General features: G+C 34.3%; 9 protein-coding genes, 1 long non-coding RNA gene and 1 other non-coding gene across 13 annotated transcripts; 8 read left to right on the forward strand and 3 right to left on the reverse strand.

Annotated features, from left to right (window-relative positions):
• Window positions 1-4,358: 4,358 nt before the first annotated feature.
• Trnaf-gaa (transfer RNA phenylalanine (anticodon GAA)) lies at window positions 4,359-4,431 on the reverse strand. Its single transcript has one exon. It is a non-coding gene; the product is annotated as a tRNA-Phe (tRNA).
• Window positions 4,432-22,454: 18,023 nt separating this feature from the next.
• Window positions 22,455-35,212, forward strand: LOC128206589 (uncharacterized). Its single transcript, XM_052909166.1, has 8 exons — window positions 22,455-22,659; window positions 23,475-23,606; window positions 25,667-25,789; window positions 26,327-26,466; window positions 26,700-26,837; window positions 27,851-27,936; window positions 33,588-33,686; window positions 34,068-35,212. The coding sequence occupies exons 1-8, from the start codon at window positions 22,602-22,604 to the stop codon at window positions 34,204-34,206; spliced, it is 915 nt and encodes a 304-aa protein (XP_052765126.1). The 5' UTR covers window positions 22,455-22,601; the 3' UTR covers window positions 34,207-35,212.
• On the forward strand, window positions 28,501-31,994 carry LOC128206590 (short-chain collagen C4-like). Its single transcript, XM_052909167.1, has 4 exons — window positions 28,501-28,719; window positions 29,418-29,489; window positions 30,978-31,460; window positions 31,811-31,994. Exons 1-3 carry the CDS (start codon window positions 28,551-28,553, stop codon window positions 31,457-31,459), a joined length of 723 nt encoding a protein of 240 aa, XP_052765127.1. The 5' UTR covers window positions 28,501-28,550; the 3' UTR covers window position 31,460; window positions 31,811-31,994.
• Window positions 35,213-36,981: 1,769 nt separating the features above from the next.
• Window positions 36,982-43,576, forward strand: LOC128206246 (uncharacterized). Its single transcript, XM_052908591.1, has 8 exons — window positions 36,982-37,489; window positions 38,230-38,398; window positions 39,969-40,134; window positions 40,373-40,564; window positions 41,409-41,541; window positions 41,851-42,080; window positions 42,371-42,493; window positions 43,071-43,576. Exons 1-8 carry the CDS (start codon window positions 37,321-37,323, stop codon window positions 43,236-43,238), a joined length of 1,350 nt encoding a protein of 449 aa, XP_052764551.1. The 5' UTR covers window positions 36,982-37,320; the 3' UTR covers window positions 43,239-43,576.
• Window positions 43,577-47,231: 3,655 nt separating this feature from the next.
• Window positions 47,232-54,465, forward strand: LOC128206920 (uncharacterized protein DDB_G0290301-like). 2 transcript variants are annotated; one of them, XM_052909661.1, is made up of 8 exons: window positions 47,232-47,495; window positions 48,809-48,966; window positions 49,239-49,391; window positions 49,539-49,705; window positions 50,042-50,272; window positions 50,774-51,004; window positions 51,462-51,575; window positions 53,966-54,465. In XM_052909661.1, the coding sequence occupies exons 1-7, from the start codon at window positions 47,401-47,403 to the stop codon at window positions 51,540-51,542; spliced, it is 1,116 nt and encodes a 371-aa protein (XP_052765621.1). In that variant the 5' UTR covers window positions 47,232-47,400; the 3' UTR covers window positions 51,543-51,575; window positions 53,966-54,465. The 2 variants fall into 2 exon arrangements, with proteins under 2 accessions (XP_052765621.1, XP_052765622.1); XM_052909662.1 differs by lacking the exon at window positions 53,966-54,465 and having other exon boundaries at window positions 51,462-51,627.
• Window positions 54,466-56,314: 1,849 nt separating this feature from the next.
• Window positions 56,315-77,873, forward strand: LOC128205915 (schlafen-like protein 1). 2 transcript variants are annotated; one of them, XM_052907974.1, is made up of 7 exons: window positions 56,315-56,768; window positions 67,047-67,236; window positions 72,647-72,804; window positions 73,077-73,229; window positions 76,070-76,236; window positions 77,264-77,395; window positions 77,683-77,873. In XM_052907974.1, the coding sequence occupies exons 2-7, from the start codon at window positions 67,112-67,114 to the stop codon at window positions 77,770-77,772; spliced, it is 825 nt and encodes a 274-aa protein (XP_052763934.1). In that variant the 5' UTR covers window positions 56,315-56,768; window positions 67,047-67,111; the 3' UTR covers window positions 77,773-77,873. The 2 variants fall into 2 exon arrangements, with proteins under 2 accessions (XP_052763934.1, XP_052763933.1); XM_052907973.1 differs by lacking the exon at window positions 56,315-56,768 and adding an exon at window positions 66,557-66,814.
• Window positions 77,874-85,978: 8,105 nt separating this feature from the next.
• Window positions 85,979-115,963, forward strand: LOC128205914 (uncharacterized). Its single transcript, XM_052907972.1, has 6 exons — window positions 85,979-86,400; window positions 112,899-113,056; window positions 113,335-113,487; window positions 113,729-113,895; window positions 114,182-114,421; window positions 115,191-115,963. The coding sequence occupies exons 1-6, from the start codon at window positions 86,291-86,293 to the stop codon at window positions 115,278-115,280; spliced, it is 918 nt and encodes a 305-aa protein (XP_052763932.1). The 5' UTR covers window positions 85,979-86,290; the 3' UTR covers window positions 115,281-115,963.
• Window positions 92,012-102,593, forward strand: LOC128205918 (uncharacterized). The gene is made up of 3 exons (XR_008256348.1): window positions 92,012-92,211; window positions 99,013-99,411; window positions 102,364-102,593. It is a non-coding gene; the product is annotated as an uncharacterized LOC128205918 (long non-coding RNA).
• Window positions 115,964-118,308: 2,345 nt separating the features above from the next.
• On the reverse strand, window positions 118,309-128,510 carry LOC128205912 (uncharacterized). The gene is made up of 9 exons (XM_052907970.1): window positions 127,805-128,510; window positions 126,977-127,184; window positions 126,608-126,667; window positions 126,164-126,243; window positions 125,405-125,567; window positions 125,029-125,181; window positions 121,067-121,212; window positions 119,631-119,768; window positions 118,309-118,731 (listed from the first exon to the last, which is right to left on the reverse strand). The coding sequence occupies exons 1-9, from the start codon at window positions 128,438-128,440 to the stop codon at window positions 118,696-118,698; spliced, it is 1,620 nt and encodes a 539-aa protein (XP_052763930.1). The 5' UTR covers window positions 128,441-128,510; the 3' UTR covers window positions 118,309-118,695.
• A 3,885-nt stretch (window positions 128,511-132,395) lies between these two features.
• LOC128204437 (histidine-rich glycoprotein-like) lies at window positions 132,396-134,086 on the reverse strand. Its single transcript, XM_052905853.1, has 3 exons — window positions 134,044-134,086; window positions 133,162-133,442; window positions 132,396-132,944 (listed from the first exon to the last, which is right to left on the reverse strand). Exons 1-3 carry the CDS (start codon window positions 134,084-134,086, stop codon window positions 132,396-132,398), a joined length of 873 nt encoding a protein of 290 aa, XP_052761813.1.
• A 1,808-nt stretch (window positions 134,087-135,894) lies between these two features.
• LOC128205913 (uncharacterized protein DDB_G0290301-like) lies at window positions 135,895-140,246 on the forward strand. The gene is made up of 7 exons (XM_052907971.1): window positions 135,895-136,169; window positions 137,509-137,666; window positions 137,942-138,094; window positions 138,242-138,408; window positions 138,670-138,900; window positions 139,410-139,640; window positions 140,081-140,246. Exons 1-7 carry the CDS (start codon window positions 136,075-136,077, stop codon window positions 140,159-140,161), a joined length of 1,116 nt encoding a protein of 371 aa, XP_052763931.1. The 5' UTR covers window positions 135,895-136,074; the 3' UTR covers window positions 140,162-140,246.
• The last annotated feature ends 3,933 nt before the right edge of the window (window positions 140,247-144,179 follow it).

A 144,179-nucleotide genomic window follows, 5' to 3' on the forward strand; every position in this document is an offset into this window, starting at 1 on the left:
GCCTCGTTACCGGCAACGCAGCGTGCCCGAGGGTCGGATTTTTCTATCCGGAACGGAAACACATGATAGATATTTTTTTTCTAGCATACATTAAATAACATATTTTGTGAAGAAGATATATTAAAAAGGCGCATTTTTGTACATATCACCAAAAAGCGCGTGCCATGATGTTTACTGACGTCATGACGCGCAGTAATTTGTCTTCACTGCATACGTAAATAAGTTCCTTCGATATCACGTCTTTAAAGGGTAATGTTGTTTTGTTATGAAGATATATTTTTGCAAAGTTAATGTTTATGGAACTCATCTATTGAAATCTCATAATTATGGCTACATAAAGTATATAATAAAATAAATAAAAAGTATTACGTCACAGCGCGTGACTCATCTGGCATGGGGGGTGCCAGATGGAATTTTTCAGCACGGCTGACGTCACCGGAAATGCCTATCCGGTGTGCTAGAAAGAAAAATCCGACCCGAGGGCACCTGCGTTGCCAGGCAAGCCTCGTTACCGGCAACGCAGCGTGCCCGAGGGTCGGATTTTTCTATCCGGAACGGAAACACATGGTAGATATTTTTTCTAGCATACATTAAATAACATATTTTGTGAAGAAGATATATTGAAAAGGCGCATTTTTGTACATATCACCAAAAAGCGCTTCCGATGATGTTTACTGACGTCATGACGCGCAGTAATTTGTATTCACTGCATACGTCAATCAGTTCCTACGACATTACCTCTTTTAAGGGTTATTTTGTTTTGTTTTTTAAAGTTTATTTTTGTTAAGTTAATGTTAATGGAACTCATCTATAATTTCATAATTATGATTACATAACATGTATTATAAAAGAAATTCAAATTATTACGTCACAGCGACAGTGACTCCTCTGGCATGGGGGGATGCCAGATGGAGTTTTCCAGCACGGCTGAATTCACCTGAAATGCCTATCCGGTGTGCTAGAATTATCTGTTTGCGGTATTTAAACATGTATACAATCAGGTGACTGTTTACATTCTGTTTGCTGTATAAATACACATGCATGTGATCACGTGACTGATGAATGTTTTGTTAAAGATATTTGCTCATGGTATCTTTGTCAACTCCCGTACAGTATGCTCGACTATTCAAAGAATTAGGAAAGCTCTGCTACTCACCCAGAAGTCGGCGTCGGCGTCACATATTGGACAAGGTTTTGCATGTGAACTTCTTTAAGTCATACATCATCCATTGCATTGAAACTTAAGGTTTGTGTTCCAATCTATCCAACCTACCTTTTTAAAGATTCAAAACATGAATTTTAGATATGATGCAAATTATTGGCCTTAACCATTTGACTGTAATATTTAATGACTTACTGGACATGTTGTGATCATGTACAGTCCAAACTTATCTTCTCTGTGTTTATTTCCGACTACAGGGGGAGTACACGACAGATGATCGGTCTCAGCTCTTTCGATTGAGTACATTTCATCGAAACAGCAATTCATTGATTCAGTACACTCTTTTGAACAGCTGCAATCTGTATAAAATGAAATATTAAATTAGGAACGCATGTAACATATGGCAATTCATATTCTACTTTTCAACGACAAATATTGATGTAAGTATTATGATAGATAGTTCTATCACAGGAAGTGTATATGTCTGTTTCTACACATCACTGTCTTTGTACATATACACTGTACATATTATTACAGCTCTGCAAATCGTTCGTATATAATGTCAGCTGTGAACAGGGTTATGCTCTTTCTTGCTCAAAATGTATATTGACAAGAATAGTATTAATAACATTAAAACGATTTAGGACAGCAAAGCGATACCTCCTAACATGTATCTCAATGTTTTCTCCAATAGTTTTGGTACAAATGCAGTCAAATTTCTTACCTGCACAATGACTGTCACAAGCGTTTACTTCGAGACTACGGGATGCGTTACAGCTTTCTTCCATGAGCTGATGACATTGTTCTTCAGTCATTACATCGAAACTGCGTCTTGCAAGATCTCTAGCACATAGAATGACTAGTACTAAACACAAATAGAAGCTCTGCATGGTTAAAACGTTTATTGAATAAAATCTGAGACTGCTTTCGCAGGTTTAAATACCAATATTTTAATTACTGATTTTCTAAAACAAATGATATGTGCTGTGCTTGTCATAGGTTGTCATTTGTTGGCATAAATAATGTCATTTCTAGATAATTCGAGATAATTAAGTTTGAAGAAGTATACACAATGAAATAAATCTCAATTTGTTTAAGAACATTAGGGTTTCTAAACTTAAATAATTTCCTTTATAGGCAAATTTAGACCGAATACACCGTTTTGCCGTTTTTACGACTCATTATTTTTTAAGAGATAGGGTAATGTAGACGGTTATCTCATTTATGTTGTCTGCAGTAAATACGTAAATACGTAAGTTGGTTGAAATTTACTATGACAGCGGTTACCGCAAGCAACCGCTATCAATTAAATGGTAGAAGAAATAATGGCAAAAATATGATACAAAATGAATTACTTCCGAGATATTTTGAAAATGATAACCCACCAAGATGCAGTGATGTTGCCAACATCTTCAGGTTCTCTTTGTTGGCATCAACCGCAATCACCCGTCGCCCATTCTTGGCTATTGGAATGGTAAACGAACCAATGTTGCAACCAAGGTCAAGAAAAGCCATGTCCTTGACCGGTATTTATAACGTCCTCACTGTTTTTAACAATTTTATTCTCTCATGTGTTGTCTTTAGGAATCCTTTCTGAGATCCATATATCGTCACTAAAATTATATATACAAATAGGCGACTCTAATCCATCCGGTGATACCTCTAAAATCGCCCTTTTACACTTACTCAAATACGAGATGGCATTCACAACGATGTTTTACACTCTTGGTTGTATTCTGGAACTATTTTGCCAATCATGTGTATAGTTAGTGCACTTCCATTAGACAATTGTGATATGTGTAAAAAAATAACACAAAACGATACACAACGAAACAAAAAAAAATCAGAATATATCAGAAGTGACAAACATTGTCCTATATATAAGTTTACTGAAAAGCCAATTCCAATATATCAGTACATAGACAGTTATTTTACGGAAGACAGGCGGTTCTTTTCTTTCCTGACATATTGCACTCGATAACACTTGTTTTCTTTCTTAAATGTAACCCTCGTTAGTGAAAATCAGATGAAAATTGATGAAATGTACCATATTTGTTTGTAATCATGCATACGTTTCATTTGGGATCGTTCTTATTACTCCATAAACAGAATGTTTACAAAACAACCAAAATACGTTTGAAGATTAAAAATAATTTAAAGGCACTGCATTCCCCAATTTCTCACAAAACTCCTCATATTACGTAAAATGTCAAGTTATGCTTACTTTTATTATGACGTCCGCTGTTTTTTGCTCAAGCTTGGATGTGCCATTTTCTCTTTTTATAAACAGCTTCTAAGAGTGCTGGAGCCACGGTTTCGCATCCGCGAACTAGTATCGAGAATAATGAAGAAGAGAAGTTTTAACTTCATCAAACTTAGCTGTCAAATATTATTTCTCTTTCATGCGATGACATCCAATTAATATACTCCTAAAGCCTGAGCGTCTAATATGTATGCGCCGCAGCTAAGAATATGTTTATTAAATTCATAAGATTAATAGCTCATATCGAGAACGATTCATTGTAATAATGATAGCAGACATTAATCAGACCCATTGTTTAGTTTATTTGCCCGGGATATGCAAGATACGTATACAAAATACATTTAGCATAACTACCAAAGGCTTATTTTGGGTTTTGATTGGCTTGCAGCTGCACGGGTTCCGGGCTGAAGTAACTTTGATCAGTAAGTGAGGTGCGAGTGCAAAGACATGAATGGATGTTTGTTTTTTGTTAAATAAATCGGAATACGTACCATTGTTTAGTAAGTTACATTTTTTTGCATTTTATAAATGAAGGAAAGGTTAATTTAGGCAATTGTTGATGGCTAGACAACTTCAGAGCCTTTTTTGTAACTTTAAGTATTTTTGAATGTCATGAAAAAACTCAGTGAATCTCTTGTTTTGTTTATATGATATAAGTGCTTGATAATTGTGTTTGGGTTATTTCAGATAACCGTTCCTAGGTTCCTTCGTTCCTACGTTCCTTTACGATCCTGTACATTCATTAGCGTTACGATGAGTTCCATTACGTTCTGTTATGCTGACTGATTAAATGTGAGCGAGTATATTAAACGAATCACGGTTTATTATGTGAATAGAAAATACCGCGGTTAGGTGACTTGAAACCGCGATAATGTATTATATTACATATTCTAGTGCTCAAAAATAAGATCAGCCGCCGAACTGTTCCGTTCGTGCCGGAACCCGGGATTGAACCGGGGGCCTTTAGATCTTCAGTCTAACGCTCTCCCAACTGAGCTATTCCGGCTGATAACAGTTGATGTATTAGTATAAATTGCTATAATAAGACAGTAAATAACTCATAGCGGTCAAGTAATGCCGATAAGAAGATTTAACCTCATCAAACTTAGCTGTCAAATACTATTGATATGAATACAATTTTGTGATCTAAACGTCAAAATGTTGTTGAAATTGATCCTACGGCTAATTAATCCAACAGTGACAAGTTGACAATTCAAGTTCTCAAACATTTCATATCTATACGGTATCTTCCTTCTTAAAGCAGCACTATATGTTCTCGCCAATATATTCCTTTCATAGTTACGAATAAAGAAATTAACTACATTGAATATGGCCTCTACTTGATAGCTAAACCTGTCAACTAAAATAATACGTTTTAAAGTAATCAATATATTGTATTTCCATTTTTCCTTAACACTGTTTCATTCATAGCTTTACACAACGCTATGATTACGTCGAACAAAGTTGGAAATATATCTTTGTATGTTCACCGTATGCATGTTTGGTGTTGACACTGTTGGTCCGACTGGAGTCATTTCTTTGCATCTGTTCGATGCAAATTGAATGTATTTTTTTTGTTTATGCTATTTGTCAATACATGATTCATTGTTTGTAAATTAATGCCGGATTTCGTTTGGCTTATAGTTTTTAGTTTGTTATTATGAATTGTTCATGTTTGGACATAATTTAATGTATAACCCATGTGAGCTTCTGTTTCAATGACTGTTCCAAAGCAGCAACCCCTCGTTTACTAATAAACATATATATCATGAATGCGTTTTCTTTCTGTGTTGTTTTGTATGGGGTATGTCTATCTTGTTTGGATGCGGTTTGTCTGTGTTGTCTGGTATGGGGTATGTCTATGTTATTTGGATGCGGTACGTCAATCTTGTTTGGATGCGGTTTGTCTGTGTTGTTTTGTATTGGGTATGTCTATCTTGTTTGGATGCGGTTTGTCTGTGTTGTTTTGTATGGGGCATGTCTATCTTGTTTGAATGCGGTTTGTCTGTGTTGTTTGAATGTTATGTGTATACGTTTTTTTATCTACGCTGTGTGTCTCTTGTTTAGTGTATGTAAGGCCTTGACCGTGTGCCGTTAAACGGGGTCAATGTAATTGTTGCGGCTATTCAGCTCGCCCCTGTCGTTTTCACTGCAGTTGATTTAGGCGTATAAATATATTGTTTGTTTTCGGTACCCTGACCAATCCTTTATGTTTCGGCTACGACCCTTAACTATTTTTATTTCCTTGATAAATATGATAAGTCATTTGTTTTTTGTTAAAAATCAAAATCATGAAGTGTGTTTGGCTTTTAACGATATAAGTGATGCTAATATTGTATAATATTTGTTCTTAAGCATATAATTTACTTTTTGGTAACAGAAAACTCATTAGAAACAATTTGCCAAAAAAATATCTTAACTACCTACCCTATTTTAGGGCCATGAAACCGGAAACAAACACAGTATTTGTTACGCCTTATCCCATGGACAACAACAAACTTGACAGGTTCATAGCAAGGTAAACACTCATTTTCTTAAAAGTCTCATCAAATGAGTAAGCACGTATCGCTTGTTTGTTTTTGTTCAAAATACCGGTACAACACAGTGGGAGAGTGTCTAAAAAATACTTCGGCCTGTGATAACTCTGTTTACAATTTGTTCAATACAAAAGTAAGTTTGTTTAAAGCTGAAGATGTTTGACTTACGCTCCGTTGTACGTTCAAAGGGATGTTTTTGTTTCGTTGTGTGTAGTATGGTGCTATTCTGTTTACACATATCAAAATTGTCTAATGGGAGTTCACTTAATTATATACATGATTGGCAAAATAGTTCCAGAATACGACCAAGAGTGTTTAACATTGTTGTGAATGCCGTCTCGTATTTGGGTAATTGTAACAGAGCTACGTTAATGGTACCACCGGATAAACTAATGTCACCTATTTGTATATATAATGCTAGTGACGATATATGGATATCGGAAAGGATTCTTAAAGATCACACATGGGAGTATAAAAATGTCAAAACAGTGTGGACGTTAATGAAACCGGTCGAGGACATGGCTTTTCTTGACCTCGGTTGCAACATCGGTGCGTTTACTATTCCAATAGCCAAGCATGGTCGAAGAGTGATTGCGGTTGATGCCAACAAGGAGAACCTGAAGATGCTGGCAACGTCACTGCATCTTGGTGGGCTGACGGAAAACGTAACACTTATATGGAACGGTGTGTCTAATGAAACGTCATATGTATATCTTGTGCCAAACGAAAACAATATTGGTGGTTCAAAGATAGCAATCTCTGATATACAAAAACCAAAAGACGAGGACAACAGTATTATAACAATAAGATTAGATGATATGTTAAGAACTGTTGGTTCAAGTACATTGTTTATAAAAATGGATATCGAGCAACACGAAGCGATGGCACTTCAGGGCGCTGCGAAATTCTTTAAAGACATTGACGTACGTTATGTACTGATGGAATGGATGCTCTTTAAAAACACCAATAATACGCAGGAGGGTTCGTTTACCATTGACTTTTTTGACAAAAATCAATTCCTCCCGTTTCGTGTCGGTGACTTTAAGGAACTGATGATAGAAGACGCATATTCAACATGGCCAGCTAACGTATTATGGATAAAGCAATGAACTGGGTTGCATTCATAGCGTTACTGAAAAGTAACGGTGTCTTGTTAACTTATGTAAAATACTTCCTACTATTTTGATGGCGAATATTATTAAGGTTTCATCTTTAAGTATTAGTATTATCTTTCCTTTCGCAGTTCTGATTCTAAGTCTCATTTGCTCCCTTCGCCCATAAGAACTTATTTATATTATGATTCTCATCTTAAAATGTCCCTTTGGATTATGTTTTTTGTGATATTTGTTAACAATTAATCAGGTTGCCGCCGTTTTTTTAAAACCTCGATGTCGATAATGTAAACTCAAACAACTACTAGGTTTTGCATGAAGGCAGGTACAATTTGAATTGCTGCGAAAATTTTAGATAATCTGGACACTACGTTAGCTGTTTTTATCCCGATCTTGTTTAATGATATCTTCAACTCTGGTTGGCTATCATTAACTTTTGTACTCCACTTCGAACAAACCAACTTAAGTGTATTCACTGGAGACAGATGGTTCCCTTGTACAACGGTACTTCTCCAGCTGTGTTGATATTGCTACTAATTACCGCTAGAAGCATACCTTAATTATTTAAATCAAATTCCTTTGCTTAGTTAATGCCAGTGTCACATGTAATATTATCAATGATGTAAAGCATGTTGACACGTGTATATTTTAATGTCATCAGTCTATGTTGTTATACACCATAACACATACTTGAAAATGTTATGTACGTATTTATATGTAATACGTCCAGATACATCAGACTAAGGTTGTTTTCGATGGAAAATGGCCGAAAAGTTCCAATTTTTGTAAGAATTATTTACATGTAACAACGCTGCACGTAGATTACGTAGTAATATTTATTTTGCATGTAAAACTAATAAGCAGTTTAATCTGAGGAATAATTAATTAGTTATGCAATAATACAATTAGGAATCAATTTGAACTTAGTAATACTATTGAAAAATAAAACGCTACAATTATTTACTATTGTTACTTTTACTTTTACGAATTACTTTTACTGATGTACCGGCATACCTCCGAGTTTGTTTTCGATAGAATATGGCCAATGAGTTTCGATTTACTTAACATAGCTCCCAATAGTAATTTTTGCATGGCATGTTTCCCAGTTTGTTATTGAATTGTCATTTTAACAAATGTTTATCAATTCTACATGCCAAGCAGTCAAATATAAACCATGATATGAGATTTATACTAATACCTTTCTTCAGGAGCCTACTTCATATCAATAAAAGTGTAGTTACAATGAGACAAATCATTCCCCTTTGTTTTGATTTGTAATCGATAATACGATTTGTCTGTATATATATCGAAAATATGGTTCAGGAATATTCCATTGCAATAACAGTTTAATTTCCAAGACCGATTTCGTAATAGAAACACTTATCAGAAACGCATGGACGTATTGATTTTCATCAAAATTAAATTATACTGTATCAAATGTAGTTTGAAGAGGTGATATTATTTCAACTTTAATATTTGTTGTTATATTATTTTATAAAATATTCATGCATGTATCTTAAGCTTATGATATGCTTTTAACTGTTCGAATACTTTAAAGCTGTGTTTAGAAGTAAATATGTGTCATACAATGAGCACAGAGTTAATAAATTGGAAATTGTTAATGAAAACCATTAACCTGTCAATGTTAAACCCTTTAGCATGTTTTGATATATTGTGTAGAATGTAGAATTCAATTTATAATAATTTTATAACGATCATTGCGTTTGTTCTTTTTATCATTTTAAATGATGTATTTTCGGCCTCAAACTAGCTCGCATTGACGTTTCTATGTTCTTTGTTTTGAGGAAATACTGTTTATGGCGATTAGGGGACCATCTAGTATCTAGTCCCTTTTATGTTTAGTAAAGTTTTTCATTTGTTGGTCAATTCATCTTAGCACTTAGTTAATTCACTCATTTATTTGTCAATGCATCGTCTGAGTAGTATACTTACTCATTTACTTGTCTATTGATCTAAATGTAGAGTTCACTTAATCATTTATTTGTCAACTCATGTTGTTGCATAGTACACTTATTCATTTATTTGTCTATTGATTTGAAGGAATGGTATACTTACTTATTTATTTGTCACTATATTATAATGTATTGACTTTCCAGTATAGAAACATGTCATTTATATTTAAAGCATATATATTATAACAACCATTGGATTTTCAGCTTACATAGACTTCCAGACCACCATCAAACATATCTTTTACAAATACCTTTAATAAGAAATGCTGTTTTGATTTAAGTTTTATCATTGTACCATACCAATAGGGTTTAGTATCAATACATATGGGAAACATAGCATGAAGTATACAATATATCAAGTAAATATTTAGTATAATCTTTTAATATGTTGTGTTTGTTTGTCTTAAAATTATAGCATTCTCATTCTTGATATACGCATGTTTGTTTTTCGCCCTTTGTATGCTTTTAGACAACACATAATGTATGTTTACTAAAACTGTTTCGTAAAAGACAGTCAATATTCTTTTTTGTTAATATTATCATGTTGTTTTTATAATAAAACCAGAACCCAACTTTATTCATTTCTTTATGTTTGACATAAATAGTTACGATATTGCGGAGACGGTACCCAATGAAGGCCTTTCTGTGAAAGGAAATACAATTAGAAGCATTTTTCAACAATTATATTTAAAAACGGTACGTCTGTAACTCTATTGTCTTACTGTTGATAAATATATAATAACAACAGCAAATTTGTCAGTATTCTTTTTTATCTTAATTTGTTCGATCTAGTCTTCATGTACTATATACATGTAATATTTGTCCACCGATTGAACTACATTAAATATACCTCGGTCTTGGGAGGGGAAACAAACAATAGGCTGGTTTTATATTTTATTTTATTATATATATACATAAGATGACGAACAAGGATTTTCACAAACAGCTCATTTCAGAGCGGACAAACCACGTGGTTTGTAACGTCACATTTGGTTATTGCAGGAAGCAAAATACAGCTCGCTTCATTTAGAAAAATTGCTGTAAGCTTTTTTTATATCATTTTTTTTAAAGAATATAGCGCAAGTTTAGAGAAACATTTACAAAATATTCGGTTCGTGAATGATATGTTTAGCAATTTTTTATTTTTTTTTCAAATAACAACAGCAAATGTTCAGAATGTATAAAATTGTGTTCGTTATTGCAAGCCGCAAATGTCTTCTCTGGTCCACAAACGTGTTAATATGGATATTTACCATATTTGACTACCAAACGGAAGTACAGGAATGTGTGGATTTGGCAACATTTTCTGTTTCAAAGCTAAATGTTTAGTTTTGATGAAAGGAAAGTAACTACTTTAAGGGTACTTTTTAAAGTTTATATATTCACTCCTAAGTTTGCAGTGAAAAAATCCAATTGACTTAATCAGGTAAGGCCTGTTCTGGTGCATGTTGAATATACATACTGATTTACGTCAAAACTATACTACCATATATACTATTGTCATAATCATGTTGGGCCTTTTCTGGTGCATGTTAATATACATACTGATTTACGTCAAAACTATACTACCATATATACTATTGTCATAATCATGTTGGGCCTTTTCTGGTGCATGTTAATATACATACTGATTTACGTCAAAACTATACTACCATATATACTATTGTCATAATCATGCTGGGCCTGTTCTGGTGCATGTTAATATACATACTGATTTACGTCAAAACTATACTACCATATGAGCCGCGTCGCGCGATTTTGGGCCTTCGGACATAATTATTACAAATGAAATAATCATTAATAAAAAATGCCAAAAATAATGATTTTTTTCTATGTAAATCAATTTCTTCCTGACTTGTTTCTTTTTAAGGTTTGTCATTGGTGCATTATTTTCTCGATAATTTATGACCATTGGTTCACTCATGTTTCCATAGCAACCATGGAATTCGTCCCGACATATTTTGACTGGATTGATAGTCTGTGTTTAAAACGGCCAAATGTATTAAAAATACAAAAATGATTCATTATTTTTATTTTTATTTATGTTCCTTAAAGATTCTGTGATAAGAAAATAATTTAAATTATAAGCTAGTTGTAATATTGATACAATAATTTTGCACGTCATTTGAATAATGCACTTTTATTACGACGTCATTTGGATGACGTCAAATTTAGTATTCAAAATGCGCAATACATGATCTCACTTGTAAACACGTAACTTACGCAATTTAAGTGATATCAACATGAAATTTTCAGAATATCTTTCTGAAATTACATGGCATTCAAATACCTTAAAACATTGTTATAGCAAAAATATGTCCGAAGGCCCAAAATCGCGCGACGTGGCTCATATATACTATTGTCATAATCATGTTGGGCCTTTTCTGGTGCATGTTAATATACATACTGATTAACGTCAAAACTATACTACCATAAATACTAAGTGTCTTAATCATGTTGAGCCTATTCTGGTGCATGTTAATATACATACTGATTTACTTCAATACTACAATAGAAACCAAGTGTCTTAATCATGTTGGGCCTGATTGTGTGCATGTTAATATACATACTGATTTATGTCAAAACTATACTACCAAAAATACTAAGTATCTTTATCATGTTGAGCCTATTCTGGTGCATGTTAATATACATACTGATTAACGTCAAAACTATACTACCATAAATACTAAGTGTCTTAATCATGTTGAGCCTATTCTGGTGCATGTTAATATACATACTGATTTACTTCAATACTACAATAGAAACCAAGTGTCTTAATCATGTTGGGCCTGATTTTGTGCATGTTAATATACAAACTGATTTATGTCAAAACTATACTACCATATATACCGGTGTTTGAATCATGATGGGTTTGTTTTGGCGCATGTTAAGCACGGTTTACGTCAAAACTATACCTCGACAGATACCAGTGTCTGAATCATGTTCGGCTTATTCTGGTGCATGTAGAGAACACATACTTATTAACGTCAAACCTATACTACCATAGAGACTGGCCTATTCTGGCGAATGTTGAGCATACTTACTGATTTATGTCAAAACTTTACTACGATAGATACCAGTGTCTGGATCATGTAGGGCCAATTCTGTCGTATGTTGAGTACACATCCAGGAACGTCAATACTCCTGTCCGCTTCTCCTTCCTTCGTCAAAATGTCGAGAGCAATATAGGCACCGTTCTTCCCACGCCCGCACTTAGCAGCAGTGAAAATAATCACCCTCGGGCAATTATTCTTCTGATTGGGACAGTTATCGACCAAAAGCCATGTTCAACTATATATTATTTTATTATACAATTGTGTTCACCGATACCCAATTTAATATGTAGCTTTGAAATGGATATTAGAAATAGGAAATTTTCGAATAACATTAAACGTCCAATTCAAATCACCGAGCAGGATAAAAACACGTATGCTAACTATAATGTTATATTGAAATAAAGATTATTATGAAAGAAAAACACATGCATACGTGCTTTCGGAACTCCTTGGTATTTTTCTATCAAAAAGACCTATGTATATGTACGGTTTACAATGTCAGAAATCTTTACATTTACCTACACTGCAAGCAGATCCCGTGGTCATTTCAATTTAGTATTTAAACTTAATGGCTTTACTCTTGGGAATCTTAATTAGTTATTCAATTTACTGGTAATCACTTTAAACATAGATATACAGCAAGCATGTTAAAACAGTACATTTGATAAATACTATTATTGAAAAATTACGAACTACTTCTGTTGATGTACCGGCATACATCCGAGGTTGTTTTCGATCGAAAATGTCCGAAAAGTTCCGAAAGGCATCCTTACACTGGAAAGAACAGATTATGTAGGAGACGGTACCCGCTATATTATTTACCGTACGTCACATACTGTCTCACCTGTACGGCTTTTTAAGTAGGTATGATTGGTAAATTTAACGTGCTGATAAAATAATCTTCATAAGATGAGTTCCGCTTTTTATGTTAACACACTGAATCATGTTTGATAGGGAAATATTCTGTACCTCAGAAATTATTTACCAAATTGGTTTATGAGAAAAAAACGTTTGCAAATACCATCCATTGTTTGTAAAAAAGGCTCATACTGAAATAAAAACACAAAATACAATAATGCTCTTAAAATTGTTTGCAAAATAAAGGTATTTATAAACAGAAAAGTCAAATAAAACAAATGTTAAAATAAAACAAAAATATCTTAATTCTGGTATTACGATCGTCTGCTTCATGGTAAACAACTATTTCTTCACATAATACAATTGTGAATATCAATTCGGCTCGAAATGATATGTTTTTATCGTGTTAACCTGTATTTTTGTTTCTTTTACAAAATGTAACCAATATGATGTTTGTTTGTTATGGAAATGTTTACATTTCTTTTCTGTCATAATACGCTGAATTAACAATTCAATATGGAAACAGATTTATTATTAAAGATTTTAGGTGTGTTATACATTTGTTAAATTTATGGTTAGTTACATTCGAAGATACTACTTCTTATGACCCCAACAAAAAACAAACGGTTTGTTGATAAATTAGATAACTTGAAGCTTTAAAAGTTTTCAATTTATCACAAAATATATTTTGAAGTTTTCAGATATATTTGTTTAATCTTTTTTTTTCCTTTCGCTAAATCACACTTCTGAAAGTAGTATTTTATCACAATTAATTTATGATGATTAATTTGATAACGTAAAACTCTAAAATGTTTGGCTAGTCTTATCCTCATTTTTATTAGAAATTTTTCCCATTTATAAACCTTTTTTTTCTTCTTGTCATTCGTATAATAAATTGTTCACAAAAAGTGGTTACATTATCGCGATAGTGCCTAACATTAATTGCAAAATGATTAAGTGAAACATAGAAACTTCCATTTTTTTGTCACTATATTTGCCTTGTTAAAATAACATACGAGAGAGAAAATCAGTTACTGTATATGTTCAACCTGATCGGTGATTTGAAACTTACTGTTGTTGTAAACGTTATTGATAATAGCAAATGAGTTTCATATATATTATTCTATACAATTGAGTATGGCGGGATAATAAGTAGGAAACGATAACGCTGATTGGGAAATCTCCCGTTTTCAAGACCTTTGGGTGACTGTTGTCAAGAAACTTTTGCCATGGTTACAAATATGATTTTAAGTGGATATTGTTTTTCGCATTGTCGTAATGTTCTTCCATTCAAATGATATTTATATTTGATGTTTTTTGGTGGCTAGATACTTTAAATTACATTTTTGATTTAATATGTTGTATACAAGTGTACTTTTATTGCCATGATAACAATATTAAAATGTTGTATTTAACTTACATTTGTCCTAATAACATAACCAAACTACCAAATGCAGTAACAACATTTAAGATGAGGTAAAACAAATATAAGAAATATAGCTCTACTCCAGCAACTTAAATCATGAGTAGTTTATCATGATATTGTTTGTTCGAAAACATAATGGCATGATACAATAATGCGGTTGTTAACTTTAAGACGACTTCTTTTAACCACAATATATAATAAATGAAGAGTTTACTCATACTAATGAAGAACTTTGCTGTAAACTTCGATGCATTAACTCATAATTTGATGTTTATTTTTTACGTGATCTAATTGATCAACACAATGTTAAATGTTGTTGGGGTTGACAAAAGTAATATCTTAGAATTAAACGAAACAAGCCCACTCTGTAACAACTGTGTCACGGAATATCAAGCTAGGACAATTTGATAAAGAAACAATATGCTCTGCTTGAAAATATTATTTTAATGGCAAGGAAAGCTTTAAATTAACTTTTGATTATGTTAATTTTGCAAGTATTAAACAGAAATAGAAGACTATTTTATTACTTCATTTATAGAAAATATGTGATGTAACATTATACGTCCTCTGCGAGTCTATGAAAGGTTTTGATATACCATACGGAAGTTTCTGTAAGAAAAGATTAATATTATCACGGACATATGGTGTATATATACATTATATAAATTATGTATTCATAAAAGAAATGTATAGATGTAGAATGTAAAATTCAACTATGAGACTCATTCTTGATAGGAAAATAAAATCATTGATTCCTAGCAAGAATTTACAAAAATATTTGCTTCGGTGCTTTTTATACACAGATCTTTTCATTTCTGCATTCACAATAGGTTTGATATTTTTATTAAGATACCAAATTCTCCCTCATACGAGAGTTTCGTAGTCTGTGTTACATATGCCGATACCTCTTAAACATTAACGATGGGTTTGTTAATCTCATTGGGATTTGTAATAAACAATTCTATTTTTTTCAAAACTTATCATTTGTGTATGTTCGAGTCTTCGTGGAATAGCGATACCAACAGTGTCCTATGTGGTACCAATATTGATATTGATTGATATATGCACGTGATATTTTTACCAGACGACTTTCATTCAGTTCGTTTTGAAAAATCAACACCGAAAAAATACATGAAATGTGTCGATTTACTGTCCATGTGTAGTAGCTAAACGGACATGGTATTTACTTGCCGTTCCAAGGCGGTACCTAACAAACCTTGACAACCACAACTAGTATATTTATATAGGGTATATGTATTGTGTGGTTTGTGAAGTTTTGTGCTATCGCTCCATGTTTCTGGTTTGTGATTGTTTGTGTTTGTGTTATATGTCTTTTTGCGTTTACCCTCTGCCATTAAACGGGATCTATGTTTAAACTTTCGACTACTAAGCTTGTTTCTATAGTGGTTCATATAAATAAAATTATGTGTTTCTCAAGTCGTTATACAAACATTCTCGTACCTCTTGGGTGGTATTGAAAAACACCTTAGGTCGATCTTAATCTAAGGATAATGTAAGATTTGCTTAAATGGAAAGATTTCACTTAAGATGCAAGGAAATACTTAAGTCGTATTTAAATTCGGCTTAACCTTAGATTCCTCCTGAAATAGTAAGGAAGCATACAACCTACCTTACAACAAATCTTAACTTAAGAACGAGGTATCGCTGTGAATCCTCATTATCTTTATCCACAAACCCTTCTTTGTTTCTGAAGAAATTTCTGGAAAAGTTGAAATCTACATGTCCTTGCAGGTACATGACGTTTATGTTGACCAGCAGTGCTACATGTACACAAATGTTTCATTAATGTTTGTGTGAATTTCGAAATACCATGTTATTTAATCTTAAAGTATCAACATTATGGAACAATAAATATCTAAGTCAATGTTGCATGTACAAGTGTACACACAAAGCACGTGTACATTTTATATATGAACACGTGCATTCTCAGTATAGCTACAAAAGTTTTCTTACTTCAAGTATACTTATGTTTCTGCAACTCGTGGTTGTTATGCATGGGTCAAAAGCTGACACTTCCCCCATTACTCTTGTTAATAAGATACAATCTTGCTGCGTAAAGTTAGGACTACGTGGTTTAGATTCCGCCATGGTGTTCTAGCTATGCTGCCTATAACGTTCGCGCACTCGACTTCCGTTACTATATTAAGAACTAGGAAACTAACGAATTTTTCCATGAATAGAAAAATAGAGCCAGCCGGCTTGATAACCAATATTAGATCACCCTTATGATACATCTTAAGGATACGTTATTCTTACCAAAGGTAAGATTAAGGAATATCATAAGTTTACTTCAATATTAAGATTTGATCTTAGATTCGCCATTTAAGGATAAGGCCAATTTTAAGTTAAATCTTTTAAATATTTTTATTAAATACCACCCCTGATGAATGAGAATGTATACAAAAGGCGTTTTAGAATAAAATGAAATTCATCTACTTATACATAGCACAAAGGACAGTTTCTATCTGGGTAAGTTAAAGGTTCAGGTCTATGTTATCTTCATGCTTCAATTTCTAGTCTCTGCGATGATTCTCTTATTTTACATAGGCATTTTCTAAATTTAACTAATAATATTAACATTTTTCAAGTAATTTTTTAACATAAATTTGCAAAACATAATATATAACATGTATAAGTGTTTGCTCGCTATGAATTATTAAGCTCTGTCATTCCAATTTTAGATAAATACATCATTTATTCTGGTCTTTAATAAAGATATAAATATGTGTTTATCACCAATTCCTTGGTTAACCCAGCATAATGGAAGCCTATAGATTATAATTAAGTACACACAGATTGTGCCCATGACTTACAGTTTGGTCTTGTTTATAGGTCACTACACATGTGAGTGAAAGTAAACATCTTTTAACATATCCTTTAATTTACAATCAATATCTGATAACATTTATATCACTTCTACTTAACCAAGATGTTCTACCAAGCTCTCCATAGATGAAATTTATTCTGAGTTTGAATTTTAACACCTGAGAGCTCAAAAATAGATGGACTCTTTTTAGAACAAGGGAATAATGTAAGCCCCAAATTTCGGATCCATAATTTAAGATGTAGAGAATTAATTTATCAAACATATCTAGTTCATGTTTGTTTGTTTTTTAACAATCAGGGTACACAAAGTTGTTACAAACGTGCCACCAGTTGTATAAACAACTCTTGAATATGTACTTGACTATTTCTTAAAAGTCGGCCTTATATAAGAATCAAGTATAAGGACTGTCAGACAGCTCGTGTACTCGGTGGAAGCTCACAGTTGGAAACATAGGGTAATGACGGACTCCGACTTTGCCTACTTCAGGGTACTACAGCCAACCATCACTCCATCTGTTGTATATAAAGTGTGCAACAGGACTGATCATAGGAACATGATGCATGCGATTGCTAAAATATGGTGCCGTAAAAATAAATGGACGGACTTGCTCGTCTGTGAACGCTGCCACCTCCAGATATCGGACACAATTGTGCATGTTATTAGCGAATGCGAATTGTCAGCCTTATTGAGGTCTCAACTACTGAGCGACAGTTTGTTTTGTGTCAGTGACTTTGTTTCAGGGTTATTGAACTTGAGCCAAACTATGTTTGCGTTAAGGCTCATGGGTGCTCCGATACAGCCATTACTTGAAGATGACGTGAACATGACATTCTTACTGATATCATTTCAGTACAAATGTGTTCATTGTGTGTAAGTTGAATGTGACACATATGTGGCTCAATAAAGAGTACATATGGTAGACGTATCACCCTAATTGGGCACATGTTGTACATATTTGTAATGATCCATTAGAATTTTGAATACTGACATTTCTATTTGTATATAAAATGCATATCTCCTACAAGGAGGAAATAAAGATATTGAATTGAATTGAATTGAATTGAATTGGTAGTGATTTCACTTAACTGTCATCTATCACGATACAATTCAAGTAACTCTAAATCTTTCTTTAACTCATTTTCAGATTCAGCCATAGATACTATATCATCAGCATACAACCATTGAAACCATTCAGCATATAACCATTGAAACCATTCAGCATATAACCATTGAAACCATTCAGCATATAACCATTGAAACCATTCAGCATATAACCATTGAAACCATTCAGTATACAACCATTGAAACCATTCAGCATATAACCATTGAAACCATTCAGCATACAACCATTGAAACCATTCAGCATATAACCATTGAAACCATTCAGCATATAACCATTGAAACCATTCAGCATATAAAAAATACATAAATTAATTAAAAGAAGAAACTTGTTTTCTTGTATCACACCTAAGCAGCATGTAAAATAGTTATTACTTATTCATAATTAATTTTAATTCTTGTTATAACATTTGCATACATATATTTTATAAAAATTAATTAAACTTCCTTACACGCCTAATTTCAGAACATTTGATATATCTCACCAAAAAATCGAACGCCTTAGTAAAATCCACAAAAAAAACTGCATGCAATCTCTCATTATTCTTAAATAAGTCATTATAATAAAATTATTATATAAATACAATACCCCGTTTTTTGGTACTCCTAAATATTTTTTGTGGTTCTTCATTTAAGGGTTACATCCGGTTCGATCACAAATATTTTAAAGTTTGCCATTTATTAAAAAGAAATCGAAAACATAAATATAAGTATGCTTAAACAACAAATACATTTTTTTTTCATTTCGAACATGCCGGTATTTGATACAATAACACGTCTGGTAAAAGCATTTTATATTGTGAGTTTGTGATAAAGTAATTAAATACGTAGAGCTGAGACAGCAGTTTCCCGTTTTATAGCTTTTTATAGCGCCCTTATCGTCTGGAATTAACACAACAATTCAAATTATATGAAGTATCCCCGTTTGTCTAAGGTTGATTTATCAGAAACTTTTTTAAAAACTAATAGATATCACATATACGCGGTAATGTATTTACAAATATTCATATTTATCATTACTCAAAAAGCTGGCGTCCTATTGATTGTATAAACAAATACAATCAGAAGTACAACGTGCAGCGGGATGAGTTATGTAAGGGCCGAACACATGTTAAACCTAACCAACCTCATGATTGTCCTCGGTGTGTCATAGGTGAGTGCCTTTCTTCTCCCGAGCCGTTTGAAAATTTGGATTGGACACTACGGTTATCTGCTGCGGAACCTCAGCAGTATTCACATAAAATACACCCGGTTGAACAGCTGTGCAGAAGATATCATTAAGTTACACATAAAAACACAACACATACTTTATTTCCTTAAGGCATAATATATAGCTTATTTCAGAAACATGTGATATGATAAAAGGGTACATATATATCCTCTCATATGGTGCATTAGTTCAAAGTAACTATATGTTCACATTCCTTTTTTGTACTTACTGTTTTTATCACAGTAGCATAGACAGCAGATAAATAGCTTCCTAGTCTAAAAGCCCCAAACTCTAAAAGCCCCGAGTAAAAACACCTACATTTTTGTCAACAAGCCCCTACAATATGGTCCCTTTGTATATACCTTTTTCTACTTGTATGTACATTTTGTCAAGATTCGTTTGATTGAATAAAGGATAGAATTAGATAAACTAAAGGGGTACGACGCACAGTCTTTCTCAATAAGCTAATCTTTTGATTTATTTTGGGGGAAATTAGACTAATTCATTATTTTATTTTATTTATTTTTGGGGGGGGGGAGAAAGTTCTAGATCGTTATAGTTATTAAATAACATTTTGTTCACCATGTTTTTTAGATGATAATTGCTCCATTGAGAAGAATAGCTGTTTTCGGGAAATTATTAATTACCAACCAAAAGCAATGATACGCGATGATGGCTAATTTTCGAAAACTTCTAAGAAAAAATAGTACTTTGGATGTTTAAGAGAAATTCTGGGTTTCCAAGTGGAATATAAGTCTACCATGATGTGAATATATTGTGATAAAATGCTACCCCATCCATCACCTTCAACATGGCAGAAAGTACAAGTGAGCCGGCACACGCTGACATTGTAAGACTATTGAGAATAAAAGATCTATGAGTTTTATGAATATACGGGTCCGAACACACCCGTATATTCAACATCCCGTACATTTACCGTACACGTTGGATGTACGGATTTCAGTACATGCCCGTATATTTAACCATTTTCCGCAGTGTTTAGAGTAATGTAGTTTTGAAAAATTGCTACTTGGAACTTTTAACACGTTTACCAGTATATCCGTGTCGTCGGCTCGCTCGGTGAGCAGTGGACACGTTCAACCCGGCGGTCTCCTTCGCAACCTACATGGATGGATTTGTTTTCGTAAATGTGCCCCTGTCGTCTCAAATGATTCTTGTCTCGCATATTCCTGTATCCCAGCAAGCACACAATTAGTAAGCATTAATTTGGGCTTTAAATACACACTAAATCATCCAGTAGAGTGTCCCTCTCATTCTCAAGTCTGGATCTATGCTGGCCATTAGACCAGCATAATAGCAAACTCGCCCAGCTTGTCCTCCACCGTGGCTACGTACTCGTCTATCCGCTTGTTACACTCTTCAATCACTTACCACAAGCTCTTAAGCATCTTTTAAAACTTTCCCATTTTCTGTTCGAGTTTATCAATTTAGTATTGTCCTGTTCGGTAATTTCCCACTTATTCTAAGGCAAGCATTTCTATCAAGTAGGACTAACAGCAGTACTTCATGTGGTAATATTTCATGTACATATACGTCCATTCGACTAAAGTTGATATTCAAAAACAAATAATCTTTGTAAACGATCACTTCGATAGATAATAAATAAGACATTTATACTTGAATACCTGTTTTTAGTGTGTGTATTTCATCATTCACTAAAATTAATAAGAAGACGTGTTAAGAAGAACATTCTGTGAGTTAATGAGCTTAGCAGCAAACTGTTGACGTATGATCAATTACTTTTATTATAGACATACTATACAATGTTATGCTTACAAATAACACACCTTATTCGTTTCAAAAAAGACTTTGTTTGTTTCTACAAAATTGTTAAGTCTCTTGGAACATCACTCTTGTCGATATATGGTTTGTTGTTCCTTTCCATAACTGAGTGTTCAATTTTTAGACCCAGTAAAGATAGATTCGCACAAATATGCAGCAAACTTATGATTATATCAAGGTGAGGAATCACGCTTCAACGGGGTTATCTCATGGGTCACTTTGAAAAGATCGTTTTGAATAATACTTTAATGTTGTATGCATTATCGTCAGAGAGAATTCCAACTATAAAATAGAATATAATAAGCATGATAAATTTGTAAAGCATTTATTTAGCTCAGAAGAAATTAACGTTAACAACAGCATATATATACATTTCACGTTTTCAACAGCATTTCTTGATAATTCGATTTTCACTGCTGGAACTAGAAGACAATTTACAACAATTCGCATGTTGAAAAAAACTTACGTTCTTGTTCAGTATGACTTCTTTCAAATTACTCATTACTAAGAAATGCATACAAAACGGGTAATCGCGGCACAATTGTATTGATTCAAATCAATATGTTGAACTGGGGTTTTATTTGCGAATTGGTCTGGTACTGTTATGGAACGGTGTTTATTCATACCAGTCGGTGTCCATGTAAACATGCACCTGTTAAAATGGAGCATTGTAACGATGGTGTTTGTGGTTCGTCTAGAAACACATGTATATGTTCCATTATGCAATAAAAAAGAATACATATTTATCGGTATAACGTTCATCTAAGAATGAAAGCAAATGTTACCACCGCGCTCATTAAATAAAATTGGATGAAAATCTCGCAATTAATTTAGATTGGCCGCCCGGAAATTGTTATTTTGCCCTTTTTCTTCTTCTTTTCTTTGTGCTTATACCTTTTTTGTCAATTCATCAAATAGGAATTGAATTATGCAAATAAGAACTTGGACTGAGTTGAAAGTATGAATGTAATACGTGAATATCTTGTTAAGTAGCAAAGCTGATTATTTACTGTCACGCTATCACTTGACAGATTATTTACACGCGCTAAACTGTCGTACACATAACATGATCAATGATCTACAAATTTAGGAGTAATTTATATAACTAATATAGTTTCTTCTTAAGACGTGTGTACAGTCTTTGAATGAATTTATTACAGCCATATATCCAAATGCACTCGTAACAAATCTATTTTGAAAGGGAAGGTAAAACATCGGGAGCTATTTGTCGACTATGGACAGGTATCTGCAAACGCTTTTACTTTTTTGTGTGTCCCAAATAGGACTCACAGGTACGTTACTATTAATTAAATTATTTAATATAATAAAAGTTTTACTTATAAAACAGTTTAAATTAATGTCGCGGCTGTAGTTTCGTAATACATGAGGGATTTTAATTATTCTTTACACATGTCTTAGGAACAAAAGGACGACGGTCCTTACGAAGTTACGTTTTACTTCATTACTGCCTTACATCTGAAGTTAACCATCATGTGGTCTGACATATGCTTATAATTTATGTTTATTCTTCTTGAACGAATATATATCAGAAATTACATAACCCATTGAGCTGTGTGGCATTTCGATGGAATTCATTATTGTGAAAGCTCTTGTTTATGTGTTTGCTATTCTATGATGCAGATATGTAAATAATTGCATAATTCATTGAGGTGGATGGCATTTCGGGGACATTCATCGCTGTGAGAGTTCTTGTTTAAGTTATGTTCAACTACTTACATTATGATACTTATGAGATAACCATTTCACAAATGATTATATTTCAAAGCTTATAAACGTCCTACAAAATACAACATTGGAAAGCGATAGAGTGATTCATTTAGTTATATCCACCTTGTTAATCTGGTGAAATAAGACTAGACCTTTGAGCAAAGAAATCAACATGGTGGATATAACTAAAAGCTCAAATTTGAGCCAGACATTCAAAATACCGTAGTACCAACATGGCACACTCGGTGTATTTGAATCAACTAAACCAATGATATATGATAAAACAAGTTTGGCTTGACTTATTTATGCAAAAACTACGTACGGCATTTCGTAACCAGAAATTAATACAGTTCAAACTTCAGCTTTTTTCCAATTGAAGGATCTTCCTTTGTGTCTGAGACCTGCTCCAATGGCACATATCAACTGGACATCGGAGTTGACAATTCTGAGAACGGTGGATCGTCCGTATGTACTTGTCCAGATTGGATAGGTACAACAAGATGTTGCAAATGTAAGTATTCAACAACAACATATATTTGCTTAGTTGAAGTATACATAAGACACAAGGCTACCAATGTAGGAATTCTGCATCAAATGTTACTTCAGTTAAAGCATTAATAATACACGTGGCTGCCAATGTAGACCTGTATTCAAACTGAATAAAGGGCACGATACTGAGAATCTACATATTCTACAGCATATGACAGTCTGGTTCATACTGCAGAGGCGGATCTACCGGGGGGCACTGGCCCTAGCACGGGCCCTATGTGCCGGCGGGCCGGCAAGTAATGTTTTTTGGGGGGCACATCTTTATTGATTTAACTGTACAAATAAGTTGTTTTGTCACAATTTAAATTCTATATAAGCATTTTAGCAAATAAACAACCTGATTATCGAGTAGAATATAGTATACGAAACGAAAAAGTCTCTTGAAAATGACATCGGGCTCCGAACGTTCGATAAAAAAATCGGCGCCGCATTTTACACAGACAGCTAATCAAAAGTAGAAAAATATAGCTGCAGTGATACACGTAAGTCTCTAGTTCTCTAAATCATGCTAGAGCCTTTGTACATTAATACATAATAATTTATTTGAAACCCTTTTTGGAACTTTTGTCAAGTTGTTTTTACTTCAGTTAACTTGAATTTAAAACAATGACATCCGAAGTACCTACAGTATCGTTAAGTGCAATCAATATACTGTAGGTTTATATAGCACTAAGTTTAAACTTACATATGTGTGTCTCAGGTGGACGAGTGGTTAACGACTTAGCCTGTTAATCCGTCGACCCTGGTTAATTCCCCAAAACGGCTAGATATCTTTGTTGTTTTTTGAAAGGTTTATCTCAGTAAATGATATCTTTTTAATTCAATTGATCTGCCAAACATTAATGACAGTGAAGACAAATGTTAATTCCATGTCATTATATGATTAAAATAATGCATTCAAAAATGTTTGATATGTTTATAATTAGTTGTGCCCCCCCCCCCCATTTAGAAAATCCTTGATCCGCCACTGTACTGAGTAAAGGCGATAAGTATCCTATGGGAAATGAATGTCTATTCTATACTCAGTCTGAATAAAGGGCACGTGCATGACAATTAAAATATCATATAACCAATGCTTGTCTAGTCATATTGAATAAAGGCCACGAGACTTCCAGTGTAAGTTATCTACAACAAACGTTTTATAGTTGTTTCCTACTAAATAGGGCACACGTAACTTCCAATGTAAATACTCTACAGAATACGATATTTAGTTAATACCGAACAGCAGATACAAGACTGCCAATGCTAGTAGTTTACAGCAAACGTTAATTTAGTTCATGCCGAATAGGAGGAACGAGACTGCCAATGCTTGTATTTTACAGCACAAGTACGTTTAGTTTATACTAAATAGAGGCGCTATATTGACAGTGCTAGTAACCTACAGCCACTGTTTGTTGAGTTTATGCTGATTTGAGGCCACGAGGGTGCAAAAAAGCTAGTATATGGCAAACGTTTCGCAAACAGGGTTTATTTTTGAATTTTCGACTACGGGGCTTGTCACTGTTTGTTTTTTAATATATTGTGTGTTAGTGTGCATTCTATTGCAAATATTAATTCTAAATACCAAATTATTAAGATATTAGTGACGAAAGCTAAAGGCCAAGTCAAATGATATATATAGAACCAAATCTACGTTATATGTAAACGGGTCAGTTTTAAGTGGCCATGAGATCGCACCCATTGAAAGATTTGAACGTAAGTAATATGGTGTGTGTTTGCATTGTGGCGTTGTATGTTTCTCGCTAAATGTTTATACCGCATAGAATCGTGTGCCTTTGAACAGAATAATGGTTACACTGTCAGGCGTCTAGGTTTGTCACTGTAGTATCCAGTGTATAAGTAAAACTGCTAGGCTACCTCTCCCGAAGACAAAATCACTTTGTTATTTAGTTGATATTCACTTCCTTAAGAAATGTCTTTCTTACATAGTCGCTCAGAATGAATATATAGTTTTTTCAAAGTCAATAATTATATAAATTATGTATATTTTTGCATAGATAATATGTGTTCATATATTCGTAGTTTTAGAGAAGTTACGACCACTATTGCCTACCTGTGATCCACGATGTGAAAACGAAGGAGTCTGCATCGCCAACGACACGTGTGACTGTGTGAATGGATTTATCGGTTCTAGATGTCAGATAGGTAAATACCTTTGTGCTTGTACTTGTCGTATGTACCTATTGATATTTAATTACCCGAGTCCAGCCGTCTGAGGCTAAGCTTTTAAGGCATCGCTTCGATTAAACATGATCACGTGGCTATTGATACTTGTGAGCGAGAAAAACATGTTTTGACTTGTAGAAGAGCCTAAAGCAAGGAACGAAACAGCCGATGCGCGAAATATAGGCCATTAGAGTTCACAATTTAGAAAAAGGATATTTAAATTTTCGCAGTTAACACAAATTTTATCCATCTCGTATTGCCACTGTATCAAAAACAGGCTTTGACTTGTAGGGGAGCTTAAAGCAAGAAACGAAACAGCTGATGCGCGAAATATAAACGTTGAATTGACAATTTAGAAAAAGTATATTTAAAATTTCGCAGTTAACATAATTGTTATCCATAACGTATGGCCACTGGAACAAAAAACATTTCTTATCCTCTTTCTAGAAATGTTAGGCAGCTTAGGGCAATCTGAGTATTTCATAGTGTAACCCTGAGCACTCCCGCGTATTACAGGAAGTGACCTGCCCGAAGGTTTACGTCCCCAACTACACTTAACCCTACCAGAGAACGAGTTGTACGAGGACCTATCTTGGTACGATGCTCCACCATACTCCTGGTCAAATAAAGCATGTTTTATAAAAATTGTGGCACAGGTACGTCCATATTCCCTATGCAACATGATTGTATGGTGACGAAAGCTCTTTTTGAGTATACGGGTCATCCAATAGATTTGCTACAACTACAAAAAAATAACGTTTTGATTGACTGAACATGAATATCAACAATGGCTTAATTTCCGAATAATTTATTTTTGAAAATGATGAGTAATAAACGGTCATATATTCACACATTGAATGAATATCGATAATGGTGACTGTACTTTAAGAACGCGCCCGCGGAGACCTTATTTTCTGCTGAGAGCAGTCGCATGGATGTTGTACCCGGCTCATTTGGAAATTTTACTTCGGGAGTTATCAATGAAAATGGAAGTGTTCTCGGTTCTTCACGGTTTGCTTGCATGCAGGTACGGGAATATATTTAGTATGGTTATTGTTACAATTATACGAATGAAACTGGAGATAACATTTAGTTTTTTTAGAAACGTTGTCATCATCTTACACCCACGTTGTGTATTCTTATTTTTTTAAAGTTACTACACTTGCTTTAAATGTTTGCCACTTAAATGAAATATGCGAGAGTGTGCTTCAATTAAAAAAAGAAAGGGTGCCGTATATCCATTTTTGTAATTCTTATTGTTACAAAGGCACTGAAGTTTATAAATATTTTTTTAGATATTTGCTACTTCAATGATATAAGAGTATTCTTAAATTGAAGAAAATGAATGGATGCCGTATACCCAAAATTTTGGATTCTTCTTCTATCAAAGTCACTGAAGTTCAGAACCATTTGATATGGGTTTTTTTAATATTTGCTATTTGTATGATATATGTGACAGTGTGCTTGAATCGATTGAAGGAATGAGTGCCGTATAAGCCAGCATGTTCTGTGGTGATACATCGTAATGGAAATTTACTAGTTGATTTTTATGTTCGTTTTAATGTAATTGGTCGTTATTTTCCTAAACATGCGTGCGAATTGAAATGTTGGTTGCAATCTGTTTAATTCCAACATCATAAATAATACAATGAAACATATGGGGACACGCCCAACATTCCAAAACTCAATAATTAACCTTGATTAGGGGCAAGAGGCACGGGCCCAAAAGACAATGAACTAAATACACAAATATATTATCATCACATACACAATTACAAACACCCAAAACAAACATACACCACATTCACTATTACAAACTCCACATACAAACCATATCATCATCAACATAGCTTTACCGTTAAATGATGGATTACCGCCTTTTTAAGGCACGGTCAGTGCAATAAGAGTTCACTGGAACTCGAGTCTATTGGGCGATTTAACTAAATTAAACTTAATAACTAAAGTTCAATTAAATTTAAACAATTGAAACTTTTGACGAAACTTTTCTTTTTGTTTCGAACATGATCATTGCTTTTCCAGGTGAGGTGTCCAAGCGCTTCCCTCGAAGGAATTCCCTTTGACGTCAGAGTTACAGTTACTGCGTCTATGTCGATCTGTAAGCTTTCGTAAGTATATGTATAATTTAATGAATGCGGAGGAAATGCCTTAATTGTTGAGGTGTATCACAATATATAGATAAGTAAAATAAAGCTATATAGCTGATTTAAATGTCATATTAAAGTACTTCAGCACTGAGAAAGAGCAGTGGCTGTTATTATGGCACAACAAAACACAGGTACAGTCATCAATTCTCATTAACCGATTTGTATATGATTGGTAATAAATATTTTTAATATAGCTCTAAAACAAACATGTTTACATTTAAAATGTACTAATACATAAAGTTAAATTTTAAACACAATAAATTGAAGCAATAGCTAAAATGTATATCAAGTATTTTTTTTTTTTTTTTTTTTTTTTTTTTGTTGACTAGAGAGGGGGGGGGGAGCGGGGAATTTAAACAGCGGTTGATGTCTGACAGCGGTTTGAGTAGCCCAGTATACTATGCGTACTGAGCTCGTACATCTTCGAAACCAGGCATCTGAACATTTTTAATGACACCAAACCATAAGGTTATCAGTTAATACTACATAAAGACAATCTTATCAGGACTACAAACTCATAACTTGGTCAGTCTATTGCGTATATTTCACTTATTCTCGAGTGGACTGTCATAACAATGCGATTTAAAGTCGTTTGCGTTGCGATTTGCATTTTCGTCGTGGACGGTTATAAAGCTGAGACCGAGGGGAAACGATATCTTATGGAATCAACAGAAGAAATGACTGCAGAAATCCTTTCGTTGAAATCATCCGTGGCAGATTTGACATCGAAAGTACAAGCACTTTGTAAGAACATTAAGTTTTGATGTTATGTATATTTAAAGAACTTATTAATACAAAAACTTGGATAAAAGGTTGAGTGAAATATTTAAGGAATGAATTGCGGGCTTGATGTCATTATCGGGGTATGAACGCAATTGGGCTGGTCTAAGTGTGTGGAGTCCGAAGGACTCCACGCGTACTTTGACCAGCCCAATTGCGTTCATATCCCCGTTAATGACATCAACCCCGCAATTCATTACTTATATTTACACCAATATTTTATTGTTTTATTCAATAATTGTTAAAAAAATACTTCATTTCATTTAAGAAAACCTTTCAGTAACTCTATCCTACCCATCCTGTAAATAGAACGACCCGACTGTAACCGGAAGCATTTTTTCATATGACGTCACAATAACACAGGAAAATATCAGCCACTTGAAATCACTTTTAAACGTGAAATTCAAACACTTATGGCAAATATTCATTTAAAATTTAAAAAATAATACTTTTTAAAATGTTGATTTATATTTTACGGGTCCTGCTGACACAATACAAACACTAACAATCAGAAGGGTTTGCGTTCATCGATTGATAAACGCAATTGCAGAAAGGCAGTTCATTTAAGGAATTGAAGTTGAGGTGTAAATATGTAATTTTGTATTTTAATCTTATCAGTTCAGAGTGTCGTTATAACTACAAACGTGTTAACATGTTTACAGCAAACCAGGGCTCCGCTTACACACGATGGGGACGCAATGTCTGTCCAGGTACAAGCGATCTGGTGTACAAAGGTACATTATATAATAACAAATATATATAGCGTAATTGCAGCTCACCAAATTCAGCAATTTTACGTCTCGATAATGTGTAGAATGACCGTTCGACGGTCAAAAGATATATGTAGCTCATATTACCTCGTTGTAATTAGTATAAGACAATCAATAAATATTGACTTGATTCGACTGTACTTGACAAATATATATGACAGTTAGCTGTGTGAAGTTGGCTAAACATACGACATTGGACATTGGACATTTAAGATCGAATGTTGTGCTGGCACGACATTGGACATTGGACATTTAAAATTGAAAGTCGTGCTGGCACGACATTGGAAATTGGACATTCAAAAATGAATGTCGTGCCAGCACGACATTGGACATTGGACATTGGGATTTCAAAAATAAATGTCGTGCTGGCACGACATTGGACATTCAAAATCGAATGTTGTGCTGGCACGACATTGGACATTCAGAATCGAATGTTGTGCTGGCACGACATTGGACATTGGACATTCAAAATCAAATGTTGTGCTGGCACGACATTGGACATTGGACATTCAAAAGTGAAAGTCGTGCTAGCACGACATTGGACAATGTCCAATGTCGTGCCAGCACAACATTCGATTTTGAATGTCGAATGTCCAATGTCGTGCTAGCACGACTTTCACTTTTAAATGTCCAATGTCCAATGTCGTGCCAGCACAACATTCGATTTTGAATGTCCAATGTCCAATGTCGTGCCAGCACGACATTCATTTTTGAAATCCCAATGACCAATGTCCAATGTCGTGCTGGCACGACATTCATTTTTGAATGTCCAATGTCTAATGTCGTGCCAACACGACTTTCAATTTTGAATGTCCAATGTCCAATGTCGTGCCAGCACAACATTCGATCTTGAATGTCCAATGTCCAATGTCGTATGTTTAGCCAACTTCACACAGCTATGACAGTTATAGTTGTTGTTTCATGATTACGAAATAATTGACGAATATATGAGTTTAATTGGTGAGATATGGTTAGGAGCATCATAACTGATGTTGTTATTTAACATGTGGATCCACCTTTTTGTATATTTAACATTTTTTTAAATCGTTTGAAAGGAGTATCGATCATAATAGATTATTATTTTTATGTATGTTTTTGCTTATTTTAATAAGGATATATGTTCAACAGTTCTATGCAATTACATATTATGAAATTACATTGTTTTTAGTTCCGTTGTGAAGCAATAAGAGCACCGTGACAACATATTGATAATGAGGTAGCTAATTAAAATACGAACTGAAATCATTTAATTCCATTTTAAACTTAACGTGACATCTCAGTGCATGACCCAGAAACTAGCTTTCAACTGAGTAGGACTCAACGGGCTTTTAACCAGTTTTGCACTATGGAATTTCCCCAGATTCTGTTTGGGCTGCGTTTTTCATTTTGTAAATTAATTATCCCTTACTCATCCTTACATTATGCCAACATTGTCCGCTTTGTTTAATGTAGGATACACTGCTGGCAAGCATTACACTGAGGAAGGAAGTGGCAGTGACGAACAATGCTTGCCAAGTGATCCAACTTGGAGTAGGTACGTCGATGGCAATTACAATGACTACAGGGCTCGAATATATGGGGCGGAAATTGATCTTCCGCACGCTACGGACTATTTCCCCTACGACGTGCATCAACAAGACGTTCCATGTGCTGTATGCCACATACAACGACCAGTTAACATCATGATCCCAGGACGGACAAACTGTTATCCCGGATGGACACTGGAATATACAGGATATCTCATGGCCGGTGCATATCACAGTCAGGGATCGTATGGCCATATCTGTATGGACGGACATCCTGAATTCATACCGCATGGCGGGACAAATGATAACCAAAACATCCTCTTCTTGACGGAGGCACAATGTGGATCACTTCCGTGCCCGCCATACGTACAAGGCCGCGAGTTGGCGTGTGTCGTCTGCTCAAAATAAAGTAATCTAAGTATCATAAGTATTTATATACCTTATACCAATACTGTTTAGCTCAATTGTGAAGTTTCACGAAGGCTGATAAGATACACACATGTGATTTTGTAATAACTATGTTTAAACAAACCAGTAGTTGTGTCTTTTTAAAAAGTCTAAGATAACATGCCGTTGGTAAGGATGGAATCCAGGGTCTCTTTGTGAAAGATGGACACTATTACCTCTGGACATATTGAAACTCTCAATTCAAAGGTTTTAATGTCATGATTGGTAGCTGTCATACTATTATTATTATTATTAACTGAAGTAATCATAAGCTGTACTGAGTTTAATGTTATGTGCATCTTTATATTTCAGTTCTTCAACTTCAAGTACAGGACGGCGGCGGTTTAATACTAGAATGTTCCATGCAAAAGAATAATACAAAATCTTATAAAGTAGTTCTGTTTCCAATACTGCAAAGTCAACTGCGCGCGCAACTTAGTCAAATTTCGAAATATTTGAAATCGTAATAAAAATGTATACATTATTTAAATTAAAAAGCATGGATATATTGGATTGTAAAGTGATGTTTAATGTATAATAAGGACATTTATTCACATTTATTCACAAGTGTATCGGATGATGCCTTATCGGAGTGACTGAAGTTGATATATTTACTTGTTTACCCGCTATCATATTGTGTTACTCTGATATCATAACATTTGTCTAGCTGTAGACTCTACAAAGTCATAAAATATGAAACAAGAGAAAATTAATGTATGGCATCAATTTCACAGGAAAACTGTGCATGTATATCAAAAGAGGTATTTCATAAGTATTAAAAGTACATTTATAAATTACTGACTTGAGGAAATATACCGACTATGTTATTATCGTTTTTGTGTATGTTACCTACGTTATCTGCGATGCTTTATATAATATATATGTATTCTGCGTTTTATATCAATGACCAGTTATTGATTATTATGCATTCGTTAAAATCGGCTGCTTTTTCGTTCAAAGCGTAGAGAAATTTATAGTCATGTATAACATTGTGTTTTATTTTTGTTCCAACTTCCAATATGTAACATAAACAACTATTTCTAAAACAAATACTAGCGTTAATTTATCGAGTCAATTAAAAGTAGTTTAATGTAATCACCTGGCCCATTTTTCTCGAAATTTCTTCAGTCTCTTATAACAGGATTAAGCTAAACCCACTATTTTTGTCTTTCAATATTTTGCGTTTTATATACTCCTTTAAAAGTTTTTATACTTAAGATAGGAATTATCGTTACGATTATCACAATAAATCATTTTTCATTTATAAAAAATCACTATAAGTATGTATTTTGGCTAATTGAAATAAGCATCTTAAGCCTGTTAAGCTTAAGAAGTTTCGAGAAATTGGGGCCAAAATAGTAACGTGTCAAATAATGAGCAAAATCTAAACGGAATAAAAATAGATTTGCCGCCTTCCGGCCGGCGAAGTATAAAACCAGCATCATTGTGTATCGACATAAAACAAATAATGTTGCATTTCAGAGTATTTTTATTAACGCCTTTTACTAAACGTCGCTATTAAGATTTCAAAATCGCAACAATGTACCTTTTTCTTCGCGTAAATGAAAAGTGAATATTGCAGTTATTAATCAAGTAAAAGATTCAACTCACGATAAAATCAACTGTTGTTTTAGTATATAAACACATTCACAAACCTTGTGTGTTTTTAATGAGATTATGTTGATATCGTTTTAGCTAAGTTTTGTCCATGTTACTAAGTTAATGATTAAGGAAAACATAACCAACAGGAGGGCCTTCCGCACCCCCCCCCCCCGTTCAGTTTTAAGGACGTGTTTTAAAATGTTCTACACGTTGTTGGACCCAGCATGCGTTTTTTCGCTTTCATTTTATCTTGTGATCATCTGACGCTTGTATATTTTTGTTTCAAAACCTTTTACTTATAGAGGCATTGATCGGTTCTGAGTAAGATCTACTGCAGTAATAAAAAAAAACATTTTCCTGAATTTGCAAGTAAAATGATATTAATGTAACATTGAAACTCCTCACTCACTCACCCACCGACTCAATCACTCACCGACTCACCCACCGACTCGTATATTTACAATAAGAAGCGCCTCAAAACTTTCAGAACGTCGGCTCTGAGTGGGGACGCTTACAGTGTTGAGCGTTTGGTTGATGGTGATGTCGCTCACATTGATCTACAGAATGGCGACAACTATGGCTCCAAGTACGATTGATATTTCATATATAACTGCGTTTGACTAAAGTGTTATGGCATACATAGATTCAAGAGTATAGAATTTACTGCCGACGAAGTCCTGACAGTGAACTTATAATAATATTTGTTTAAAGCGTTGTTTGAACAATGTGATGAATTCAGCAGCTTTGGTCATTTATGCATTTCCTATTCGGAAAAATGTCTAACAACATATTCGATAAGTATTTTGTTAAGAATGTTGTTAATGCGAATGTCTTAAATTCAATTTGTGTATATAGAAGCTATTTATATTTATCAAAAGTCGAATGACATAGCATACTGAATAATCATCAAGAATTCAAATGGTCGATAGTTAAGACGTTTACACTCAATTATCGTTTGTTGTTGTAGATTTGGAGTGTACATGTCGTCCGGTACCCGCAAGAAGGCGCTTTACCTGGCCCGAGAGGCGTGCTGCAGTGGGAACGAGTTTGTGATTACAGACATAGCACCAGACATGGGTGTGGCTCTCCACTATACGTGCGCATAATAAGACATCACGGACATAGTCTTACAAGTTCAACTCTACCTACTCAGTGTTGCATGCGTTATCTTTCTTCCATGTGTTTGTCAATTTAATTTTTGTCATTGGTCATTGGTTTAAACAGAGTCGTTGTCAGGGGCGCATCCAGCAATTAACGGTAGAGGGGGCGTAACTTAGGGGAGCAACCTTTTGGCATACGCCCCTACCTCGGAACCGAAAGTATACGGCATAAACTGTTTGCAGGGGGGTATGAGGTGACTCCCTTAAAATAAACAATTTGTAGTCGGAATTGGAACATTTTTAGCGTATTTTATCACTTTTTTTCTCTCATATTGAAATAAGAAAGTAAACTTAGACGATTCAAGAGGGGGCGCGCGCCGGGTATGCCCTTCTCTTAATCCGCTCTCGGTAGTATTTTGTTTATCACCGGATATCCTACACGTTATTTGGCTGTAGTGTTATAATATTGGAACAGACTCCAGCTTATCTGAAGAAATATCCTTCATGCAACGCAATTTGAATTTGTATCTATAAACGATACTTCAATGAACGCAATCTCAGTTTGTGGATCCACATGCTGTCTTACATTTCTTAATAAGCATATTATTCATGGTCCATACCAATTACATTAAAGTGACACTCCCATTCAAAATCAATACATACACTTGCATAACAAACATAACTATTTGAGTGATAAACCTTTTACTACTTACTAAATAATGCATTAATGGAATATATTAATTACTGACAATAAGATTGTAACCGTGTATTTAATAGCAAAAAGCGCAAAAACAATAAATGATTGGTGAATGCTAAAAGATATACTGTGGTCAACTATATTCTCATAAGGTAGCAATACCATGTTCTTTGCACATTTCTTTCAAATTAAACTTGGTATCCTTCATAAGAACCATTGTTTTTGACATATATTAAACTTTTTTGGAATATCAAAACAGTACTATATTATTAACTTTAGTATATCTTATTTGGGAGTAAGAGTGCATCTTTAAGGGTCAGGATTATTTCAACATGTATATTGGATGATTGACTTTTACCGTCTGTAAATAAGGTTGTTGTTTTTTTTTAATCTATTTTTTCCATTAATATGTAACTTGTTTAACAATAAAGCGCCAGAAACATGCTTGGTTGTTTTGCTTCTTTTTTCTCGTATTTATTTACTTGGATATTAATTATATAAGTTTTTCATATTAAGTTCATCCTCCGTTCTTTCATTTGTTCTTACGTTCGTTAGGTCGTTTATGCTTTCTTTCAATAATTCACTTACTCGATCACTCACTCACTCACTCACTCACTCACTCACTCACTCACTCACTCACTCACTCACTCACTCACTCACTCACTCACTCACTCACTCACTCACTCACTCACTCACTCACTCACTCACTCACTCACTCACTCACTCACTCACTCACTCACTCACTCACTCACTCACTCACTCACTCACTCACTCATTTATTTCAACTTTTTTTCTTAAAATCGTTTTAATGCACGAAAGTGAAGAGTGTATTTAAAATAAACCATCTGTGATCTGTTCATGAAGAGTGCACTAAATCAGGGTCTATTGTATTCTTATCGCCATTTCTAAATCCGGCGTTTCAATGTAAACGCAAATAAAATATTTTCAATAAAAGTACCCATTGATAACCATATATCAACCTTAAGATGAGAAAATCTTCACTTGATAAAACGCGACGGCTGTCACGGTGCCTTAATATTTACATCATAATGTATAAAACTTCCTGACCATAATAATACTTAAAGTGACATTTATATTCAAAATCAATACATACACATGTAAAACAAGTATAAATTTTGAGTGGTACACCGTCAAAAACTTACTAAATAATGCATTTATGGAAAATATTAATTACTAATAACAATGTTATAGCTGAAAACGCAAAATGATTGGTGAATGCTAAAAGATTTACTGCGATCTACTATAGTCTCATAAGGTAGCAATACCGCGTTTTCTGCACATTCCTTTCAAATCAAACTCGGCATCCTCCATAAGATCTATTGTTTTCGAAATTTGTTCATCCTTTTTGGTATATTAAAACCATTGTATTAAATGTGTTAAATCTTATTTTTGAGTAATAGTGCATCTTTAAAAACGATATGTTAGGAAAGGATACCTTTGGACTACTTGATGATTGATGTGAAAATGCAATCGAACCCCGTTCCCTCGAGCTACCAGGGACCGACGAAAATACCTTGAGCCTCGGACAATTCGAGGCAAGCGGATGTTTACCTTCAGTATAAAGAAATCGGTCCTTTCATCTATTTCGAGCAAACGAAGAATTCTAGCCCAGAGAGTTCGAGCCAACGGGTTTCGGCTGTATCTAATAATTAACAAAGCCTTAGAATTATGATAAAACAGAGAACTTGAACTTCTTTTTCTTCATGAATAGTTTTTAAACGATAGTTCTAAATGATAAGGATGATAAAACCAACTCAACCAAAAGCGGCAATGAAATCGATTTTATTCCTAATATTGATAATTCAGCTAGGTAAAGAAGTTTAATCTAGCATCTTTCGGCCACGTAACACATGTAAAAACAATTTAACCAAAAGAGTCAACGAAATCGATTTTATTTCTAATATTGATAATTCACCCAGGTAGAGAAGTTTTACCGAGTGTCTTTGGGCCACGTAACACATGTGAGTGATTGATTTCCCCGCCTTTAGTCCGCAAATGCCTGAATGTCCAAGCTGTTGCATGAAACCTTTCATCGGATCAATGCCTTCTTTTGTCCACTCTTATTTTATCAAGGGCTTTCATCATGTGCATGGTACACGTATAACACTTTTGCGTGGATGTTACATTTCAGTATATAAACTTACGTGAATTTAGATATTGGTGAAGAAATGTTTTAAATATGCATAAAGTAAAATATTAGGGACAGGAATACCTTCTAAGTTTTAATTATTTAACTATTTCTAGCGAATTAGTTATTTCTTGGATTGTAAAGGAAAAAACAACCTTTTAAGAGAAACAGCGAAAATACATTATAAAGCCATTGGAGTTTATTAAAGCCTTTTAGATAAAAAAGAAAAGAAGTTACGTAATATTTTGTGAACGCTAAGACGTTCGGAAACAAAATGGATGTCAGCTACATAGTTACCTTGTACGCTGTAATAGCGGCTGTATTGTTAACCGTTGTTTCGGCAAAGACGAGTTTTGTGAAGGATCTCAAGACAGACGTTGTTTTCCCTCCTGTGAACATCCAGACTATTACAGGGATCCCCGAGGGACATCTCAGACCACTAGGTAGGTCTCCATTCAAAAAATGTCACGAATTTAGAGACTCTGTGTATAACTTACAATCTTTTACGTGTACGAATAACGTGAACGTTCTTATAGTCTGACTATTTGCCCTGTGATATTGTGTGTCTCGCGTTTATCGTCTGTTTGGGCGCACCATTATGCACCAGTCAATTGTAACCACGCCCCAGGTCCGAGATTATACCGGGGATAGCCGGGGAAAGGGGCCGTGTTTTTACCTTACCTTCCAGGAGGCCCTGCAGTGCCGGTTATATTCGGTGGTTTTGTCTTTGCGCCAAAAAAGCGGGAAAAGGGTCTAACCTGAATCCCCGGGGTGCTGGGGCATTTGGCGAGGATTTGACCAGCAGTTCGTTTTTGCAGTGCGGAAAGTTATCCCGGACTTGTCCTCGCTATTCTCCGGACCTGGAGGGGGCGTGGTTACAATTGACTGGTGCATTACGCTTACACTGTCTTCATTTATTATTTCGTTTTGGGCCATGTCTCTCTTACAGTCTCCCTTGTATGTTTACTGAAACATTAGAAGGTTCATATTACAATAATGTAAATAAACACCTATAAGAAGACATCTACTGGCTATATGTCGAGGGGTGACAGCGAAAAGGTTCTAAGTGACATTAAAAAAAGAAGCAAATAGAACCTTTTCGCTTTCACCCCTCGATATATACTCGTTACGTTACGTCCATATTTTGCGACTGACGGCAACGTGCTTCCCTTATTATCACTAGGATGGCAACGGAAACCCGAAGGTAAAGTCAGAGAGGAGAAGGAACCGCTAACGGCACCCACGTTCTACATGCGTTACGTGAAAAACGTTAGACCCGTCGTGCTGCGGAGCGTGCTAAAACATGAACCCGTCACGGAACTATGGGAAGAGGATAATTACTTGAAAGAGAAGTAGGGAAAATAAGATTATAAGTATTTTCCATGGCCGAGAGTGTTAAATAGCTTCGTCCAAACTCGGGCGTATGGTGTTCTGCGAGATTTACCGAGTTCCCGCAAAACACTGCGCAAGGGGTTGGGATGAACCTATCTTACACGAGCGGTGACGGTAGATGCTTTTTCTCCCACCTCAGTTTAACAAAATATAGTAGAATGTGTTTTTATTATTTTTTTACATACGGATACTTTTTTATCTATACTCAACATGGTCAAATAGTTCTACTTATCTAGGAAGTGAGCAAAAAAGATTTCATTATGTCTTTAGAATGCCGTTTTTCCTATTTGTCTAACGAAATGTAAAATAGTATGATATATATCTTTATGATTTTTACACAATTGTTGTGAAACTGACGAAAGAAACATGATATAAAGGACATTTCTTGATCAGCTGGCCCCAATTTCTCGAAACTTCTTAAGTCCCTTATAACAGGATTAACCTAAACTCACTATTTCTGTTGTCCTGTAATATGCGTTATATTTACTTCTTCAAGAGTTTTTATAAATCATATAAGAAAATATGTATGCGAATTAGAAAAAAAAAACATTTTTCATTTATCAAAATCCATTATTAGTATGTATTTGGGCTAATTGAAATAAGCGACTTAAGCCTGTTAAGCTTAAGAAGTTTTGAGAAATTGGGGCCTAGTCCCGATTTCTCTAAACGTCTTCAGTCTCTTATAACAGGTTTAAGCTAAGTTCTCTATTTATGTGTTTCTATAATGTGCGTTTTATTTACCTTTAAAAGATTTTTTAGACGTTATATAGGAATTATCTGTATGATAATCACAATTTCGCAATCTGTATGATAATTCACCGATTTTCATTTTTCAAAATCAATTTTAAGTATGTATTTTGGCTAATTGAAATAAGCTACTTAAGCCTGTTAAGCTTAAGAAGTTTCGAGAAATTGGGGCCAGATCTGTACGTTTGTATCACTTCTCGTCGCACGCGTGAAGTCCACGTCGCGCGGGATCGAGAAGTAGCACAATCTCATATATCCAGCAGCTTACATAGTAATTCTTTTATTGTATACCTTAACAACATTTTAAAAAAACAAGATAACAATACATGTGTACTATTCTTCACAAAAGCATTTGAACTCGAACACGAGCGTCCGATTTCTTCTCGCATAATATTTAGGAAGTTCATCAACGCGTGCGCACTAGGTTACTCGGTGATACAGCATCAGAAATCGCTGATTTGTTTCCGGGTTTCGTATTTAATATTAAAGTCATACAATAATTTCGACGACAATTCAACAGTTATGAAATAAATAGAGATAGACTGTTCTCTCGTTCTGGACACAGAGGAGAACTTAAAATAAACGTGCATTGATATATATTTTTGAAGGTATAATATAAAGGTTTTAGCAACAGTTTTGTTACCTGCCTCAGAATGTCGGTGAGATTAGATTGATTAACAAGACGCGTTTCTCGTAAATATTACAATGGCATTCGTTCGTTCACATTATTTTGTGTGGTAGTTCCGGCTTTGGATACTTACAAACAAATGTTTGATACTGCAGATACGGCAAGTTGAACATGACAATTACCGTCAAGAAAGAGGTGATGAACAGAGCTCCACATAGAACGCGCCGGCGAATGCTCCTCCGAAAGTTTCTTCTAGACTACATGTACGAAAACTGGTATCTCGCCTCAACAGTCCACGAGGATATGAGAGCCGAACTGCCGGTATGGAATAGTTGTGGTATTTTGCTCAAAATTATGGTAACAGTCTTTCGAATTAACGGGACATTATTTCAGTTTTAACATTTAACAAAGACTTTTGACAAAAGTTGGAATGTTGAGAACGGTAGTTTATATTGGAAGCGCATTACCGGTCTTCCTTTCAGTATCAACGATTTTGTTTTTTAAACTATGGATCATACAGTAGTCACATTTAATGACAAAATGTATACATGTTCCTCAGTTACCAGAAGCGGTGTCATGCGGAACGTTCAAGGAGAGGCTCACCGAGGCTGAACTTTGGATGAGTTCCGGCGGCACCGCATCCCTCCTCCACTCGCACGGGGACCACAACATCCACTGTGTACTGGATGGACGCAAAGACTTCATACTCATAGACAGCAAACACCAAAGCGTATTCAACTTCGAGCCGACCGTACGCAGCTTTGATTATATTTTTACATTTAGCCTGTATAGGGTATGAAACAAGTCTAAAGAATTCCACCGTCGGGCCGATTATTCGGATTCACGGAATGGGTCACTGGTTTAAATCAAACGATATAAAGTTCATGGGAAATAATTTATACAAATTAAGAAACCTGTTACCATCACAAGCGTAGTCTACACTTTTTGCATACCCGCGTATATTGTTGATCAGATGACTCAACTAATAGCAGTTTCAGTTTCATTGCCGTGAAGCTAATAAATGATAGTTTTGAAGAATAACTTATATGTCGCCTCGTTTTTGTTATAAGTGGTCAACATTTTAGATAAGCAAAGTTTTCTCATACATTTTTTCAGTAAATCAGCTGTAAGCCATATTATTTTATTCAAGTAAAGCGGTAAATATTCCAGTTAAAAGGTAGTTTACATAATAAAATGTAGACCACTAAATACCTAAAGTAATGTTGGTACGTACACACACAAAATAAATGGTTTGTTGCAACAGAGTCGCATTACCCTTTAATTTGTGCACACACATACTAACAATCTCATAACAGTGTCACTTACCACTCTTACCAACTCTACGTTCAATCCCAACAGCTGATCATTGTTTAATTAGCGTAATTAACTAGTTCATAAACATCATATGTTTTCTTCGTTCTTCAATAACTGCCATATTTTCTACACCTAAAATCCCCATTCGACCCTTCTACAGAGCACACATAAAGCACGTGTGAAGTTGTTAGACGCCCCACCTTTCTCTATCCTGTAGTATAATACATGTACTAAAACGCATCATTGTGACAAGCTAATACGATGGTTTTAATATTATTCAGTATCCTAATTCCGGGTCTGGCCACTCCCCAATGGACATGGATATGATCAACGCTTACAAGCACTCGCAGATCGCCAAGACCCCCTGGGTCTGGTCTACTCTTTGGCAGGGAGATTGCATCTATGTTCCAGCAGGTATTATACATTGATTTAAATGACGTCACAATATCTTGATGTGAATGATAGGTCTTTTTGACAGGCGCACGGCTTAATTTTAAAGCTGATACGATTCGGGAGGACCAAAACCTTACCAAAACTTGGTGAATACTTTCAACTTATTGAACAAATACTCACTAAGTTTTATAAAAACGGCCCAGATGTGTCCAATTTCAAACGTTGGTTTGTAATGTACTTAAGAAAGATTATCGCCTTGCCAGACCTTTTATACACTACCGTTTAATTTTATTAAACAAACCAATCAGCTTTTCATGAATTTCCCCAAAGGTTACCTCCACCAAGTGCGATCGTTCGGTCGAGGCATTTCGTACACTGTGCAGTTCGCCCCATCCCAGGCATTTGAATCACTGGACTGTGAAGAAGAGGCGACAAAGGGGAAACGACGGAAAAAGGAGAGGAAAGAGAAAACGGATCAGTCTGAGGCTACAGAAGGGGAAAAGAAGAAACTTTCTCTGGCAGATGTTCCATTTATTTGGACTTACAGTGAAGGCGAACGGGTATGACGCACATATTATTCAGCGCAAAACATATTGATTTTCTTGTATTTCAAACATAAGAGAGATTGCAGCGTCCACAAGCTGTTCATTTGTGGGAATAAGACAAAAACATCTCAACAAATTAAGCTTTCATGGGCACAGCGCAAATTACTTTCAAGAAATAACTTTGTATGTTGAGTCTCCAAATTTCAATTTATCATTATAGCAGCTAGTACAAGACAACTTTTGCTACAATCAAAGTCAAAAGAGTAGGTATAAAGCAAATTCCAATCGATTAAGTGTCCTTATAGCACCTGAGTGATCGAGCACTTGTACCCAGCACCTTGCGGCGTCTGCTGCTGCTGTTGATGCGAGACGCGGACCAACTTCACCAGGACCTGTTCCGGCACTTCTATGAGGATGCGCATGGACATGTTAGTATAGAGTTCATTTTACAGTTACTCAATAGTTTGTGTTACTAAATAAATATTCAATCTGAGGCAATGTGTATGTGTGTGTGTGTCCAGTGCCTATTAATTCTGAATTTCTAATAGTTGATTATACGAGCTTGTGCAGTCCGAGTCCTAAAGCAGACAAATATCATTTTCTTAAGTGATATATTCGGTATACTTACACCTAAACTTCCTTTTGGCAGGGCTGCCTTTTTTGCAGGGCTTGTCAAAGTACGCGTGGAGTCCTTCGGACTCCACACACTTTGACCAGCCCAATTGCTTTCATACCCCGATAATGACATTAACCCTGCAATTTGTTCCTTAAATTAAACCTCGTGTTAGTATCGTCAAATATACTGTATTTCGTCATCTTATTGCAATAACGTGATAACTGCATATAAAAATAGAAGCAGATATTGAGTTCTTGCACTAAGGTGGCGATTTGATACACTGTACTTGAGTTATGCAGAAAAGAACATGAACTCAATAGACAGAACTATACAAACAAAAGGAAACTCTTACAGTTTACTTGAATAATGATTGTTTTGCCTGTATTCAGAAAACAGATCTGAAACCAACACCTGACGAAGTTTTCCACCTAATGACACCAAACGACTCGCGTACCTACTTATCACGTGACGAGGTGAAGGCTCTCGCAAATTCTCGTCTGCAATCAGTTTGTGATTTACTTAATGGCGCCAAAAGCAGGATACGTGATGAACTGTAATGTACGTGTATCGTCCTCTGGCTCATTCCATTGGCTCAAATCTGATGTGATGTCATCATTGTTCTGTCTGACTGCTGTATTGTTTTGTTCTGCATTGTGTAGAAATTTTGTTACATCATTCTGTTTTATTTCTAAGCGCTATGTCAATATATCGACCTATTTTATGCATATCGTATTTCAAACAACCATGTACCATTTTAACAGAATACTAATTCAAATGAATATTAGGTTTTGGTTTAGATTTCAAAAACAATTATTTAGACGAATGATGTTATACATATATGTATTTTCTGTAATAAAAAAAAATCCTTAAATCAATAATTAGTTTTCTTTCATGTTATGTAATTATGCCCCGCTTAAAATAAAACTGTTTTCGTTATTTTTTGGAACAGAGATGCACTAATAAAACTTCATTGATATTTGTTCATAAAATCTTTGCACTGAAAACGAGCGAATAATAAACTAAAAAACAATATCAGAGAGCTTTTTCTCAACAAACAGGAAATAAAAAAATGACAGCCACCAGCTATAAATAGTATAATTTTGCGTGAGGCGCGTCCCACGGGTAGTGGCGTAAATAACACCCTTTTCAAAAATTAAAATACTATAAAACACAGAAATTAAGCATAAATGAACAGTGTAAAAACGTATTTGATTTCACTAATAGAAAAACTATAATTTTACTCGTGGCTATGACACTCGTAAAATAAAAATACGCTTTTACACTGAAATAAACAAATATCCCCTATGAACCTATTTTAACCTTAGCGCACCATGCGTACGTTGTAGTTAATATTGCGCATGTAACTACTGTTCTTGTTTAATTCTTAATGCTCGCGCCGTACAGTATATGTACATAGGACAACGTGTATAGGCGTAGATACATGTAAGCATCGTACGCCAACAACGTTTTAGAAAATTGACCAACCTGAAACGTGCTAAAAATGCATGGTGACGAGAAGTGTGTAGTAAGTGTTCATCACTGACATTAAAACTCTTTTCAATCTTATTTAGAATGCATATACATGGTCTGAACAAGTATGCTATCCGTTATATTCTCTTTCGCTTCGCTAGCTCGACTTTTAATATACTTAAGTTAGAAAAAGCAAAGTAAAGTACAGAAAAATCAGGTAAAATCAAGTCAAGTCATTTCAAACCAAGTTAAGCCAAGTCAATCCATGTCAAGTCAAGTCAAGTGTGGTGTGGTGTGGTGTGGTGTGGTGTGGTGTGATGTGATGTGATGTGGTGAGGTGCGGTGAGGTACATTGTGCAGGGGTTGTGTGGGTTGGGTTGGGTTGGTGGTGGGGTGGGGTGGTCAGGAATGGGGCGTTGTGGGTTGCGGTATGGTGTGGTGCGGTGGCCTGGGGTAGGGTGGGGTGGTGTGAGGTGTGTTGCGGTGCGGTTCGGTGTGGTGCGGTTGGTTGGAGTGCGGTGTTGTGTGGTGCGGTGCGGTGCGGTGTATAGGAGTAGGGTTGAGGGGTGGGTTCGGTTGTGGAGGGTTGGGGGTAATTATATTTGATCGTTGTAAATACTATATTGTAAAAAATGTATCAATAGTATTTACTGGATTATCTACAAAATAAAATAGAGAAAGAAAGCACTGGTTATAGAAGGTTTGTTGATTTCAGTGTAAGATCGTTTCTTATGTCAGTAGCGATCATAGAAAAACTATTTTTCCATTCTAGGCTAAATTATGACATCGTTGTTTTCAAATTTTTGCAATCTACCGTCATGCCGATACTGTCATGATTGATATTTTGTTAAGCTTATAATATATTGCGTTTCTTATATATATTCTATATAGTGAGTGTAATTGTTTGTTTCTGATCAACCACAGGGTAAATTAGTTTAGTGTAACCTTAAACGTGGTATAGGCAAACCTCAAACCGAAATTAAATTGTTAACATTAGTAACGTGTGTCTAATTTAAAGCGTTTGATTAAAATGGTAGTTGTTTTAATTATCGAGGAATTGAGACTGATATTCATCTTTTCAACTTGTATTTTCAAATGCTAGGATCCGCTTTATGCGGACTATAAAAACAATTTAAAGACTTAGTCTACATGTATAAACAAATGCATACTAAACTCGAGCATTATCTGACCAAATATCCTTTTGCAACTAGCGATGACTTTGTCTTAATTCAGATGTGTGAACAATGACAAGGGTCGACATTATGATACTTGGATCGATAACAACGTTTCATTATAAATGAAGATAGCGAAGGCGTATATTCATCCATATATTTATATTTAAATTTGAGAAATAATTTTTAACTTATGGTGAAAATGTTCTTTCAAAATCTTCACTTTTTAAAAGAAAAATAATGCTAGAATTTATTTAGTTTGATCTATGGTTGAATCTTTATCTGCCTTGTTTAATTAGATTTTTCTTACTTTTCAAGATTGAAATACAGTCATAATCTAATGTGTATAAATTTACAAAACAGCTGACTATATGTGATATAAATTTACTTTAGTGCTATGTTTGTTTGTAATGCTAAGGATAAGTTATTGTATTAAATAGTTTAAATACAATAAATGATCAAATGAGTTTTCAATTTATATTTTTGTAACATTAAATACATATTATTATCAATATGTACAGGTGAACGCCTATAACACCTAGGTCATACGGTGTCATATATTATGTATACAACCCAATGCAGTTCGTAGTTCACAGCTTATACGTAAATAATTGAATATTTAGTGTTTACGTCTGACTTGATATACTTGAATTCGATCAAATATCAAATGAGTGTTTTAGGCCAATATAAATTAATTGCTAGATTTTCATTCAAATTCTCGTTTAAATTGGGGCGAGGAGTAACATTACATTTTTTCTAAGATGACTTTAAAGAGGCTGTACTCCGTATGATGAAATATCGAAGAAAAAAGAAAATTGTCGAAAACTGACATATACTTGGTATCGATGTGTACAATGCATTGAAACTAACTGAAGTACCACATTGTTTACAATTAATTTATTAATCGCATTTTTTTTTTCGTGTTTTTACATTAAAAAAGATTACTAGGTATGTCTACCTAGTAAATTTCATTTCTTATGCGTGAATGGCTGGTCGTTGTTATCACGTGATATTACCAAGTTAGGTATATAGCTTAAATATTTCAACTGTTTATGGTAAGCTCTCGTAGCACAGTGGATACAACAATGAACTGCAACTTTGGCGACAGCGGTTCGAACCCGATCTCCGAATCGATTTTTTTTTACATTTTGGTATTTATTTTAAAATATTTATATCAAAGAATAAAATATTTGATTAAATAATTGTCCTGAGAATCATTACAGAAAACAACTTTTTTAGGTGCCAGTCTGGGGTACAGTCCCTTTAACCTTTGAATATGTATTCATGCTCTTTCTTAATGCATAAGGGATCATTCACATGAGTTTTTAGGCGAACCACGAACACCACTGTAACAATTATCCTTTTTCACAGGTGAATGTTTACATCGACACCAGTTGATATGAATAAACACAGTTCCCGGGCAGTACTGAACCGATGCGCAAATATAAACCCAAATTCAACATTTTTATCAAATCAATAACATTTGAGTAGCGGCGGATAAAAGAGGTGATGAGCGGGGGTGAAAATCTAGCAATTAATTTATAGTCGCCTTAATGAGTATGCAATAATGTACTAATTTTCTTAACATAAGACTAAATACCTGTAATTGTATCATAATGCCCTATTCTTAAATATGGTTCTGTAAGAATTCTGTATTTCAATATGCTGTTTCATTCATAGTTTTGAATATACAATGCACTTTTTGTTACTAAGTATACTTAAATTATTTAATCCTAAAACTTGAAACGTTTTAAACCAACCTTTGTTATTGGTGCAATTGGCACATTCATTGTGAATTGTATTGGAACAAAAACATGTATTACTATCAATCTATGAAGTATTATTCTTCAAATTACCTTTAACATTGATCAAGATAACTCTCATTGAAATGAAATATAATTAGTGTCGAAGTGTCTATTGTACACCTGAACAAAAGATTTAAAAATGTGAACGCCATGTATGTGCACTCTGTCGGAACTACATTATTAATCTGAAACAGAACAAGCATAGCAAACGGGTTTAACTGGGATGTATTAAAATATTATCTTCTGGGGGTTTTCATGGAAGTGGATGAAAAATGGGCAGAAATCGAAAAAGGAACAGAAGATGGGGTCAGAATCAGCGACTGCCGGCGCAGTCTCAACCTTCTTCACAATTCCCGTCGAGTTTCAGGTACACATTTTTAATATAGAGTAGCAATTGTTTAAACCAAACTTTTAACTTAAATTGTAGTTGGTACGCTCAAACAAATGTCTGCTTGATATATGATGGTGCGTTATTCAGTGCCTAAAATCGATATTCAGACATGTAAACTTTGTACGACATGACCTTCTGACTACTTCTTGAAGGTTCGTTGGTGTTTTGTACATATAAATTGGAACTGATATGTATTTTGGAGGGCAAATCAAATATAATCAAACAAATACTTGAAACAACAGCTGAACAAACTTGAAGCAACATGGTTCCGATAGTCTCCAATCATCGACAGCAGAAACAACAGACACACGGTCCTTCAAAGCTGGCAGTTTGTGTTAAGTATGCATGCTTCAAAGAATGAATTTTAGAACGAGCGCATACATGTATAAACAATCACATGTAATGCCAATATCAGATACCAATTATTATGGGATCAATTTGGTTAAAGTCAATTGATCAGTAAAAGAATGGTCGATTGTGGGTATTCAACGTCATTCCGACGATGACGTATATCAAATGTTATTAAATAACTATTAATTATTAGCACTTAAACACAGCATTTGCCTCCTCCAATAATACTAAGGCCCCATCTATAACAGTGTCAATATCTATATCAGTTAGCAGCCCCGCGTCGAAAAGTGATATAGAATATAAAGCCCGCATTTTTAAGAATTCGATTGGTTTATTAAACAGGGTAAAAAAACGATATAGTTTCGCAGCCGGAAGTTAAGAAACAGCAACCATTTTTTTCAAAGTCAGTATTAAAACGTTCGTCGGCAGTTTGAGCACGAAACTAATTCATAGTTTTAGCGTATACAGAAAAAAACACGATTTAGTTGTATGTAACCGCTGTGTACGTTTTAATATACAAGTGTTTACATTCACTCGGATAAATGCGGAAGAATGTCGTCTGGCGAGGAAATGATAGAGCTGCTAGCTAATGATTATTAACCATGGAATACATGAATGAAACCGAAGAAAATTACTTTCAAGTCTTAAAGATGAGTCTGTGGTTGTGCCCCACCAAGTGACGGAATCAAATTCTGGAGAGCAACGTTTTCATGCAGTCTCTGAAGAAGACTGACAGCTTTATTAAATTACAGCCTTCAGTGCATGAAGATATTTAATACAATTGTCAATACAAAAGTGATTTGACATTGGCTCTGTTATTTGTCCTCATGTCAGTCGTATTGGCACGAGGCCTATGCTATAATTGCATCGGCCTCATCCCGATGATGTTATAACTGCATCGACGATTTTACAAAATCTGTGAATGTTTTCTTTATAAGGATTGGAGAGCACATAGGGACAGAGGATCGTGGCACAGAGTTTAAAGATGGTCAAGGGTTTATCGACATTGACTTCCGTGCCAGTGTGGCGAAATATGTGTCAGCGTTTGTGAACAGCCATGCACATGGAACGCTTTTCGCAGGCGTCAATAATGCAGGTAAACGTTAACACGAAATATACTTTTGAATTGCGGTCGACGGTAAGCTTTGAAACTTTTGATAGGGGTTTGAACCTCTTAATACACCTACCAGGCTTTACAGAAAACAGTAAAGGATCGCTTTTGAACTACATTAAACAACGGGAAATTAGTGAAATCACCAGTTTTCATTGGTTCGTTTAAAAGATTTTCTCATAGACTAAACATTTTTTAGGGACTTGGACTTATGTGAGCTGTTTTGAATAAGGATATATGAATTTTACTATCCCTAGGCCATGTGACCGGCTACGAAATAACCCAATCAAAAGAGGATCGTCTTAGACTACAAATTGATGAAGCAATCAAAGATATAAAGCCGAACATATTTCCAAACGACTACTCCGTCGTCTTCATACCGGTAACAAATCAGAAAGGAGATCTAGCGGGTAAATCATATATACATATGAGGACGCTTCGTTTTGTGTTTGGAGCCATTTAAGCAAGTGTTGATCAATTACATGCTGTAAAGTCATCAATGTAATATTTATTTACAACTGTTATTTGTCACAGCATCTTAACCTGGATGTTTTCAGATGGGTATAGAACAGGACGGTACTCCGTTGTGATATGTATCGATGTTAACGGTGATCGTATAAACAACAATAGGCAGCTTTACAGAACACTTCAAGGAACTTTTATGAGAAGAGACGCCGGAGTGCAATCTTTGGACGCACAGGATATCCATGAGTTCTATCAAAGGGTATGGATTCTTCATGAGAGAGAGAGAGAGAGAGAGAGAGAGAGAGAGAAAGAGCGCGAGAGAGAGAGAGAGAGCGAGAGAGAGAGAGAGGGAGAGAGAGAGAGAGAGAGAGAGAGAGAGAGAGAGAGAGAGAGAGGGTGATTTGTCTTAACGTTAAAGTAATCATATAAGATACATATATAGACAACTTGAACAATTTTAAAATCATTATTAAGATTATTTGAAATAGGTATATCATATATACGTTATTTCACTTATAAAATCAGGTTTCATTATTGAACGGTATATTTTGGAATTGTTTGTTCAAAAAACAGGACAATTTCCATACCGTTTTAGAGAAATCAAAGTGAGATGGATCGGTTGAAGAATGACCTTAAACAGAAAAACAAACACAAAGACAATGAGTTTGACAAAAGGATTCGTGAAATTGAAAATAAACACAAACAGACGGAAGAAGCGTTGGAAAGAGAGAGACTGGAACTGCTTGCTAAAACTAATAAACTGCAAGAAGAAATAGAAAGGTTCAAACAGCAACGTGAGGAGAGTGTAGATGCCCGAGGAACAGAGGTTGGTGCAATGTTGTTGATATACTTTTAGATGGATGAACGCAAAATGGTTTAAAGTTAAGCTAAACAAGGTAGCACATGCAAATGTATTGCTTCCAATCCTCAGAGTACATAATGTTGCCATTCGAAAAGAGGATGTTTTTCAAATTGGTAAGATGAAAGTTTTACATCAAGCGAAACAGTAACATGAACATTGTACTGTCCGATTGTTGTCCAATTATCGTTCCGTCTAGCGATATTGTACAACGCTGTTGTTTCTGTTCATTGTTTACGGTATAGTTACCTTGTTTGTACAAATTAATTTAATTCTAGCCACAGTTTTTTTCTAGGCTAAACATTATAAAATTTTATAATTTCAAAATCATGCTTATGAATATTTGAAGTACCCACATCATATATGGAGTTATGGCACTTAGTTTATTTTTATTATGGAAGGTAAATTTCAGTTTGATAATTTTGGAATAAATTATTCAAACACTGGATTATATCCATAACGTTTTAGAGAAATCAAAGTGAGATGGATCCGCTGAGGAGTGATCTTAAACAGACAACCGAACAAAAAGACAATGAGTTTGACAGAAGAATGCGTGAACTTGAAAATGAACACAAACAGAAGGAGGAATCGTTGGAAAGAGAGAGGCTGGAACTGCTTGCTAAAACTAATAAACAGCAAGAAGAAATAGAAAGGTTTAAACAGCAACGGAAGGAAAATGTAGAGGTCCGAGGAGCAGAGGTTGGTGCAATGGTGCTGATATTCTTTTAGATGGATGAACGCAAAATGGTTTAAAGTTAAGCTAAAAAAGAAGCACATGCAAATGTATTGCTTCCAATCCTCAGAATACATTGTATTGACATTCGAATATATGGTTTTCAAATTGATAAGATGTTTTATATAAAGCGAAACAGTGACATGAACATTATACTGTCTGATTGTTGTCCAATTATCGTTCGTAGATTTACTGTCTAGCGATATTGTACAACGCTGTTGTTTCTGTTCGTAGTTAACGGTATATAATAGTTACATTGTTTGTACAAATGAATTTAATTCTAGCCTCAGTTTTTTTTCTAGGCTAAACATATTACACTAAATGAACGGAAATGAATCTGACAATAACTTTGCCAGTTTGGTTAAATAAAAGTTCGTTTGGGATTACTAGTATTAAGCATAATTTCTTACCAATCTTTTCCAGGCGTCAAAACAGACCCAAGAAGAAAGGCGGAAACCTAGTGGCCAAACTGATACAAAATCAAAACTGTGTACGATATCCTAGAACATGAATTGGGTGATCTCATTTGACTTACTGGTATTGTTTTCTTAGTATTGCGTTTTTATGAATAAAATGAATATTCGTTTTCTTTAACAATGTTTATTATCAACATTTATATCAGCATTGAACAGTCCGTTAGAGTCATACAACTGAAACTACAGTGAGAATCACGGATGAAATAAACTTCGGTGAGATTAGAACATAAGCATAACAGATGGACAAATGATATCTAAATGACAATGAAAAATATCCATTAAGGCACTAACACAGAGAAAAATAGGATGATGAAGAACTAACATTAAAGAAATTCAAACGTTCATTCTTTAGTTTTAATGAACAACAATGTTCAAGAGAAAAACATACATCCATTGCAAAATGTTTTGGTGTGATAAGGAGCAAGCAAGGTTCTTTGAAGAAATTCATTTTAAATTTTCACTCAAAAAAGCATTTGCTTTTCTTCGGAAATAATTGACAACAATATATATCTGTATTTGTATTAACATGGTCCACATCAAAAATGAATTTGGATTTCTTGATGTCTTCAATTAAGAAAGATATTCAAATAAATATCGAAACATAATAATTCATTTCGTGCTTTCAAAATTGCAAATGTATTTTTTAAAACAGATGTAATCACTACGAAGTCACAAGTAATATTGATTAAACAGCTTAAAACAAAGCATACTCAGGAAGTACTCTCAACTCCGTATTACCCATGCACACGCAGCAAATGATGTTTTTCATAATGCATGCTGAATCCGGACCCTCCACACTAAATAAAATTAAATAGTTTCTGCTCAGTGACATGAACCTAAATTCTAAATAAAAATAAAATGGTTTTAACTCTTGCACAGTGACATGCCCTTAATAATTAATAAATACACGGCATTGTAGGTCAACATATCGGTTGACGATGGCTCAAGGACAAACATGTTTTGTGCAGATATTCTCCAACACAAATGTATTGAATAAAATTCGTTGAAACTGAATATATGGCCTGTGTAAAGGGCAATTCAACGTCGAACTAAACATGAACGAAATTTTATTTAAAATAAAGCAAGCCTGTGGTGTTAATTGACAAATATTTGTTTTTGTTTTTCAAATAGAAACGATAAGGCAACTAGCTTTTCTGTAATTCAAAAGGTGCATTACACTTTTGTTATTAGAGTTATTCGTCAGATAAGGATATTTGATCTGGATTCCATTACATTAAACACTGTGACCAAGAGTAACTATTATCCATGATGATTACTGGAGAAGTTGACTTCACAAGCTGTAAACCAATAATAAAATAACGTTTAGATTCAACAGTGGTATAAATATGTCGTCAATTGGGCAATCCAATGAACTTTATGTCATATTTTTTTGTCCTTGTATTAACCTTATAAAAATGAAATATAAAAAACAACCTATTAACCTTGTTAGCATACTTATTGAGCAAATGCGGTATTAAGTAAACAGACTGTTATTTGCCTTAGCACCACACTTTTTATCTGACAAAAAGGGAATTAAGCACCTGTTTATATACTTACTTACTTCGAAGAATGTAATTTTTATTTGTTTCAAATTATGCCAAGATTCTGTGAAGAGGTGGTATTTTCACTTTTGTTCACTATAAAGTTGCCACAGCAACCACATTTTTTGTTTTCTAAACAATAAAAAGACATGCATGGCACATGTTACGTTGTGACTTCCGTTCTTCGTTTCAAACATGTAGTTTTTATACGTTTTTATATCTTTTCTCTCTCTTTATTCGTTTCCATAAGTACCAGAAGTCTTGTCAAAAACACAAATAGTACGATATGAATAATGTACTATTCGCCCTCAATCAACACATCAGGTTTAATTAACAAAGCTTGAATACTTCTTGAGATATAGCAGTGTCAACTGACTGACGGACACGGAATGTGTTTCTATGTTTGACCAAATGAATCAACTAAATACACCGATATTGACACATAGAATAGAACTGCGCTTTCATTCTCGTCGCTTAAATTTTGTTGTGTTTTTTATTTCAACTTTTGCAACGATTTTTTTATCAGGTGTACAATACAAGAAGAGATGCAATAAACGTCTATGTTTACAGACAAATTGCAGATAGGCAATCATAAAGTACTAAGCGTAAGAATTTTAACTTTCGCTGGTGTTTGAAGGTCCGTCCACTGTCATTTATCCTATAAACCCTGCGTCAGATTTTGAGCTGATAATGTGTCAGCCAATGAGGTTTTATTAAGATGGGTTCATTCTTAATTATTAAGATTTAAATGCATTTCATCCAACTATCACTCAGTATAATTAATTGGTATTTTTTATAATCTTTCAGTGGCAATTTTGTCCTAAAATCGGCGTATACAATCTTCTAACGAAACATAACCTTGATCAGCGCTAATTCGTTTTTAATAAGGTTGTGTCTTTCTTTTATTTAGAGAACATATCTGACGCAATCACTTGACGAAGTGTTCGACATGATGACGCCAAACGACGCGTGCCCACTTATCACGTGATGATGTGAACGCCCCGGAAAATTCGCAAAATCTGATATGATATTCTTATTGTTCTGTCTGACTTAGCTGCTTTGTATTGCATTGTGTTGAAATTGTTTTATTCATAACTTTCTGTCAGTGTTTCAAGTGCAAATCGTATTTAAAAATCCAAATCTAGCTATTTTTTGTGTTTTCGGAAGAACAATATATACATATTTACAATTTTGTATGGGTATATGTTTGTTTTCGACTGTTTTTAATTATTTGAACAACTGACCACCATTTTGACGCAGTAGTTAATATTTTAATGCACTTACTGTTCTTGTTAAACACCCCATTCTTGAGCTTGACAGTGTTCACGTGTACACGGGCAAAGAACCACGTGCATAGGCGTAGCTACATGGAGGCATCGGTGGCCCGGCCCGGGCCTACAACAAAATAGAAAATTGAACAAAAGATTAATAAATAAAATAAATGTATGGTGTTGTGTACTGTGCAGTAGCTTTTTATCAAAATAAGTAGTCATTAATGATGGGTATTTAATAATAATATACTAGTTTTAACTTGCTCGCCCTATACCTCACAATGCGCCAGATGCATGCCATCCCATTTCTACTTCGCTACAAACAGCTTTTAAAAGCCACGGCAAAAAAACTACTATCTGCCATTACTACAGTAACCGATTTGAGTACATGATAACCTCATAGTTTGTGCGACAACTACAATTTAGTGGGGACATAGAGTACAGAAGAAAACCAGTGTATAAGACACTAGCGCGAGACTCTACAAATATTTATTTTTCCAAAAATTGTATAATTTGTGGGATTAAAAATGTCTAGAATTCCCCCAAAAATACTATTTAAGAGCATTGATCGCATATTGTTAGACTTCGCAGCATATGCTTGTATTACGTTGAAATGGCAATATATGCTTAGGTTTCCGATTGGGTGGGGGCATATTAAAATGATACCTCACTCCAACATCAAAACGTAAACTTTAGATTTGAGATTTATTTCAAAATAAAAAAGATGCGGAAAAACGATTAAATAAATTTGAATTATCTGCAACAATCTAAAATTCGGAACGTACAATATTTCACTGTAATATATGAACACCTGCACGTAAGATTTGAGAGGCGTTTATCAGTTTGATAAACTGAGATTTGGAAAATATTCCTTGAAAGTACAATAGTTTTAAGTAAACCTATACTCGTATATCACAGTTTTGTAAAGCATTTTAATCGTCTGGCCTTTCGATGACGAAGTCATTAAAGAAAGTTTATGTTTTACTAATAATATCTGTCATGTGTTCCCGTTCCGGATAGAAAAATCCGACCCGAGGGCACCTGCGTTGCCTGGTAACGGGGCTTGCCGAGTTACCGGCTACGCAGCGTGCCCGAGGGTCGGATTTTTCTATCCGGAACGGATACGCATGATAGATATTTTTTCTAGCATACCTTAATTATTTTTTTGTGAAGAAACTGCATAAAACAGCTCATTTTTGTACATTTCACCAAAAAGCGCGTGCGATAATGTTTACTGATGTCATGACGCGCAGTAATTTTTATTCACTGTCAACGTCAATAAGTAGCTTCGATATCAAGTCTTTGAAGGGTTATTTCGATTTGTTGTGAAGATATATTTTTGCAAAGCTAATGTTTATGAAACTCATCTATTGACATCTCATAATTATGGTTACTTAAAGTATTTAATAAAAGAAATAAAAAGTATTACGTCACAGCGCGTGACTCATCTGGCATGGGGGGATGCCAGATGGGATTTTCCAGCACGGCTGACGTCACCGGAAATGCCTATCCGGTGTGCTAGAAATGTGCATATGTATATTTAGCAACGTGCAATTTAATTTCGAGCCACAAATAGTTTTTTAGTGGCTTAGATTAATTATCCGTTATCGCCAGTGTTTTGTCATATTATTGAAATATTTCGAGCGTAACATACATTCGAGTTTATCACTGACTGATATGTGTTCCAAATTTGGGCTGATAAACTTGAAATAAAATTTTGTTCTGGTACTCATATTAAATAACATGTGTTTGAATTGTTGTATCAAATAAAGGCAAATTTCCTACATGTGATAACATATTAAACGGAACTCACAAACATAACATCAATAAGTAAATTATTTTTTAGGGTAACGTGTATTTATAAAATCGTTGAAACGTAATACCTTGTACTATGAAGCGCAATATAGTATAGTGAAGCCTCAAGCGTGTAATAGGGCATTGCGGTTTTGTGAATTTCATTATCGAAAGTAGATTATTTACATTGACAACTTAGGTCTGTTTAACAGATAAAACATTGTTATTGGTGAAAGGGCGTTATTTTGAATTTTGTTAGAGGATACATCTATGAATTTCTAGATAGCTTAATGCAAAACAACCATTCATATTAATCAAGATAATTGTCTTTGGATTAAATAACATCAGTGCCACGGTGTCAGTGCGCGAAAATTGGCACACGACAAAGTCAAAGGATTTAACAGGTTTATATTAATGTAAATGCGCGCTGTCGGAACTGTAGTTAAAAATAATTGAAATAAAAATTAAATATTTGAAATAGGGAAACTGTGATATGCATTAAGATCAGAGTCACGTTCTGCTTTTCATGCAAGTGGAAATAGATAGGGGAAATAATAAGAACCGAAATTTGGTTCAGAATCATCATCAACCTCCCATGGCTGGACCAGCGCAGGCGCAACCTTCTAAGCAATCTCCTTTTATGTTCAGGTATTTACTTCAATGTTCTTTAGAGTAGTTATTGTTTTCAACCAAACCTTGGCCGGACACAATGCTTATTCCAACAATTAAAAGTTGAAAATGCAATTGCTACACTCATATCCATAACTATCTGGATTAAGCATAATGCTGTATTAAATGATACTGATCGCCAATGCACTTAACATCACTTCCCCATACAAAACAAGCATCATGAATTCCTGTGAGGCATGAGTGATGTCCAGTTAAATCTTGTAGGACATGGCATTTCGGCTATTTTGAGAAGGTTCGTTGGCATTTTACATTCAAACTGGGGAATAAAAAAAAATTATATATATATATTATTTTTTTAATTGGGAACATAGTCTCACAACCACCAAATAATATCAGCTCAAATCTGTAGCTAAAATACACGTGATGTTTTCAAATCCACGACAATATAATAGCATAACTACTAGCATAGAGTGCACACTTCGAAGATTAATCTTTAAAATTAGCGCATATCTGAATGTACAAACAAACGTATTTGCAATCGTCGGATACCCACGATTATTATATGCATTCCCTTTTTATGGGTATCCAAAATCATTCTGACTGTTTACAAATGCATTGATATGTTTTCAAGTCTTTGTTATTCTCTGTATCAGCATTGGAGAGCACATAGGGTCGGTGGATCGTAGCACAGTATTCAAAGAAGGTCCAGGGTTTATCCAAAACGATTTTTGTGCCAACGTGGCGAAATACATGTCGGCATTTATCAACAGCCATGAAAACGGAAGACTATTCTTAGGAGTTAATGATAGAGGTAACATGAAATATACATTTAAATTGCGACCGACGGTCCGCTGAATACTGTCTGATAGTTGTTAACCCTCTTATTACATCTACCAGTATATAAAAGAATTCCATTCAGGAAAAGTGTATTTTTCCAATTATCCCTAGTTTTGGCGTTAATAACTATGAAACAACGAGACAAATATTATTCAGAGTTTTTTTTTAAAGAAAGCGCATGTCTCTCTTTCATTTCCAGCATTATTTTTATTAACATAACTAAAAAGGGCTAGTTATTTTGAAGGTCACGTGACAGGCTACGAATTGAACCAGTCAACAGAGGATCGTCTTAAACTTCAAATTGATAATGAGATCAAAGATATAAAGCCGACTATATTTCCGAACGACTACTCTGTCGTCTTTACACCCGTAGGAGATGAAAACGGATATTTACCTGGTATTTAAATCACATATGCATTTGGATAGATTTATTGTTGTTGTTGTTGTTTTTATTACGGGGCTATTTGAGCAAGCAGTACGAGGTTGTTTATTAATAAATGTGATAGTTTTTATAAAAAATTATATATATATATATGTTTTATAGAGGAACACCGGAACCTCAAAGTCAGTTGTCACGTTGGTACACCATTATTGCTTGGCATGAAGTCAGATAGAAACCCTACATACCTGTTCAAGTGACAGTCTTATTCAAAATCAATACATAGACATGCATAACAAACATATATTTTGATTGAAAACTACTACTTACTTTAACTACTTACTAAATAATGCATTTATGGGAAATATTAATTATTGAAAACAAGATTGTAGCCGCGTATTGGATAGCAGAAAGCGCAAAAATATTAAATGATTGGTGAATGGTAAAAGATTTACTGTGATCCTCTATAGTCTCATAAGGTAGAAATACCATGTTTTCTGCATTTTTCTTTCAAATTAATCTCGGTACCCTTCATAAGAACCATTGTTTTTGATATTGGTTCATCCTTTTTGGTATATTTAAACAATTGTAATAATTGTGGTAAATCTTATATGGGAGTAATAGTGCATCTTTAAGTTGAAGCAGATATTATTTATAATCGAAAAAAAAACATAATTTTATACTGAATATTTAACACAATATGTAATATAGTACTCATATATGAAATTGATTTGCATTCTACTTTCATGTAGTGTTTTTTTTTATATTTTGGATGGGAGCAAGTCTACATACACTACCTTAAAATCGTTTAAGGATCCAAATTAATAAGCTTGTTAAAATATGCCAAAAGGAAATTCTATTCACGGTTGATCTCCGTTAACTGGAAATAGTAGCCCAAGCGAAGCGTAAACAATGCAATATGGCAATATTTATGTGTGTACAACAGGTAAATATTTACATAATATGTCCGCCAATGATTAATAATAAATGATAATAAATTTTGATTGTAATCGTCAAATACTTGATCAAACCAATACACATGCAATAAGTCCCTGATTTGTTTGTAAGGTGTACACTTCGTTTTTGAAACGTAACAGCTCGCTCAATTTGTACACACATGTTCAATCTATCTCTGAGTTTAAATTTAACTGTACAATAATATAAATTTCTAAACAGTACGAATTATTCATTTTCTCAAAAAATTGTTATATGCCAAATTCTGTTTGTGAAAAGTTGCTCCTTATCCAGATACAACTCGATATGTTCGCATTATATGGACTTGGTATAGTATTTTTGTGGACTGGGTATAGCCGTATAGTGTACTGTGGATAGTACTATACTGTGTCCTAGTCGTAGTAATTAATGTTTGTAAAAATATAAAAACATTAAACGTAAATTTATTTTTTCAAGAACTAAAGGTCTATGAAAATGAAACGTCATTTAAAGAATGGTGATATATATGATTTCATTCAATATCAAGTATTGTTATGCCTAAGATGGGGGCATATATGTAATACTTTTTTTTGTTACGCTGGCCTTCATAATTTAGTATAGCAAATCAAAATCAGTGTCGTCAGATTTACTTTTTGACATGACATATTAAAATAATTATTGCACCGGTATTACAAAATGGGATATATGGTGTTTTGTGGTATCAAATAGTGCAAACAAAAATAACACTTTATTTTAAAACGTTCATAAAATTGCAACGTGAATGTGAATTTGTCGCCTGTTTTTCCGCCTTAAGTTCATACTCTGTTACACACATAATACTACTTTTTCTTGGATGTAAATCAAGTGTATAGGCTAGCATATAGCATACAGCGTTTTTTATCACTCAGGTCATCAGATTAAAGGCCCAAACTCAATTTTTGAGAATATTTCACTTAATCACTATTGTTTTTTTTGGGTTTTTTTTCTTCAAAATATGTAATGTATGCAAATGACACTTCATACATAAATAATTTTGGTTTCATTAATGTATTTCTGTTAAAATTAGTTATAATTGTTGCAACGAAAGCCATAATCTCCGAGAATACACACTCTTCATAATCTCGTGTGCTCGTACATATTACAGGTATTATCGCATCTACAGATGACGTAAGATCTATATACAGCTTATTTGAAAAAACAACAACAAATGTCGTCACAATGATAGTACACATTGAATCATTAGTTTGTGCCTGGTCAGTGGCTAAACTATATGCATTTTTCGATGTTTAAATTCTTCTATTTTAAAGCCTCCTATCTCAGACGTAGAGCATATAAAGGACTATCAATTCCAAATCGTCAGCGTGATGATTGTGTCACAATTCATTTCTGCTAATTTACTTAATTACGTAACAAAGTAATCGCAAAACACTGTGGTACATATACTTTCTGTAACTTGTAACATTTAACTTAGAATGCAAAATATCAACACTACCCTTAGAATAATTATAATGCGCATGCCAATGCCACAACTATTCCCAGTACATAGAAAAGCTATACTGCAAACAGAATTTGGGTATAAATATCTATACTCAGTACATAACCAGTGCGAAATAAAATGAGAAATTCGCATATATTCAAAGAAATTAATAAATACTTCGAAACAGAGAAGCTTGAATAGCGAATAAAGAAATTCCTTGATTCAGATTTTTATTAATTGACGTTTACAAGCCAAATTATTAAAATAGTTTGTTAAAACCTTGCCCTTGCCTGTGTGTTATCTATTTTACCGGCTTACTAAATTTTAAAGCCAAGCACCACAGTTGGTTTATGTCTATTGACCTGGACATCCCTATACCCGCTTAACTCATACTTCATTATATCAGATTCAGGATATTTATAACAAAAAAATACAGGTCAAGCACTTACTGCTCCTGTGAAAAAAGCATTGTTTACGTCTCACTTGGGCTACTAGATCCGGTGTGCGGCAATCCAACAATGAATGTAGAACACATGATTCGTTCTCATAGCATTTCACCCATTTGAATGTTTAGTGATTGTTTCATTGCTTTCTTTTATACTCTTTTAAAAATATAAACTGAAGCATTATTGTAACACCACTTGTCATTTGCCATTCATATGAATCAAGCAAAGACTGCTATCAGAACCGCTATAATACAGATAGTTTAGAAGTAAACAATATGACAAGTTGTCGCAGTGATTTCTGACTTCTGGATTGAGCATTTGATTTTAACTTGCGGTGTCCCTTCAATATCTCTTAAGATATATAATTGTCATCGACTCTTGTGTATCTTAACCTTGATTTTACAGTTAGATCAAAATGGTACTCCGTTGTGATATGTATCATGGTTCACGGAAGTCGTATTAACATCAATGGGCAGCTCTACAGCACACTTCAAGGCACCTTTATGAGACAAGATAGCGGAGTGCAAACTTTGAACACCCAGGATATTCACAACTTCTACCAAAGAGTATGTGCACTTACAGCATTACATAGCTGGGAAATATGTTTTATAGGCATTTCTTATTACGTATGAACGTTCTAGTAATCATATACAATATAATTAAATGAACACCATTTTAAAATTCTTATTACATAATAAAACATTCAAGTCACTTATTAATAGAGGTTCTATTATTAAACTCTACTATACTTTTTTCATACCGTTTAAGAAATACCAACTGTTAGAAAATGAGCACAAACAGAAAGTGGAATCGTTGGAAAGGGAAAACCGAGAATTGCTTGTTAAAACTAGAGAACAGCAAAATAAAATAGAACAAATAAAAAGGCAACGTGATAAGGAGGTCCGAAGAGCTGAGGTTGGTACAATATTGCTGATTTATTTGTAGATATATGGAAGAAAAAAATGTTTTGTTTTTAATCCTCTATTGCCATTCTAAAACAGTGTGGTTTTCAAATGGCGAAGGATTTTTAAAAACCTTAAACATTAAACAGTAACACTATCATCAAACTGTCTGGTTAGTGTCGAAACAACGTACGCAAACAAACTATCTCTAGTTTGTTCATTGTATAGACCTACAGTCTCGAGTACATACCTTGTTTAAATTTGCAGTCTAGAGTTTGTTTATTGTAACTATAAAAGGCTGCAAGTATTTCAATGTTTCAATTTCATCAACCACATCTGTAGAAACTTGAGTCTAATTACTTAAATGGCTAGGAATTCAAGAGTTAAAGTGTTTCTGACTAAAGTTCTTCTACATTTTATTTTCACAGTTTCTTTTTAATATTTTCCAGGCATCAAGACATACCATAGAGGAAATTCATCGTACCATAATTGATTCACAACATACGGAATCGAAAGATTAAACAATATCCTAAAAGAGTTTATGAGGTAGTCACATTGACACTCATAGAGCAAGATTCAAATGCTTTAAAAAAGTTCGCCCGGTATTTCTGCGGCTTTATCGCACTCATGTATAGATTTGATGAACGAACCATTGATCTTCAACTCTTTTTTTTAAATTGAATTGTTTTACTTACTTTTATAAAACAAATACCAACAAGAAACTCAAGCCACAAGACATTGTTGATTGAAAGTGTTGAATATTTTGACTGAAAAAATATTCGTTTTGTAGAAAGACTTTTTAGCCAAAAAGAATACAATTGCTCTCTTGGCCAAATTTTGATACCCTCTTCTTCAGAAAAAAGGTTCTTTACTCCGTAGTATTGTTACATATGCTGCAACAGTTATATGTATTTTGCTTGAGAACTCTGGAATTAATCTCTTTTGGTCCATCAACAATTCTTTAGAAGTAGTCATTACTATTGAAAGAAGACGATATAAAGCCTCTGTGCTGAATACTTATGACTTTTAACGCTTTATACATCCATTCCACAGTATTTAGTTACAACCAAATTATCTCCTTATCGAAAAAAACATATGCTAGGGAGAAAACTACGTGTTAGGTATTTAATGATTAAAAAGCTTTTTTACCAATGATCGCTCAAATACATACATTATATATATATATATATATATATATATATATATATATATATATATATATTGTTGACATGCGCTGACGTTTTTGAAGTATTAACTATTGTTCTGAATAATTAATTTTCTAAAAGTTGGTACATGTTTATATAAACAAACAATAGACATTCCAATGGGTGCTTATCATGCCCCTTTACTTGCTGACTTCCTTCATACTGCTATGAAAGTGTTTATATGTTGAAGATATCTAAGTCTGGAGATATTGCCCTTGTAGATAAATTCAATAATTATTTTATATATTTATATTGACAATATTCTTAGTTTGGATAATCCGTTATGTACAGATGATATTTACTCTCTAATACATCCAATTTAAAAGCATCGATCCTATTTAGGTCTGCAACTCTGAAAAGACAAATTTAATATCAATCTTTATGATAAACGTGATGATTTTAATTTCAAAATAAATAATTACCCTTCTGTATATGGAGGTGTTCCTAGTTCACCATCATATGTGTGTTTATTGCACAGTTGGTACAGTTGGTAAGATTCGCTAGAATATGCAGAGATGTCATTAATTTCAGCTCTCGCAGTAAATTTATGACGTGAAAACTTCTGAAACAGGGTTTCAAAAAATTATCATTTACTAAGGAAATTCTCTCCCAAAATTCATGTAATATTATATTTAAGTCCAATAGTGCTCTTTAATCGCTGATTACTAACAGTATTGCTCATCCCGATCTGGTGATTTCGTAAAGAAAATTCGCAAAATCAAAATGTTTCAAGCAGCTATTCGGGCAGACTCAATGGATTGCTGGGATCATATTTAAGCCGTAGTTAATTCATACTTTGATAAGAATAACCACTTAAGTTTTTACTATATTCGGGATTGTTGGGATGAGAGTGAGGTTGTGCATACAAACTGGTTTAAACCCCCGGTAATTTTACATTAATTTTACATTTTACTGAATGTTTCAAGGTGGTACCTAACAATCCTTGATAAACACCCCCTGTTTTTGTATATATTATATATGTAGTGTGTTGTTTGTGGAGTTGTGTGCTGTTGTTTCATGTTTCTGGTTTATGATTGTTTGTGTTTTCGTTCTATGTCTTCGGAGTTGACTTTGAGCCATGTGCCAATTTATGTTTAAATTTCGACTACGGTACTTGTTTCTGTACTTATTTATATGAATATTAATAAATATTAGTCCTTCTTGTCCTTTCTTTGTATATATAAAATCGATCGGTCAATATATCACTGTATTTTTATGAAAATCCAGTTTTATGACGTCAGCGGTCCATATCATATGTTTGGCTGGTCTGGACCTCCCCGAAAGTGTAATATGGATCGCTGAAGTCATACAACTGGTTAGTTTGGCTTGCTTTTTAACATCAGCGTAAATCTGTCGCAAGTAAACATTTTAAGCTTTGTTCATTCAAAAAAACAAATCTTAAGTGCTTTAAATATATTGAAAGGTTATATAAAATGTTCAGTATAATATTAGAAATATTAACGCTAACGACTTCGGGCCATATGACATCATAAGGACCGGCCAGTCAGACCCCGAAAGTGAATGGACCTTGGCTAACGACTCGGTCTTAAGAAACTGTCGTTGGCTGACTGGCCGGCACTTATAATGTCATATGACCCTCAGTGGTTTGTAACATTTCTTAAATAATAAACCTCAAAGGTAAATCAGAAATGAGACATATGTTTTATCTACTGCACTGTGGAACGCCCTTTATAGTTCAATCTGATTTCGACCGCACTCGCTGATTGCATACGTTTAATAAAACTATATATATATGATATATATTCAATCCAATTCCATGTGCGGTTATGTGTCCAGAATTATTATGTCACTGTTAAATCAGTTTCATCATTTGTCACAATTATCTGGTGTAGTCCAAAGCTCATCTTTTTACTTAATACAATAAAATATAAGAACTTTTGTTTTCAAATACGCCATATTGATACTATGTAATAGGGTAATGTATAAAAAAATAGTAACTCAGTAAACAAAAAATATGAAAACCGAAGGAAATTTATAAAACACCGTTGACAGCTTTAACTTGAATTATGTTGTTTTTCTTATATTTAGTGAACGGATCTGACGTGTCTGACATAAGAAACCAAAATGCACGCGTACCGTCTACTTGCAATCAGTTTGTGATTTTCTTAATGGAGCCAAAAGCAGATTTCGAGATGTACTGTAATGTGCGTATATCGTCCTCTAGACAAATACTCGAACATCAAATAAATCTTATGTCATGTGTTGTTGTCATTGTTCTTTCTGACTGGTATATCGCTCTGTACTGTTTTGTGTAGAAATTCCGTAACTTCATTGTGTTTTGTTTTGTAACGTTCTGTCTTAGATCCCCCTACGTGAATGCATTAAAACAGACATGTTTCATTCGAACAGAAGCCAAAAATATTTATGATTTTTTTTGTTGTCATAAGAAAATAATTTATAAGCATGATGTTATACATGAATTTTCTGTTACAGAAATAAATTCCATATATCAGATTGATTTGTAACTATTTGGACCATTAAGTTTTTTATGTTTTATTCTACACGGACAAATAACCACATAGTATGTTATATATCAATAACACATGCATCGTTTATAGACAATTGTTTCAATACGATATGTTATTCGTATACCTTACGCTACTTGAAAGTTTTCGGGGACACCCATCAAGTTTAGGGTATACTCTATACAGTACGGTAAAATTTCCATTATGGTTTACTGAAACGCGATTTTGCCAAAAAATGAGGTCAAGTCTAGAAATTTACAATATTAAGCGCTGTTATTCTAATTTTGATTTATGGCGCCCGGGCGTGTAACATGCCCTTAACTAAGTTGCCTTATCCAAAGTTAAGAGTCCCCCCTGAAAATCTGCCGCTTCACGAGAACTGTCATGATTAAGTAGGCATATGTTTGATTCAAACTTTACTGCTCAAAAAGCATAAAACAATATTTGTCGTTTAACTGAAATATGTCATTACTCTGCTTCCCCTCAAATTATTTGTATTCGGTGATAAATACAGGTCGTAACCATGGGTAGCCGGGTTACTAAGTGGTTTGCAAAATAGTTTTTTTAGAAACTAATTAAAATACGAATAAATCTCCGAAACGAAATATGAAAGATAATGAAAGTTATATGTAGTTTCCCTCTAGGTGTTTGCTTTCTGCTCCTATGCCGATACTTAAAGTATTTATAACTTATATAGACAACGATACTTCTTATATATTATACATATTGTGTTGAAATGCTAAAGTTCAAATGCACAAATACCCTTGAGTAAAATATGTGTGTTATGCTGAGGTTAGCTTATTTAGTAAGTAATAATATTTATTTATTTTTTATTTATTTCTGACTGGCAATACTCGTATTTGTTTAAACCTTACGGGGTATATACAATATTGAGCTTTACTTAAAATGAACACTAGTATTATGATACATCGTTCTTAAGTATGGATCTTTAAGGATTTTGCATTACAATGTGCATTATTTTGCATATATGAAATAATACAGAAACAAGTCCAGTAGTCGAAAGTTTTAACATGAACCCGTTCAATATCACTTGTGGTTTGTTATTTTGTATTTTGTTATATTAACTCATATGCTCAATGATGGGACTAGGATAATTAAACGTAGACATTGAATATTTTCAATCAATAGTAATAATTAATCATTGTTATTGGTGCATAAGACGATTTGTTTATGTGTCGTAATAACGATGAAATACTATACTTCACCAAACAATTATCAGCATTGAGTAAGATAACACTCTTTTGATTTCAATACAATAAGTGCCACAGTGTTAATGACAAACCTCATGAATAAAGGATTTACAACTATTTACGCCATGTATTTGTGTGCTGTCGGAATTGCATTAATAAACTGAAATAGGAAATATAAAGTGCATGAGGTAAACGGTAACTAAACTGGGATTTATTAGAATATCAAGTTCTGATTGCTCGAAACTTCTGAAGTCCCTTATGACAGGATTAACCTAAGCTCTCAATTTTGTGTTTCTATAATGTGCGTTATCTTTACTTTTTTAAGAGTTCTTAGACGGTATATAGGAGTTATCTGTATGATAATCACAATAAACTGTCTTTCATTTATCAAAATCAATTTTATTTATGTATTTTGGCTAGTTGAAATAAGCTACTTAAGCCTGTTAAGCTTAAGAAGTTTCGAGAAATTGGGCCAGGCTGTTTAAATGGAAGCGGATGAGCAATTGGAAGAAGAAATTGAAAGAACAACATCAGGGGTTAAAATCAGAATAGCCCAAATGGCTGGACCGGCGCAGGCACAACCTTCTTACCATTTGCCGAAGATGTTCAGGTAACAGGGTGAGGAATCACGTGACTTCAACGGGGTTCTCATACGAGTCACTAAAGTTTAAAGCCGATGTAAACAAGCAAGAAAGTGACGTTAATTCCTACACAACTTTTTAGAGAAAAAATATAGGAAAATATTTCTTAGCCTATAATAGACAATGATATTTTCTGCTTCTTAAAGTGTGGAATATTTTAAATTTGCTTGTTTTTTAACGATGCAATCGTTGGCCGAAATTTCAACTTGACGGGAAAATGTAAAAACGATGCAACGCTGTGTGCGCCGTGAGTCTTTGTTATGTATACATTTCTTAGAAATTAGAAGTATTTAAAGGGGCTGTACACCTTATGATGAAATAGCGAAAACAAATAAAAATGGCGAAAACTGACATAAACTTGGTATCGATGTGTACAATGCATTGAAACTTACTAACCGAAGTACCACATAGTTGAAAATTATTTTAGCAGTTGTTTCGTATTTTTCCATTAAAAAGATTACAAGGTAGACAGGTCTACCTAGTAGAATTCATCGCTTATGGGTGATTGGCTAGTCGATGTTATCACGTGATATTACCAATTTAGGTATATAGCTTAAATATCCCAACCGTTTAGAGTAAGCCTTCGTAGCACACTGGATACAACACTAGACAGCAATTTTGGCGACACCGGTTCGAACCCGGCCCCAATATCACGAAAATACTTAAGTCAATTTATCTCAATCTCAATCTCAACTCATTACCCCACATTACAGTATGACATTATTAAAAATTACTAATGTTTTACTATTTTTAAAAGCACATTATCACATGCATTATGTTGATTAACATGATTGTTGAATATTCTAAAAAAAACTCAAATATAATAAATTGGACTCAAGTACAATTTTTGCTCTCAATTTTTTTTTCTATAAAATATTTACCAATTTTTTTTAATCAACATAATGAGTGAGAGAATGCGATTTTAAAAAGGGTAAAACATTTACAATTTTGATTCATATGATGCTGTTATTTGATAAAAAGAGTTGAGACGGAGATTGAGATTTGACTTGAGTATTTTCGTGATATTGGGGCCCGGTCTCCGACTCGATTTTTTTTTTACATTTTGGTATTTTTTACATTTGATATCAAAGAGTTACACATTTTATTTAATGATTATCCTGAGATTCGTTACAGAAATATTGGTGCACATCTGATGTACAGTCCCTTTAAGAAGTAAGACATGCGTTAAAAAGTTGTTTTTGTATATTACATTCATAAAACGAATTATTCGTAAAATGTCCTTTAGTGGTTTCAATAAATATCAAACAACAAGAAATACTGCTGTAAACGTGAATTTTATATATGCTGTTGTTAACGTGAAGTTCTTCTCACCTATATAAAGCTAACTAGGTCTAATCGGTATGCTTTAAAAACTTATTATAACATACTTATTTTATTTTACCCTAAAGTTTGTATTTCTCTCTCAGTTGTGACGATAACGTAAACAACCCAAAAGTAGTATTCCAAATAATCTTTCTTTCATGAAATGAATTTGAAGCATTGGAAATGTTTAATTTATGTTGCATGATGGCCGTCATTGGGAGGATTGCATATACTCAGTGTCCCTCTTTAGTTTACAATAGATGGATAAAATAAATCGATGAAGCAACAAATACAATAAAAAGGAAGGAAAAATACTCTCTAGCCAAACCCGTTCCATGTGCATTCCCAAGTAAACCGCGCGAGTGTTTGGATTAGCCTATCTTAGATGACTGTTAGTAGTTAATGCTTTTTCTCCCACCCTAGTTAAACAAAATAAAGTTAAATGTTTAGTGATATAACTCGCGTATATATTTAGATGTTACAGATATGCGTGCAGTGATTCATAGTATGTTTATAGTCAATTTGTTCTTTAAATACATGTATATCTGGGTAGAGAAAAGCATAAGTTCTTGAATGCAACGTGAAATGTTTGGTTCCATTTAAGGCGAGAAATTAGTAATTAAGATTGCTAATAATACCATAAGACATGGTTTCCATGGTGCTACAGACGACGGTCTTTAACAAGGGAGGTCATGACGTGATGACAACAAAAACGTAGTTCAATACGGTTTTTTTATCTTTAGCCATGAGCAAGATAAGGATGTCCAATATAGCCAAATATTTAAAAAAAAAAAAACGTGTTGCAGGGAAAAACTGATAGCTTTGACGTCATAGAAGAAAACATCATCAAACCAGAATCCGAATGTTGAATCGCAAACCTCGAGTTGAGATGATATAGTTTCATAGTTTCAAACTTTATCTTAATGCATGAAAGACAAAGGCCCATGAGCAAACATCAATGGAATTTATAATACATATCATTAAATTCAATTCTATCAAACCTTGGTAACACTATATATTAATACATGTTTACTTATGTGTGCTATCAAGGTTCGAACGAAACACAAATCTAACATAGATAGTACACAAAGAATATAATATACCCATTTTAAGGAGACAGTTGTTAAATGCCATTTAAATGTGTTATATAACATCATCATAAATGAACATGGAATTTCTATGCTTAAAAGCCTTGTGAATAAACATTGCTAATTTTCTTTGAATAGTCTTATTTGTATTTGTAGAGAGTTTAACACATTTTGGTTTATTTGGTCTTTTCCAATAGTATTTAGGTATAAATTGTCAATACATACTTTTTGGCTCTAGATCTATTATTAAGTTTTGCAAACCATTTAGTCTCTGTTTTAGTTCACATATAACTATATCAAAATCACCAGCACTTTGAAATAACCATGCATCATAAAATCCTGGTATTTGTAATATAGCTCTAATACTTTTTACCGTTACTTACAATTTGGCAATCTTTCTTATTCTCTATACAATATTCTATATATACCTTTAACATATTTGATATCATCACAATCAATACTTTTTTCTGAATTATTCTTACTGCAAATTGGGGGAAAGTTGATTTTGGGAAAAATACAAAATCAGGCGAAAAATGCTAATACAATGGCGAACATACATGTTATTACTTGTTTATGTATTTATAATGCTGTGAAAGAGTTAGTCACTTGTTTATTATTCAAGAAATAATTGCTTTTTTATTCAAAAACGTAATTTACATTTATCAAATTTGGATTTTTTGTAGTTTCAATCTATAACTGTAGTTTCTTTACAACAACAGGCTATTTTGTAATTCACTTTCCGATTGTTTTAAAATAACATATAGACTGCCTTTAAATTCATTTCCTGTTTGAACCTAAATTACATAATGCTTATCAAATAATAGTTATCTAAAAACCAAGATCGTTTTGTCATTGGTGTACTAAGTCCAATATACTCATGTGAAAGCAAGATTTCGAACAAATTGTTATAGCATCAACTACATCCTTAAAGGAGTTGAAATTTCGAGAGAAATTACATTACGAGCACGAAGTTTTAAATCATTTCACTCCATATCATGAAAAAAATAATGAGTAGTTTAAAATGAAGTCACCAACAAATAAAATGGATCCAACCAGCGACACATCTCATCATTTTTGTATTTAATAGTGTTATGATTAATTGGGCATAAACAGTTAAGTTATTTAGAGTTAATGTTTTGACGAATGCAATTTCAATCAGTTCTTGACTTTTGTTGACTTTCTTTTATTGGGAGATGTTTAGGGAACGTGGTTGGCTGTGTTCCATTTGAATGTATTCATCACTCAATCAATTTAATATATCCACCTTTCGTAAACATTTGTTGAAAAATATGTGGACCGACTCCGTCTCTTACAGAGCTGCAATGTATATTGTGGACTTATCTCCATGGCGGCCTACCTAGAACATAATTTTAACGTTTTATAAGTAATCAAATAGAAGAATATACATTCACTTCATGAAAGAAGAATAGTAATATGTTGAATACATTATCGACACAGTTGAGATAGAAAATAAAACTATTAAGTAAAATAAAATAAACATGTTATTATAAATAATATTATTAAGTAATTATGTAAAGCCTTTAGATTAAATACAAATTGCTTTTTAATGCGAGAAGAATTCAGGTCAACAACAGCATATATAAAAAATCCGCATTTCTTGAAATTTTGATATTCATTCAAAGAACTAAAATACATTTATCAAACCATTACTCTGATGAAAGAAATGAGCAAAACTAAATTTTAACAACATTCTGTCTTCTTAAATATTACTTATTATTAAGAAATATATACAAAACAAAGACTTACTGCGCACACAGCGTTGCATCGTTCTACAAAATCCCGTCGAGTTAAATATTTGGCCAAGGATTGCAGCGTTAGACTACAAGCAAATCTAAAATATTTCACATAATAATGTTGAAGCAGAAAAAAAGCATAGCCTGTTACAGGCTATGCAATATTTCCATATATTTTCTCTCAAAAACGTTATATAGGTTTTTACTTCACTTTCTTGTTTGTTAAAATCAGATATGATACGTGCTGACCCGTGCCAGAACCCCGTTTAAGTCACGTGATTCCTTATCCTAACGTGTACAGTAGAGTAAATATTGCTGTGTAAAGTATAGTTATGCGTGGTGAAGGTGTATTAGTGTTTATTTATAGTACTAGTGATATAAGAGAATGATCATCAAGAATGTACATGTGCAGGGGCGTGGCTTATCAACAAGACGTATTTTGACTTTAGTTTAAGTACACAACAGTCAAAAACCTGTTATTGTTTTCTCATCAAACTATAAAATCATAAAAACTCTTCCCTGATAAACTATTTTTAAAAGGCGCATCCAGGAACTCCTGTAGTGCATTTTTGTTGTACTGGAAACATCATAGGGCAGGCTCTAAGGTTATATTCGGTATAAGAGAACTCTAATCAAAACTTACCATGTATAGAGACGTGGCTTATCAGCAAGATGTGCGACTATTGACTAAAGTTTAAATACACAACCGTTATTGTTTTCAACCAAGTTTTGAACATAACATGTAACTTTCCTGATGTACTATTTTTAAAAGTGCATCAAAGAACTCCTGAAGTACATGTGTATTGTATTAAAATTTGGAAAGACATATTTAATGTGTGGCATTGAGAACATTGAAGTCAAACAACGGCTAAATAAACACCAAAACAAACCTGAAGCAAAAGTACACACGGTGCTCTAAAATCCACGACAGCAGAACTAGCGAGTCCAGCAAAATGAGCAGTTGGCTTTTATCATGGATAGCTCAAATATTGATCTTTAAAATGGATGCAAATGTACAAACATAATACTATCGCTGGATCCCCATGCTTATCGAATCCATTGCGTTAAACATAGTTCATCAGTAACGGAGGTGTTAATTGTGGGTATCCGACGCCATTCCGACGATGCTGTAGATGTAAAATGTTGCTCTAAAAACTAACATTTATAAGTGCATCGACACTGAGTGTTTTAAGAAAACGTTTTCTCTTTATCAGGGTTGGAGAACACATAGGGTCGGAGGATCGTAGAACAGAGTTCAAAGAAGGTGCAGGATTTATCAAAAATGACTTTCGTTCCAACGTGGCAAAATATGTGTCAGCATTTATCAACTGCCATGAAAACGGAAGACTATTTATAGGAGTGAAAGATAACGGTATAGTCTAACACTAACATACATTTTAATTGCGCCAGATGTTCCGCTGAAAACATTTCGGAAGGTGTTCAAACATCTTATTGAACCTACCAGGATTTCTCTTCTATAATACCTACATAAAACAACGGAAAACTAGTTCATTCAAGTTTTTAATGATTACAACGTAGGTTAAAACGCATGTTTCGCTCTCATTGTAAGCATTCTTTTTCATAAGGTGATCAAAACTCTTGGGAGTTATTTTAGATAAGGACATTCTTTATTTCTAACCCTAGGTGACGTGAAGGGCTATGAAATGAACCAAACACTGGAGGATAAAATGCGACGTGATATTGATGAGGCAATTAAAGATATAACGCCGAATATATACCCGAAAGACTACTCCGTTGACTTTATACCCGTAGCAGATGAAAACGAATATGTATCGGGTAAATCACATTTATATGTAGATATATTTATAGATAAAAAATATTTGAATTCGATTCATTTGTACTTCATTCTTTGTATTTGGGACAACAGCATATCAGCATACATTTTAATTTAAACTCGTAAGGTTCCAAAATAATGAAATAGTCAACAAGGAAACTTGTTGCGAACTCAATAGGTCTCCTATACATGATTCATACTCATAGCATTATATCGACATATAATAGGTAATCATGCGTTTGGTGAAAGTTAAAAGGTTATATAGAATGAATAATATATATAGGATCTGTCTCGAGTCGTCATATGCATAGTCATGTGATAGGAATGAAGTCCTGCTTTGGTGTTATATGACCTGAACTACATTTAGTGACATTTAACCTAAAATATTTTTTTAATCTTCAGTTTTATCAAATGGGTCACTCTAACGAACGATCTAGTATTAATTACTATGCATAACTGCAGTTTAAAAAAGTCTAAAAATATCGAAAGGCCTAAATTGATTTAAGTCGAACACGCCAAGAAAAGTACCCAAACGAAAAGTTGCAACAAAAACATGCAGCCTACATGCAGCTAACAATCCAATATTTCAATAGTAACCACAATTTTTACCTGGCCATGCGTCTAGTTTCCGAATGTTTCTCGACACTGTACTCCAGTCGATGAAAGTCTTCCCCTAAATGTTCCAGCAGTCTCTGTTAAAGTGATCTCCCCCTTTGTTTACATTTGAGCCGACGACATTAAGAGTTGTTTGTGAACTCTATAGTGATGCAAACATTCCTCTATCTACTGTATACAGGGTTGTGGGAAATAGTGAGAATAGACAGGAAAAAGAGCATAAGAAGGGAGCTGGTAGGCTTCGAAGTTTGCCAGTTGGTCATCGGAGGAGGTTCACAAAACATGAGGTGGAGTACTTCAAATATTGGAGGTGAAATAATTTAAGGGACTGTGCCAGTATCAAAAGAGGCCATGAGAAAAGAGCTTCATTTCATAGGCTTGGAAAAGAGAATGCATGGCCATCACCACTCATGAAGCCAGAGCAAAAACAGAAGAGGTTGGATTGGTGTTTGCGTCACAGAGACTATAACTAGGATAATGTGACATTCTCCGATGAAAGCTATTTCTGGCTCTTCTCAAATGGCATGAAAATGTGGACGACAAATCTCGACTTTACTTGCGACCAAAACACAATCCCAAGTTTCATATGTGGGCTGGGATAAGTCCCATTGGAGTGACGTCACTGTGTGTCTACAAGGTTAATCTTTCCTGTGAGCGGTATACAGCATTCTTAATTGACATTTGCTTTAGATTTTGTATGGAAATGAATTGGTTTCGCAACAAGATAATGACCCAAAACATACTGCCCAATATGCAAAATCCAGGTATTTAGAGGAAAATGTGACAGTTTGGAGTGGCCAAGCTACAGTCCTGATTTGAATCATATTGCGAACATTTGGGTGTTAATGAAGAACAATATCAACCAAAAAATCCTAACCACCATTGATGCTATGAAGCAGGAGGTAGTCAGTTTCTGGGGCACTATGAGCTCTGACTTGATAACTTCTTTGATAGGAAGTATGTCCAGGAGGATTGAAGCATGTATTGCTCAGGAAGTAGGACATACCAACTATTTAAAGCGGGTTATTTTATATTGTGAGTATATGTTCAATATGACGATATAAACAAAAAAATGATGCTATGTTTTGCTCTAGTATGTATGCATAAAAACATAAATCCCAATGGTTTCTGGCTACGGAAAAACGTGTATTAAACTGGAAACAGGGTATTGCATGTGATAAAGAAAAATTATACGTCTAATATCACACAAGCAGCTTTGAATATTTTTAGATCTAAAAGTTTCGGCGTCGTGCATCATGTTATCTGCAAGTAAAAAATCAATCAGAGAAAGGAAGTCATATCATATCTGTTTAGTTACTGTAAGTCATTAAGCGGAAAAACCAATGAGGTTGATAAAACAAGATGGATCATAAGTGATACAATAGCCTCTTGGAACGTGTGTGATAAAAAACGAAGTCATAGGAAAACTGAATTCTGATAAATATGTGTCATTATTAAATATCATAAAGAATTTATTATTGAGACAGTATAGTCTTAAGTTTATGCATCCAAACTGTGTCCTTGCATAAATGGTCTTGGTTGTTATGAACAACATATATTGGAGGGAAAAGAAAAACAGAATGCTTCGTATTAACACATTTTAAAATAATTACATTACGCATTACCGAGCCCTTTTATTGTATGCATTTAGGTGAAAAAATGAAAAACATTGGAGAATGATAACATTTGATCATTTCACTGCAGACAAATTGGTACTACTTTTTGCATCTTTATTAAGATTTGCTTCCCTTGACATGGAAAGAACATGTATTTAACAAGTAGATCATACATGCTTTTTGGCGTCTGAAGTACAGCAATTGACACAATAGCCGAATCGTTTCGAATTGTCAAAATAAAAAAAATCATTACTTTTATGAAACAAACATTTTTGCAATTGAGTTTAACTATCACAAAAATGAACTTTCTATTTATATATGAACTATTTTATGGAATCAACTGTCAGTCGCGCAACGTGTGGTAACAGAAAAATAATATTTTCACTCTTCCAAAAATACCCTCTATTACAGCATGCGTCATGTGTAAAACAGGCATAAACTGCTATCAAAGCCCCTTCTAGCACATAGAATGTAGAAGAAAACAAAGGCAATTTGCCAAATCATCGAAGCGATTCCATGGACACTTGGTTTTACTTTTAGGTGTCCCTTTAGTACCACATGTACATAAAGTATGTCTCGATTTCCGTTAATCTAGAACCTAATTATTACAGATGGGAATAGATCAGTATGGTACTCCGTTGTGATATGTATAACTGTCCTCGGAGATCGTATAAACACCAAAGGGAAGCTCTACAGCACACGTCAAGGCACTTTTATGAGAAGAGACGGCGGAGTGCAAACATTGAGTGCACAGGATTTTCACAGCTTCTACCAAGAAGTATGGACATTCGTGGCATTAAGTAATTGGATGATATTTGTTGATTTCAGTATAAGTTCGTATTTTAGTTAACGAGTGTCAAAGAAAAACTTTTCACGAGCGGCGATAGTTTTTCTATGATCACGAGTGAAATAAAATACATTCTTAAACTGAAATCAAGAATTTTCTGTTTCTTTTATGGTTATTTTTGAAGTGTATATCAATCTTATTTATTTTTCTGAATACCCCATTTTTGGAAAAGAGTGTTTTCAACGCCACTAACCCTGGGACACCCTTTATGCAAAATTATTGCTGATGACGTAGCTATCAATTTTCTTTTACCGGTTCGTTGATAAAATGTTCTTCGACATATTTTATAGTTTTTTTTTATGCACTCCTTTTAGAGTGCAAACATTTCATAAACTTTTATTAATGCATCTATGTTCCAAACAATAACAGTTAATGCACAAAAACACCTTTAAATTACACAGGGCATGAATACATAACCAAATTACTACGCCTCCATATATTGAGTGAAAATTTGAAGGGCTAAATGTGTTAGCAAAACTGCTGATAATCATTGGTATTAAACACGTTTATTAGTTTGTTATAGAGTTTATTTCATGATAAATGGGTATACAATAATCACTCACTGTCACAGACCAGTCTGATTCGCTTGAGGAATATTTCAAAAGTGGCGTGTGTAGTTTTGAATAAGGGGAGGTAAATACAGTGGTTTTTAAAAGTTGATTTTTTCGCTCCATAGTTTCCAGTGAAAATATCAAATTGATTTTTTTCACTGTTGTTATTTAACTCCATATTCCATTGAAAAACATGAAGAAAAGTACAACATTTCCCATATTCATATTGATATTTTTCATTTTGCATTATTATCACATAGCTTTTAAGAACATCATTTTAAAATCCTGTTTACAGAAAAATAATTTCATGTCACTTATAATGACATGTTCTATCATGTTACTGTTCATTTAATTATGTATTTTGTTGCTGTTTCGCCAAAAACTAAAATATTGTCATGCCGTTTAAGAAATACCAAACTAAGAGAACATCGTTGGAAAGAAACATACAAGAATTGCTTGATACAACAAGAGAACAGCAAAAAGAAATAGAACAATTAAAACGACATCAAGTTGAGAATGCGACGGTCCAAGGAACAGTGGTTAGTACAATGGTGATATTTTACTTCTCGATGGCTGAATGCCATAATATTAGGAAGAGGCATACACAATCAGCGAACAAAATATACCATCCCAAGTTAATGTATTCTGTCTCGATTGTGTGCATTGTAATTGTCTAATGATGTTCGGTTTTACGAAATCGTAATTTTAGTATTTGTAACTCTTCTCAACTTGTGTTTTATTCTAGCGTCAATTGTTTTCTGGACTTTGAGAGTAGAAAGGTATTACTAAAGTTTGTTTACATGTGATTTCTTTCAATCTTTTCCAGGCGTCAAAACAGACCATAGAAGAAATCAAGACACTTCGTTCCATCATTGAATCACAACATAAGAAATCAAAAGTGTGTTCAATATCGTAGAACGGTATTTTAGGTGTTGGTATCAGTCACATTTTGTGTTGGCACTCCCAGTATAAGATGCAATTGTAAAAAACATTTCATAAAATACTGTCATGTAAACCTGCGCCTTAAAGGTACTCACTCAAAGATTATATCAACATTTTTACACTTTGTTGGATGTGAGTTATTTTACTTACTTTTCTGAACAAACACCAAACTGAAAATCGTAGATTTGTTTTAATATCCGACCCTAAAATAGTGTAAGACTCCCTTTAAATTGAAAGGAAATAGTGTGCAAGACGATACAGTTGCGTTCTATCTTGTTAATGGCGTTTTAGGTAAATTAGGTATAACGGCTTAGGCTCCCTTCGAAAGGTTATTAAACGTTTCAATAAATAACTTAAAACTCGATTGTTTTTATAAACATTTTTCTTATCAATAATAGATCATCATTATTTTGTCTGTAAGTATATCGGGACAAGCACAACTGAACTTTCTGTAAGACAAGAGCTTAGGCATAACAGACATACAAAGACAGTCTACAATTACCTCATAGTCAATAAATATCAATTAAGGGCATTCCACAGTGCAAAAATGTGTGGAGAAGGCCGAACATTTAAATGCTTCAAAAGTTCATGCTTAAGTATTATGAATCTATATCAAATATGCAATTTGGAAACATTTTATGTTTTGGTCATTTAAACCAACCATGCATCAATATACAGAATTTAAGTAAACTTTTCGATATACGATAGCACATATCAAAGACGAATATGTTCGGTACACATATTCTCCGACAAGATTTGATGAAATAGAATTCCACGGAAATTGATATATCGCCTTTTTCGTTTCTCGTCAAAATAAATATCATGCAAAGTCAATGTGAAATAAAGCAAAACTTTGGTGTCAATTGACAACTCTTTCGCATGAGTGTTCACTCATAAGAGTTCAGACAACTACCTATATTTAAATGTGAAGAGAGCGCAACCCGTATGCTATTAGGGTAGTTTATCAGATGATAAAATTTGACCTGGATTCTTAAACAGTAAATATTGTCGGCAAGAGTAGCCATCATTCGATAATAATTACCAGAGCTGATCTCTGGACAATCTAAATGGTGTATTTAAATTAAACAGGTACATAACCCTGTTGTAAATGGGAAAATCAATGATTATCGCACCTGACTTTGATACTGTGAACATAACAACTATACCACCAAGTTTCCTTTTATTATGTTTTGATGATAATACTTGTGAATTGTCCGCACAAGAAATTAACCAACTATATTTAATGTTAAGTAACATTGTAACTCCAGGGTCACTGGGGGTGATCATTCTCAAAATCGCACGTGTCATCAAGATTCATGATGATCCGATATGATAAAGCTGACGCTAACGCCAATCCCTTCATATTGCTCATTCATTTGACACAAGAAATATTAAAAAAAAGCTAAAATGGTCATTTGTTATGTTGCACATTTCACTGTTTTCTATGACCAGACTCAATCAAACAAGACTGAACAACATTATTGTCATACTTTTGCATAGTTTGTGTGTTCAACGTGATTTCCTGCCCAGAAAGGGTTCATCTTCCACTTCAGTTGTGATGGTAGACCACACTATTTAGTTATGCTTTTAAAATCAGAGATTCTTCAAAGTAGAATAACACTCAACTATTGTCTGTAAACATAGATATTAAGCTCATTCTCTAAGTACTCAAGCGAGACAATATAACCGTTATTGTATTCAACGTGAAGAAAAAAATACGGTTTATGTAGTGATCAAAGAGATATCGAAGGTGAATTTTATTTCATATGTATTTGTCCATGACTTGGGGTGATTATAAAAATGAAATACAACATACCTAAGGGCCTTGTATCAACATTCAATGCGTTCGTACTTTATAAGTTATTGCAGGATCCAGTCGCCATAAAGACCACAGTTTATTTCAAACTAATAAGGGATTAAGTACATATTCATTTTTTTACTTTCATCTTTTATACATTTTGTGTTATGCCAAGATCCTGCCAAAAAGGGGTATTTTGAGTATTTTTCACGATTTAATGACAATAAAATGACATACATTATTTTCATTGTAATCTTCGTTCAGCATAGGCGTACCAAGTTTCATGCTGCCTTTGCACTGAAAACTTAAGAGCCCAAAGATTAAGGGAACGTGAACAATACAAATTTCACTAATCTAAAATCATAAACGATTAAATTTGATCCATCTGGATGACATTATCATCTTTGGGATTTATTTGAAATTGCTTAAGGAAAAAAACAATGATATTAGTATCGGAATTTCTGTTACAATCAACAATTCTGGGCGTACAATATTGCATACAATATGAACACTTAAACGTTAGATTTGAGAGTCGTGAAGACAACAGTAAGCACAACAAACTTGGTCAGCTTGATAAAATAACTTTTGGTGAACGTTTGATAAAGGTTTTTAAGTACGCCATTATTTTAAAAAAAATAAGAAAGCATTCCAATCGTCATGTCCCTCGATAACAAGCGTCATTAGGGGAATTTATGATATAACTTTTGTATGTAACTTGCCTTAACATGTTAAGCTACTTTCAGTTATATTTCGCGCCACATATAAATTTCTTTGTGCATTTTGATTGTTCTGATAATGTATCCGCTAACGCCAGTATTAGCATATTGTAACGGTCCTCTGTAGGTGGCGGATATGCGTTCATAGCATAACATTCTGTTATAGATAAGTACGTTCATAGTACGTATGATTGGTAATGTGCAAATTAGTAAAGCCCGGGCTCTGTGTGGATTGAGAATTTACTCTATATAAAGACCAGCGGACCACTTCAGGGTAGAACATGCTTTTCTCTGAAGGGATCTGTTGGCCGTATTTGACGTCGCACGTTACAATATTATTAATCTAAGGAAATCGTAACTAACATTCGGATTTATGTTATCACGATATGGTCAAAATTGTGCTTGAATATCTATTTTTAAAGAAAGAAATAACGGATTGTTTTTAAATTGTTAAGCTAAAAAATAATGCAATAAAGGATCCTCCTATTGAAAGTCACAAACTTTGTATCAATAAATAATTTATCATTTTCATTAACATGTACATGGACTTACGAAACGTAGAAAAGATACCATAGGATAATTTAGTTTAGTGCAACCTTGAACATGTTATAGGGTATCTCGTTTTATTAAACTTTAAGTTTAAATCGAATGTAGATTGTTTACATTGACAACTTGTGTCTTATTGTGCAATTAATGATTATTATTGATGAAGTTCACGCTTACTTTGTGAGTTTTGTGAAAACATACTTCTTATATAACTAAATACTTCAAAATTGGCATTAAAATTGTCACAGTGACACACGTCACGAACAACGTGTTAATTAACAGATGTTCTTATCACATATATATGTTTGCTGTCAGAACAGCGTTAATCATTTAAAGCAGGATATATAAACTGATTTAGGGAGGCAGGGATGATTTTAGAAGAATGTCACGTTCTACTTCCAATGGAAGTGCTTGCGAAATGGGAAGAAGAAATATAAATACTCAAATCTAGGATCGGAATCAGCCAAAGCCTCCCATGTCTGGACCAGCGCAGGCACGAACTTTTTCTCATCTGCCTTTGATGTTTAGGTGCGCACTCGAGAATTTGCGAGAAACTTGGGTCAGGTACTTATATATACTGTAGTTTTCAACCAAACTTCAGGGATTATTTTAATTTCAACTAGGTAAAATTTTAATTGTATTTGGTAAACGCAAACCCATAACAATTGTCCATGCAAAACTATATTTTCCAATTTGATAGATGTTCTCCGAGGCATTCATGTATAAGGGCGCAACCTTTTAGCGTTCGCTTTTCGCTAAGAAGAGAAATGTGTATAGCATATAAACCGAAGAAGATTTTAACGATTTGGAATCTAAAATAGGGCATTTTTAATTACTTTTTTCTCCGATATCGACATAAAAGGTAAACTTGGATGATTTAAATCCGCTAGTGGTTATGCCTACACATAAAGTGTATAAAGACGTCGTCAATACTGACATTTGTAATTTATCTATTCACTGGATCGACAATGATTGATTTTCTCGTTCAAATATTTGCCTCTTTGTATTAGTATTGGAGAACATATTTGAGCGGAGGATCGTATCACAGAATTCAAAGGAGGTCCAGGGTTTATCCACAATGAATTTCGTGCCAACGTGGCGAAATATGTGTCAGCTTTTGTCAGCAACCATGAGAATGGAGGGCTATTCATAGGAGTAAATGATAGAGGTAAACTCAAACACGAACTTACTTTGAAAAGATTTACCTTTTACATTTTTCTTTATTTAGAATTGTTGGGATAAGAGTGAGGTTTGTGCACTTAAACTGGTTAAAAAAACCAGTAAATTTACATTTTACTGACCGTTCCAAGGCCGTACCTAACAATCCTTGATAAACATACATTTTTTTATATATAGTATGTATGCATTTATTTTTGTTGAGTTTTGTGCTGTTCTTCCATGTTTCTTGTTACTTTGTGACTTTTTGTTTTTGTGTTCTAAGTCTTTGGCGTTTACCCAGTGCCATTAAACCGGGTTTATGTTTAAACTGTTTGCTACTGAGCTTGTTTCTGTAGTTTTTCACATACGTATTTACATTTAAAATGCGATCGACGTTCAGCTGAATACTTTGGATAGGCGTTTAAACATCTTACAACACAAATCAGGATATGCAAGTGTTCCAGCAGAGGAATTGTTGTCTTTTATAAGAATCCCTAGTTTTGGCCTTAAGAAACATCGAATAAATAATTGATTCACGGTACTTCAAAGGTTCATTTTAATTGTTTCTCTCTCATTTCCAGTATTCTTTTTTAATAAACGGGCAAACCACATGGGAGTTCTTTTGAAAAAGGACTGTCACATCTCTTTTTCTAACCCTAAGTCACGTGAAAGGCTGAGGGGTTCCAGCTTTTGGTCAATTGGTCAAATCGCTAGAAGATCGTCTTCGGATTCAAATTGATGATGCAATCAAAGATTGTATTTCCAAACGACTACTCCGTCGCCTTTATACCCGTAGCAGATGAAAACGGATACTTAGCGGGTAAATCACATATAAAAGGTGATAATGTTCCTTTTTTGTGTATTGAGGCATTTCAACTTTACATTATACGCACACACACGCACACACGCACACGCATGCACGCACACACGCACTTGAGCTACAAGCGAAACCGGTCGGCTTATTAAAGAAAGAATACCCATGTGATGTTACTTTATTATTTTATTATATAGATTCTTTAATCGGCACTTTACTATTTTATATATATAAATAGGATATTTAATTCAGATTTGTTTCATCAATACAACATAAAACGTATATATGCAATCATAATTTGTCACTGTAATTTAAACTGAATATACAAATACAGATAAAGCAGGATAGTACTCCGTTGTGATATGTATCATTGTCTACGGAAAAAGGAGAAGCTCTACAGCAAACTTCAAGGCACCTTTATGAGAAGAGACGGCGGAGTGCAAACTTTGAACTCCCAGGATATACACAACTTCTACCAAAGAGTATGGGCGCTTGTGGCATTAAATAGTAGGGCAACATGTCCATTATATGTAGAAACTCGGTTATTAAAATATGTGTTCGATTATTTTAAAATCGTTATTACGATTATACATTAATCTCACTTACAACTACTGGTTCTATATTGAAACGGTTTAGTTCAATTTCTTAATGCAGGTATTGTTTTCACAAACACTTGGTTTTCTCATGACGTTTTTGAAACATCAAAGTGAGTTGAATCGGATAAGGAGTGATGTAAGTAGCTTAAAACAGAGACACAATCAAAACGACAGTGATTTTGACAAAAGACTGCGTGAAGTTGAAAATAAACACAAACAGAAGGCGGAATCATTGAAAAGAGAAAGACGGGGATTGCTTGCTAACACTAGTAAACAACAAAAAGAAATAGAACAGTTTAAACAGCAATGTGAGGGAAATGAAGAGGTCCGAGGAGCATATGCTGATACAATGGTGATGTTATACTTTCTGATGGATTTACATGAAAAAAAAGGAAACACCAAACATACAGTTTTATTTCAGCCCTCTTTAAATACAGTTTGTGACCATGGTTCTCAAGTTGAGTAAGATTTTTTTTACATTAAACGAAACAGTTACATGATAATTAAACTGTCTGATTGGTGTGCAACCAACGTACGTACATTTTCTAGTGTTCGTTTATTGTAATTATATATTGCTAGTGTGTGTGTATTAAATGATAAGTTAAGTACTTAATGGTTCATTCACCTCCTCTGTAATAACTTGAGTTTACCTCTTACGACAATTGTTTACTTGGCTAGATATTTTATTATTATCAGATGAAACTTAATGTTATCCATTATGAATAAATATATACACACTAGACAACAATTCAAACAAAACACTTAAAAATATTAATTGACAATAACATAAGAAAAATCGACGGTAAATGATTAGTTTTTAATAATTATTCAAGTATAAAACTTATTCAAGTTATGCGTTCTAGGTCATTTTTTAAAACAGTATACAGACCATCGTATATGTATATCAAGATTGTTAATTTATTGATCTCATTTCAATTACCAATAGTGCATTTCCCAGTATTGCTTTTCCAAGTATTGCTTGTCATATTTATTGAACATTTTAATAAATAAAATGTATATTCGTTTGTTTTTAATCATTGTTTATATAATCATCATTGAGCTGTGTGTTAGAACTGAACAACCTTAACAACACAGACAAGCACGGATGAGTCAATCTACAATACATCATATTCAATAAATACCAGTTAAGTGCCTCCACATTGTAACATTGGATTGAGAAGGCTAAACATCGAAATGTTTACAAATTCATATTCAATTTAGTTTTGAGAAACAACCTAAGCATTAGCTTTTCATTTCTATTCATTTATATTTTTTTTTAAAAGAAAGAAATATATATGGGGGGGATCTGTCGACAATACCCGTATAAATATGTTTATGTGCCAACATTCTCAGCAAATGTTGTGTTGTCGTGATGGTACAATTTTAAGAACGATATCCAATAAAATAGTGAAATATAGTGAAATCAAGTAATTTCCTGTTACAAAAATGCAAGCATATTTCGTATAATAGAAGCAACCACAACAAAACCACAAGACATTGATGATTGGGTTGTCTTGAATGTTTTTCCACAAAAAATATTCATAGTGTAGAAATACTTTTACAAAATGATAACGTACGCCTTTGAGCACAAATTAATGATGTTGTTTTTTTGCCTTTCTTTTTACTAGAAATGTATGTACTATATATTTGTTTTACCTTGCGCTAAAATGTGTACAGTCTAGTAATAGTTATAATAATATTGGTATTTTAGCAAAATGGATGTCTTACATTGCGGTGAAAGCCTTTTGATTGAAAATTGTTCTAACCCCAACTTTTTTTTTAAACTTTCATCTTTGATATTTATTTCAAATAATAAAATGGGGGAAAACTAATAAATAAATTTGAAATATCTGTAACAAACTACAATTTAGAACGTACAATATTGCATCGAATAATATGAAGCGTAATGACAACTTAAAACTAGCATGGTCAGTTTGATGCACTGAGTTTTGGTAAATATTCGATGAAAGTGCAATAGTTTTGAGAAAACATTTATTTTACAGTTTTAAAAACCATTTCAATCGTCACGCCTCTCAATGACGTAAATTCAATAAAAAAATATTTCTGTGCATATGTATGTATAGCAACGTGCAATTGTATTTCGAGCCACAGATACATTTCCTAGTGCATTTAAATGGTTAATTATCCCTTATCACCAGAATTGCATTATATTATATTTGAAATATCGCAAGCGTAACATACATTCGAGCTAATGCACTAACTATATATTCCAAATTTAGGCTGATAAGCTTGAAATAATAAAATGAAAAAGCACTTATTTTCTGTTGGTACGCTTATTAAACTTTTAAATTCAGAGGTTTTTATTGTGGTATCAAATAAAAGAAAATTTCCTACATGTGATAACACATTAAACAGAACTCAGTAACATTCCTGCTTGCATCAATAAATTATTTATTATCGTGGTAAACGTGTATTTACAAAACGTTGAAACGATACCACAGTTCAATTTAGTAGAGTGTAGCCTTAAACTTGTAATAGGGCATCGCATATTTGTAAACTTCAAATCGAAAGTAGATTGTTTACATTGACAACTTATGTCTGTTTTACAGATACGACATTATAATTGGTGCAAGGACGTTATTTTGTGAAGCTTGAAGAGGTTTCACGTATCTAAATATCTATAAATCACTATACAGTATGCTTCAAAACAATCATTGGAACTAATAAAGATAATAGTCTTTTAAATTAAATAACATCAGTGTCACAGTGTCAGTGGTAATTAAGCGGCACACGTCAAAAACAAAGGATTAAAGATGTTTATGTTATGTAATTGTGTGCTGTCGGAACTGTATTAATAAACTAAAATAAGAAAACGTTCGGCTGTTCATGGAAGTGGATGAGAAATGGGCAGACGAAATAATAAGAACCGAAACAGGGTTCAGAATCATCAGCAGCCTCCCATGGCTGGACCGGCACGACCGCAAGCTTCTTCGCAATTGCCTTTGGTGTTCAGGTATTTACTTTAATGTTCTTCAGAGTAGTTATTGTTTTCAACAAAATCTTGGCCGGACATAATGCTAATTCCAACAATTTGATGCTGAAAAATGTAATTGGTACGCTCAAACCCATGGTTTTGGCATGCTACTTTATTGAGCGAAACTGATCGCCAATGCACTTTACACCACTTCCCCATTGAAAAAGATCATCAAGGATTCCTGTTGAACATAAGTGGTTGTGTAAGGGCGTTTTGGCTTATTTTGAAAAGATTCGTTGATATTTTACGTTCAAATTGGGGATATACTTTTTTGAGTTGGGAACATATAGTCGCACAACTGCCAACAATTGTGTTGTGATCTGGGAACCAGTCACGTTATTTATTTATGATAACCAGTCTAATAGAAGCTGATGTGGAGAACCAGCTAGCAGGAAACAGACAGACTTTGACTGACCACGACTGAGACCTGACGGACTTATTACTTCTGACGATCATCTTATATCCATCATCATCCTATACGTAGATTCGACGCTAGTGCTCATCTTTATCAGGTATGTTTGTATGGATATTAGTTATTATGTCGGGATCACAATAATGGCGCTGCGACTTAAACTGGTACATTTTACCTGCGTTTAAATTGTTGCCAAAAAGTCTCAATTTTGTGGTTGGCAGCCATCTTGAAAATTTGTGTTTCAAGATTTTCAAATCATTATATTGCAATTATTTCTCAATGACATGTTGAGAATACATTGGATGTATGTTATATTTATGAATTGCAATTGATTTGGACCAACTGTTGATATTTTGGTCCGTTATTTCAGGATTTAATATTCTGATACTTTTCACTTTGAAATTTATCGGGACAGGCTTCCGTTGTATTTTCAAATTATAATATTGCAATAACTGCTCAGTGTAATGTTGAAAATACAATGGATTAATGAATTGTGTATAACATGCAATTGAAATAGACCAATTATTGGCCTTTTTATATCATAATTTATAATTTGATATTTGGAAATTTGCCGGGAGATTTTCCGTTGAATATTTCTATTTCATCTAATTTGTTTGCACTAAAAATTATTTACTGACATATTTTTGATGCATGTCTTGTAGAATTAGTGCGTATTTCATGCATATTACATTCCGACGTTAACCGGAAGTGACGTTTCGTTGACCGGAAGTGGCTTGTTCATCGCCATAAGTTGGGGAATATTCAGCTCTCCTATACCTGAGGGCGCCAGTTGCTGACTTTTGACGGTGAAGTAAGTTAAAGTTTAAACTAAACATCACATCCAAATTGTTGGATATTGGATGTCTGACAAATTACAAACAATTGTCAGTGAATACTACTCGGTGTCAAATAAAATAACTGTCACTAAATACTACTTGGTGTCAAAAAGGATTCAAGTTGGGACATAATCATTGTCAATAACTTCTTATCTGTGTAAACAAACCAACAGGTGTCCAATACAAATATTGTTTAAGTAAATTTCCAGTGTTGGAATAGATATTCTAAATTATTGATAATTCTATATAATTAAAATTTTAAAATATTGAATTACCAATTACTTAGTCATTGCATTGTGTAAACTGGGGAGAAAGACATTTGGATTGTGCTTGTTATATCTACCAGTTATTTGGTAATTATGACCGTTTGAGACTAACATAACAGTCTAGCAGTACAAGAATATTTTTCAAGGAGAAGTGGACTGTTCCTAAGTTCTTAGGAAACACGTAGGTATTTTGAAATTGTGACATAACTATAATAGATATTTTGAGATCAACTGAATTATATTGTAATTATTAAGAAATTAAAACTATAAAAAAGTGTCCAGTTGTACAATCCATTTATTATTTCCAAAATATTGGAACTGGATTAATAAAAAGTTACTGAGGTATTGATCTTCTTCTGGGAATAAAAACTTATTCCAAGAACTTGGATTTGATCCTTAAAATCAGCATCTAATTTAAGTTTGTAAAACCGGTACAAGTTTATAGTTAAAATAAATTCCAATACAATTTGGAGGGGAAAATAAGTAAAATGGCAGAAAGCATAGAAAAAGTTGACTTAAATAATGCGGATTCGGATGAATTGCGTATGTTGCCAGGCATTGGCCCAAAAATAGCATTAAAGATATTAGCAATAAGAGGGGAATGCGGAGTGGTAACAAAAGATGACATTAAGGCAATATCTGGTTTGAGGGTAACCCAAGAATTTTGGGATCAAGTGTATTTTGGAGAGACAGGAAAGGGCTTGTGTAATCAAGCGATAGAGAGTGATGAGGAGGAAGAGGTAGAGGAAAAGTCAGGGGAGGGTGCTTTGCAAGCGCAACGCGTAGCGATGGAGAGAATTACCAATGCTATTGGTACCGCAAATTTACAGGGCCCTCCAGAGCAAAGTAGGGTCATTGAAAAAGATATTACAGATACCTTCCCAAAAGCTCAATTAAATAAACATTCAGGAAATATGGGGCCACATTACCTCAGACATTTGAACATTATTCCATGGCAAACCAGAACTTGTTACCACCAATGCAACTACCGAACCAATCCCATATGTCAATGCAGCCACCTACTACATACCAATCTCAGCCACCAATGCAAATACCGAACCAATCCCATATGTCAATGCAGCCACCTAATACATACCAATCTCAGCCACCAATGCAAACATCGAATCCCTATCAATCTTATCCACCAATGCAATCAACCCTTCCGTATCAAATGGGTGCATTCCCAAACATGCAACCACCTTGGATGTATCAATATCCTATGCACCCATACATGATGCACCCCCAATTGCAACAGGGTGTGGGAATGAACGGCATGTTTCCAGGTTATATGGGGTATCAACCAGGGTATCAAGGTATACCACATACCAGTTTTGATAGGGAGGGTTTGAAAACCGAGCAAATTACTCCTACTCATACTCCAAGTAACTTTCAGGGAAGGGGGTTACCATTTGGAGAAATGGCAAATAAATATCCAAACCCGATTCCGGGTAGGTTCAAAGAGGATAATGGGGGAAGTGTTCCAAAATTTACTCTTGGACGGGAGTTGTCCCAATTTGATGATTTTGGGGGGCTAGGGGCGAAACAAAAAGGGCCCGGTGCCACAAAGACTATTTTCAGGGAGGAGGAGGTAGAGAAAAAATCTCTAGGGCGGGAGTCCCAGTTTGATGATTTGGGTGGGTATGGATTTAGACAAAGGGGACCTAGACCCACAAAAAGAAAGGAAGAATGTGATAAGGGGTTCCAACATTTGCCCAAGAACATATCCTTTGATGGAAATAGCAGTTGGCAAGCATTTTATACAAAATTCACAAAGTATATGATAAGGGAAAATGGACAGATGAAGAGAAGTTGGATTATCTCTATCTGAGTCTCACGGGCAAAGCAAGTGAGTTCTACACTATTCATACCAAGAATGGTGAGATACCATTTCAGATGATGGTAGAGAAATTATCAAGTAGGTTCGGTTATAAAGAATTAACTGACACAGCTATGGTAACTTTCTCTAGTGCAGAACAGATGGAAGAAGAACCATTAGATGATTGGGCAGATAGAGTCCTGACACTGGCGGGTATGGCATTTCGGGAACTTCCCGAACAATACATGACAAAACAGTCCATACTGCGTTTTTGTTTAGGCGCCCAAGATCAAATATCTGGGGAAAGCGTAATAAGGGATAGGCCAGTGACTATTGCACAAGCATTAGACAAAATGAAGTGGGCAATGCACACTCGTAGCCTAATGTATCGAAAACCTAAAACAGTTAAAAAAAAAAGTATCAGAAGAGAAAAAAATAGCGGAAATTTCTCGTACATCCCGAAGCGAAATGCTTGAGAATCGGGTGTCCAGATTGGAAGAAAAAATGGACAAGCTCATTGGTAAGATTGATCAAATTTTAGACACAAAACAATCTACCAGGCGATCTGAATCAATGTCACCAAACAGAAGTCCAGTGCGATGTTATCATTGCAATCAAAAGGGACATATAAGGCCTGATTGTCCGCAGAAAAGGAGGGAAAGATCTCCCTCACCATCATTCCGCTCGACGTCTACTGGTAAGAGATGTTTTGAATGCGGAAAATCAGGACATTTTCAATCTGATTGTCCTGAAAAGCAACAGGTTAAGGTAAAAACAAAAAAAATGAAAAGAAAGTAAACTTTGTCGAGAGTGATTTAAACGACAGCGGGTCGGAGTAGAAGGCCAAACTACGACCCATGAGATTCATAGTGGCCAAAAGCCTGTACCAACTATTTTTATTGGACAAGTTCGTTCTGATTCCATGTTCAGAATTCCAATTTCAGTTCAGGGAGTAAACATTGAGGCAGTAATAGATACTGCTGCTGAGGTCACTTTGCTTTCTGATCATATGTTTAAAAAATTAACTGGTAATATTCCGATTTTGCGGAAGGTCACTATGAACACGGCGGGTAGAGATCTGAAAATGCAGGGAGCAGTTATAGGTCCAGTTAAGATAGGGTTAGGTGATAATGAATTTGATGAAAAAATTATGTAGCACCAATAGAAGATGATATGTTGCTGGGTTTAGATTTCATGAAAAAACATCAAGTCTTGATAAATATTCCATTGTCCTACATTTTAGTAAGTGGTCAAAAGATCCAAATGAAGGAGCATTTTGAAAAAGAGGTTGCTATAGTTAAAGTAACAGTTAAAACGACCTCCAATTTGTGTTTGCAAATCCTAGATTTCGCAAACTCAAGTACCCTTTAAATACGGTGTAATCGAATACTGGCCTATAATTTAGTTAGAAGGCTTCATTAAGGTATGATTTTGGTGTTTTTTGTTTGCGAAATGTTTTTGGAAGTTTGTCTAATTGACCCGCCAACTTCGGGCCCCAGCGGGGTTTTCGCAGAAAAACACGGGGTTTTTCACTATCCCGCGGGATTTTTCTCCCGTTTTTCAAGAGCTGGGGAAAAATCCCGCGGGGTTTCAATGATACACGATTCAAGTTATTTTAGCTCAAAACAACATCTTATATCAAAAGGAGCATTATGCTTCGACACCGGAAGTGAAATAACGCGAAACAAAAAAAACCCGCTTTTCAGTACGGGGTTTTTCTCCTGCGGGATAAAACTCCAAGATTTTACCGATAATGCAAAATCCGTAAAAACCCCACTTCTAAGCTATTATATTATTGTTATGATGTTAATTATCACTTGTTTAAGGATTTTGAAATACTTGCTTTATATTTAAAGAACAACAGAAATTTTATGAATGTTTTTTTACGGGAGAAAAACCCAGCAAAACCTGTTTTGACTATTTATGATTTTAAACGCGATTATTGCACTTCATTTACAGCAAAAACAAATGTAACTACATAATTATGTATCTTATATGTTTACTATAACAACCATGTTAGTTATGTAAATGATATTATTAAAGGTAACTAACTAATTTCGAAACTTATGAAATAGTGTAATGTAACCTTTTTAAAAAAAAAATAATAATCTTCCTTTTTTAACCGTCTTTAAAAATACTGCAGGAATGAAAATTATACGTGACGTTAAAGAGTTGTAACGTTAAAAAGATGATATTGCTTAAAATTGTTTAATTATTGGTACTTAAAATTGTTTTATTATTGGTACTTGAATCTGACTTTAAACCGGTTTAACACAAACATACAATTACAATAATCAATACCAGGGTACATGTATCATGCTGGAAAATTACGAATGTGTCAGACGAATTATTTTGTTTTTCATAGAAGATAAACAAAATCATCGAGCTTTGCAGAACGATGAATCAGAATGACTGAATGACACTAAGTTTTGCAAAATGGATATATCCCTAACTTCCATGGTAAGTCATATATATTTTATTATATTGCATTTTTGTGTGGCTTGTTGAATATGTATCAGCCACAGGTACTTGACACAAACTTTTTTTAATGTTCTATATGGGCTATATACTATAATAAGATATCTTTATAAACATATATAGGCCGATTTTTTTATTATGTGACTTGCGCCTGTGGTATCAGCTAAGAACACAGGTAGATCTACTTGACACAAACAATTTTAATAAGAATATCTTAATACACTTATCCCATATATAAGGCGATTAATGATTATGTGACTTGCACCTGTGGCTAAGAAGTAGGACAACTCTTGGTTATGCACCAGTCAGTTGTAACCGCCCCCCCCCCCCGGGTCCCTTTCGGTCCAGGTAAACCCGGGCAAAGGCCCATTTTCCCCAGCTATCCCCGGTATACACCCAGTCTCGGGTAATCACGGCCTCCCCAGTTCCGGAGAATAGAGGGGACTTTGACTTTCTGTCCAGCCAAGCCCGGGTAAAATCCTTGTCCTGCAGGGACGGATTGCCGGTAAAATCCCTGCCAAATGATCCCGTACCCCAAGGACCCTAGGTAAGGCCTCCGGTAATCACAGCCTTCCCAGGTCCGGAGAAAGCGGGGACTTTGGCTTTCTGTCAAGCCAAGCCCGGGTAAAATCCTTGTCCTGCGGGGACAAACTGCCGATAAAATCCCTGCCAAATGATCCCGTACCCCAAGTAGTCCAAATAATTGTACGTTGACAGATTTTTTTATGATTTTTGATATGGCAAATCCTTAATGTACAAATTGTTTTGTACCAAAAGTGGGTAGTTGTTCCGGGTTAAAGCATATTGCGTCCATTAAATATCATAAAAACAAGTAATATTACCAGATTATGTTATTTTATATTAGTTCCGTACACAAAAAATAAGTATCCAACGAATAATTATGAGTTTGACGGTCTATCTCGAAGCTTGTCGGAGGTGGCCGACTTATTACGATTGTGTCGAGTTGTTCCGTTTGGCATAATTGATGTCTGTGTCAGTCAACTTTCATTTTATTAGAAAGGTAAATGTGTTTAATGCATTAAATGCTTGTTTTGTGCAAAATAACTTCTTTTACATGTACATGTATGGTAAATTATGAATATAAACCTTTATGATCAATTTCAACCATAAAATACTGCACTTAATACAATTTCAATATTTTTCAAACACCTCCGGTTTTTACACAAACCCGTTTAGACATTGGGGATTGGAAGAAACCCGTATAACACGTCTATTATTTTAGACTTGTACCCCAAGGACCCTAGGTAAGGCCTCCGGTATTCATGGCCTCCCCACCCTCCTAAAAAAAACGGTGAGAAAAAACAACATTATTTTTAAAAGTATTTATTCTTTTCATGAAAGTCTTTTGCCTGTAATTGCGCATTCAACATCCTAATGCAATATAAACTGTCATGATCTGCCCCCAGATTTCAGATTTAGTAAGCTTCTTATGACACAGACAACAGTTTTGCCTATATATGATCTGCGGGTTGGCGCATGATTATTATATATTAATGGCATATTTAGCTGACTGCAGTGGTCAAAATTGACACCAGCCCAAATTTTATTTAGTAGGGCTTGATAAAAAAATTAATGCCAAGCATTAGTGTTAGAAGTCGGGCTTGTACCTTCAAAAGTCTAATTGGATGACTGACTCCGTATGTGCATGTTTTGACATATTTTTATTACTGTTTGGACTTTCTGGTAGCATAGTTGTGCTTGTTAGATGTAAAATTCTTCCCTCAGAAAAAATGTATCCATGGTGTGTGTTTTTCCATGTAAATGTCATTAATTATTATAACTATAGTATATGTCACTGTTATATTGGTCTAAATAACTGTTTCAAAGATGTGATTACTTTCAATCTACCTGTCCTCAGAATTATTAATTTGTATGTTGTATACATGAATGTAATATCTGTTCGTGAATAGCTGTTCCCATGGGGTGTATCTCTCCATTGTACTAAATGTCCTTATAACTCTTACTATAGTATATGTCAGTGTAATGTTCGTCCTTGAATAACTGACCCCATGGCACGTGTCTTTGTAATGAACCTTACATTTTAGAATGACTATTATGATTATTACTATATATTGAAAGTCAAATGTAATGTCCGTCCCTGAATAAATGTCACTATAGTGTCATTTTTTGTTATAAAGTACATTTTAGAATAACTATTTATACTATATTGTATGTAATTGTAATGCTTGTCCCTGAATAACTGTCCCCATGGTGAGATTCTTTGTAGGTACATTTGAGAATACCAATTTCTGGAGTGTGTGTCAATGTTATGTCCGTCCCTGAATAACTGTCACCATTGGGTGTGTCATTACAATGTACATGTCAGAATTACTATTACTATAGTATAATGTCATTTAGTCAATATATGTTTGTCCCTGAATAACTGTCCCAATGGTTCAATTCTATGTAAATGTCAGGATAATTATTAGTATATGGTTATTGTCAAGTGTGATGTCTGTCCATAAATAAGTCTTCTCATGGTGTGTGTCTTTGCAATGTTCATGTAAGAATAACTATAACTATAGTGTATGTCAATTAAGTCTAGTCAATGTAACATCTGTCTCTGAATAACTCAGTCCTCATGGCGCTTGTCTTAAAATGTTAATATGTCAAAATAACTAGTACTTATAAAAGTGTATACATCAATGTAATGTCCGTCCCTGAATAACTGTCCCCATGGCATTTGTTGTTACAATGATAATGGCAGAATAACTATTCCTATAATGTATGTCAATGAAATGTCTATCCCTGAAATCCCTGTCCCCATGGTGTTTGTCTTTACAATTTTCATATCAGAATAACTATTTTTATAGTGTATGTCAATGTAATGTCCGTCCCTTATTAACTGTCCCCATGGGGTATGTCTTTGCAATGTTCATAAATTTCAGAATAACTATTTCTATATATAGTGTATATCAATTTAGTGTGGCAGGCCCTGATTAACTTTCCCCATAGTGTGTGTCTTTGCAATGTTCATTTCAGAATTACTATTTCTATAGTGGTGTTAATGTAATGTCCGTCCCTGATTAACTGTCCCCATGTAGGGATTCTATGTAAAGTACACATCAGGATAATTAATTACTGTATTGTATATCAGTGTTATGTCTGTCCCTAATTAAGTCACCCTAAGGGTGTCTGGTGTGTGTCTTTGCAATGTTCATGTCAGAAATACTATTAGTATAGTGTATGTAAATGTAATGTCCGTCCCAGAGTAACTGTCACCATGTAGCGATTCTGTGTAAAGTACATGTCAGGATAACTAATTACTATATAATTGTATGCCAATGTTATATCCCTAAATAAGTCTCCCCATGGATGCACCAGTCAATTGTATCCACGCTCCCCCCCCCCCCCACTCAGGTCCGGGGGTATACCGGGGATAGCCGGAGAAAAGGGCCGTGTTTTTACTTTCCAGGTGGTCCCGCAGGGCCGGGTGACCGCGGTGGTTTTGTCATAGGGCCAAATTAAGCCAAGATTGGACCTTATAGAGTCTCTGGGGTGCGGGGGCATTTGGCCGGGGTTTAAACATCAGTTCGTCCCCGCAGGGCGGGGATTTTACCCGGGGTCGGCTGGACCGAAAGTCAAAGTCCCGGCTATTCCCCGGACCTGGGGGGGCTGTGGTTACAATTGACTGGTGAATTATAATGTCAGTCCCTAAATAAGTCTTCCCATTGGCATGACTGTCATGGTAATGTACATGTACCGGTAATTATTACTTTAGTATATTATTTTAAAACTAACAGTAGGATGTCAAAATGACTTAATTAATTACACCATGATAAATGATAATATATCATGAGTGGATGGTACTCTGTAATTGCAGACACTAATATTATTTTTTTTAGTTGAAAGATTTTACTATTGTTAAAGTGACTGGAATAAACAATTTATGATGAAATGGGTTTCATTTTCCTACATGCCTTGGCGAAACAAAATAATCCGCTGAGTTCTCTCCATTCCTTGAAGCTGTCAAATAAGTTCACATTTGGATTATATATATCTTAAATATATATGTCTAATGTCTACACTCATGCACAATATTTTGCTAAGAATTGGGCGCAAGTCCGCTAACGCGTTCACAGGGGGTACTTTGAATGACTGGGGAATAGCACAGTAGCGCCCCTAGTGTGCCTCCTTGTTTTCAGTTCCTACTGAAAGATTACTGTTGGTCAGCCTTAGAGTATTTGAGGTTGGCTGATGTAGTTTTTTCAACAGTCAGAGACTTCTGTTCAGGATTTCCACTCCTTTATTCTAAGAATAGTATTCCTTTTAAATCAGCGATAACAAATAACACAATTGCAATTGCAAATCCAGTATGATTTAAGTCTATTTCATGTATAGTTATGAATTTTTCATATGTGGCAGGTCTATTTTAGAAGTCTTTTGTTTATAATTGTCTCTGTGGCTGCATTTATGCCACTCTGATCCTGTTGTTGTTGAGATAATGAAGATAAAATTCTCTATTAACAAAAAGTCCACAATTAGAAAATAGTAGGAGAGAACATAATTAAACTTTTCAAAAAAAAAAATCTTAATCAAGATATGGAAAGGGCCCTTATAATAACCTAATTAAACTTAAAATTAAAAACAAAAAGTAAGACTTGTTAATTACTCTAAAATCTAGGTGTTAGATGACATTAAAGCTGCACTCTCACAGATATATATACCATTTTGACAACTTTTTTTTTGTTTGTCTTGGAAAGGGCAAATTTCTGCCTAGATATCTGCAAATAAATTTATGATTGCTGACAAAATCAGATCGTAGATTTTCACATTTTTCTATTTGAAAAATTGATGTTTTTTAAGGAAAATGCATATTATATCATTTTTGGATATTTTGTTAGTAGTTTTATTTATATAACTGTGTATATAACAGGTTCCATGGATTTTTGCAAAAATTGGCTGGTTCCAAGGCAAACAATAAAAAGTTGTCAAAACGTTCAATCTGTGAGAGTGCAGCTTTAAGTGCAATGTACAAAGAAAGCTGGTAAAAATAATGAATAAACACTTAAAGCAAAATTATGTTTAAACTGGGACCAATAATATGTTATCTTACTCCCAGGTTTAAACAATTGCATATAATAACAATAATTATAGTTTTGTCTGGCTTTTCTTACACAAAAAGAAACTAATTTTTTAATCAAACAAAATACATTAAAATTGCATATCCAGAATATCCTTGAAATAATATCAAAATGCCAAAATAAAATGTACAAAAAAACACAAAAAAAAAACATCTGAATTAAATAACAATTAGCCACTTTAGCAAAATGGAGAATTATACATTTAAGATATTCACATAAAATTCACCTCAATTTTTCCTTTCCATATGATTATATATATTTCTTATTTTTTTCCCTCTTTGCTATTAGCCTATAAATCAACATGACCATAAGCAATTATTTTAATCAATTCTGTGAAATGCTATGAAATTGAAGTTCAATTCTAAATTGACAGTCATGTATCTCTTCCAATATTATAAGGATTTATATTTTAAGCATAATTAAGGAACATGTATTTTGATCAATTAAAGTGCATAACTGCAGATTATGTTTATTATCTTAAATAAATTATAAGCCTATTATAATCATATTTATAGCACCATTTTCAGAATAATGATTGTCACATTAACCAGGCTTTCCCTGTATAAAACTGTCATTCATAAAGAACATTAAAAGGCAATTTTAACTCAGCCAATCAGATGTCAAAAACAATGAAAGGGGCAATGTCAAGTCCAGTGAAAGGGGCGGAGCTAAGATAAATACTGACATGAAATGTAGATGGATCTTACCAACTGAGGAACTATTTTGATTTTCCTCATTTGCTTGTAATAAAAATTAAACTTTTACATTGATACAAATTTATCAATATATTATTGAATATAAAAGTGAATTATAAGCAAAATAATGACACCAAACATGACACATCTTGCATAAAGATTAGCATTTTGATAAACTTCCTGGAATTGTTATAAGCAAAATACCTTGCACCAATATATCAAATCCTACTCCCACACAATGCAATGTAATAAAGTAAAAATATATACAGTATGCAGCAAAACTGTCTTCAAATTAAATCCTTGATTAGGCAAAACAAATATTCTTAGTTTCTACTAACATCCCCCCAAAAAAGGGTAGATAGGTAGGCATTACTTTTTTTTGGACGACCATAATTCTTTAGCAAACTGACCTGTATCAGGGTATTATTTTAGGTCTCTGAAAAAACGCATTTTGATCAAAACGCAAAAAAAAAAATAGGAAGAAAAAAATTAATTCAGATGGGTGTAAACAAAGATTTGTATAGGCCTTATTATGTCCATGTTATCATATCAGTGATCAAAATAATCACAAGCCCTGCAAATGTAAAGTTCTTTCTTGGCTGTCAGGGGCCCAGGGCCCACTTCAACTCTTGATTTATGGTAGGTTCTGTTGAAAGTGTTTGAAGCAAAATACTAGTTTAAAAATATTGGCTTTAAAGGTCTCCATAGTAACACTTCTAAACCTAACAAATGGAGTGAATTAGGGGGTTAATTGGGGGTAATAAAACACATCTTGATAGTGACAATTTTAGTTTTAATCTTTCAAGTGGTGGTTCAACTAAGGAGGGATATATATATATATATATATATATATATTCTGTAACATTCTAAACTTTAGCATAAAATGTTAACTTAAATTTAATAAGAAAAAATATAATTAAAATGTGAAACTTTTTTGTCATTTAAAAAAACTTGTCACAGCTTCACATTCTCTTATTTTTAAGGCCTTCGACATATTTGAGTGGGATCCTGAAACAACCCCTGACACAACAACTTAATTTACAAGAACAACCCTGCGTATAAGAACTACAATACTTCTGACAAAAACAAACAAAAGCAACTCCAGATTTATGATCAACTCTGATTACTAGAACATGAACACCAACCCCATCTTCAAGAACAACAACTTCAACCCCAGAACATCAACACTTCCTGCAGGGACAACTACAAAAACATCGGCTTCAAGAACAAATTCATCCTAAACACAAACATCAGCAACAACAGCTACCCGAATAAAACTACTCGAACTACAAGAACACCATCACACACTCTTTAAGAACACCAGCATCATCATCTTCTTCTAGACTTGCAAATGCAACAAACACCAATGACAAAGTTGAATGGTATGTATATATGAATGCAAAGTTTTGACATACACATGTATAAGATATAGTTATTTGTCTTATTCCATAAATATGACCAACTCATTAGAACGTCATTGATTAAATTATGTAATTGAATAAAACTAAACAATCAATTTGCTATCATGGATTCTTTAAGTCAATGAGCATATGACTTTTTTTATTGCCTTTTTATTTTGTTAATGTCTCAAAAAAGAATGACTACCTCAAGTTGGCTGATTTCCATTAGATTTGAAACATTATTGAAGTATTCAACAATATATTTTGAATAGGCTTTTTTTATTGAAGATTATGTTCATGCAACATACCTACTTTATTTGTGTGCAATGTAGCCATAAACTTAAAGGGACTAGACACCAGGTTGGCAAGTACAGTATTTCTTTAAAATAAGCCTTAGAACTGTCATGTGATCATTTAGAAGGCTGATAATACTGAAGGGTTATTAGTACTGTGTTTTGATCCGGGAGGTTGTATTTAACTTGAGTGGATTTTTGCAGATTCGGATTTCACAAGGCACAAGCCTCCCGGATCAAAACGCCATACTAATAACCCTTTTATTATATATACATTACTAATTTACTTGTTACATCACTTAAAAGCCACATGTTTTCATAATAAATGTCATTTTAAAGGGTCTGTCTCACAGATGATGAAATAGCGAAAAAAAACAAATTGTCGAAAAATGACATAAACTAGGCATCGATGTGTACAATGCATTTAAACGTACTAATTGAAGTACCACATAGTTTACAATTTATTTAAGTTTAGCAGTTACTTAGTATTTTTCCATTAAAAAAGATTACTGGGTATGTGTTCAAGGTAGAATTCATTCAATCATGCGTGATTGGCTAGAAGGTGTTATCACGTGAAGTTGGACTTTAATTTTTGCGACGTGGGTTTGACCCGTTCTCCGACACAATCTTTTTTTTTTACATTTTGGTACTTTTTTTACAATTATGACATCAAAGTGTAACACATTCTATTAGATAATTGTCCTGAGATTCGTTACAGAAAAAAACTTTTTTTGGTGCAAATCTGTGACACAGTCCCTTTAAGGACACATTATTTTGTTTTATGACATCATTTTAACATCACGCAATGACACTTGTAAAGTTGTTATGACGTGACGTCACAAGAGTTGAAAACGGCTGAAGTGCACTAGAGTGCAGTGTGCGAAATTAACCTTTTTTACCTGGTAGCCAATGGGGCTACAGACTTTGAGATTTCTGTAGCCCAAGCCAGATTTCCATAGCCCACCGGTAAACAGAAAAACGCATCTTGAGTACCTTATATGGTTAAAACAAGGAATGATATGGCAACTGTACAATATCTTATTATATTTTGTATAAAATGCAAGTATGGTGGTTGTGTGGTCCTGTGTTGCCAGGGGGCAGGGGGGCTGGTGGTGGTTCGATGGGGGGGGGGCTGGTTCTGTCAAGGCAGTAGGATTGTTGATGAAGGGGGAGGATGGAAGTCCTGTCAACATGTGCTGCTGGTGGCATTAGTGACAGGATTTTATAAACACCTATTTCATAATTTTCGGTAACTAAATAATCCAAGTTTATTTCAAAAACGCACACAACAAAAAACAACATCCAAACTTTAATATCTCACTAAAACAAAAAAGTAAGGACAGTCCGAAATATGATTTCCATCAAAATAATTATTTTCAAGCAGTTTATAGCGTATTGTTGCTTGACAAGGGAGATTACTGCAACAGAAAATATCCATAACAATGAGAGATTATCCGGAAGTCGGTCAACGGTGTCGAGGTAAACATTTACCCGACAATTTTTTTTAACCAACAAGCCCGATGGTTTCATCGCCAGTCGGGCTTCCTTAATGGATTTTTTCGTAGCCTGGGTCAATTTTTCGTCGCCACGGGCGATCGGGCTACCGTTAATTTCGCACACTGGAGTGGAATACAGACTACTGTATTTTGCGATATGTATTACGTGTGGATAAATGATGGGTATATAATAAATAATTTTACATGATTAAAATAAACAGAGCAATCATTTGACTATCTCATTTGGGTTTCATTGTGTAAAAATAGTGAATTAAGTTTTCCAAGTTTATATTATATCCATTTATGAATATAGATAAATATACTGATGCTTTTTTAAACTTACTGGGATATTATATGTGGTAAACACACCCCAGAAAGTTTCATATCGACAATATGTGCAAAAGCTGTGTCTTAAGCAATGTTATATAGCTATTAAAGTAAGATTAAAAGTTATTCACTAGTATATCAATTGTATGTAAGTTTTTGACAGTTATCTATGTTTTTGCAATTGTATCATCTGGTGTCTAGTCCCTTTAATAAACACTGTTAAATTCATACATTATTGAAAAAAATGACAAGCAGCAATTGTCATCACTTGATTGTTATCCTTGCCTTGGGGTTAAGTTTTGCGTTCAGGTCAGTTACATGAAAACTATCAAAGTTGTCACTTTGAAACTTGGGGAACTTGTACATCTTATACCCTTCTTCACATTATACCCTAAAGATATTGAGTCTCACCTGTTTTTAGGGTAAAAAACGTGAATTTTGGTTGATTTTGAGAAATGGACACTAAGCTTCTTCATAGAAAATGAAAGGATTATGCCTTCAATATATCAAACTCATTTGGAAGGGAATGGGGAGGATGGGGGATATTTTAGTATTTGTGGACTATAGTCTAATTATTTTAAGTTTAATAAAATAATGTGCTTAGAAGGCGGCTTACAAGCAAACTATCAGAGCTATCACTTTTAAACATTGGAATATTCACTTTCAAATGTACAATATGAAATAAATTTACAATAAAAGGATATAATCAGACGAGCGTTCAGAACCCGCAGGTGGTGCTCTTGTCATATGCCAAATGTGCTGTTATAAACAAGTGCCATTTTTGTGTGAAATTAAAATTTTCCTTTCTTAAATTGCAGGCTAACTTCAATGGAGAGGATAGAGTAATGGCAAAAAGAGGATCATTTTAAAGAGCGGAGGAAGAGGGATATGTAAAGAGTGTTCTGAGGCCAGGATATCAGCAGTGCGTTCAGTCAGGCGAGCGTTTACAAAACGCTCGCAAACGTTTTGTTTTGTATCTCTGTTGCAAAGCAGCGCATATACGTTAAGCGGGAAACCAAACAGCAAACGTTCGCCGCAAACATCTTTACTGAACGCGTTGCAGATTCATGATGGGGGAGGGAGGGGGGGGGGGGGCGGTGGAACAATTTTCGAGAATTATTGACATACATGTGTATAAATATATATATATATATATCATGGTAGGAACTGTTTGCCTTGTCATCTGTGACTTAAATATTTAGTTCTTGTGTCAGCCTGTGCTTATCTCAAATATTTAATGACATTTTTTTGGTTTGTTTGATAGACATGATAATTATATAACTATTAAATATAAATGGCAACAATTATAGATAAAACATTGTAACTCAGGTTAACTTTATAATAGATAATTAATTGTTTATATGCAATATATATTTAAGGATGCATATTTCTTTTATTCTTGAATCTATTTTTTGTGTGTTTTTTTTCATATATCGAGAATAATATGTACAGCTAACTGACCAATAGAGTGAATTTAGTCAATGATGTATGACCCTAAGATTAAGATTGACTTAAAGCTGCACTTTCACAGATTGAAGTGAACTTCTTTATTTTTTGGCTTGGAAAGAGCCAATTTATGCGAAAATGCATGAAAAATAGTGTCATAAGACTGCATACTTTCTTATTTAAGTTCAAGAAGTGATGTTGAATGCCATTACATTAATTTTTGAACAGAAATCTACAAATCTGCGATCTGATCTTTTGTCAGCAGTCTGATTTGCAAAAAAGAATGTAGAAATTTGCTCATTTAAGACAAAAAAAATAGAACAGCTGTCAAAACCGTAAATCTGTGAGTGTGCAGCTTATTTGCATATTTTGAACTTATGTTTCTTCATTCGTTTTTTTCATTTTTAAAGTTATTATCATTTAGATCTTAGAATATTGTTTTTATATTGATTTATAAATATATAACAGTATTATACTAATATCAAAGTAAATTTGTACTGGCCAATTTTAAATGGACAGTTAAAGCTGTACACTCACAGATATACAATTTTTACAACTCTTATATTTTTTGTCTTGGAAAGAGCACATTTTTGCGTAAATATCTGTAAACCAGTGATAAAAGATTGCTGCCAAAATATCAAATTGCGGACTTTCATATTTATGTTTGAAAATTAATGTTTTATTGCATAAGACATCAATTTTTGAACTGAAATATAAAGATCTACAATCTAATTTTTCAGCAGTCTTATTTAACTGTTTTCTATGGAATTTCGAAAACTATGGCTCCAAGACAAAAAATAAAAAAAATGTCAAACGTTCAATTTGTGAGAGTGCAGCTTTAATAAATGGTTAAATGTTGTTGTTTTTTAATTCTGATTTTTATAATAAGTTGATGATCGCCATGTATCATTGATAAAACATGTAAAAAAAAAATAATCTTGTTTATTTTCCAACGCTGTTTTGCATTTAAATTTGCTGACATAATGCTCTCCAAAAACTTCTGATATGTGGTTTTAAAATGTGTGTTCATCCTTTATTCAGCTAGTGGATGGAATTCATTAAACTACTGTATTCAGTACACCATGCAGCTCTTCCAATTGTTTGAAAGCAATTATTTCACAGAATCTGATAATAGAGGGACCGGACTCTACAAGATTCTACATTGCAAGAAAAAGTGAAAATTGTCAAAATTTATCATCAAACTGTTATGTTTCAACAGTGTACAGTGCACTGAATCTTACTTATGTAATCATATAAGTCGAAATAAACTCACTTTGTCTACCATGTAAATCGAAGTAAATTTAGAAATAGCAATCATGTATTTATCTGTATATATGTTTATGTGACCTTTACATGCTTAAAGTAGATAATACTAATAAACGGGAAAACATTATGTGCTATTTTTTAAAGATTACTTGTCTCAGAGAGAGAGACAGTGATGAAATCTTTTAAACACATTAAATGATGAAATATCAGTCTCATAATAATTGGTATTGATTCGGCTAGGCTTGTTTTGAGGTAATATTGAATATCTTGTTTTTGGATCATCTGGTGTCCAAGTCCCTTTAATGTATGTCTGGGTGGGAATCAGCCACCGGGGTCAGCCACCGGGGCTGAGTAGGCGACAATGCTAATGCATTGTCTATCATGGGTTCAATCCCCATATTGAACACCCTTATCCATACTGTTTTACCAACCCTTTAACATTCAGTATAAAACATTGTGGACACAGGGTATAGATTACAAAAGTATTACATTAGTATTAAATGGGTTGTGTCACTTGTGTGTGTGTCTATGGGGGGAAGATTTTTGTTAAGCAAAAAAAAAAATTGTAGTTATTAATGGTATTTTTCCTAGACAATAAAATAATTATAGATAATTATTAAAGCTGCACTCTCACACATTGAACGTTTTGACAACTTCTTTAATTTTTGTCATGGAACCTGAAAGTGCATTCAAACCATTCATATAAGACTGCTGACAAAAAAATAGTCACAGATTTTTTCTTTATTTATAAGTTAAAATTTTATGTTTCATGCATTTTTCTTGAACCGTAAGAAACGGTTTATAGAGATAAAAGATAAGTTTTCTGACTGAAATTTAAAAATCTGCTATCATATATTTTGACAGCAGTCTTTAACCACTGGTTTTAAGATACCAATAATGGGTAATTCGAAGACAAAAAATCAAAAATCTGTTAAAACGGCAAAACTGTGAGAGTGCAGCTTTAAAATGTTAAGTGGCAGTGAAGGGGAGTGGGGTTTGGGGTTAGTTATCCATTATTTAAACGAAATTATATATCACTTGGTAGTTCTTAAATGAAATTTTAAAGTCTTAAATGAAAGTGATCATGTAGACAATAAATAAACTGGAAGATCACTGATGGCTATAACGGCTGTATATCGACGATGCCGACGGTTACAAACAACTAATTATTAAAATCTGATTTTTTTATATTAAAAACACATGTTAACTTAATATTATTGACTCAATATAAATATGTAAAACAACTTCACTTCCTAAACAACATCCAACCGCTGGAAATTGAAATGGCTTTTGTCGGTGTTTTTTTTTCCGTTAAATAGCATTCCTGATTTTTGCTGGGTTTTTCTCCCGTAAAATATGCATTAAATTAATAGATTTCTCAAATGAAAGAAATGACTCTAGAATAGTCATTCAAATTAGTATTTACATTAAAGTAATGTATAAAATCTCAAAAACATAAAGCTTGAATTGATTTCATTTTTTTGCTAAAATGTAGGAATTTTATCCCGCAGGAGAAAAACCCCGTACTAAAAAGCGGGTTTTTTTTGTTTCGCGTTATTTCACTTCCGGTGTCGAAGCATAATGTTTCTTTTGATATAAGATGTTGTTTTGAGCTAAAATAATTTGAATCGTGTATTATTGAAACCCCGCGGGATTTTTCCCCAGCTCTTGAAAAACGGGAGAAAAATCCCGCGGGAGTGTGAAAAACCCCGTGTTTTTCTGCAAAAACCCCGCTGGGGCCCGAAGTTGGTGGGTCAATTAGACAAACTTCCAAAAACATTTCGCAAACAAAAAACACCAAAATCACACCTTAATGAAGCATTCTAACTAAATTATAGGTCAGTATTCGATTACAGCGTATTTAAAGGGTACTTGAGTTTGCGAAATCTAGGATTTGCAAACACAAATTGGAGGTCGTTTTAAAAGGAATACTGTCATACCACCACAAACAATCGTCAATGTTAAGTGTAATGTAAAGGGATCTTTAAATACATTTAATATCGAACCAATAAATCATGAAAGATTACTTATTCCTGAGACCATTTATTCAAATGTCAAACAGGTAAAATTGGCGGTGGTAAATCTTACAGATAGTCATGTGAAATTGAAGAAAAATTTTCATATAGGTAATGCTGAGGAAGTTCAGGTGCTGCCAAAAATACCTGAAGAAATTTCGGGTCAGCATATATTCCAAGTTAATTTGGATTCAAGTAAAGATCTAAGTAAAAAACACTTGCCTGAACATTTGCAGGATTTATTTAATAGATCAAAAGTAGAATTAAAAGAGGGGGAGCAACAACAATTACTCAAATTACTTATTGAGTTTCAAGATGTGTTTGCGCAATCAGAGTATGATCTTGGTAATTTTACGGAAATTGAACATTCTATTAATACAGGAAATGCACCCGCGGTAAGACAAAAAATGAGGCGAACACCGGTCTCATTTGCTAATGAGGAGGAAGAACATTTAAGGAAAATGGAAAACATAGGGGTTATACAACCCTCAATTTCCGAGTGGTGTTCAGCACCAGTTCTGATTCGGAAAAGAGATGGTAATGTCAGATGGTGCATTGATTATAGGGGCCTGAATGCTGTCACAGTTAAGGATGTCTATCCATTACCGCTATTGGAAGACTGTATAGACATGCTTGCTGGACAGAAATTCTTTAGTAAACTGGATGCAAATTCGGCTTATTGGCAAATAAGGGTTAAGGAAGAAGATAGGAAAAAGACAGCTTTCATTACCAAATTTGGTACCTATGAATTCTTACGAATGCCATTTGGGTTATGTAATGTGCCATCAACATTTTCTAGAGCGCTGAATCTGGTTCTGCGGGGCCTGAACTGGAAAACACTCTTGTCATTTTTGGATGACATCATGCCAATGGGGGAAAACTTTTCCAAACATTTGGAGGTCTTGCGCGAAGTATTTGTAAGGTTCCGTACTTACCAGTTAAAACTGAAACTTAACAAATGTGTACTTTGTCAACCAAAGGTAGAATTTCTGGGTAGGTGGGTTGGACCTGAAGGATTACAGGTAACGGAAGAAAATATCAGGGTTTTACTTGAATGGCCTGATTTAAAGAACACGAAAGATGTGGAAAGATTCTGACTCATTTGTGTTAGATACTGATGCTAGTTGCCAAGCCATTGGTGGGGTCCTTAACCAAATACAACAGGGGGAAGAACGTGTAATTGCGTATGCCTCTTTTGCTATGACTAAGGAACAGCAGCGTTATTGTACAACTAGACAAGAACTGTTGGCTGTTATACGAATGACAAGACATTTCAGACACTATCTGTTAGGGCGTAGATTCACTCTAAGAACAGATCATAATAGTCTTACTTGGCTTTTGCGATTCAAAGAAACTCAAGGGCAAATTGCCCGTTGGTTAGAGGAATTGAGTTACTATGATATGGAAATTGTTCATAGACCAGGCAACAAACACGGAAATGCGGATGCATTGTCAAGAATGCCAAGGGAGGAAATGTGTGACCATTACAGGTTGGGATCCAAGCTTGGGGAACTACCCTGTAATGGTTGTCTCTATTGTCAAAAACTAGAAAAGACCTGGGGAACTTTTGTTGAAGAGGTTGATGAAGCTGTACCGTTATCTAAAGTACAAGAGATCAAATTGACCCCAACCAAATTGTGGGATCTGAAAGCTGAAGTTGTTAAACAAGAACAAATAAAAGATAACGATTTAAAAGTTCTGAGATTATGGTTGGTGGAAAAATCAGCACCAACAGAGGGTGCTATTTTCTTAATGAACTGCCAATCCAAGTACTTTTGGATAAATCGGGACACATTTATTTTATCTGACGAAATCATATGGCGCGTTAACCCCAAAACTGGGGATAGACAGTTGGTTATCCCAGATACTTTAAAAACTGAAGTAATGCAGCTCAATCATGACATACCATTGGCAGGCCATCAAGGTGAAACTCGAACCCTAGAGAAAATTAAATTGAAATATTTCTGGTTTCACTTAAAAATAGATGTACTAGAGTATGTGAAAACTTGTCCAGAATGTAGTCAATGCAAAAAACCAAACACAAAAGCTAAGTGTGAATTAACAAGCTTCCACTCAGGAAGCCCAATGGAACGAGTACATGTTGATTTTTTGAGGCCTCTTACAAAAACCAAAGAGGGAAACCAACATGTCTTAATGGTTGTAGACCAATTCACAAAATGGGTAGAATGCGTACCTGTCAAATCACAATCAGCAGAAGACACAGCCAATGCGTTGGTAAATATTTTCAGTAGGTTGGGATTACCTTTGGAGATTTTCACTGATCGGGGAACAAACTTTGAAAGTCAATTGTTCATTGAGTTATGTAAATTACTCAAAATACACAAAACAAGAACAACTGCCTATAGGCCCTCGGGTAATGGACAGGTGGAACGTTATAACAGAACCTTGATGGATGCTGTGAGATGTTTTGTTTCCAATCAACAAAATGACTGGGATCAGTTCTTACCTCAGATTGCGGGAGCACTAAGGGCTTCCATCTGTAGAAGTACAGGATACACTCCCAATAAGATGATGTTTGGAAGAGAAGTGTTTATGCCAGCAGATCTGATATATCCATGCCCAGGTGAGGTATACAAATCTACAGATGGATATGTTTCATCTTTGGCACTCAATTTACAGAATGCTCATAGCATAGCTAGGAAGGTACTGCAGTCTTCCCAAATGACAATGAAAAAAAGATAATGATCTCAGGTTAAGCAGCAAAGAATATCAGATTGGGGATGCAATTTATATTCTGAAAAAAATCAATGAAAAAGGGCAGGTCGAAGAAACTTGAAAAACAATGGGAAGGCCCGGGTCTGGTCATAAAAAGAATTTCACCTTATCTGTATAAGGTGAAGCTGCGGAAAATAGAAACGGTGGTAAATCATGATAGAATGAAATCCTGTAAAGTAACAGAATTGCCAGCTTGGATTCAGGAAGAAAGGGAAATTCTGAAGGACAATTTCCACCGGGGTACAAGGGAAAAAGAGAAGGATGAGAGGCAAGAACTGTATTGTATATGTAGAAAAACAGATGATGGTAGTTTCATGATACAATGCAATGAATGCAAGGAATGGTTTCATGGTAGATGTGAATGTGACAGAAATAGATGCCGCTAGCATCAAAATGTATGAATGTCCGGCTTGTAAAAGGGGGATTAAGGGCATCATAGGTGGTATAACTGTATTTATTTTTTCAGGATGACAGATTCCGAGTCTTTGGAAGGGAGTCCAAAGAGATCATGGAAGGGACCAGAAAGGATAATTCCAGTTAATTCCGATGATATTTTACGGGAAATGGAAACTCTTTGTTCACGGAAAGTCCAAATGCCATCTGCCAAATTATTGATCTTTCAATTAGGTTTGGTCAAGGACCAAGAAAAGATTAATAGGATTGTTACAGAACAATGCCAAATTGCACAGAGTCGTAGGAATTTTAAGTTCATCCGTGAGGCCAAAAGTTATGCAGATAATATTCTAACGACCGAATGTTTAAAATCATTGGAATCAATTTGGGGAAAGAGTAACCAACCTATTAAAAAGGGAAACTCCTGTTTATCAACAGACACTGGTAATGACGTTTTTTCTAGTAGGGATATTCGCTTTTTGGGAAATACTGTTAAAAGTGAACCGGTGGACTCTTTCAGTGTTGACTCTATTGTTACCCCAGATGAAGTTATCCCAAATCTTTTGGGTGATGAAGATGATATGGCAAATGACTCACTATTGGAGGTAGAACCCAAAGACTTGGGTGGAAATCATACAACTGAATCAATTTAAAATGACTCACTTTTGGATTCAGAACACAAAGATCTGGGTGGAATACATACAACTGAATCAAATTTAGATTTGGAACCCAATCTGTTGGGCGGTGACGAAAGAGTGGAAACTGAAATTAATACATCTGTTCCCATTTTGGATCTGGAACCCCAATTTTTGGGTGAAGAGGAGATGGTGGAAACTGAAATTAAAGACTCTATTGACATCTCTTCTAGTCAAATTAATGAGACAATACTACCTGTGAAATTAGAATCCAATATATTGGATGAAGCTATGGAGGTTGACATGAATAACAATATAAACTCAAACTCAAATGTAATAGTAATCTCAGATGATGAAACCAGTCAAGATCCACAACTTCTAAGAGATAGGACATTAAGACAGAGAGGACCCAATACTTCAGTTCCAAACAAAGGGTCAAAGGTGCGTATCAATGACCAATCGTGTCCACTGTCTTGTGGGGCTTTCAGAAATCTTCGTCAACACGTTGAATATCATCATCTTCCAAAACAATTTCATCAAAAGAACATGAACAATTCCCAAATGCATAATTTTAGGCTTGAAAGTTTTGGCTCGCGGAGAAAATTGTTAGCAAACGTAGTATTGTCAAACTTTATCATTATTGTCAAAAAACAATTTGGATTTCTAGGAATGTTCCTATTACAGATGAAGTGAAGGAGTGGTTGGAATTATGGAAAGAACTTGAAAATTGGGATTGTCCCAAACATTTCCAGTTTAACCCAATTAATTCTTGGGCACTGGTTGGACATTGGAGGATCCTTTTAGAACTTATCCAAACTTTGTCAGTTGAAGATAGGCATCATTTTCGTAGAAACATGCCAGACACTCTGGAAGTTACTCTAACTGAAGGAAAAAGAACAGTGCATTCTACAAACACAGACGACGCTGCAGTCCAACTTTCTACTCGTTTGTCTACAGTACAACCAATTTCTATAAACACTTCAACGGCACCGGTTCAACAAGTCAGTTCAGTGCCAACAAATTCTGAAGCCATGGACAACAATTTTTCTGTTCAACAAGAGATTCCAGTGCCAACCAAACCTAAAGCCATGGATAGTCATTTTCATTTAGACCGCTCACTGTTCAACCTAAATTTAGACAAGTTCAGCTCTACCCAAGTTTTGATAAATGTGTCTGTGGGTTCAATTCCAAGAAATGAAGTGGAAGTAGTAGGTGGAATAGCCAATTTTTGCGATCCCAAACACTTTTTGGGAGATTATACACATCTTGGGCATGGTTTTTCAGCCTCTGTAGGAATACATCCACGGAACGTTTCATCCATTGACAGTTTACCGTCAATTCTTTGTAAGTTAGATCAACAATTAAAACTTGCCAATGTTGTGGCTTTGGGTGAAGTAGGATTGGATCATACGGAACCAGAGGAGAAATGGGAGAACCAAGAGAAGGTGTTGGTAGAAGTTTTAAGTTTGGTCTCAATCCGGACTCCCGTGATTCTACATATAAGAGATCAAAGGGACAAAGAACCTGGAGATGTTTGAATCGCATCAAAACTAGTGGGAACACTGCCAGAAATCAACCTTTTCATTTACACTGCTTTACTGGTACAACTGAGACCATGAGAAGTTGGCTGTCGGAATTTCCCAATACTTATTTTGGGTTTACTGGAATGGTCTGGTCCTTTGACAATTATCAGCAAGCAGCACTGCAGAAAGTACCACAGAATCGGTTATTAATTGAAACGGATTCTCCATATCTGAAAATGTCAAAAGCTGCTAGTATGAACAATCCCAAATTCATTGGGGATGTAGCTGCTGAAATAGCCAAATGTCGGAACTCGACCGTAAAAGACATATGTAGCATGACTATGGAAAATACCAGACGTTTATACAAATTATAAACGACAAGGAGATTGGAAGACAGATATTAAGCCATAACTCAGATTCGTTAAATAACATTCAATTTCTTTGTACTATAACCCAATGGTTGGGTCAAACTTTTACATTTTATTTGCATATAGCTCCATAAGTGTATGGGCAGTTATGCATGGTAATTAGTAATCAATTTTATGTGATAACCCAATGGCTGGGTAATTTTCAAGTGAGTAATACTCAGTTGACATTCATTTATATATATATATATGTAGATATTTGTAAATATCAAACATTTCAGTTAATGGGGTATCATCCAATGGTTGGGTGTTTTAAGTGATCTTTTTACTGAAAATTTGGGAAGTTTTCACAAATAATAATTTCCCAATTGGTTGGGTATATTTTAGCTTTGTCAAATTGACATAAGGCATATTTACTATTTTCATATATCTAGATAGATACTGAAACATCTTAAAAAATAGAAGGGGGAGGTGTGTTGTGATCTGGGAACCAGTCACGTTATTCATTTATGATAACCAGTCTAATAGAAGCTGATGTGGGGAACCAGCTAGCAGGAAACAGACAGACTTTGACTGACCACGACTGAGACCTGACGGACTTATTACTTCTGACGATCATCTTATATCCATCATCATCCTATACGTAGATTCGACGCTAGTGCTCATCTTTATCAGGTATGTTTGTATGGATATTAGTTATTATGTCGGGATCACAATAATTGGGAGCTCAAGTCTGTAGCTAAAATGCACCCGATGCTCTCATGTCCACACCAATAGAAACAATTAGCAGTCCTGAGTGCACATTTCGAAGATTGATTTTTATAATGTACATGTGCATGTACAAACAAATGTGTTTGCAATCGTTGGATACCCACGATTATCAGACGCATCCCACTTTTATAGGTGTCCGAATTCATTCCGACTGTTTACATATGCATCAATAACTTTTCAAGTCTTTTCTTTCTGTCTTTCAGGCATGGCGAACACATAGGGTCGGAGGATCGTAGCACAGAGTTCAAAGAAGGAACAGGGTTTATCCAATACGACTTCCGTCCCAACGTGTCGAAATACGTGTCGGCATTTGTCAACAGCCATGAAAACGGAAGACTATTCTTAGGAGTCAATGATGGAGGTAACAATATAATTATATACATTCAAATTGCGACTGACGTTTAGCTATATATACTATCTTATATATATTTATATATACTAGGATATGAAAGGCTTCCAGTATTAAAGGGAGTGGGTGTGTGTGTTTTTAGTATCTCTAGTACTGGCGTTTAAAATACTATGAAACAACAAGAGAATAATTGATTCAGTGTTTTTCAAAGATTCATGAAAGCGCATGTTTTTCTTTCAGATCAAGCATTCTGATTATTGACATGAATAAAAATGTTAGTTTTTTTTAAGGATACGTGACAGGCTACAAATTGAACCAATCACAAGAGGATGATCTCAGACTTAAAATTGATCATGCGATCAAAGATATCAAGCCGACTATATTTCCGAGCGACTACTGTGTCGACTTCACACCCGTAGCAGATCAAAACGGATATATAGCGGGTAAATCACAAATATATGGTGTGTTCCCACTTTGCCAACCGATATTTTTTCCTATAGAAATTGTAGGTGGGGTTGGGGGATGTATTGTTTGTGGTAACAATAGAGTTGGTAAGTGCTAATTGGTGAAAATGCTAGACAGGCCCCATATATATGTGATTTTTTTTTCTGTGTGTTGATGCATTTGAGCGAGCAGCTAGTACTGTGGTCGTTTACATATGTTTCTTTAAATGGACGTTTACAGAAGGGTTTAGATCAGGATGGTACTTCGTTGTGATATGTATCATGGTCCACGGGAAAAGTGTTAACACGAATGGTCAGCTCTACAGCACACCTCAAGGCTCCTTTATGAGAAGAGACGGCGGAGTGCAAACTTTGAACGCCCAGGACATACACAACTTCTACCAAAGAGTATGGGCACTTGTGGCATTGTATGGAAGGGCAAAACTTCCATTATATGTATAGATATATATATATATAAAATATTCTTATTTTGCATTCACGATTAGGTACTCACACTCGATATAATTATAATGATCATTTAAGAAATCAGTATTATGCCGTTTTGAAATGAGTATTACAGAATAGTAAATTTATGTCACTTATAAATATAGGTTTTATCATGAAACGGTCATTGTGTAAATTGTGTAATTTTGATATTATTTCATAATACTAACCTATTTCCGTACCGTATTAGAAACATCAATCTGAGATGGATCGGCTGAAAAATGATTTCAGCAACCTAGAACAGAGAAACAAACAAAACGACAATGAGTTTTACAGAAAAATGCGGGAAATGGAAAATAGACACAAACAGACGGAAGAATCGTTTGAAAGAGAAAAACGTGAATTGCTTGCCAAAACTAGTGAACAACAAGAAGTAATAGAAAGATTTAAACAGCAACGTGAGGAGAGTGTAGAGGTCCGAGGAGCAGAGGTTGGTATAATGGTGTTGTTATGCTGCACGATGTATGAACACCAAATGGTTTCACTTTACGCTTATAAGAACAGAAAACTGTTTTGTTTTCAACCATCAGTTCGAAAATAGTCTGGTTTTCAAATTGTGTAAGAGAAATGTTTAACATTAAGCGAAGCATTAACAGTATACCGTCTTATTAGCGTCCAATCAGCGTACGTTAATGTGCCGTCGACAACTAGTACAATGCAATCAAGAAGATAGAGATTAATTTTAAATAACATGTGGTTTATTGATGTTAACTTTTTCGTAAGTAAACGTTTAAAATATAGTATAAAAATTATTCCAAGACTGATAACAGATTGAATGATTAGAAAGATATATAACTAGCCGCCGATTGTCCAGGCCCCAATTTCTCGAAACTTCTTAAGTCTGTTATAACAGGATTAAGCTAAGCTCACTATTTTTGTCTTTCAATAATTTGCGTAATATGTACTTCTTAAAGAGTTTTTTTATACTTAAGAAACGAATTATCTTTCTGACAATCAGAAGAATCCATTTTTCATTTATCTAAAACCAGTTTGGCTAATTGATATAAGTTACTTAAGCCTGTTAAGCTTAAGAAGTTTCGAGAAAATGGGGCCTGAACTCTTTTTGAGGTAACAACGTTGTTAACGTCATCGCTGTTAACTTTAAAATCTGTATTGGTCTGAAGTTAAATGGATACAATTGTGATATGCAGTTTTTCAAACACTATAATAGACAGCATAATTTCTCTTCATTTTTTCAGGGGTCAAAACAGACCTTAGAAGAAATCCAGAAACTTCGTGCCATAATTGAATCACAAAATAAAAAATCAAAAGTGTGTTCAATATCCTAGAATGGATTATAAAGTACTGTGTTCAGTCACATTTTACATGGACACTGTCAGTAAAGATTCGCTTGTAAAATTTTTTCAAAGAAATGCGCCAACTATTTCTCAAATAGGCAAAAGGGCCTATCTGAAATATTTTATTATCACAACGTTTTTCATTCAACCTTTGTTAAAATTGAGTTACATATATTTTATTACTTTTTATAAACAAACATCAAACAGCAGCTTGCAGATACTCAGTTGAACAGATTGTGTTAGTCCGTACCTAAAAAGATCAAATGTAACAAATATTTATTTTTTTCACATTTTAAACGAATTGTTTTGTCCATTTCCAATCCTATAGAACGTGAAGGAGTTTGAACATACTGTTCAAGATGATATAGTTGTATTCTGTCTTTTTATAGACGTTGATCAAATATATTGTCATGTGGTTCAGGTTTGGCTTTGCATTCCATAAAATTGTTTGCTCATGTTTATTTTTATCACGTCTGAGTGCTGATATCAAAACATATAATATGTATGCATTATGAGGTTTATTTGTATTTGTTTCATTTCAATTGTATGATTATGTTAATATTTCTTCTAGGCTTGATAGCTTGTTTCTTCAATCATTGCGTTCATTGATCTCATTTGAATTGCTAGTATTTTTTGTTCCTTGTATTGCTGGTCATAGTCATTAAACGTTTCAATAAAAATAATTGAGTTTTAATAACTATGGAATAAAAGACTGGAGACTGTGTTTTTGCGCATGAGTCAACGTGCATGGGGAACGCCAGACGGGATATTTAATATATTCTTACATATATATATTCTTATATACAATGTAATCATAACCATTTGCACTACAACTGTACACGCTACTGTCATTATTGTGTGGATGAAAGATACTTGGAAATGTAGCAGGCGAGATTTGTCACGCTCGCACGTGTAACCAATAATCATGGTGGTCCGACAATATTTAGCTGACGCCAAAGTAAAACCTTTTATAATGCTCATTCGGAGGACAAAATAAGTAAATTCAAAACCACTACTAATGGCGTGTATTGTGCTGTGTAGCTACACATGCGGTCGGGGCCCTATTGAATGGTTTCAAACGTAATTTGGTAGCGCCTGTGTGTAATGGGGCGGTAACGGAACGTGTACATGTCAGTGCACCCAGGTTAAGGGGGCAACGTTTCGGTAAAAAAGGTGAGAGGAAGGATGTAGTGTCAGTGGTCTAGTTCACCTCACACGACCTTGCTGTCGTACTACATGTAGCTTCTATAGCGACGCGGTAGAGCGACCGCCTGCTGAGCTAATGGCCGCGGGTTCGAATCCCGAGATAAGCACATAGCAATTTGTACAGTCTGTTACAGTTGCAAATACCATTGTCAATGACCAGACACGCTCAAACATCGACAAAAGGTCCCCCGTCCATAATTCAATCATCTTTCCCTTCAGCTGTGGTTGCTCAGCCATGCAAAAACATTTAGTCATGCTTTCGAGATTAGTGATACTTGACGAGAATTTCGCGTAAATGTTATTTTGTAGACATATACTTTCTGCTCAGCATTCTAGCGGGATGAGTTAAAAGAAATCGTGTTTATCGTTTGAAATCATTATCGGTTTATGTTGTAAATTAAGAGATACCGAAGATGAATTTCAGGTAATTCGTATTTTTCCATAGCAACCATAATTGTTATTAGCACCTTATGCATAATAACCTAACGTTCCTCAATTCATATACCAAGTTTCATCAACTTAGCTAGCATAGTTTGTGAGTGTCCAGTTTTCCTGACAGACGGAGGTTAAACCTACAGTCTCCTCGGGTGAGACCAGTAGGGGACCAATAACACTGTGTTTCTATGTTTGACTAAAATTATAAACTTACTAGCCCGAAATAACACATATTCATTCTTGACCTTGAATTCATTTAATTTAAAACATGTCTTACCTCTCATTAAAAACAATGCTACTTTCATATTTGACCTTGTGACCTATTTTTTTTCATTCTACAAAACTGCCATCTTATTACTTATCAGCATTTGTAGTGAGATACTTCAAAGAAAACAAATCAGCATCAAGAAGGGTCGGTCATGTATCTTTAAAACCCGACTTTAAATAAAATCAACACTTTTTATTACAAAACATGTTTGAATAGCAGAGATTGGCACAAAAGAATTAACACAATGGCTACATTGTACATTTGTCATTTTTTGTATATATGTAAATATTTTTAACAATACATAGGTAATCTAACAACAACAAATACCCGATACAAAATAAATCACATAAACTTTGCATGCAACAAAAAATATGATTGTAAGCAATTAAGCAATTTTTTATTGCCACAAAAAAATCCTTGATCTATGCTCAAACTTTGTACAATGGGAAATATGAAACGCTAAGTCACTATATTGGCTTTCACTATAATCCTTGGCCTTTTTCTTCCAAAAACAGACCAGCTAAAATGTCAACTATACAAGTATCATCAATGGTATCATCCAACTAGCTTAAAACAGATGCATAAGAAAAATACATAAAATAAAAAGCTCAACAATGAAAAACATGTATTAATATGTATAACTTTTATGCTGTTTGTTTACATAAAAAATGATTCACATTTGTGAAAACATTATATATAATAATCAGACTGAATGCATGAACATACTGAATGCATGCACATACTGAATGCATGATCAGATTGAATGCATGATCAGACTGAATGCATGAACAAACTGAGTGCATGAACATACTGAATGCATGATCAGACTTAATGCACATTATATATTTATATTATGCTGTGTTGAGTAAATGTTGAAATAAATAATACAGTCCACCCAGGATGAATAGAAATACATAAACACATGTCAAATTAGTCATTAGCAGAAAATTATGAGGATGTTAGGGTATCCTAATGTACAATTATGATAATTTAGGATGCCTGTTTACAAAACATTATGTAGGTGTCATTTTAAGCAGTTTCATGAGTAGGAAAATAAGAATATTTCTTTCCAAGATAAACATCTCATTAAAAGTGTTTTGGCCCTTTTAAGATTTTAAAATTGGTAATTTCATGTTTAATTCCAGTTGAAATAAATCACAAAATTGCATTTACCTTATCTATAATATTCTTTTGGTCATATATGTAACATGATTAGTATCAGTACAGAATAACCTTTCAAATGATAGTGTGGTGTTGCCAGGCATCAACATTTAAAATTACTGCCAACTGCACCTTATGTGTACCAACATGTAGGTATGATACTTTGATAAATGTCAACGACACAAAAGTACTGCCTGAGTTATTTTGGTCATCTTATTATTTGATATTCCTATTACTCAAGTTCATGTTCTTTCATGCAAACTGTGGCCGCTACGACTACACTATCGCAGCTTGTTTCCAGTAGTTTCATTGGACAGTAGTGTTTCATCCTTTTCATCACAAAATTGTACATGACTTGCCTCCTTCTATTACCTGAAAGGACAATATACAGTTTGTGCATCTACTCATTATACAAAGTACAAAATTTTGATTAATATTCAACCCTTGCCCAATCAACCTGAAATGTTCATGTACTAAAAGAAAAAAATGATGTACACATATATTTGCATTTGCTTTAAATGACTTGCACAAACTTTTCCAGAAAACCATATTAAAACACCAATTTTTGAACAAATATAAAAATCTGAACTCTAATTTTTTGTCAGCAGTCTTATATAACTGGTTTCCATGGATTATCGCAATTATTGGCTCGTTCCAAGACAAAAAATAGAAAAGTTGTCAAAACGTCTAATCTGTGAGAGTGCAGCTTTAAAAGAGGATTGGTTGAAAACTGTTTTGATGATGATACATGTACAATATGTATAATTATATGCCAGTGGTCGAAATTAGTACAAGCCCGCAAGCCCTGCACTGCTAAAACACTTTCCGGGCTTGCTCAAATTCTGGATTTTATAAAGCAGGGCTTGTTAAATTGTTTGTCATGCCAAGCATTAGTTAAATACTTCATTTAGGAAATTACTTAAGATGTTTTATGAATTATACAGGCCCTGGCTTGTTCCTCCAAAAGTCTAATTTCTAAGACAGATATTCCCCTTCCCACAAAAAATTGCTCACCACCTCCACCTCCAACTCATACTGCCAATTATGGTTAAATGTCTTGTAGACAACAACCAAAACAAGGATGCGAATTGGAGACTACCGGCACCAGGATTTTTTTCTTTCCTAATTTTGTTTCTTTGGTATCTTTGAATTTTAAGAATTTATTTTACTTTCAACCATCTTACTTACAATCTCATTCCAGCTAAGACTGAGCTTATACTAGAAATAATGCAAGAGCCAGCCAACACTGGCATCTCTCTGCTATTGTGTACCTGTTTCTGACTCTCAATTTGGCTCCTCTGTGCCATGATGGTGTCGGCCTGCCGTCGGATCATGTCATCTTTCTTCTCGTTCTCATTCTTAAGAAACTGCTCCTTCGACTCGTAGCGGTCAAATGTTTCCATGTGCTTCTGCAAGAGTTGAGGCAGAGAATGTTACAATTTCAACTAAAACGATACAGCTACTGATGATACATGTATAATATGTGATATATTGTATTGATTAAACCAATTAAAATTGGAGTACATGTATTTAACAACTTGTCATAAAAAATAAGTAAGTAAAATAATTTCTTTTCCATAAAAAATGTCAAATATATAATTATATTTCATATCTTTTGTTGAGTTTCTTATCTCTTAAAATAAATGCATCTTTTTAATGTTTGATATCAATTGAGAAAATGCAACAAAAACTTCATGATAAATTCTCGCATTTGTAGATACTTTAACACTAGAACCCACAAACAAAAATTCAAGTATTTTCCAATTTAGCGCACTATACTATACTATAGTAAACAGTGTTTCCTGTATTAGTCATTTCAAAAGCAAATTTGCTGGCTTATAATTGCTTCTATAATCAGACTTATCTTATTCTTCCCTACATTTATGGTTCGCTCCAGTATTAATTTGGCTGCAGTGCTTGTTAGCCTCTCCAGTCTCTATACATTACACTGTTGAGTGCACTCAATCCCAGTACCCTATGCATTAATTTTCTACCATATTTGATCCTCTCCTGGCTGGTTTTGATGGGGTTTGTTGGGCTCCTTTACATGTTTAAAGACACTGGCACCCACTCACCAATTTGTACACAAATTAATATCTGGGTAAACTGCCAACTTTTTATTAACTAATTTCTCCTAACATGTTTCATCCACCCATGAAAAAGTCTGGGTTTAAAATTCAGATATGGTTCAGATTCCTGTTTCTCTGCATAAACGCCCCATCTCTACACAACAATGAATGGTGCACTAAATGCTTTACCTGGTTAAACGTGCATCTAAGTACTTCAGGTAATGTCTCTTAACCTGCTTGATCCACTCTTGAATGAGACTGGAATTAAAGTCACCATCAGATTCCGAAAAACACCCTTTCTACACATAACTCTGTTCAGTGCACTAAATCCTCTACCCAGCTTTATGTAAATTGATCTTGTAGCACTTCAGGTAATATCTCCTGACCTGATTGATCCTCTCCTGAATGAGGCTGGGTCATATGGGCCAATTTTTCACACATTCACCCCCTCTCTACATATAGCTTAATTGACTGACATTTCAAACCTGGATTAAGTGGCCACCTGTCTCAACCAGCCACTTTGACCTCTTCCCAAAGGTGGCCACTTAATACAGGTTTGACTGTAACACTATATGGTGCACTAAATCCTCTTACCCTGTTCGAATGATGCACTACATGTAGTGAATCTCCTATTTTACCTGCTTGATCCACTCCTGTATGTGGCTTGCTTTGATTGGCCCTGTTAGGCTCCCATTTCTCCTAACAAACACGCCCTCACTGCACTCGTAAAGGAGCTCCTGAGACTCGGGGGGAAACACCCGGATCTCTATCACCTTCAGGCTTGCTGCAAGAAAGACTTATGTTGAATATTCAGTTAAAGACTGTCCTAAAGTTTTATCAAAATTAAGATGGATATTATGGTGGTGTGTTTTATTAAGTACATGACTTTTAAATAAAAAACAGATGGTTATAAATAATAATATCAATGTGTTTCTATCTTGACTCAGGAACATATTACTAAAAAATTATTTTTAAATGAATGGAATTGTCTTTTAAAATGTTGTGTACATGTATATACATGCTTAATGCAACTTATAGCCAATTCTGTAAATTAAGATCTTCGTAAATTCTACCATAATTATCATTTCTTTAAATGTTTCTTAAACTTTACATGATATTAACTGAAAGTATAACTACATGTATAGTTCCAAAGTTGTTTTCATATTTACAGGGCTCTTTCACAGATGGGCAAATATCATCTTTTTGGGGGTAAAGTTTTTTCAGGCCGAATGCAAATATTATATCAAAAGTTGTAGTAAAACAGAGTAACTAGAAGCCAGTACCATACATCCTTGTCTATAAATGTTCAAATCTTGCTTTTGAAGTCATCAACTTTAGTTTATACTAATTTGTTACAGCTCCATTGTGACAAAAGCTAATGAAAGCTGATGGAATCACCCTGGAGTCTGTTTTCATGGTATAAAACCAGAATTGTTGCCAATTTTGGGGGAGAAGGTACCTCTTGAGGGGATTGAACCCTCAACCTTTTGGGACAGAGGCTGACAGTTATACCAACAGATCACTTGCACCACTTTGAACTGTAATGTTGATAAAAGATAGGTCCAACAGACGGTGTAAACCATACTACATTACCGTCAGGAGACAAGATCATTAGACTGCAGGACATTTGAAACAGGTTTCCAGAACCTTGTGATAAATGATAGTTTATTTGTATATAGTTTTGCCCAATATAAAATTATTCTGAAAGAAAACAGTTAAATATATGAACCTCATTTAAGTGTTTTAAAGGGACGCATAAGAATGAATTTTACTAGGTATACATACCCAGTAATCTTTTTTAATGGAAAAATACGAAAACACTACAAAAAATATTATAAATAGTAAACTATGTGGTACTTCAGTTAGTTAGTTTAAATGCATTGTACACATCAATATCAAGTATATGCCATTTTTTTTGAATTTTTAAAAAAAAAAATTCGCTATTTCATCATACAGTGTATAGCCTTTAATGTTGATTTCATACATTTTTGTGCCAATATATGAGAGAGACCCATTCAAGTTAAAGTGCAAGATTTGTTTTGACAGGTTCTATTGAAGTTCATCTATTTAAGTACTGGTAATATATAGAACACATTTACTTTCCCATTAATTTTACATTAGCATTTGATGTTAATACTTTAACTGAAACAGATCAAAAAATATTAGTGAGATTATATTCAAGTAATTGTTAAATTAAACAATAAAACATTAGTAGCATCTATAAATATGAATTCTAAAATCATATACATCAGGGTGCTGCAAAACTATACAAATGTCATTAACTTTAATAAAACTTAGTTATATTTATGAAAGAAGAACTTTTATTAAATTAATCCTAATTAAAAACCATTGTAAGACGATGATAATCTACAGAATTAAGCCTACAAAATTGAGCATACTTATTATACCGTCTTAGGCCAACCCTATAGTAGTGTTGCCCATGACAAGGATAATGACCATACTTATGTGGCTGCTGCTGCTCCTGCTGATGATGAGAATGGTGATGCTTATGCTGATGATGATAAAGGTGATGCTTATGCTTATGCTAATGATGATAATGGTGATAATTATGGTGATGCTTATGCTGTTGTTGCTGCTGCTGATAAATGTTACAAACATGACTATGATGATTTTTATGATGGCAAGATGACAACTGAAGATATCAATGACAACAATGATGTTAATAATGACAATGACAACACTGATGTTAATAATGACAATGACAACAATGATGTTTATGATGACAATGACAAAAATGGTGTTTATGATGACAATGACAACAATGATCAATGAATACAATGATGTTATTGATGAAAATGACAACAATGATGTTTATGACAACAATGATGTTAATGATGACAATGACACCAATGATGTTTATGATGACAATGACAAAAATGGTATTTATGATGACAATGACAACAATGATCAATGACAACAATGATCAATGAATACAATTATGTTATTGATGAAAATGACAACAATGATGTTTATGATGACAATGACAAAAATGGTATTTATGATGACAATGACAACAATGGCAGTGATGACACTGATGGCAGTAATGACAATCGTGACAATGATATTAATAATGACACGGATGGCAGTAATGAAAATCGTGACAATGATGTTTATGGTGACAGTAACTGCAGTGATGACAATATTAATGATGGCAGTGATGGAAGTAATGAAAATCGTGACAGTAATGTTTATGGTGACAGTAATGGCAGTGATGACACTGATGGCAGTAATGACAATCGTGACAATGATGTTTATGGTGACAGACAGACAGTTATGGCAGTGATGACAATGATGCTGATGATGACAATTTTGACAATGATGAAGACAAGCACAAGCATTGGAATGCAAACACCAAACGATATACATGTAGACTTTCAAACAAACAGACAAACAAAAAACAAAATGACAAGGAATTATATATTCAACAAAACCACATGCTATGGGGGAATATAACATAGTTAAAGCAAGAAATCTAAAGGTAATTAATATAGCATTTCTTACCACACTGCTAACTCTTCCTAAACTGTGAGTACATTAAGAGAAAAAATAACATAGAAAATATGTCAATGTTTTGAATTAAAGTCATTGAACATGCAATCTTACATCTGAAACTCAAATGATATTTGGGAAGGATAAATGCTTGCAGTTTTTATTTTGGATGTCATCTAAAAACTTTTAACTGTCATGACCCTCGGATTTTGGAAACAGTGCAATATAACTTACCTTTTAAAAACATAAAACAAATTTTATCTATTGACCTAAGGTACAAGTACAGTAAGTTTTCATCTTTCTATTACCTTTTTGTTAATCATCAAAAGATCTTTAAAACAATTGACTTTATTTTTTTAGTTTTAACTCCTCAACTAATCTGATTCAGAGATAAAAAACAAACTCTTTACTTTAATATATTTATAGTTTAAAATAAGCTTGTCTTCATGAGACTTAAGCAGTTTTGGTTCATATAAAACACACACTCAGTTCTCTACTAGTCACCTGTGTAAATTCTGTTTAGCATTCTGTTCTTTATATTATTTGAAAGAAATCTTAACAATCACAGAAAGAAAGGTCCTTATAATACGTATAGGGGCCATCAAATCAACAACCTTACAAGCAAATATCAGCCAATCACGAATATTAGTTCAACATTGAGATCGCATACTAAATTGAAAGTCTTGTTGTTTCTTAATCCAAATAAGCTGCGTCTATTTAACCAAATGAAAAAAGTTTGATTCAGTTTTTTTTTTATATATTTGATTTGAAATAAATTATTACTTTTTCGATTTACCAGCTTGATAAAGTGTTTGTCTGATCGTCAGATCGTTGATACGAGTGCCCAATAATAACTATAATGTACATGCATATGTATTTTCATTAAATTTATAAATGATATATTTGTAATATTTGATCAGAAGGAAAAATAGTGAAAAAGAAAAAAATTGATGTTTATTTTTATGAACATTTGACACAAATATTTATATATTTAAATACACAATTATGAAAACAAGATTTTATTGCAAAGAATAAAACTGAATAAAATGTGCTTCATTCAATTTGATTAGATATGGTTAAACAAACTTACGATGTTGGCGTCCATTTTCCTCCAGGAGCGGTGCAAAGTGTATGGAATACTCTTCACCAAATACTGGAGGAAAAATCTCCTTTACTGCTTCAAGAAAATGGCGGCGATATCGTTCCTCTTGTTTTGTATCACAGTCTATTCCAACTACATGGCCTGGAAAGCAGATATAAAGAGCATTCCATTTGACAAAACAGCCCAAGTTAAGATGTATTACATTCATTTCAACAACAGTTCCCACAGAGCAAATAGTTTTTACCTCGACTTAGTTCTTACAACATAATAAGAGCTAAAAATAAACGCTGCAATTCCATTGTTTTTCTTAAATCCAGATGGGAATAAAAAAATCTATTCTCAGGCATTTGATAAGATAGCCTACCTCGCCGATCTACGCCGATAAGCAACATGCCTCTCTCCCGTGAGTTCATGAAGCCGCACACACACCGTGCCACGTAGTCGTGTATCTTCTTGAGTGTGTATTTCCCATCTAGATACGCCTTAAATTCCTTACTGAGATCATGGTTGTATACAACCTCCCCTGGCTGAAAAACAAAACAATCCTGTTACTTTTTGCGAGACCAAAAAAAGGAAAAAGAGACAAAACAGTTCTTTCGCTACACAAGGATACCATTTTAAAATTTCATACGCCAAAAAAAAATATTTAGATAAAAAACTTTTTGTCCAATGAGCTAAATTTATGCTAGTTATAATATACCAAATTGCTTTTTTATTAAAAAAATGGATATCCACTCACCCGCTGATATTGATTAAATCCAGACCAATTAATATAATTCAGACCAATCAATTAAATCAGGACAAATAATTTTATTCCTGGTGCTGTATTCAATAACCAACTTAGATCTAACTTGATTTTAAGAGTAGTATCTGAGTGTTTTGATTGGAATGTCAAAACTAGAGCTATCACTGGATGTGATTCATACCCCCATCACACCATCTTCTTGAAGTGACACTGTGGTGGGGATATAATCACCCGACTATAAACTGAATGGAAGCACTTAAGCATATCTAAAAATAAGGATAAGAATAATATTGAATAATATCCCAGAACTATTAAGTTAATCAGGACTAATATATAAAGATAATCAATCTGTAGCCTAATTGAGGGCATGTAACATACCTTATAGTACGGGGTACCAGACTCTTCATCCACATGTGTATTCCCATTATGGGTCTTTGAATGACCGGTATCATTTCCAGCTGTAGAAGAGAATTTGCATACTTAGGTAAATAATTTTAAACTTTAAGCTATATTAAGCTTAAGTTGTTAATGTATTCTTTCTAAGCATTGACAAAATGTAAATAATAAAAACTATACCCAATAAATGAAGAAAAGGATAGAATAATTTTAATACTATCATTCTAATGGTATGGAGAAAATATAAGTCTAAAACATAAGCTTGGAAATCACTTCAATTTTTATTTGATAGTATTGCTGTAAATAATTGTCTTACATTTTTCATTTCTTGCAAAGTTCTAACCAGTCTATTTCCATAATAAAACATATATAATTTATAGTAAACTCCATTTTTAATATCATATATAAATAGCACTAAAACGCTACCTATTTGAGCATCCAGGAAAGCAAAGAAGTCTTTTCTGCTCACTGAAGACGTTTCACGCGCTGTAACATTAAATAACATTCAGTTAAAAGTGGTTCACTTTCTTTAGGGTCAGAAATCGAAACTATTACTTTGTGTGAAAATTAACAAAATGCTTGTTACTAAAATCTAGAACATCTTCAAAAGTTCAAATTAGACCTCTATTGTTAATATTTTTTTAACCATATTGCCTAAAAGCGTAAGAAGCTTTCAAATGAATTCCTGATAGTTGTTGTAACGAAGTTGTCCATAAAAAAGTGTAAAATATCTTAATTTAAAAAAAGTTTCTAAAAATTTATTTTAACATAAAAAGAAAACATTACATCATCTACCTGACTGTTTCTGGACACGTCTATGAATCCTGGGAGTTATCTTCCCTTTCACTGATGGTCGGCTCACGTGTCGCAGGTCGATAACTGATCCAGGTGGATCCTCATACTCTGAGTTTTCTGATTGTTCATCGTCTCCCTCCCCATGTATGGATGATATCGTCCGATTGTGTACAAGGTCGACCTGCGTTCCCGAGTCATCACTGTCATCCTATAAGCAAAGATAATTGATTTTAATATTGATACATGTAAAACTTTTGAAAAGATCATCTACCTTTATTAAATGCCTTGGTGGTTTATAGAGATTTTCAGAAATAAAAACCAAAATCACTCTTTGAAACAGTGAAATTATCAAATTCATATTTTTCACTGTTTTGAAATTTAAGCCGCAGCTCTCAGTTCCAAATCGAATGTCATCATGCACAGGGCTGTGACACAATTTCAACAATGTCATTTTAGAAATGATGTTACATGCCCACACAAATTGGCAGAGTGTACTCTGATTTTAGGCATAATATACTAAAACGAAAAATTGTTTGTTTCAGTGTAAGATAGCAATATATTTCACCTCCTGAACACCAAAAGTGAACATTTAACTTGTAAAATATATCTTTTGATGCTCACTTGTTGAAATATATTACAATCTTACACTGAAACAAACAATAATCCTCCAAGTACATGCCATAACCCTGTGTGAGTGGGGGACCTGGGAATTTCAATCTTTCACCCTGATTTAGGTTATTTCTCTGCATACATCATGTGTATAATAAGTCATAAACAATTGTATTGATATTTTTTTTCTTTTAAAAAATCACTTATACAAAGTCATACCTTCAGAGTTGAGTCATCGAATGGAACCATGTTGATCTCTCTGTTAATAGCTTCCCCGACATTCTTTCCATGAGGGCTCCTGTCTCTGTCAACCGGATAATCATCCAGCGTCACATCTAGATCTGTCGGAGGCTCTGACGGTGGGTTCCTGCTGCGCTGAGTGTCTGAACTTTGTCTTGAACTCCGCCCAGTGTGACCTGGGGTCATTGACTTAAGCGGTATAACTCTGCCATAGTCCGGTCTTTTTCGGACATGCAGGTGAGGTTTTTGAAATGGACGCAGAGGATTTTTGGCATTTTCGAAATCATCCCTCGCTTGCTTCTCATCTTGAGATTTCAGGGTATCAACATGGAGGTAGTTATCAGGTTGAACTATTGTCTCGAAATTGAAGTTTAATTTACGCCTGTCTGCATGATCCGACAAGTTTTGAAGTATAAATTCAACATTTTGCTCATTGTGCACGTCAATAATAGCGTACCGTTTGGATCCATTTACAATGCTGATATCACTTGAAGTTATGGAAACCTTCAACAGTTTACTAATCAACCACAATAGATTCGATTTTAGCTCTAAAATTCTTGCACTGGTCTTTAAATTTCCTACATACACAGTTGTGACAGAATCTAAGCCAGCCATTGCCTTAAGAGGTAACGATCCATGCAACAAAGTGATCTTTATGTGCTCATCTCGTTTAATAAATGTGACATTCAGGAAACCCTGAAAAATATAAACATTTATGATCATAACAATGTGATCAGGATAAACATGAAAGAACACTCTGACTCTTCTTATTCAAATGGGGTTGTATTATTGTTGCGAATCGGACAGAAAAAAATACTATCGATAATCGGTTTTAAATGAAACCGATCAATGATCGATTATTAATCGAATTAATTATTAAATGTAGGGTTTCTTACTGCCCATTAGGCCACACCAAATTAATGTTTAGTTCCTCGGATTTTTGCAAAAAAAAATTGGAGCGAGCGTGCGAAAAAAAAATAAAAAGATTTTTTTGTCAATTTTCATAAAAACCGAAGCGAGCAAAGAGTGAAAAATATATTTTTCTTTATATTCAATATAAATAAGAAAGATTGTTCAAAATAATTGCCCTTAAACCCATTTTAATGCCATCTTGAACTGAACCTCTAAAGGACATTGGGAAAATGTCGGAATACATACTATTTATTCATCCGTGTTTAGTACAAACATTATATGGATAAATCTAATTTCTTTTATAATTAAAGCATACTTTAATATGACAATCATTCATAATGATAAATAACCCTGCTTTTAGTAAAAAGTTTGAAACAACTTATATAAATCTACCTGAATCAGTTTAACATAATATGCAACTGTATTTAGACATAACTTAGGATTGATTTTGGATTTGTAAAAAATGATCACTTACACACTGGCATCATCAAACATCAGACTCCATATAACATAGACTAAATTTTGTTTTTATTATCACAGGAAATGCAATGACATGTGCTTATTAAAACCAAAAGAACAAAGGTATTTTTTTCAGAGTACTTTTTTTGGTTATTTAGATGTTTTTATACACCAGCCAATTGTATATGCCCCCCCCCCCCTAAGTCCGGAATAGCGGGGACTTTGACTTCCGGTCTCTCAAAACCCGGGTAAAATACCCGACCTGCAGGGAAACACTGCTGGTAAAATCCCTGCCAAATGGCCCCGCAACCCCGAATACCTATGTGAGGCCCATTCCCGACTATTTTCAATATGAAGACAAAACAACATTCACTAGGCACTGCGGGGCCACCTGAAAGGTAAAAACACAGCCCATTGCCTCTGCTGTCCGCGGTATACCCCTGGAACAAGGGCGAGGGGTGGGCGGGGCAGTGGTTACAATTGACAAGTGCATTACAATCCCGGATTATGTTGCAAACAAGAGGCACATCAGTGCCTGTGCTCCACTGGCCAAAAGGTTCAAGCAAAGACCACCTAACGAACATTTTCGTCAAGTTTCATAGAAATACAATCATCAATTTTTGAGGAGAAGTTATTTAAAAAAAAAATTACTTTAATAGCTCTGGCTGCCATGTTGTGCAGTGGACCGAAATGATTTGGGCAATTTGAGTAAAGGAGCACCAAACAAACATTTCTGTCAAGTTTTATCGAAAAAAGGTCATCGGTTTCGACGACAAGTCGTATAAAGTTTTTTTTTATTTTTTAGCTCTGGCAGCCATGGTGTGCAGTGGACTGGAACCATTTAACAAATTTTGGTTAATGACCACCCAAGGAACATTTCTGTCAAGTTTCATCAAAATCTGATCATCGGTTAACATTTAATCTGAATAGATTATGAAGCAAATATCTAACCTGAACAAGAACTGACGAGATAGAATCGACTTGGTGTTTCACTTACACTTTTCGGCCATTTAAGTTACTAAAAATAGCTGTTTCATAAACTTTCAGAATGTCACTTAAACGAAAATTAATGTTCAGTCTATATATACTTTCCTATGTATAAATGTAAGGTTTTTAAATTGATCTTTTTGTGAGAACTTTATGCTTATATGTTTACATGCTTTGAAATAGGAAACCATTTTAGGCCGCTAGGCCGCTAGGCCGCCAGGCCGCTAACTTTACGCCGCTAGGCCGCTAGGCCGCTGAAGTGCTCGATCGACTTTTTTGGGGAAAAAAAATGAAAAACGCTTCAGAGTGATAATTTGTGCATAAAAACAGTAAATACATCATTGTTTTAGAAGAACATGCATGTTTAATGCTTTGAAATAGCTAACTGCTTTATCGACGCTTTTGAAAAAAACTGTTGATAATCGCTTATAGCTTCAAAGTGTTAATTTGTGCATTCAAACATTTAATATGTCATTGTTTTAGAAGAAAATGCATGTATACATGCTTTGAAATAGGAAACTATTTTAGGCCGCTAGGCCGCCAGGCCGCTAACTTCACGCCGCTAGGCCGCTAGGCCGCTAGGCCGCTGAAGTGCTCGATCGACTTTTTTGGAAAAAAAATGAAAAACGCTTCAGAGTGATAATTTGTGCATAAAAACAGTAAATACATTATGGTTTTAGAAGAACAGGCATGTTTAATGCTTTGAAATAGCTAACTGCTTTATCGACGCTTTTGAAAAAAACTTTTGATAATCGCTTATAGCTTCAAAGTGTTAATTTGTGCATAAAAACAGTTAATATGTTATTGTTTTAGAAGAAAATGCATGTATACATGCTTTGAAATAGGAAACCATTTTAGGCCGCTAGGCCGCTAACTTCACGCCGCTAGGCCGCTAGGCCGCTGAAGTGCTCGATCAACATTTTTGAAAATAAAATAAAAAACGCTTTAGAGTGATAATTTGTGCATAAAAACAGTTAATATGTCATTGTTTTAGAAGAAAATGCATGTATACATGCTTTGAAATAGGAAACCATTTTAGGCCGCTAGGCCGCTAGGCCGCCAGGCCGCTAACTTCACGCCGCTAGGCCGCTAGGCCGCTGAAGTGCTCGATCAACTTTTTTGAAAATAAAATTTAAAAAACGCTTTAGAGTGATAATTTGTGCATAAAACAGTATATATCATTGTTTTAGAAGATCAGGCATGTTTAATGCTTTGAAATAGCTGACTGCTTTATCGACGCTTTTAAAAAAAAATGTTGATAATCGCTAATAGCTTCAAAGTGTAAATTTGTGCATAAAAACAGTTAATATGTCATTGTTTTAGAAGAATATGCATGTATACATGCTTTGAAATAGGAAACCATTTTAGGCCGCTAGGCCGCTAGGCCGCCAGGCCGCTAACTCCACGCCGCTAGGCCGCTAGGCCGCCAACTTCACGCCGCTAGGCCGCTAGGCCGCCAGGCCGCTAACTTCACGTCGCTAGGCCGCTAGGCCGCTAACTTCACGCCGCTAGGACGCTAGGCCGCTAGGCCGCTAACTTCACGTACATCTATAAATAGTATAATTTTGCGTGAGGCGCGTCCCACGGGTAGTGGCGTAAATAACACCCTTTTCAAAAATTAAAATACTATAAAACTCAGAAATTAAGCATAAATGAACAGTGTAAAAACGTATTTGATTTCACTAATAGAAAAACTATAATTTTACTCGTGGCTATGACACTTGTAAAATAAAAATACGCTTTTACACTGAAATAAACAAATATCCCCTATGAACCTAATTTAACCTTGGCGCACCATGCGTACGTTGTAGTTAATATTGCGCATGTAACTACTGTTCTTGTTTAATTCCCAATGCTCGCGACGTACAGTATATGTACATAGGACCACGTGTATAGGCGTAGATACATGTAAGCATCGTAGGCCAACAACGTTTTAGAAAATTGACCAACCTGAAACGTGCTAAAAATGCATGGTGACGAGAAGTGTGTAGTTAGTGTTATCACTGACATTAAAACTCTTTTAAATCTTATTAAGAATGCATATACATGGTCTGCACACGTATGCAAACCGTTATATTCTCTTTCGCTTCGCTAGCTTGACTTTTAATATACTTAAGTTAGAAAAAGCGAAGTAAAGTACAAAAAAATCAGGTAAAATCAAGTCAAGTCATTTCAAACCAAGTTAAGCCAAGTCAATCCATGTCAAGTCAAATCAAGTGTGGTGTGGTGTGGTCTGATCTGGTGTGGTGTGGTGTGGTGTGGTGTGGTGTGATGTGGTGAGGTGTGGTGTGGTGTGGTGTGGTGTGGTGTGGTGCAGTGCACTGCAGTGTGGTGTGGTGTGATGTGGTGAGGTGTGGTGTGGTGTGTTGTGGTCTGGTGTGGTGTGATGTGATGTGGTGTGGTGTGGTGTGATGTGGTGTGGTGGGGTGTGGTGAGGTGAGGTGTGGTGTGGTGTGGTCTGGTGTGGTGTGGTGTGGTGTGGTGTGGTGTGGTGTGGTGTGGTGTGGTGTGGTGTGGTGTGGTGTTGTGTGTTGTGTTGTGGTGTGGTGTGGTGTGGTGTGGTGTGGTGTGGTGTGGTGTGATGTGATGTGTTGTGGTGTAATGTGCTGTGGTCTGGTGTGGTGTGATGTGGTGTGGTGTGGTGTTGTGCAGTGCACTGCAGTGTGGTGTGGTGTGATGTGGTGAGGTGTGGTGTGGTGTGTTGTGGTGTGGTGTGGTGTGGTGCAGTGCACTGCAGTGTGGTGTGGTGTGGTGTGGTGCACTGCAGTGGAGTGTGGTATGTCGCTGCATATTTGCTAAAATATTTTAAAATCCACTTCAAATTAGACTACTACTTACTACATCTGCAACTGTATATTTGAGAAATAAATAACCTCATAGTTCAAGTTTTCTATTAAAGATTGAAGAAAATGTTAGGAAAGCTGTGTTCATGTAAATACCGTCGTTGCGTTGTTTTATTCCCAATTGTCGCGCTGTACATTGTGCAGGGGTTGTGTGGGTTGGGTTGGGTTGGGTTGGGTTGGTGGTGGGGTGGGGTGGTCAGGAATGGGGCGTTGTGTGTTGCGGTATGGTGTGGTGCGGTGGCCTGGGTGGGGTGGGGTGTTGTGAGGTGTGTTGTGGTGCGGTTCGGTGTGGTGCGGTTGGTTGGAGTGCGGTGTTGTGTGGTGCGGTGCGGTGCGGTGCGGTGTATAGGAGTAGGGTTGAGGGGTGGGTTCGGTTGTGGAGGGTTGGGGATAATTATATTTTATCGTTGTAAATACTATATTGTAAAAAATGTATCAATTGTATTTACTGGATTATCTACAAAATAAAATAGAGAAAGAAAGCACTGGTTATAGAAGGTTTGTTGATTTCAGTGTAAGATCGTTTCTTATGTCAGTAGCGATCATAGAAAAACTATTTTTCCATTCTAGGCTAAATTATGACATCGTTGTTTTCAATTTTTTGCAATCTACCGTCATGCCGATACTGTCATGATTGATATTTTGTTAAGCTTATAATATATTGCGTTTCTTATATATATTCTATATAGTGAGTGTAATTGTTTGTTTCTGATCAACCACAGGGTAAATTAGTTTAGTGTAACCTTAAACGTGGTATAGGCAAACCTCAAACCGAAATTAAATCTTAAAACATTAGTAACGTGTGTCTAATTTAAAGCGTTTGATTAAAATCGTAGTTGTTTTAATTATCGAGGAATTGAGACTGATATTCATCTTTTCAACATGTATTTTCAAATGCTAAGATCCGCTTTATGCGGACTATAAAAACAAGTCAAAGACTAAGTCTACATGGATAAACAAATGCATACTAAACTCGAGCATTATCTGACCAAATATCCTTTTGCAACTAGCGATGACTTTGTCTTAATTCAGATGTGTGAACAATGACAAGGGTCGACATTTTGATACTGGGATCGATAACAGCGTTTCATTATAAATGAAGATAGCGAAGGCGTATATTCATCCATATATTTATATTTAAATTTGAGAAATAATTTTTAACTTATGGTGAAAATGTTCTTTCAAAATCTTCACTTTTTAAAAGAAAAATAATGCTAGAATTTATTTAGTTTGATCTATGGTTGAATCTTTATCTGCCTTGTTTAATTAGATTTTTCTTACTTTTCAAGATTGAAATACAGTCATAATCTAATGTGTATAAATTTACAAAACAGCTGACTATATGTGATATAAATTTACTTTAGTGCTATGTTTGTTTGTAATGCTAAGGATAACTTATGTATTAAATAGTTTAAATACAATAAATGATCAAATGAGTTTTCAATTTATATTTTTGTAACATTAAATACATATTATTATCAATATGTACAGGTGAACGCCTATAACACCTAGGTCATACGGTGTCATATATTATGTATACAACCCAATGCAGTTCGTAGTTCACAGCTTATACGTAAATAATTGAATATTTAGTGTTTACGTCTGACTTGATATACTTGAATTCGATCAAATATCAAATGAGTGCTTTAGGCCAATATAAATTAATTGCTAGATTTTCATCCAAATTCTCGTTTAAATTGGGGCGAGGAGTAACATTACATTTTTTCTAAGATGACTTTAAAGAGGCTGTACTCCGTATGATGAAATATCGAAGAAAAAAGAAAATTGTCGAAAACTGACATATACTTGGTATCGATGTGTACAATGCATTGAAACTAACTGAAGTACCACATTGTTTACAATTAATTTATTAATCGCAGTTTTTTTTTCGTGTTTTTACATTAAAAAAGATTACTAGGTATGTCTACCTAGTAAATTTCATTTCTTATGCGTGATTGGCTGGTCGTTGTTATCACGTGATATTACCAAGTTAGGTATATAGCTTAAATATTTCAACTGTTTATGGTAAGCTCTCGTAGCACAGTGGATACAACAATGAACTGCAACTTTGGCGACACCGGTTCGAACCCGATCTCCGAATCGATTTTTTTTTTACATTTTGGTATTTTTTTTACAATATTTATATCAAAGAATAAAATATTTGATTAAATAATTGTCCTGAGATTCATTACAGAAAACAACTTTTTTAGGTGCCAATCTGGTGTACAGTCCCTTTAACCTTTGAATATGTATTCATGCTCTTTCTTAATGCATAAGGGATCATTCACATGAGTTTTTAGGCGAACCACGAACACCACTGTAACAATTATCCTTTTTCACAGGTGAATGTTTACATCGACACCAATTGATATGAATAAACACAGTTCCCGGGCAGTACTGAACCGATGCGCAAATATAAACCCAAATTCAACATTTTTATCAAATCAATAACATTTGAGTAGCGGCGGATAAAAGAGGGGATGGGCGGGGGTGAAAATCTAGCAATTAATTTATAGTCGCCTTAATGAGTATGCAATAATGTACTAATTTTCTTAACATAAGACTAAATACCTGTAATTGTATCATAATGCACTATTCTTAAAAATGGTTCTGTAAGAATTCTGTATTTCAATATGCTGTTTCATTCATAGTTTTGAATATACAATGCACTTTTTGTTACTTAGTATACTTAAATTATTTAATCCTAAAACTTGAAACGTTTTAAACCAGCCTTTGTTATTGGTGCAATTGACACATTCATTGTGAATTGTATTGGAACAAAAACATGTATTACTATCAATCTATGAAGTACTATTCTTCACATTACCTTTAACATTGATCAAGATAACTCTCATTGAAATGAAATATTATTAGTGTCGAAGTGTCTATTGTACACCTGAACAAAAGATTTAAAAATGTGAACGCCATGTATGTGCACTCTGTCGGAACTACATTATTAATCTGAAACAGAACAAGCATAGCAAACGGGTTTAACTGGGATGTATTAAAATATTATCTTCTGGGGGTTTTCATGGAAGTGGATGAGAAATGGGCGGAAATCGAAAAAGGAACAGAAGATGGGGTCAGAATCAGCGACTGCCGGCGCAGTCTCAACCTTCTTCACAATTCCCGTCGAGTTTCAGGTACACATTTTTAATATAGAGTAGCAATTGTTTAAACCAAACTTTGATCTTAAATTGTAGTTGGTACACTCAAACAAATGTCTGCTGGATATATGATGGTGCGTTATTCAGTGCCTAAAATCGATATTCAGACATTCCTGAAAGATGAACCGATGATGAACATGTAAACTTTGTACGACATGACCTTCTGGCTACATCTTGAAGGTTCGTTGGTGTTTTGTACATATAAATTGGAACTGACATGTTTTTTGGAGGGCAAATCAAATATAATCAAACAAATACTTGAAACAACAGCTGAACAAACTTGAAGCAACATGGTTCCGATAGTCTCCAATCATCGACAGCAGAAACAACAGACACACGGTCCTTCAAAGCTGGCAGTTTGTGTTAAGTATGCATGCTTCAAAGAATGAATTTTAGAACGAGCGCATACATGTATAAACAATCACATGTAATGCCAATATCAGATACCAATTATTATGGGATCAATTTGGTTAAAGTCAATTGATCAGTAAAGAATGGTCGATTGTGGGTATTCAACGTCATTCCGACGATGATGTATATCAAATGTTATTAAATAACTATTAATTATTAGCACTTAAACACAGCATTTGCCTCCTCCAATAATACTAAGGCCCCCTCTATAACAGTGTCAATATCTATATCAGTTAGCAGCCCCGGGTCGAAAAGTGATATAGAATATAAAGCCGCATTTTTAAGAATTCGATTGGTTTATTAAACAGGGTAAAAAAACGATATAGTTTCGCAGCCGGAAGTTAAGAAACAGCAACCATTTTTTTCATAGTCAGTATTAAAACGTTCGTCGGCAGTTTGAGCACGAAACTAATTCATAGTTTTAGCGTATACAGAAAAAAACACGATTTAGTTGTATGTAACCGCTGTGTACGTTTTAATATACAAGTGATTACATTCACTCGGATAAATGCGGAAGAATGTCGTCTGGCGAGGAAATGATAGAGCTGCTAGCTAATGATTATTAACCATGGAATACATGAATGAAACCGAAGAAAATTACTTTCAAGTCTTAAAGATGAGTCTGTGGTTGTGCCCCACCAAGTGACGGAATCAAATTCTGGAGAGCAACGTTTTCATGCAGTCTCTGAAGAAGACTGACAGCTTTATTAAATTACAGCTTTCAGTGCATGAAGATATTTAATACAATTGTCAATACAAAAGTGATTTGACATTGGCTCTGTTATTTGTCCTCATGTCAGTCGTATTGGCACGAGGCCTATGCTATAATTGCATCGGCCTCATCCCGATGATGTTATAACTGCATCGACGATTTTACAAAATCTGTGAATGTTTTCTTTATAAGGATTGGAGAGCACATAGGGACGGAGGATCGTGGCACAGAGTTTAAAGATGGTCAAGGGTTTATCGACATTGACTTCCGTGCCAGTGTGGCGAAATATGTGTCAGCGTTTGTGAACAGCCATGCACATGGAACACTTTTCGCAGGCGTCAATAATGCAGGTAAACGTTAACACGAAATATACTTTTGAATTGCGGTCGACGGTATGCTTTGAAACTTTTGATAGGGGTTTGAACCTCTTAATACACCTACCAGGCTTTACAGAAAACAGTAAAGGATCGCTTTTGAACTACATTAAACAACAGGAAATTAGTGAAAGCACCAGTTTTCATTGGTTCGTTTAAAAGATTTTCTCCTAGACTAAACATTTTTTTCTAGGGACTTGGACTTATGTGAGCTGTTTTGAATAAGGATATATAAATTTTACTATCCCTAGGCCATGTGACCGGCTACGAAATAACCCAATCAAAAGAGGATCGTCTTAGACTTCAAATTGATGAAGCAATCAAAGATATAAAGCCGAACTTATTTCCAAACGACTACTCCGTCGTCTTCATACCGGTAACAAATCAGAAAGGAGATCTAGCGGGTAAATCATATATACATATGAGGACGCTTCGTTTTGTGTTTGGAGCCATTTAAGCAAGTGTTGATCAATTACATGCTGTACAGTCATCAATGTAATATTTATTTACAACTGTTATTTGTCACAGCATCTTAACCTGGATGTTTTCAGATGGGTTTAGAACAGGACGGTACTCCGTTGTGATATGTATCGATGTTAACGGTGATCGTATAAACAACAATAGGCAGCTTTACAGAACACGTCAAGGAACTTTTATGAGAAGAGACGCCGGAGTGCAATCTTTTGACTCACAGGATATCCATGAGTTCTATCAAAGGGTATGGATTCTTCATGAGAGAGAGAGAGAGAGAAAGAGAGAGAGAGAGAGAGGGGGGGGGGGGTGATTTGTCTTAACGTTAAAGTAATCATATAAGATACATATATAGACAACTTGAACAATTTTAAAATCATAATTAAGATTATTTGAAATAGGTATATCATATATACGTTATTTCACTTATAAAATCAGGTTTCATTATTGAACGGTATATTTTGGAATTGTTTGTTAAAAAAACAGAACAATTTCCATACCGTTTTAGAGAAATCAAAGTGAGATGGATCGGTTGAAGAATGACCCTAAACAGAAAAACAAACAAAAAGACAATCAGTTTGACAAAAGGATTCGTGAAATTGAAAATAAACACAAACAGACGGAAGAAGCGTTGGAAAGAGAGAGACTGGAACTGCTTGCTAAAACTAATAAACTGCAAGAAGAAATAGAAAGGTTCAAACAGCAACGTGAGGAGAGTGTAGATGCCCGAGGAACAGAGGTTGGTGCAATGTTGCTGATATACTTTTAGATGGATGAACGCAAAATGGTTTAAAGTTAAGCTAATCAAAGTAGCACATGCAAATGTATTGCTTCCAATCCTCAGAGTACATTATGTTGCATTCGAAAAGAGGATGTTTTTCAAATTGGTAAGATGAAAGTTTTACATCAAGCGAAACAGTAACATGAACATTATACTGTCTGATTGTTGTCCAATTATCGTACGTAAATTAACCGTCTAGCGATATTGCACAACGCTGTTGTTTCTGTTCATAGTTTACGATATAGTTACCTTGTTTGCACAAATTAATTTAATTCTAGCCACAGTTTTTTCTAGGCTAAACATTATAAAATTTTATAATTTCAAAATCATGATTATGAATATTTGAAGTACCCATATCATATATGGAGTTATGGCACTTATATTATTTTTATTATGGAAGGTAAATTTAAATTTGATAATTTTGGAATAAATTATTCAAACACTGGATTATGTCCATACCGTTTTAGAGAAATCAAAGTGAGATGGATCGGCTGAGGAGTGATCTTAAACAGACAACCGAACAAAAAGACAATGAGTTTGACAGAAGAATGCGTGAACTTGAAAATGAATACAAACAGAAAGAGGAATCTTTGGAAAGAGAGAGGCTGGAACTGCTTGCTAAAACTAATAAACAGCAAGAAGAAATAGAAAGGTTTAAACAGCAATGGAAGGAGAATGTAGAGGTCCGAGGAGCAGAGGTTGGTTCAATGGTGCTGATATTCTTTTAGATGGATGAACGCAAAATGGTTTAAAGTTAAGCTAAAAAAGAAGCACATGCAAATGTATTGCTTCCAATCCTCAGAATACATTGTATTGTCATTCGAATATATGGTTTTCAAATTGATAAGATGTTTTATATCAAGCGAAACAGTAACATGAACATTATACTGTCTGATTGTTGTCCAATTACCGTACATAAATTTACCGTCTAGCGATATTGCACAACGCTGTTGTTTCTGTTCATAGTTTACGGTATAGTTACCTTGTTTGTACAAATTAATTTAATTCTAGCTTCAGTTTTTTTTCTAGGCTAAACATATTAAACTAAAAGAACGGAAATGAATCTGACAATGCCAGTTTGGTTAAATAAAAGTTCGTTTGTGATTATTAAGCATAATTTCTTACCAATCTTTTCCAGGCGTCAAAACAGACCCAAGAAGAAAGGCGGAAACCTAGTGGCAAAACTGATACAAAATCAAAACTGTGTACGATATCCTAGAACATGAATTGGGTGATCTCATTTGACTTACTGGTATTGTTTTCTTAGTATTGCGTTTTTATGAATAAAATGAATATTCGTTTTCTTTAACTATGTTTATTATCAACATTTATATCAGCACTGAACAGTCCGTTAGAGTCATACAACGGAAACTACAGTGAGAATCACGGATGAAATAAACTTCGGTGAGATTGGAACATAAGCATAACAGATGGACAAATGATATCTAAATGACAATGAAAAATATCCATTAAGGCACTAACACAGAGAAAAATAGGATGATGAAGAACTAACATTAAAGAAATTCAAACGTTCATTCTTTAGTTTTAATGAACAACAATGTTCAAGAGAAAAACCTACATCCATTGCAAAATGGTTTGGTGTGATAAGGAGCAAGCAAGGTTTTTTGAAGAAATTCATTTTAAATTTTCACTCAAAAAAGCATTTGCTTTTCTTCGGAAATAATTGAAAACAATATATATCTGCTTTTGTGTTAACATGGTCCACATCAAAAATGAATTTGGATTTCTTGATGTCTTCAATTACGAAAGATATTCAAATAAATATCGAAACATAATAATTCATTTCGTGCTTTCAAAATTGCAAATGTATTTTTTAAAACAGATGTAATCACTACGAAGTCACAAGTAATATTGGTTAAACAGCTTAAAACAAAGCATACTCAGGAAGTACTCTCAACTCCGTATTACCCATGCACACGCAGCAAATGATGTTTTTCATAATGCATGCTGAATCCGGACCCTCAACACTAAATAAAATTAAATAGTTTCTGCTCAGTGACATGAACCTAAATTCTAAATAAAAATAAAATGGTTTTAACTCTTGCACAGTGACATGCCCTTAATAATTAATAAATACACTGCATTGTAGGTCAACATATCGGTTTACAATGGCTCAAGGACAAACATGTTTAGTGCAGATATTCTCCAACACAAATGTATTGAATAAAATTCGTTGAAACTGAATATATGGCCTGTGTAAAGGGCAATTCAACGTCGAACAAAACATAAACGAAATGTTATGTAAAATAAAGCAAGCCTGTGGTGTTAATTGACAAATATTTGTTTTTGTTTTTTCAAGTAGAAACGGTAAGGCAACTAGCTTTTCTGTAATTCAAAAGGAGCATCACGCTTTTGTTATTAGAGTTATTCGTCAGATTAGGATATTCGATCTGGATTCCATTACATTAAACACTGGGACCAAGAGACACTATAATCCATGGTGGTTACTGGAGAAGTTGTCTTCACAAGCTATAAACCAATAATAAATTAACGTTTTAATTCAACCTGTGTATAAATATGTCGTCAATTGGGCAATCCAGTCATAAGTATTTGTCCGTGTATTAAACTTATAAAAATGAAATATAAAAAAATCCAGAATAAATAAATAAAGCTATAAAATAAAATAATAATAAGCTAGTTTGCATACGTCTTGAGTAAATGCAGTATCCGGTAAAAAGATTGTTTTTTTGCCTTAGCACCACACGTTTTATCCGACAAAAAGGGAATTAAGCACCTGTTTATATACTTACATACTTCCTTGAATTCAACTTTTATTTGTTGCAAATTATGCCAAGATTCTGTTAAGAAGTGGTATTTTCCCTTTTGTTCACTATTAAGCTGCCACAGCAAACGCATTTTTTGTTCTCTAAACAATAAAAAGACGTGCATGACACATGTTACATTGTGACCTCCGTTCTTCATTTCAAGAATGTAGTTTGTATACGTTTCTATATCTTTACTCTCACTTTAATTGTTTCCATAAATACCACAAGTTACGGACACGTAAATGAATGTGTTCTATGTTTGACCAAATGAATCAACTACATACACCGATATGACACATAAGATAGAACTGCGCTTTCATTCATTGTGTTTTTCTCATATTTAGAGAACATATCTGACGCAATCACTTGACGAAGTGTTCGACCTGATGACGCCAAACGGCGCGTACCCACTTATCACGTGACGATGTGAACGACCCCGCAAATTCGCAAAATCTTATGTGATATTTCATTCTTCTGTCTGACTAGGCTGCTTTGTATTGCATTGTGTTGAAATTGTTTTATTCATAACGTTCTGGAGGTGTTTCGAGTTCAAACCGTATTTAAGAAAACATCTATCATTTAAACAAATACCAAATCATTTAAACAAATACCAAATCTAGTGCTTTGTAATTATTTGAACAACTGACCAACATGTGGTAGTAGTAGTTAATATTTTAATGCACTTACTGTTCTTGTTAAATTCCCCATTCTTGAGCTGGACAGTGTTCACGTGTACACGGACAAAGAACATCGTGCATAGGCATAGCTACATGTAGGCATCAGTGGCCTATAACCAAATAGAAAATTGAACAAAGGATAAATAAATGAAATAAAACGATGGTGATGTGTGGTGTGCAGTAGCTTTTTATCAACATACGCAGTCAAACATTTTATTTAGGAAACATAAACATGATCTACACATGTATGCCAACCGTATTTTTCGCAAGTTTATTCGTCTCGAGCGGATGTTTTGCAAAATCCCACGATGTTCGCATACAACCCGGATTAAAACACAGTACTAAAACCCTTTTAGTGTGTATATGTCTGGTTTTAATCACTTTAAAGATATATTATGACATGATATATTGCATTTTAATGAAGCACTACTTTTTAATGACTTCATTTATGATGGGTATATAATAAATTGTAAAAGATACAAAACAGAATACTAGTTTTACCTTGCTCGCCCTATACCTCATAATGCGCAAGGTGCATGCCATGCCTTTTTTATTCTGTGCTGCAACAGCTCTTAAACGCCACGGAAAAATACTTCTACCTGCCATTACTATAGTTGCCGATATGATTACATGATAACCTTATAGTTTGTGCGACAACTAAAATTTAAAAATGTGACGACATAGTATATAGAAGCAAACCAGTGTCTACAGCACTAGCGCGAGACCTTACACATATTCATTTTTCCAAGAATTGTATAATTTGTGGGATTATTTTTTTTTAGAATTTACCAAAACATACTATTTTAGAGCATTGATGGCATATTGTTAGACCCCGCAACATATGCTTATATTACGTTGAAATGTCAATATATGCTTAGGTTTTCTGAGTGGGTGGGGGGCATATTAAAATGACACCCCACTCCAACATCAAAACGTAAACTTTAGATTTGAGATTTATTTCAATATAAAAAAATGATGCGGAAAAACGAATAAATAAACTTGAATTATCTGCAACAATCTAAAATTCGGAACGTACAATATTTCATCGTAATATATGAACACCTGCACGTAAGATTTGAGAGGCGTAATGACAACTATATGCACAACAAACTTTATCCGTTTGATAAACTGAGATTTGGAAAATATTCCCTGAAAGTACAATAGTTTTAAGCAAACATATACTCGTATATCACAGTTTTGTAAAGCATTTTAATTGTCTGGCCTTTCGATGACGAAGTCATTAAAGAAAGTTTATGTTTTGCATGTGCATATGTATATTTAGCAACGTGCACTTTAATTTCGAGCCACAAATAGTTTCTTAGTGCATTGAATGGCTTACATTAATTATCCGCTATCGCCAGTTTTTCGTCATATTATTGAAATAATAAGAGCGTAACATACATTCGAGTTTATCACTGACTAATATGTGTTCCAAATTTGGGCTGATAAACTTGAAATAAAATTTTGTGCTGGTACTCATATGAGATAACATGTGTTTTGATTGTTGTATCAAATAAAAGAAAATTTCCTACATGTGATAACACATTAAACAGAACTTACAAACATTGCATCAAAAAATAAATTACTTTTTGTGGTAAACGTGTATTTACAAATCGTTGAAACGTAATACCTTGTACTTTGTAGCGCAATATAGAATAGTGAAGCCTTAAACTTGTAATAAGGCATTGTGTTTTTGTGAATTTCATTATCGAAAGTCAATTGTTTACATTGACAACTAGGACTGTTAAACAGATAAGACATTGTTATTTGTGCA

The sequence above is a fragment of the Mya arenaria genome, chromosome 10 (assembly GCF_026914265.1).
Source record: "Mya arenaria isolate MELC-2E11 chromosome 10, ASM2691426v1".
Classification (NCBI taxonomy): domain Eukaryota; kingdom Metazoa; phylum Mollusca; class Bivalvia; order Myida; family Myidae; genus Mya; species Mya arenaria.

Coding starts and splice junctions, on each gene's coding strand:
- LOC128205913 (XM_052907971.1), top strand. CDS start 136,075: ATGGGCGGAAATCGAAAAAGGAACAGAAGATGGGGTCAGAATCAGCGA. Junction 138,409..138,669: donor TCCATGAGTTCTATCAAAGG/GTATGGATTCTT, acceptor ATACCGTTTTAG/AGAAATCAAAGTGAGATGGA. Junction 139,641..140,080: donor TAGAGGTCCGAGGAGCAGAG/GTTGGTTCAATG, acceptor AATCTTTTCCAG/GCGTCAAAACAGACCCAAGA.
- LOC128206590 (XM_052909167.1), top strand. CDS start 28,551: ATGCGATTTAAAGTCGTTTGCGTTGCGATTTGCATTTTCGTCGTGGAC. Junction 28,720..29,417: donor ATCGAAAGTACAAGCACTTT/GTAAGAACATTA, acceptor ACATGTTTACAG/CAAACCAGGGCTCCGCTTAC. Junction 29,490..30,977: donor AAGCGATCTGGTGTACAAAG/GTACATTATATA, acceptor TGTTTAATGTAG/GATACACTGCTGGCAAGCAT.
- LOC128205915 (XM_052907974.1), top strand. CDS start 67,112: ATGGAAGCGGATGAGCAATTGGAAGAAGAAATTGAAAGAACAACATCA. Junction 73,230..76,069: donor TGAAAACGAATATGTATCGG/GTAAATCACATT, acceptor TAATTATTACAG/ATGGGAATAGATCAGTATGG. Junction 77,396..77,682: donor CGACGGTCCAAGGAACAGTG/GTTAGTACAATG, acceptor AATCTTTTCCAG/GCGTCAAAACAGACCATAGA.
- LOC128205914 (XM_052907972.1), top strand. CDS start 86,291: ATGGGCAGACGAAATAATAAGAACCGAAACAGGGTTCAGAATCATCAG. Junction 86,401..112,898: donor CAATTGCCTTTGGTGTTCAG/GTATTTACTTTA, acceptor TCTGTCTTTCAG/GCATGGCGAACACATAGGGT. Junction 113,488..113,728: donor TCAAAACGGATATATAGCGG/GTAAATCACAAA, acceptor GGACGTTTACAG/AAGGGTTTAGATCAGGATGG.
- LOC128206589 (XM_052909166.1), top strand. CDS start 22,602: ATGGACAGGTATCTGCAAACGCTTTTACTTTTTTGTGTGTCCCAAATA. Junction 22,660..23,474: donor GTCCCAAATAGGACTCACAG/GTACGTTACTAT, acceptor TTCCAATTGAAG/GATCTTCCTTTGTGTCTGAG. Junction 27,937..33,587: donor ATGTCGATCTGTAAGCTTTC/GTAAGTATATGT, acceptor CAAAACTTTCAG/AACGTCGGCTCTGAGTGGGG.
- LOC128206920 (XM_052909661.1), top strand. CDS start 47,401: ATGGGCAGAAATCGAAAAAGGAACAGAAGATGGGGTCAGAATCAGCGA. Junction 47,496..48,808: donor CAATTCCCGTCGAGTTTCAG/GTACACATTTTT, acceptor TTTCTTTATAAG/GATTGGAGAGCACATAGGGA. Junction 49,392..49,538: donor TCAGAAAGGAGATCTAGCGG/GTAAATCATATA, acceptor GGATGTTTTCAG/ATGGGTATAGAACAGGACGG.
- LOC128206246 (XM_052908591.1), top strand. CDS start 37,321: ATGGATGTCAGCTACATAGTTACCTTGTACGCTGTAATAGCGGCTGTA. Junction 41,542..41,850: donor TTGCATCTATGTTCCAGCAG/GTATTATACATT, acceptor ATTTCCCCAAAG/GTTACCTCCACCAAGTGCGA. Junction 42,494..43,070: donor ATGAGGATGCGCATGGACAT/GTTAGTATAGAG, acceptor GCCTGTATTCAG/AAAACAGATCTGAAACCAAC.
- LOC128205912 (XM_052907970.1), bottom strand. CDS start 128,440: ATGGCTGGCTTAGATTCTGTCACAACTGTGTATGTAGGAAATTTAAAG. Junction 127,185..127,804: donor TCGATGACTCAACTCTGAAG/GTATGACTTTGT, acceptor CTTTGCTTATAG/GATGACAGTGATGACTCGGG. Junction 125,182..125,404: donor TATCGGCGTAGATCGGCGAG/GTAGGCTATCTT, acceptor TCTGCTTTCCAG/GCCATGTAGTTGGAATAGAC.
- LOC128204437 (XM_052905853.1), bottom strand. CDS start 134,086: ATGTCGACCCTTGTCATTGTTCACACATCTGAATTAAGACAAA. Junction 133,443..134,043: donor CACATCTGAATTAAGACAAA/GTCATCGCTAGT, acceptor TTTACAATATAG/TATTTACAACGATAAAATAT. Junction 132,945..133,161: donor CCACACAACCCCTGCACAAT/GTACAGCGCGAC, acceptor ACTCCACTGCAG/TGCACCACACCACACCACAC.